Raw genomic sequence first — 143,666 nt, 5'->3', positions numbered from 1 at the left:
GTTTTATTAAAACTCTTGGCGGTTTACCGTCGGTCAGAAGAGTAAATCATGTCATCTGAACACTTCACAAACACAAGCACAAGCCAGCCAGGTCGTATGACATCATAAAATCCACACAAGGGTCAATTTAAATGTTATTACAAAAAGGAAACATGGAGTACAGCCTTTTTTCATTTTCACTTTCACAGCTCTATAACCAAATTGAAGAGCTTCACACTTTCTCTCAGACCTGAACATGGTTTGTTTTAAAAAGGTTTTCGCACAGCGACAGAAGCTTCATTAGTTCTTAAAGGAATTTTGAAGCCTACACCCCCCTAACCGGTTGTGGATGGCGCCATCTGGGAGATGGGCGGCTTGGCTCCTCTGAGATCGTCTGTCAAGCCTTAGTGCTGCCTCGCCTGTTTGGCTTCGTCTCTGTGGGATTCTCTGTAGATTCAGGTTGCTTTCTTCTTCGTCTTTGTTTTACTTCGGTATCTCGTGGACCACATGGACTAATGGGTTGCCTGCCACATGGGTAACGTGGCTGTGCATTAGACGTCTCTGCTAACAAACATTTATGAGTCCGCACATTGTTAATTTCTTAGCCTTGACTTTTGTTTAAAAATGTAGAAGTTAAAAAGCTTTTATCTAATTTTTAAGCAACTCTAGAAAAGAAGATGAAGCGTTATTGCCAAAATTAGCTCTGAGCAAATATCTACCTAGTTCACTCGCCTCACGGAGCGACTTCCTTGTTAAGTTTTCCTGCTTCTCTCCTGACAAATGTGAAACAGCATCTTTGGTCATTAAACCTAAAGTAAGACAAATACGAGTAGAAAAAAGGAAGTTTTACAGAGAAGCAACTGGCTGCATGACTTTCAAATTTTTTATGGATCCCATTTGAGTCTGAAAAGAACAAAATAGGGTGAAATCGGGAAGCAATTGAGCAGCTGATCTAATGTAGCCATGCCCAACTAACCAGACCTTTCCCGGAAAGTGAGTACATACCACAGTGTGTGCAAAGAAGAGAGAAAGGAGAGTGGAGAGAGAGAAATACATTCTTAAATGCTAATACGTGAACAAGGTCCAGGTGTACAGGAGACAGGCAGAAGAGGTACCATCTGCTTATCTGGACAAGGCATGCCAAATATGAAATATTCATTATGATTCATAGACACACACACACACACACAGCCATACCATGCATACTGCATTTCAGCAGGGTTCGAGGCTACGGACATCCATATGCAATAAGCTGGGAGCTGGATGTAGCTGTCGGGATGTGTGAGAAAGAGAGACCGAGTGCCCACATAAAATAACTGTCTGGGTTTCAGTGCGGCTGTTGTCATGGCTCTGTGACTAATTCCTTCATGCCAGCTCTAGTTAGGAGCGTTTAGCCTGTCATTGCTGGGCTACTATATGACTGTGTTATTCCAAGGAAAAAAAGAAACGTCCCCACCATTCCCACCCATAAATGTTTTCATAGTATTTTTGTGTATGTGTGGATTTTTGGATTTATTTCCAGCAGTTCTGTAAAGTAAAAGATTTGTCCACAGTTTTAAATATATGGATGATAAAGATTCTGAGAATAAAGGAATTATTTGTGAACATTTAAACAAGGTTAAATTATATATATAAAGGATGAAGCCCCTATGACACCCATGTGAGTGATTGAAGTCTGATGTTGACGCTTCAGTGTAACATCTCAGCCCCCATCTTTCTGGATGCCTTGAAGGCCGTTGATACTCGAACTGCTGCAGTTTTAAATGTTATTTTCTGGCTGGTAATTTTTCAAAAATTATTGCAGTGTTTTTGTCTTTATATCAGGTCTCCAATTATATTAATTTTATTTTAAAAAAATGTATACTATATTTTCACGTTTGTTTCTACAAAGACGTTGTCTTTATCGTAACAATTAAAATTATTAATTATGAAGGAAAGCCTAACCACGCTGTTATTAATTGGGATATGTCTTTAGACATACACACATAACTTGGACATAACTCTACCAGAAGTCGTGTGTGTACAGAAGACATGCAGTATGACAGGAAAGGAACTGGAAAAATCAATTTCTGAGCATGTGTGAAACAAACTGATTTCTGTGTATGTGGATCAGAAAGTGACAAAGCCAGTGCTCGAAAAAACAAGTACAGTCATGCAGATAATAATAATAATAATAATAATAATAATAATAATAATAATAATAATAATAATAGTATGTTGTTGTGATAAGTTCACTTATCTGTCTGGTGTTTAACAGGGGCGGATCTAGAGAAATTTTCTTAGGGTGGCAAAGAAATCAAATGGGGTGGCAAAATCAAAGCCTTTTTTTTTTCAAACACATGTGCAGGTGGTTACATATGGTTAAAATAATTCAAATGCAGTAAGTATACACGTTTTTCATATAAATACAGTCTATAACTTGATTATTGTCTGTAGCCCACATAATTACACACTTTAGTTACATAAAACATGTGAGTTTCTGTATAGCCTGTATAATAAATAAATATGTAGCCCAATAACTATAAAACCCAGAAAGCTACACAACATGGGGCGGTTCATTTACAAACACAAGTCTAACTTAAGTTTCACACTGTTTTTTGTTAGAAAACAATCACATTGTTACAGCTTAAATTACACAAAATGTCAGAAATCTGCACTGTTATGAACAAAAATTTAAATCTAATTTTTCATGATTTGTTGGATGAACCCACTGAGGTCTGAAATACAACCGGCCATTTTTGACTCCTTTTGAGTTTACGTTTGTATTTCACCCTCAAATTGTTTCATTTTATTTTTTCCCCTTGCCTCGTTTGGTATCTTTCTTTTCAGCTCAACTGAATTTAACTGTTTTTTTCACTGACATACTGCATTAGTATTACTGATCTGAAATCACACAAAGAACTTAAAATCCTAGTAGTATTTCTTTACTGTTAAAAAAACCACAGACATGTGGAGTAAATTTTTATAACTTGAAATGCAAATATAAAATGTACATTTTGGAAACATAAACAACAATTTATCTAAAAATGCGGCCAATAGACCTTTTTTTATTTTGTACAACCATTTAAAAATATTACTAAAACTAAAATGAGAGAACAATCAGGTGTTGCAATAAGATGCCCCACAAATGTTGTGTGCCAGTAAAAACAGGAGAACAGCACAGGGATAAACCTGCAGGCCTGACAACAGGAGGTGTATCACTCCGCTGGTTTTCTACTTAGTGACAGTGTTTACGTTGCAAATGTGTCTTAGTGACATTAATTAGTGCCCTCACTGACACACAAAACAAAACAACGACTACACAACAGAACAACTACACAACACAACACACTAAGTATACACTCCACACTAAACGTCACAAAACTCTCCCCTCTTCCTAAACAACCAAATCCCACGTGTTGACTTTTTTTTTTAATTGGTCAACATGGTACATTTTTCCACCGATAGGAAACATGTGGCTTTATTTCTTTCTTTACCGTTTTTGCGCTGTCCTTAGAAAACGCTTAAAACACACACACACACAAACGTGACGACAGTATTTAGAAAAAAGCATGGCTTATATATATATTATCATAACTCTGGATTTACTGGCCTGTAATTAAAATGTAAAAACTTTGAAGTTCGAACTTTCAAAGTGGGCTGAAATAGAGACTCAGCGTGGCTGCAGCTTGTTGCTATGTCAGCTTACATCAGTCATGTGATTTGGAGGTGCAGCGTGTCCGTGGACCACGCAGGGTTAATAACACTCACCTTCCTTCCATTTTCACAGTGTAACATCCAACCACCTGTGTAAAAAGTGAAATTTCCATGGTGTTGTTCAAAATGTGCTCTGGCACAATCATAACCATCACTTGCTACCAAAAAAAAGCCGGTCCTGCTATGGGCTGAACCATTTGTTAATGGTGGAGGGGGGAACACTATGCAATATATTCAGTTTTAGCATTTATATTCACTGTTGACTGTAACTACGCTCAAACTGTTAATGCTATCTTATTTTAATAAACAACACTGTCATATGCAAAACTGGGGTGGCAAGGGATCATTTTAGGGTGGCACTTGCCACTCCATGCCACCCTTCTAGATCCGCCCCTGGTGTTTAATGGTTTACGCACTAAAACATTCACAGCAGGTGGGATATCCAATCTTTTAAGTGATGATCTATAAACCCTGCTTCTGGGTCCAAACTACTCTGCGTTTATTAAGGCCTTTTATGTTTTTAATACATTTTAATGTTTTGTATCTTGTTGTATTTAATCTGAACAAGCTCCTAAAAAAAGTCAGTGATCACTGTCAGCCTCTCTCTGTTTTTATTGCCGCTATTCAATTTAAAACTCAGTTTTTAAAACCTTACGATGTAACTTCAGCCCAGCCCATGCAGCAGTATATTATTGACTAACCTCGTATTGTGGATGGATTATCTCAGTTGTTCTCCTGACTGAAGTTTTGTCCGTTGCCATTTGTCCCTAACCATCGGGAACCCTCACGTTAAAAAAGTTAGCGTTCATCATTCTTCACTGTGTTAATAATGTTTATATTATGCTAACCACAGCTGTATAGCTAGCCACCACGTTAGCACATCGTTATATACCAGCTAGCCCGACTTCAATAACCCTATAACCGTCACTGCTGTTTAGTTTTCTGTCTTTATGTTGGAAGTGATAGCAGAGCTGTATGTTGTAATTTTTCAGAAATCCCTCAATCAGAACATGGTATATTATTTAATCTTAAAATTTCTTGGAGACTTCCCACATGCCACTAGAGGGAGCCCACGTACCACCAGTGGTACGCGTACCACAGTTTGGGAACCACTGGTTTAGCCCTTGACTGTCACATTCAAAGCTGAGCTTATCACGTTTATGGTACATTTACCTCTGATAGAACAGCCCTGACCCTAACGCTAACTGTTAGCTTTTTTAATGTTTAAATTTACTGCATTTTTAGCTCCAAGAAGAAAAGAAAATACTGTTGTAGCTGCATATTTTTATTTTTTATTTTTTACAAAAAGAAGGCTTTAGGTGTGAACATATCACACCAGCCTTCTGATCTGGCCTCAAGTTCTCAAGCTAGAAACTGCAGTTTTCAGCAGTTCTGCACTGGCTTCATTTTCCAGACCTACAGGTTGCTGCTTATGTGTTACACGAGTTGTTTGTAAGGCACTCTTCTTGAAACAGACCAAATCTTCTCTCAGTGGGTGTTTGCAGTGCTCATAATTAAATTTCTTGTAAGCTTTTGTCTTCTTTCTCTGTACTAATAGCTCTGTATAAGAGGAGTGTTTTTGCACCTCCTAGAGATAACCTGTCAATCAGACAGCACTTCCTGTCAGCACTCTCTCCGTAGGTGGCACTCTGTTTATTCAAGGTGGCGATCAGTGTTCAGCTTACTACCCACTCCTTTTATTTATTCCCATCAAAGCAATGATAAAGGTCAAATTTTGCTGACAAAGTCCCATCAGAAAACAAATGCTGTATAGCCGATAATTTATACAACAAATATTATAAGTTTCCACGAAAGCTGCAAGTTGAATTTCTACTTTAGCAAAAAAAACAAACCAAAACCCAAAAAACCACAAATATAGAGTTAAAAGTCAGATTTATAGATCTATCCACTAGTGACATGTCCAGGTATACCGTGCTTCTCATTCTGTGACAGCTGGAGAGACACCAGATCCAGGTCCAGGACACCAGTTGATTCCCTACACTGGAAACAACTAATCACTTTAAACACTTTTAACATATTTTGAGCAACTGATGTTGTCTGTGAAGGTTCTCAGTCATGGTTTGAAAGAGGAGTGAAAGAAGCCATCTATGTCCACTGTGAGCGACCATCTTTGAACAGAGGCGGGGGTTTACGACACCAACTGTCTGCCATCTATAATCCAGTTTTGAGATCCCTTCCCAGACACCTTAATGCCCACTCACATCCTGGGCCATCTGATCCCAGGATTTCGCATGATAAGGTGGGGCCAGGTTTCACAATGAACGCACCCGAAACTCTGGCTGATTGGGACCCACACCCAGTTTCACACCTTGGCTCAGGCGATTAGAGGATCATCAAGGGGTCCTTTTGTCCCTCTGTGGGGGGATACTCCCACTAGGTTATATCTGGTATCTCCACCATTTGACCTTAGAACTGAAGAAGCTTCTTGGATGAGAGGTGAAACGTCTTGAAGTAACTTAAAGAAGTCCAGACGCTTTTCTTTGCAAGGTCCTTTGAAAGCAACTGATGTTGTTTTGTTGAACACATCAAAGCATTTTGAAGTCCTGAGGGTGCTCAGAAAAAAAATTAACTGTCATCCTAAAAAGATCATGGTCTAGAAATTACAAATATTTAATGGAAAGTAAAAACTTTACTTTTATTAATGTGCTGTTTGAGCTCACTGAGTGAGCAGGCAACCATATAGCACATGAAAGAAAAATCAGTGGTCCAAATTCAAGTTCAACTGGTTGCCCATTGCTATCTTCACAGCTCTACTGTGCAAAAAAGGGAAAAATACCGGAGCTATAATTAAAAAGTAAACTTAAGTAATTAAAAGTCTAATAAATAGATTTTATTAATATATACATAGTTCTTATTTTTGTTGCATATTTGTCACACTTAAATGTTTCAGATCACCCTAAGTAAATACAAAATGCAGTTTTTAAATTATAATTTCATTTATTAAGTGAAAAAATGTTATCCAACCTACTTGGCTTGGTGTGGTTGTGCCACCCTTGGGAGTAATAACTGGAATCAAGCGTTTGTGATTACTGGTAATGAGTATTTCCCTTTGGAGGGATTTTGGCTCGCTCTTCTTTGAAGAATTGCTTTAATTCTGCCACACTGGGGGGTTTCACCATAAACAGTCTGTTTAAGGTCAAGCCCAAACATCTCAACCTGATTTCACTATGTGACGGGACTCAAATTTCCTAAAAGTTCAGTGTTTGTCTCACAAGTCCACAGAATATTTTTCCCAGAAGTCTCAGGGACCATCAAAATGTTTTTGGGCAAATGTGAGACAAACCTTTTTATTCTTTTTGGTCAGCTGTGGTGTTTTTCCTTGGAGCGCTCCCATGGATGCCATTTTTGCCTAGTCTCTTTTTGTTGATCTGAAACATGTAAGTGTGGCAAATATGTAAAAAGCAAAGAACTCAGGAAGGGAGCAAATACTTTCACAGGACTGTGAGTGTGATAAAACTCAGAAAGATTTATAAGAGCTAGGGTGACATAACCCATATGGAAAAGAAATAGAAAAAACTTATAAAAGACTTGGTGGCCTTTCACTTCATATAGTGAATCATATAAGCCTTATATGATTTACTCATGAAAGTGGCCACTTTCATGTATTGTTTTAGCAAGTATCCAAAACATACAAATTTCATTTATATAATTTTTCTAGGGATCTTATATCTGTTTTCACTCTTATATGCTTTTCATACAAGTTTCACACAAGACAGAAACAAACTTTATAAGATTTATATATATCTTTTCCATATGGGAAGCCCTGAATATCACCCTAAAAATCTTTTGGATTGGATCGACTGAATCACTGCTGCTTAGGAAGACTAATAGATGCTTTCCACTTCTGAATTCCTCAGTAGCATCTCTGACATGTGCAACGTACCTCAGTGCTTTCAGCATCTGTCATTCTCTCGGGTCAGTGCTTGCACACCCCCACACACTCTTCTTCTTCTCTGTGCTTGGACCCTTTACTTCTGGTAATTGCCAAATTTGTGTCACATTACTACTCTGAACTCTCACAGAGCCAGCAGCTGCCAAACTCCACTAACGCATAATTAATAGTACATCCTGTTTGAGGAAGAGCCAGGCAAAGGGTGTGTGTGTGTGTGTGTGTTCTTAAGTCATTAACTTCCCTGCTGTCTTTACCATTCAACAAGTATTTAGAAATGGAAGTTGAAGGAATAGTGAGAACATTTGTATGAGGATTTTAGTTAACTGACACTAATTAGTTCTAATTTTTATGACTGAGAGACATGAAAAAAAAGAAAAACCTCATTCAAATTCAGGAAAGCTTGCAGGAAAGCTTACAGAGCAATAGGTAACAGAGCGGACCAGCGATCTGCTGCAGTCACACCTTCAGTTTGGTGTCTGTGGTGCAAACCTTTTAAGCCTTATCTGTTGTTCTTTTTTTTTTTAACATTCATGCTGCCTAATCACACAACAAATAAATAAAAAATAAAAATAGTTTAAAGTCAATATGCTGTGTTATTCTACGCGATCCAGAACACGCAGTATTATACATTTCCTTGAGCAATAGCACGTGTCACATGCGGCGCATAAATATTAATCTCAGCCGATCAATATTTGGTTAGTTTGTTAAGATTGTGTTTGATCGTTACAACTGCAGCAATCAATAGAGATTCTCTGGGCTGGATTTTAAATCTAGTTAATGGTTTCCCCTGATGACAGATAACGACCGCTGCTTATCTCCTTTTATTGGCCGATTCCTTCTTGTGTCACCAGCGCAAACATTGAACACAAAATCTGCGGCGCACGCCTCATATACGCACATCCAAGTGTGAGTCCATCATTCTAAATGACAATTAGCTTGTTTGTTTAATATTTAATGATTTATCTAATGGATTTGTACTTAACTGGCTTTGACGTGAGTTGCGGTTCGCATTAACGCGCCCGACTTTTCCCAGGCAAACACCATGGGGTGAAAAAAGAAAAAAACAAAACATGATGAATCAAGTGAAACTTTCCAAAAACCAAAATGAAGGGAGAGGATTTAAATCAGAGTAAGTGTTTCTAAAGTCCTGGACAAATTAATCATGAGGTTTCCTCCATATTGGATGCGATACAACCACCAGTCACTAAGGAAAAATGCAAGTTTCCCCAAAAACCTACTTGTCACTGCATTGGTTGCAAGCTGTATTTTGTATAAAAGACAACAACTTGTCTGCAAACACTTGCTAACTACTTGCCAAGAGGAAGCTAAACTGGAAACCCACTTGGCTTCAAAGTAAAAGTTTTGCACTTTAAAGAACAACTTTTACTTTTTGTTTCTTGCTTGTGCCACAAAGCTCTAGCAGCTTCCAGACACGTCTGCAACTTGTGACCACGGCTGAAGGCCACAAGCTGAAACGCGTCAGTGAGCTAATAAAGTTGTTCCAGATCTTTGTCCTTCTTTGGATGTGCAGTGTGCAAGCAACCAAAGTGACTGCAAGGAGCTTTGGCCAACAGCTCAGGGAATAACCTCCAGCAACCAGTCAGGGAATAAATGTTTCTCTTCCGTGCAGTGGTTGCCAGAATGTTGTGGATCCGTCCCCAGGCTTGCATGGACGGAGCCCATCACTCTGACTTCACCCACGGAGTAATGTAGTCCTGTGGCAACATCTCTGTGACAAAGTATCCGTTAGACTGTTGAGCGCTACTTTTTAAAAACTTTGACTAAATAAACGAGTTGCTGGTGAAGATGCTGATTTTGTCTGGAACATACAGCTGTAGCTTCAGAATGATGAGTCATTCCATCTCAAATCAGCATATTTTACAAACATTTTCTAGTCAACCATTTTTTCTTTGCCTTAAAATTTTATGGTTTAAAGTTTGGACACATAGAATGATTATTGTGAGATTTAGTAGCATACTTTCCTTTTTGCTAAAGCATATAGTTAGGGCTGGACCAGGTGACCCTGAATCCTCCCTTAGTTATGCTGCAATAGACGTAGGCTGCCGGGGGATTCCCATGATGCATTGAGTTTTTCCTTTCCAGTCACCTTTCTCACTCACTACAGGGAGTGCAGAATTATTAGGCAAATGAGTATTTTGTCCACATCATCCTCTTCATGCATGTTGTCTTACTCCAAGCTGTATAGGCTCGAAAGCCTACTACCAATTAAGCATATTAGGTGATGTGCATCTCTGTAATGAGAAGGGGTGTGGTCTAATGACATCAACACCCTATATCAGGTGTGCATAATTATTAGGCAACTTCCTTTCCTTTGGCAAAATGGGTCAAAAGAAGGACTTGACAGGCTCAGAAAAGTCAAAAATAGTGAGATATCTTGCAGAGGGATGCAGCAGTCTCAAAACTGCAAAGCTTCTGAAGCGTGATCATCGAACAATCAAGCGTTTCATTCAAAATAGTCAACAGGGTCGCAAGAAGCGTGTGGAAAAACCAAGGTGCAAAATAACTGCCCATGAACTGAGAAAAGTCAAGCGTGCAGCTGCCAAGATGCCACTTGCCACCAGTTTGGCCATATTTCAGAGCTGCAACATCACTGGAGTGCCCAAAAGCACAAGGTGTGCAATACTCAGAGACATGGCCAAGGTAAGAAAGGCTGAAAGACGACCACCACTGAACAAGACACACAAGCTGAAACATCAAGACTGGGCCAAGAAATATCTCAAGACTGGTTTTTCTAAGGTTTTATGGACTGATGAAATGAGAGTGAGTCTTGATGGGCCAGATGGATGGGCCCGTGGCTGGATTGGTAAAGGGCAGAGAGCTCCAGTCCGACTCAGACGCCAGCAAGGTGGAGGTGGAGTACTGGTTTGGGCTGGTATCATCAAAGATGAGCTTGTGGGGCCTTTTCGGGTTGAGGATGGAGTCAAGCTCAACTCCCAGTCCTACTGCCAGTTTCTGGAAGACACCTTCTTCAAGCAGTGGTACAGGAAGAAGTCTGCATCCTTCAAGAAATACATGATTTTCATGCAGGACAATGCTCCATCACACGCGTCCAAGTACTCCACAGCGTGGCTGGCAAGAAAGGGTATAAAAGAAGAAAAACTAATGACATGGCCACCTTGTTCACCTGATCTGAACCCCATTGAGAACCTGTGGTCCATCATCAAATGTGAGATTTACAAGGAGGGAAAACAGTACACCTCTCTGAACAGTGGGAGGCTGTGGTTGCTGCTGCACGCAATGTTGATGGTGAACAGATCAAAACACTGACAGAATCCATGGATGGCAGGCTTTTGAGTGTCCTTGCAAAGAAAGGTGGCTATATTGGTCGCTGATTTGTTTTTGTTTTGTTTTTGAATGTCAGAAATGTATATTTGTGAATGTGGAGATGTTATATTGGTTTCACTGGTAAAAATAAATGATTGAAATGGGTATATATTTGTTTTTTGTTGAGTTGCCTAATAATTATGCACAGTAATAGTCACCTGCACACACAGATATCCCCCTAAAATAGCTAAAACTAAAAACAAACTAAAAACTACTTCCAAAAACATTCAGCTTTGATATTAATGAGTTTTTTGGGTTCATTGAGAACATGGTTGTTGTTCAATAATAAAATTATTCCTCAGAAATACAACTAGCCTAATAATTCTGCACTCCCTGTATGTGTTAATAGACCTCTCTGCATTGAATCATATCTGTTATTAACCTCCGTCTCTCTTCCACAGCATGTCTTTTATCCTGTCTTCCTTCTCTCACCCCAACCGGTCGCAGCAGATGGCCCCGCCCCTCCCTGAGCCTGGTTCTGCCGGAGGTTTCTTCCTGTTAAAAGGGAGTTTTTCCTTCCCACTGTCGCCAAAGTGCTTGCTCATAGGGGGTCATATGATTGTTGGGTTTTTCTCTGCATCTATGAAGCGCCTTGAGGCGACTTTTGTTGTGATTTGGCGCTATATAAATAAAATTGAATTGAATTGAACTTTTTAATATGGAATTCTTTATCAGTTGTGACCTAAAAGAAAAATTGAGAAAATGCTATTTTTTATTCAAAATTCATGCTGGATTAAACAAATATGTCAGAATCCTGTCTTCTCTAAATAGAATAAAAATGTGAAGTTTCTGATCAGCTAATAAAATGTTTGCTAATTCTTTTAAAAAGTGAAAAATAAAATAAAGAATTTTGTAAAGTATGTCTTTATTTTCAGAGCCTGTCGTGGGTTTTTGAGTTTGTTTAGACTTCTTGTTGCAGAATATTGAGAGAGCCTCTGAGTTTTGTTGAAGTTCTAGTTATTAGTTCTTGTTTAATTTCATTCCCTTTTCTTGTCCAGTCTCTTAGTCCTTCCTCGCTGCTCAGCGTCCAGAGTGTGTTGTCAGTCATGTATGTTTACATTTAACCCGTGTCTGTTGGCCTCGTCATGTGTGTGGTTCTCATGTTCTACTTTGGCTATTGCTTGCTTTAATGTCTGTTCCCCTTTTCGTGTCCAGTCTGTTGTGTGTTTCCATGTCTGTTATCAAGTGTCCTAGTGTCAAGCACGTCTCAGTGTGCTGGCCACTTCCTGTTTTATTCTGATAGTCCCTCATCTCATGTGCATTCCGTTTGGTTTTGCTTCCTGTGTTTCATTAGTTGGATTTCTTCCATCTGTGTTTTCCACCTGTTGCCCATCCTCTTTTTATCCTGTGCATTTAGGCCCTTAGTTTTCCCGTGTTCCTTGTCACATCGTCATCATTCCTTCCTTGTGTGTTTCCTATTTGTTCTGTTATGAACACAGTAAGTTCTAGATTTCAATTTAAGGTGTGTTTCTTGTTTTTTTTGTATTTTATTTTGTGAACTGTTTGATCTGTTTAAGTTCTTGTAAACCTGCCAAGTCCTGCATTTTGAGTCCTCTCTCTGCCTACCATACACCCTCACGCCACAGACCCCTTTTTTTTGTTTGCACATTGAAATCTGAGGCCATAACTGAAGATGAATATCAAAATCTATCACAAATAAAACCCCAAATTTTCCCTGTTCTTTCTTACAATCAGAGTAAACCAGAATCTGTCATTTGGGACACATTCATCAACAACTGTATGCTATGTTTGTGTTTTTTGATGAAATACGCATGTAATGAGTTTGTTAAAAAAATTGACCTAAACATGCACTCACGTAGAATACACAAGTGGTTTCACTGCATGCGTAATCATCAGCAGTTTATCCACTCATGATGACGAAAAAGATGTGCCTCCTCTTCCCTAACTGTATCTCCCTCTTATGTTCCTAATTATAATATTTTTATTAGCTTTTACCTCGTTTCTGTCAGTTACAGCCGTCTGATTTGCAGCCCCTATGAGTCAGATTTGATGAAAAGAGTCCCATTTGCCCCTTTTGTTAAATTGAAGAGAAAAAAAAACCTCATACTGTTTCACATTTACTGCACATGAGTCCGTGTCTAAGTATAAGTGTAGGAATAAAGCCATCTCAGATATCTTTTCGCTGCTTGATGCCGCTGTTTGCTCAGTCGGAGTAACCTACAGTATATCCACTGTCGTCTGTCAGCCGTGACACACCACAGGATCATTTATAATTCATTGCAGAGACCAAGTAGAGCCAGAGGAGCCATACGGATAGCTTTCCTGCAGACAACGCCGCAGCCGAGAAACAACCACCATCCTGTCGGGCTCCTCTCCTCTCCACCCATGTGTGCCGCATGTGTAAACACGCCGTGCAAATTCGTTGATGACATTTTAGAGCTTTTAGATAAATACCGGGAGGACTGACAGTTGGAATCCATGTTCCATGAGAGAATTAATAAGGTTTCAGCTTACCCCATCTTCTTCCATAGGCCTTCACTAGTTTTTGTCACAGGCTGCCTTTCCTTCAAAAGCTTTGTTAATTGCTTTGGGTTCAGAAATGTGGTGTCAATTAATGAAGGCTCATCAACTTAATTGGATGCGCACGATTCACATACAGTCAATATAGCAGCTGACTGCACACATACAGATAAATGTGCACGCGCACATACTGTACGAGTTGAATGAAAAAGTGCACGATAACATATTTGCGTCCTGATTCAGGCTTTAGCCGAGCAGCTAGGAGGAAAATTTATTGTACAGGAAATAGTTTCTTAATGGAAGCTGTTCCTGTTTTTGGGAAGAAAATCCAAAAAAGCCATCATTTCAGCTGGAAGCCTTTTGCAAGCATTAATGAGCAAGTTTTCTCTAAAAGCCATTCTTCCTCTAAAGAGGCAGATCCATGCTTGGTATTGCAGGTCAGGATATCTATAAAAAAACAAAAGGCCTACTTATTTCGACAGTTTTCTCTTCTTCTGGGCTTTATCCCTCGACGCCAGTAGTTTTCTAAATAAGAAAAGTGATGCTGTTATATAACAAGTCCTGACGAGGAGATGCCAAAGATCAGGACACGAAGGAACAGTTTGCGAGAATATAGCTGAGGGCAAAAACCTGGCTTCCCAGTGAAATACAAAATATGTTTCTGTATCTACATGTTTTCCTGAACGATAATGACACTAAAAGCAAGCAGACTGTTACAGCTCTGCTGCATTTTACATCCTAGGTTGACATGAGGTAGTAGTCACTTAAATAGATGACCCCATCTCGGTACAGTCTCATTACCCACCATTACTAAATGTGGAAATCGAGTCAGTTTTCCCACTTTTCCCTGTTTGACATCATGCAATTTGACTTCTGCAAAAGTCACAATGACACATTTAACACTATTTGCAGTTCAGTCTACAGCAACAAGGTGACTGAATAATAAGAAGTGTCGTGTGTTCTGCCCTAAATCAAAAACGCCTGCCTCTGTTGTGCCAGGCTTGATGAAACTGATTCAGATGTTGTTGAGGGCAAAGCTATAAAATAATGTTGGCTGTTCTTTACTTTTGACTTGACCTGAATCTGGATGGCCTTCAGTATCACTGTGAGGAATCTTTGAGTCGTTTTTGACCACGATATGTCCTTCAATGTGCACATGAAAGAAATATGTAGGACTGGTTTGTTGCATTTGTGCAGTCTCTCAAATTAGAAACTTCCTGTCTCAGAGTGATGCTTATTGTGGTTCATTATTATCAGGATGTCCTAAAACCTCCCTGTTAAATTCAGAATCAAATGTAAAATCCTTCTCCTCACGTACAAAGTCATAGCACCGTATCACCTCATTAGAGGACGTCGCTGTTTTTGTGCTTCCTGGAGTATTTAAAAGTAGAATGGGAGGCAGAGCCTTCAGCTTTCAGGCCCCTCTTCTGTGGAACCAGCTTCCAGTTTGGATTTGGGAGACAGACACTATCTCTACTTTTAAGATTAGGTTTAAAACTTTCCTTTTTCATGAAGCTTACAGTTAGGGCTGGAACAGGTGACCCTGAATCCTTCTTTAGTTACGCTGCAATAGTCCTAGGCTTGGGGGCTTCCCATGATGCACTGAGTGTTTTCATCACTCACCTTAAGTTTATACGTCACTCTCTTGAATCATTAGGTATTATTAATCTCTGGCTTTTTTCCACAGTGTTTCTTCTCATGTGTCTGTTTTTCTTTGTTTTTTAATCTGAATTTTAGGTTGATCAGATATTTTCTCATGTTGCATTATTATAAGTTGGACTACATGTTTGTATTTTTCTTATTAACCTCAAGCAGTAAAACCGTAAGTTCTTTTAATGGAGCTACGGGAACATAGCAGGAGGAGTATTGTTGTTTAAAAAAAAAAAAAAGCTTATAGTTCATGTGCCAAATCATGCATGTTTTGATGGAGCTGATCATTCAGTGTATGCTCATTGTAGAGAACCACATGGGTACGCTGCCATGGCTTATTTGGCTGGAGATGATGTAAATTTTGCATGTTTGGACTACCAAATAGAAGCAAGAGTCTGCCAGCTCGCTGGAGTTGGCTTGGTTTTTGTGACATTCACAAATTAGTCCCGAGCTGATGAGATGCAATTTAGCGAATACAAAACTAACTTGAATCTTTAGACTGAGAGGAAACATAGTCTTCTCAGTGAATACAAAATATAATGCCTTTTATTTGTATGGAAATGAAACATGCAAAACACAACTCACACTGAGTGTACTCTACATAGACTGATAACCACCGGCGTTTCAAAGTTAAATATGAGAAAAAGGCTCATTTACTACAAATCGCAGAGGACCAACTATGTGCTGCTGGAACAATGTGTTAACAGATGAGCTTATCATGAAATGTGAAAAGTGGAAAAATGAAAGCGCAGATGCTCCTGGAAGCCACGAGCTGCCTTAAGCTCTGGCAGCAGAGAAGCTTTTCAAAAAGCAGGTGAAACAATGTTTTCATTAAAGTGAATCCATACTATTGACCACCTGAACATCTTTTAAATAACAGCTAAACTATACCTGCTGTTAATGATTCCTTCCTTCCTCTTGTTTTTTTTGTTTGTTTTTTTAATCTGAGCCTCTTCCTTTTGTCTGCTCTTTTCTGCTGTCTGTTTCCCCTCTTTTCACTCCTGTCGTCAGTTTAATTTAGAATAGAAAATGAACACCACAGAGGGAAATCAAAAATAAATTAGATAGCCAATATATTATATTAATTTCTTCCACCTAATACAGGGAGTGCAGAATTATTAGGCAAATGAGTATTTTGTCCACATCATCCTCTTCATGCATGTTGTCTTACTCCAAGCTGTATAGGCTCGAAAGCCTACTACCAATTAAGCATATTAGGTGATGTGCATCTCTGTAATGAGAAGGGGTGTGGTCTAATGACATCAACACCCTATATCAGGTGTGCATAATTATTAGGCAACGTCCTTTCCTTTGGCAAAATGGGTCAAAAGAAGGACTTGACAGGCTCAGAAAAGTCAAAAATAGTGAGATGTCTTGCAGAGGGATGCAGCAGTCTCAAAATTGCAAAGCTTCTGAAGCGTGATCATCGAACAATCAAGTGTTTCATTCAAAATAGTCAACAGGGTCGCAAGAAGCGTGTGGAAAAACCAAGGCGCAAAATAACTGCCCATGAACTGAGAAAAGTCAAGCGTGCAGCTGCCAAGATGCCACTTGCCACCAGTTTGGCCATATTTCAGAGCTGCAACATCACTGGAGTGCCCAAAAGCACAAGGTGTGCAATACTCAGAGACATGGCCAAGGTAAGAAAGGCTGAAAGACGACCACCACTGAACAAGACACACAAGCTGAAACGTCAAGACTGGGCCAAGAAATATCTCAAGACTGGTTTTTCTAAGATTTTATGGACTGATGAAATGAGAGTGAGTCTTGATGGGCCAGATGGATGGGCCCGTGGCTGGATTGGTAAAGGGCAGAGAGCTCCAGTCCGACTCAGACGCCAGCAAGGTGGAGGTGGAGTACTGGTTTGGGCTGGTATCATCAAAGATGAGCTTGTGGGGCCTTTTCGGGTTGAGGATGGAGTCAAGCTCAACTCCCAGTCCTACTGCCAGTTTCTGGAAGACACCTTCTTCAAGCAGTGGTACAGGAAGAAGTCTGCATCCTTCAAGAAAAACATGATTTTCATGCAGGACAATGCTCCATCACACGCGTCCAAGTACTCCACAGCGTGGCTGGCAAGAAAGGGTATAAAAGAAGAAAAACTAATGACATGGCCACCTTGTTCACCTGATCTGAACCCCATTGAGAACCTGTGGTCCATCATCAAATGTGAGATTTACAAGGAGGGAAAACAGTACACCTCTCTGAACAGTGTCTGGGAGGCTGTGGTTGCTGCTGCACGCAGTGTTGATGGTGAACAGATCAAAACACTGACAGAATCCATGGATGGCAGGCTTTTGAGTGTCCTTGCAAAGAAAGGTGGCTATATTGGTCACTGATTTGTTGTTGTTTTGTTTTTGAATGTCAGAAATGTATATTTGTGAATGTGGAGATGTTTCACTGGTAAAAATAAATAAATGAAATGGGTATATATTTGTTTTTTGTTAAGTTGCCTAATAATTATGCACAGTAATAGTCACCTGCACACACAGATATCCCCCTAAAATAGCTCAAACTAAAAACTACTTCCAAAAACATTCAGCTTTGATATTAATGAGTTTTTTGGGTTCATTGAGAACATGGTTGTTGTTCAATAATAAAATTATTCCTCAAAAATACAACTTGCCTAATAATTCTGCACTCCCTGTACATTCCCATCTCTGTCATATGAGACGGGAGGAATAACATGGACCAAAAGAAAGAAAGAAAAAGCTTAACAGGAAGAATTTCTGAGCAATTCGCACTTGATAATATGTGTGAGCATGTCCATCATAGTGGGTCCATTGCTGCGGTGAGACGAGTTCAGTCTCATCAACCCATGTGTCAGAACAATTGATGGGAAGCAGGGTGTAATAGGTCTCCTTGTCCTGTCCGTGCTGGTGCTCCATCTCCTGTGAGATTCATTCACACGAGACGTCGCCTACGGTCCGCGAAGGAAAATGGAAAAGCTTCATGTGTAGAAATGAATCCTAAATGTCCAGCAAAGGGATGAATAAAATCTCTGTTTTAATAATGTTTCCAGTTTTTTTCACTAGATTTCTATAAAAGAATTGATTTAGATATATGGTCCGTGTATGGTAAGCTAACAATGAGATTGAAAGAAACTGAGATCTGCATAAGGATGCTGAGAAATGAGCTTTTACTATTCCCTTTTGAGTTTGTAATGGATGCAGGATTGGATGATTTCCTTCCAGGTATGCGCGTCTGCTTGTGTAGGTGTGTAAAAGGGAGCGCGGGGGCTCCTTCCTTGTCTAAATGCAGCCGAGTGCCCAGGTGTCTTTTTCATACTGCACTTGAAACTGAATTCATTGGGACTCGAGTGCTGCTGGACCACCTCAGTATCAGCACAGAGCATTCATCCATAATGTAAAAGTATGTGTGCTTAAGCTGTTTCAGAGCAAACCTGCGGGCATACACCAGTGGGTGGTTGCTACACTGTTGTGTTGCTCTGCACTTGAACTGAGGTTGTAGCTTTACGTCATAACACACAAAGGGTTACTGAGAGCTGATGACAAGCACTGGATATGTAGTGTCATCTGCTGTTGTCCAAGACAATTACCATTATTCGTTATTTATCGAAAGTTTTATTGCAAAAAGCATAAGAGATGAGTCGCTGTGACTCATCAGTCAAATAGGATTATACATGGCTATGACAGATAACACAGTCTGGAACAAGACTTACGCCTTTACACATCAAGCACGCTGCGAAAAAACAGCTGGATTTAAATTTGTCATGTAACGCATGTGCCACATCATTTCTAACTTGCCACAATGACAAAGCCGTTATCACACAAACATACTTTCGGAAATATTGTTGGAGGTTATATTTTTCCTTCTTCTTATTGACACTTTGGGCATAATTTGGACATTTTCCCTTAGCAGTATACTTACTTTTGTTGCCAGTTGTTTAGACATGTGTTGAGTTATTTTGAGGGGACATCAAATTTACACTATTATACAAGCTGTACACTGATCACTTCACATTGTATCAAAGTGTCATATCTTCAGTGATGTTTCATGAAAAGATTTAATAAAATATCTACAAAAATGTGAGGGGTGTACTCACTTTTATGCGATATTGTATGTAGCAAACAAAGAAATGATAAATAACTCTAAAATGTCTTATATTTTAGACTCCTGAAAGTAGTGACAGTGCTGCAAACCCTTGGCCTTCACAGGTGCGTCAGGATTCATTTGTGGAATTTCTTGCCTTCTTAGTGGGGTTGGGACCATCAGTTGTGTTGTGCAGAAGTGAGGTTGGTACATAGCTGACAGCCCTATTTGACAACTGTTAAAATTCACATTAGAACCAATCAGCTAAGTAAAGAGAAAGTCCATCGTTACTTTAAAAACTGAAGGTCAGTTAGTCCGTAAAATTGCTCAGACTTTGAATGTGCCCACAAGTGCAGTTACAAAAACCATTAAGCGCTACGATAAAACTGAGGACACATGAGGACCGCCGCAGGAAGACCAAGAGTCAAAAAAGTTAACAGCGCAGATTAGAGCGCAGATAAATGCCCCACAGAGCTACAGTAGCAGACACATTTCTACATTAACTGTTCAGAGGAGACTGTGCGATGGTGTGGGGGTGCTTGCTGCTGACACTGTTGGGGATTCAAAACTGAAAGCACACTGAACCAGCATGGCTACCACAGCATCCTGCAGCAACAAGCCATCCCATCTGGTTTGCATTTAGTTGAACCATCTTTTTTTTTCAACAGGACAATGACCCCAAACACACCTCCAGGCTGAGTAAGGTCTATTTGACCAAGAAGGAAAGTGATGGAGTGCTGCACCAGATGGCCTGGCCTCCACGGTCACCTGACCTAAGCCCAATGGAGATGGTTTGGGATGAAATGAGCCTCAGAGTGAAGGCAAACAGGCCAACAAGTGCTCAGCATCTCTAGGAACTTCCTCAAGACTGTTGGAAAACCATTTCAGGTGACGACATCATGAAGCTCAATGAGAGAATGTCAAGTGTGTGCAAAGCAGTAATCAAACCAAAGGGCGGCTACTTTGAAGAATCTAAAATATAAAACATGTTTGAGTTGTTTCACACTTTTTTGTTTACTAAATATTGTTCATTCAATATGTTCATTCATAGTTTTGATGCCTTTAGTGAAAATCTACAATGTAAATAGTCATTTAAAAAAAGCGAAACCTAACATAACCTTTCCTAAAAAGCTGATTCTGTTCATCTGGACGTAGCGCTTTCAGTGGGAGAAACGTTTCGTCAATCATCCAAGGGACTTCTTCAGTCTCAGCTGACTGCAGGTTTCCCCAACCTTAGAAACAGTACTCATGGTCATGACAATTTGCATATTAATGATCAAGGAATTGACCTCACTGTCCATTGTTCCTTCAGTGGGCTGGTTTCAGTCATTGTGCAAATGTACTGTTTCTAAGGTTGGGGAAACCTGCAGTCAGCTGAAACTGAAGAAGTCACTTGGATGATTGACGAAACGTTTCTCCCACTGAAAATGTCCAGATGAACAGAACTAACCTTTGGGATTTACTTACCAGGATGATTGAGCATAAATCAAGACACAATGACCTAACCTTTATTTTTCTTTCTTTTTTTTTTTTTTAAATAAAACAAAAATGAGAAGGTCTGCCTAAAGTTTTGACTAGTAGTGTAGATGGCTAGTCTCTAGGCATGTCCATAAAATACCACTAGGCCACTGTATTCAACATGGCTGTTTCCATAAACTGCCACTCACACCTATTTATTTTTAATGGGTTTACTTTAAGTATGAGAAGACATGTAACCAATGCATATTTATCAGTACAATATCTTTTCCCCTGATCAATAAACTCAAAAATTGATTGACACTACCTTTAAAGCATACCATGTGAAAGTTATGTTTCTGTGTAAAGAGCTGCAGCATTGTTCGGATGAACTTGTTTTTTGCTCTTTTATCTTATCAAAAAAGATCAAGAGCCTGACTTCTTGGTTTGGTCGGTGTATCAATGCTGAGCTTGATTGTAACACCTGGGAGAACAACTACATTGATCATGTAATTGTAGAAAAATCTGGAACATTTTTACCTCTGATAGTGCCTCAGTCTGAGTGTGTTTGTTGAAGAACTAGGAAATAGCTTGTTATGTCAGGCATAACAATTAGCACCGTTGCTCTGGTTACGTAGTTGGAATAGTTATTTTTAGGGAGCTAAAGGTGGGGTTCATCTGTTTTCTAGAACAAATCATTATCCTTTTTTGTATTTGAATGACCTCTTTTTACTTGTTTAGACCTTAATTATGCAAACAAATAACTCCAGTTTGTCATGATCATGGCAACAGCAAAGCAGTGTTGCTAAATATAGTTTAATATTTGTTTTGGTTATTTTTACTCAGCTCATAGCCTCTCAAACAAAACTTAATACTGCATGTATATACCTGTGTAGAAATGATGGGTGGAGCATCATTTTTATGCTCATGCCTACAGTGTTAGAATCTGTAGTTGCATGCAAACTCATGTTTTAATTTTAATTGAAGATTTCTGGTTTAAAAGTCTACGTGGGATGAGAAATGTGAAATGAAAACAGTCATATTTTACCATGCACCATTGCATTTAAACCAGGGGGGTCAAACCTAAGGCCTGCAGGCCAGAATCCTCCCTGCACAGATTCTTATCGGGTACACTGGAAAACGTTTACAGCAGTTTTACAGCTTTTTCTGCTGATAAAGACCTCCCCCATGGCAATTTATACGACACCAAAGTAATTAAGTAATAGATCAACAATTAAATAACGGGAAAGTTCATGTTTCCCCCTATCTACTGTTTGTGTTATGTGGATCATTGTGCAAATTAACAAAAACTTTCTGTTTTATAATTACAAGACAGTCTGTGCCATGAGGTACCTGAACCTTTCTGTAACTTTACACAGTAATTTCTTACTACTTAAGCTCAGAGAGTCGTGCTGACAGATTTATTTATTAGAGCAGTATTTCTGTATCATGTAGAAAAACTGTACTGTTGAAATTCTTTGTCTTATATTAGGATAGCTGAGTGATTAAATGTGTAGTTAAACTTATTTACAGTGAGGTGACTGAGGTGGCTAAAGCACAGACTTTCTGTACTTAAGTAGAAGTACAGATGTTTTTCTTAAATAATACAACTTCTTCACTCAAGCAGAAGTGAAAATGTAACAGGCTCTGAAAGGTAGTCAGAGTAAGAAAGTAAAAAGTAGCTCTCTGAAGGACAATTCTACCTACCATTTTGGTACAAAGGTAACTGAACTATGTGCTACATTTCAATATAATAATTAAATAATATTACATGAGAATGCAAATATACGAATCTAAATTCTAATACAGTTGGTATAAAGTTGATATTCTAAGTGTCATTATCTGAAATCCAAATTCATTTCTGCTACCCTTTAATCTAACTCTGACCATGAGCACCACAGCTGCTGCGCACCAGTCAAACACTGTGCTATACAGCAGTCCCCAACCCCCGGGCCGTGAGTCGTTTGGTACCGGCTGCGAAAGTTGAAGCTCACGCGTGAAATTTATGGTTTTCAGGGTTTTTATTATTAACTCTGTCTTATTTTGAAAGAAATATTTACGCGTTACCATAGCGACCAGAGAGCATTAAGGGGTAGAGAGGAGGATGTTACTCTCAATTTTGTTGGCGCATTTCAAGAGGACACTGCTAATAAAGTTACACAATTACACAGTGAATTCACGTTTATTATTATATTTACAAAAAAACACAGATTTTGTCTTGGCCGTATCATTTTATTTTGTTGTATTTATCCGCGACACCTTAAAGGCCGTGAAAATATTGTCGGACATTAAACTGGTCCGTGGCGCAAAAAAGGTTGTGGACTGCTGCTTTACTATACATTTACCACATTGATGCAAACTAAATTGTTTATCCTGGACAAAACTACCAGGATTTTCTTGCAACATTTGAGCTGTTGGAAATGTTGAATTTGAAATTACCTGCCCCTTAAATTATGTCATTCCCTTCATGCATCCTGCTCTTCTGCAGCGCTAGCTAGAATCTGAAGTTCCTCAAACATAACTTACGGACACCTGCAGTCCTTCCGGCCGTATAAACCCTATGAACCTAAAGTCTGTTTTGTTAGAAGTAGAAAGTACAGATATTTACGTTAAAATTTAGGGTGTAAAAGTTGTCAAAAAAAAATACTTAAGTAAAGTACAGATACCTAAAAATTCTTCCCACCTCTGATACTGACAGATCAAAGTATGTGGCCCAAGGTGTAAAATGAGTTTGAGATCCCTGAATTAAGGTTTAAGAACATGTGAGGTGCAGGAGTGCGTCATTCATCCAGAGTGTATTTTCCTGCTGTCTGGCTATGCTATGGTCTTCGGCTTTTGTGATGTCATTGAATTTCGGTTCCTGTTTTATTTTTTTGTCTTTCAGTGGTTTTCTTTCTTGGTTTCCTTACATCTTGTTTCATTTTGTACTACTTGTCTACCTTTTGCTTTCTCCCTAATTGTTTCCACCTGTGGAAACCTCTTTTGTTCCCTCTCTGAGTCCCCCCTCTGTCAGATCATTGGTTCATCTCCAGTGTTTGTCCTAATTTCTCTTTTTTTGTGGGGGATTTATACAATAAGCTAAATAAAAGACACCTTTTCGTTTCTTTTGTTTGGCGGATTTCCTGCATTTGTGTCCTCTCCACACCACACCCTGACAGATTAAGGCTGTGACTGTGGCAAGTATAGCATAATAACAATGTCCAGTCAATCAACAGAATGCCATTTTAGCCTGGAAGCCACTATAATTGGGACGTGAAGTAATGCAGAAGAAATTCCTTCAAGCATCTGTGCAGTGACTGCACAGAAAAAAACAAAATATTTTCAAAATGCTTACATGTTGCAGTTTTTCTTTTGTTCATGTGTGTATATCTGTGTACATATGTGCGTACATATAGATATTATGTGGACACTGAGATAATAACTACCAAATAACACTGAAAGGCATAAGATTGCATAAGTTTATATTTTTTCCTACTCCTTTTTCAGTATGCAAATTGTGCCGTATTTCTATTGGCTATTTGTATTATATTATTTTTGCTGACATCTTCGAAATCAATCAATTAAAACTTGCATAATAAAACACGGAAATATGTAAGCCATTTAATCGTGACTGCTCTAAGACGCTTGTTTGAGTGGAGCACAATGCTACTGAGACAGATGCATTAATAGATCTATGCATTATTTAGTGTGTTTACTAACTGTATACCAAAGCTGTAGCAAACCCCTCAGCGAGGGGTCTCTGCCAGTTGTCTCTATAATTACGCGCTTTAAGAATAGTTACTTCTGGAAATCTCCTTCAGCGTCATCAGTTAAATTCTTCATTCGAAGCAGTAAAACCCGCCTGTCAGGCCAGATGTGTGCTGCAGATAGATGCTCAGCTCTTGGAGTGCAGACTTTTTGCTCACTTCCACTAAAAACTGAGAGTGAGAGCAACAGGTTGCCTCTTGGCTGCCATCTCGTCTGTCCACATCCCAAACACACATACACAGCCCAAGAAGAGACGCCCAAAAGCAAGTGCCTGAGACAAACATGCACGCCTCCCACACCGCATGGTTAATCAATTCTAATTTGAACGACCGTTGCCTCACCTCCTACACTCATGCCTTCTGATGGTTCCTGGAGAAAATGTCTCAGTGATCTTCAGTGAGTGGAAAAGACGAGCAGAGTGAAGCAAAAGCATGAATGTGAAAATAGAAAAAAATGTCAGGGGGAGGTGATGTGATTGGCAGATACTCATTGTTCCTGTGTGGTGGCTGGGAGTCTGGCTCAATGTTTTAAAGGCAGCTTTGCAAGTGGCAGCCAGAAGTGCTAGCTTAATTGGATTGAGATGGTCATCAAATGTGGTGTTAGTTCTTGGTAGTGATGGGATTTCCGGCTCTTTTTAGAGATCCGGCTCTTTCGGTTCGGCTCACTAAAAAGAGCCGGCTCTTTCGGCTCCGAACCGGCTCTTCAGGTTGTTTTGTTGCTTTAATTAATTTATTATTAACAATAATATAAAATTATGCACAAAAGGAATTACTAACATAAAAACAAGTGGTTTTATTTATATATGTTTATATATAAATATATGCGGTGGCCCCTAGAGACAAAACACGTACAAACTCCAAAACACATTTCTAGCATGAACTGAACTTCCAAAGCAGAGCTACTAGATCACTTAAATTACACAATTGAAAGCATGTGTGTATTGTTTGTGTATTTATACACAGGCACTCATATATATATTCAAATAATTTAAAAAAAAGTTCATTTACCTGTTATTACCACACACCAAATCCGGTCGTTGGTACTTGCTGGCTTGTGTAGCCACAAGATAACAAAGGCTCAACACTGCGCCCAGCATCCTGGAGCACTTCTGTTGTCTTTTGTACGTGTTTTGAGTTTTTATATGCTTCTGAGTTTTTATGTGCTTCGGAGTTTGTACGTGTTTTTACGTGTTTTGGAGTTTTTACGTGTTTTGGAGTTTGTACGTGTTTTTACGTGTTTTGGAGTTTGTACATGCTTCAGAGTTCGTACGTGATTTGAAGTTTGTATGTGCTTTGTCTCTAGGGGCCACCGTAAATATACTTTTATTTATTCACTCCACATAAAATGTAATAAATAAATCATATAAGACAAAAATCAACTATTCACATTTCAAGTTTTAACTATTTAAATTTTCAGCTTTTTCCTTTCACAAATTTAAAGTGAAAAGAACACAAAACACTGCAAACCACAACACAATTAAATATAAATTATAATATGAAAACTAAAAGAACATGCATATTCTCTGTCATATGGACCTGCATGAATAAACTTTCTCAATCCTTTATCATCTGCAACTGAAAATAGTTGTGGATGATTACTATACCTTTCTAATGTTGTTGTCCCTGCCTCTCTTTCTCTCTCTCTGGCTCTGTTCCTGTGCTACTGAGTGTAACTACCGCCCCTCCCCCCTCTGCCCAGCGTAAAGCACAAGGCTCGCGTGCAGAGTGAAGCGGAAAAAAAGTGCGAGAGAGAGGCTGAGAGAAAGAAAAAAAAAAACCCACGTGACGGCTCGCGATAAGGAGTCGGCTCGCGTCGTTCACGTCAAAGAGCCGGCTCTAAGAGCCATTTCGTTCGCGAACGACCCATCACTAGTTCTTGGAGGATACAACGTCAAGCTCGGCTGCAGTCAGTGCTAGGACACATCAGCTGATGGTGCAAATTTACACAAGTGATATAAGGTGCTTTACTTTGGCTGCTTTAGCCTGGCCACAGTCTAAGTTCAGAGAACTGAAGAAGCTTTTCGGATGAGAGGTGAAACGTCTTCAAGCTACTTAAAGAAGTCCAGAAGCTTTTCTTTGCAAGCTCCTTTGACTACGATGACCTGGATGACTGAGAACCTTCACAGACATATAGCCTGACCACAGTTACTGTGCAAATGCAAGCCACTTTACAACCCACCGACCAAAAGCAAGGAACCCACTAGCTTTTGGTCAATCCATCCATTTTCTTCTGTTTATCCAACTCAGGGTCACGAGGAGGCTGGAGCCTTTTGTAATTATGTTCTAGCATTTCGTTGTTATATTGATCTTGAAAGTGATATACAAATAAATATTTGACTTTACTTACTTACCTCCACACACACACACACATTCCCCATCCCCATGCTGTATGTAACTTAATCAGTGTTGTACATGTTGCCACTGATGCCTGATGTTCAGTGCTGACTTCTCGCCGCCTTATGAAATCCATGTGTGCACAAAAAAAGGTTGGGGATGTCCCAAAATGAAATCATGTTGCCACATAGATTAGATAATATTACAGTACATGGAAAAATCAATCTTCTTTTAACTACAGTGGTTCTCACTGAAGTACCATAATTTTTTTATGATGTCAGTAAACAGTTTACAACAGTTACACAACCTGGTGAGGTTATGATATCTAATGCAAATTATATAAAACATAAAACCTGATATATTTTTTTGGCTGCTTGGGGGCATTGATGTGTAAGGACAAGAAAGAGCTAATTCATTAGTTTGTGTGGAAACCTCGTGGCGCTTTTGTGGATCTATACCTGTAGATGAAGACTGGTGAATCACACTTTTTTGTTTATGTTTATTTCCTTGATGTACTGTAAGAAGTATTAGTGTTTTGAGTTTAAAGACTAACCACAGTGCGCCTAAAAGAGCTGTGAGAGATTGTACAAATGAGTAACGTTGCTCCATGTATATACATTTGCATCAGTAAAGGCGAAACTCACAAAGCTACACTGGTTTTGATTCATCTTAATCCAAGTGTGCAACAGATGAAAGCAGAAAACACTGAGAAATATCCCAGCAGTTGGTGCTGAATAATGACTTTTTTACACATCCAGCAGCTACATTGGATTTCTGACATTTATTTAGATTCATATTAATGTCCATCTGACAAATGTGAGGCCAGTTTTTACTCTTCATTTTGGTGCATTATTAATGCAGTTAAGACAAATAATATTGATGGCTCCATGGTTAATATAGTTAATGGCCCCTCTAAGAAGTGTGTGCTCCAGTGTGGGAGATTTGGGTATCTGTGTCTGTGCGTTGCATTGTGTATGGATGCATCTCGCTTACTAGCAAGCTTAGTAAGCTAGCTTATTAAGCCACTGACCAAAAGCAAGGAAACCACTAGCTTTTGGTTACATCTGGCCATTTTTTTTGTTTATCCAATTCAGGGTCACTAGCAAGCTTGGTAATAGAATAGAATAAAATTCAACTTTATTGTCATTGCACATGTCACAGGTACAGGGCAACGAAATGCAGTAGCTTACTAAAGCTAGCTAGCTGATATGTTAGCACTGCACCTGTTCAACCAGATACAACCAACCAACGTGGCAGCTAACTAACTAAAATGCTAACTCTGGGGGTTCAAAATGCTCAATCCAAAACCAATAGCTAGCATCATGATAGCTACGTCCATGGTGGGATTTATTGGAGGTGTTGGGCTCCGTTCATCTGTTAAACCATTTTCATTCCTGGTGGGGATCAGTATTTATATCTTAAAACAGTTTACAGATCACACAACACTAAAACCAGGAACTCTCTTGGGATTTCAGCAGATGATGATGAGTTAGATTTATTCAGCTTTTTATTAAGCTACCAAGCACTGGCGTTTCAGAGTGTGCAGCTTCTTCTGTTAGCTATAGTTCTTGCAACATTCTCCAGGTAGAAAACCGTGTTATGAAGGATGTCTCTGAAGACATTACCCGCACAGTTTGTTGGCTCTGCAAATGATAGTGCAGCTGCTGTGATGAGCTGATATAGAGTAGCAGCCACCCTGCTTAATGAAAAGATAAACCTTAACCTGTCTGCCATTCACTTAATCAGTCACAGCTGGAACTCGGGCTCCATTAGACTGAGAGAGTCATTTTCACGTATTTATTGACTCTCCAACTCCAGAAGTTTGCAGCTGATCTCAGTAAATCGAGCACTTTTGTCCTCCTCTGATGCAGATGTGGGTTAAAGGGAGGCAACTCGCTGCAGGTGATGTTATGCAAAAAGCAGAAAGAGTACATCGTCAAAGTGGACTGTTTTCTAAGTTTGATATGTAGAAATTTACTCTGCAGGGTGATATTTATATATTTGTTTCTTTGGTTTTGAACCGACAGCATTTTGTTCTGGTGAAATATTAAATGCATTCAAGTGGCACAGCTGACCAAATAGCAACGAAGGAAGTGGGATTTAATTCAATTTTATTCATGCAGCGCCAAATCACAACAACAGTTGCTTCAAGGCGCTTTATATTGTAAGGTAGAGCCTACAATAATACATACAGAGAAAAACCCAACAATCATATGACCCCCCTATGAGCAAGCACTTTGGCGACAGTGGGAAAGAAAAACTCCCTTTTAACAGGAAGAAACCTCCGGCAGAACCAGGCTCAGGGAGGGGCGGGGCCATCTGCTGCGACTGGTTGAGGTGAGAGAAGGAAGACTTTTATGACTAATATGTAATTATTTAAAGCACACAGGATACAGTGTGTCAGGGACCAAGCAGTAAAGCATAAGGGACACCGGTGGTTTTAATTCAAAAACCGGGTTTTATTGACCCAAAAATATGAAAATATATTTAACAAAGCCAAAACTTAAACAGGCAGACCAATAAAAGAGGTCAACTCAACAGACTAAACTCAAGATAATAATTAACAAAACCTCAAACAAACATATGGTAAACTGACCTGCTGAAATGACACAGGGGGACTTAAATACTGGTTTAGCTAAACCAAATGACACACACGGGGGAAAACAAGATGGCTGCCATATAACCAACTAATACAAAACATTTAAACAAACATGAAACACCCCCCCAGGCAATGAAGCATGTGGTGCAATCCAATTAGGCTGTCAGCAGTACTTCAGGTCTCCCAGCCCTTTGCCACACCTTTTGCCAGACAGGAGGAGACACCAACCCCCAGGTAACTCAAACAAAGATGTATTAATATAACAAAACAGAACTTTGACCTTGCAAGGTTAATATGTGTGCACGCCATATAAACATTGGAAGGTGTGATGGAAAAATGAATACATTTAATAAAGAAACGATATTGAACAATAAATAGAATATTTTAAAGTAGTGACTGTAAATTAAACTAAAGTGAATCAATGGGTGATGAGGTGTGGAGCTTACCATGTGTGGCATGCCATCACACACCTCCCCTCTTCAGAGCTCTCGCTGGAACAGCAAGAGAGATAGTCAGCAGTAAGGTTCTCCTTGCCTGGTACGTGGTGGACAGTGAATCGGAATGGCTGTAAGGCCAGGTACCAGCGGGTAATTCGCCCATTTGTGTCCTTCATCTGCTCAAGCCACTGTAGTGCTTTGTGATCAGTTTCCAAGGTGAAGTCTCTTCCCAGTAGATAGTAGCGGAAGGAGTCCAGGGCCCACTTGATCGCTAAGGTCTCCTTCTCTACTGTGGAATACCGAACTTCCCGTGGAAACAGTTTCCGGCTGATGTAAGCCACTGGATGGCGGCCTTCCATAGTTTCCTGAAGGAGGACAGCTCCCAGGCCCCGATCTGAAGCATCAGTCTGTAATATGAATGGTTCATCAAAGTTGGGACTGTACAAAACCGGTTGCTTACTTAGTGACTGTTGTATGTCATGAAACGCTGCCACTGCCTCCTCTGTCCACTGGATGTAATTGGGGGAACGTGATCCCGTCAGGTCTGTGAGCAGAGCTGCCCTGTTGGAGAACTGAGGGATGAAACGACGGTAGAAACCTGCCATGCCCAAAAAGGATCTCAGCTGCTTCCTTGTTTGGGGCAGGGGGGATGATTCCATGGCCTCGATTTTGCTGACTTGTGGCCTGATAACCCCCTTGCCGATGACATGGCCCAGGTATTCTGTCTCAGCAGCGGCGAAAACACACTTTGACGGATTCACCGTCAACCCAGCTGAGTGCAGGTGGTCCAGAACAGTTCGCAGGTGTTCCACATGCTCCTCCCAGGTGTTGCTGTGGATAACAATATCATCCAAGTAAGCAGCAGCAAAGTCAGAGCAGTCATGTAATACCTGATCCATCAGCCGTTGGAAAGTTGCTGGAGCTCCATGTAGTCCAAATGGCAAGACTGTAAATTGGAAAAGCCCCCATGGTGTTCTGAATGCTGTGAACTCTCTGGACCGTTGAGTGAGTGGGACCTGCCAGTAACCCTTACACAGATCTATTGTGGTCAGGTACCTTGCTTTTCCCAGACGTTCAAGTAGATCATCAATTCTTGGTGTCGGGTAGGAGTCAAACATGGATATGGAGTTCAGGTACCTGAAATCAATGCAGAACCTCATACTCTCATCCTTTTTGGGTACCAAGACCACAGGGTTGCACCATTCACTCTTAGATCTTTCAATGATCCCTAGAGATAGCATCAAATCGATTTCCTTCGTCAATGAAGGCAGCAGACGTTCTGGGATCCTGTAACTTAATAGTCTCACAGAGGCACCTTCTCGTACCACAATATCATGTTCGACAATGTCAGTTCTCCCTGGATTCTCTTGAAAGACTGCTGATTTACACATTTCTCTCACCTGCTGCTGCTTGTCCTCTGGGAGATGGCTGAGATCATAATCTAGAGAGCCAGCAGGTGGTAGATATTGCTCATCTGCTTCATCTTCTTCAGGCACTCGCCGTATGAGCATTGCATCCGCCTTGTGTTCAATACGCTCCACCCACTCCTTCAGAAGGTTTATATGCAAGACCTTGCTGGAGCGCAACTGCCCTGGGGTGGACACCTCATATGTGGTGGGTCCCAGCTTCCTCATGACTTCAAATGGCCCCTGCCACTTTGCCAACAATTTGTTGTTGTCACTGGGGAGGAGCACGAGCACCTTTTGTCCTGGCTCAAACACACGCTGACGAGCAGATTTATCATACCAAGACTTCTGCTGCTGCTGGGCCTCCACCATATGTGATTGAGCAAGTTCACCCATTTTCTCCAACCGTTCTCTCATCTGAATGACATAAGACAAAATGTTCTTGGATCCCCCCTCCACCTTGTCTCCCTCCCAAATCTCCTTTAACAGAGTTAGAGGGCCACGAACCTCATAACCATACAACAGCTCAAAAGGTGAAAAACCTGTGGAGGCTTGGGGGACTTCTCTATAAGCAAAGAGTAGATATGGCAGCCATTGATCCCAATCGTTACCACTGTCGTTGACAAACTTCCTGAGCATCTGTTTCAATGTCTGGTTAAACCGTTCTGTCAGCCCATCAGTTTGAGGGTGGTATGGTGAAGTTCTCAGACTCCGGATGCCCAACAACTGATAAACTTGCTTTAACAGAGTAGACATGAAGTTAGTGCCTTGATCAGTTAGTATTTCTTGTGGAAACCCAACTCTTGCAAAGAACTGCACTAAACAAAATGCAATGGGCTTGGCCTTTATAGATTTTAAAGGGAACACCTCAGGATATTTTGTGGCATAATCTGTTACAACAAGCATGTAACGATTTCCTGCTTTGCTCCTCTCAACAGGCCCTACAATATCCATTCCAAGACGCTCAAAAGGAGTGCCGATGACAGGGAGAGGTTGGAGTGGAGCTCTATGGGGGATTTTAGCAGATGTTATCTGACACTGTGGGCAACTTTTACAAAACTGAGCCACATCTTTGCTAAGACCAGGCCAGTAGAAATGATGTTTGATGCGAGCTGTGGTCTTGTGTTTACCAAGGTGGCCAGCCCACGGAATAGAATGCCCTAAGGTGAGAATGGCGTTTCTAACCTTCTGGGGAACCACCAGCTGCAGCACCGACCCCTGCTGACGATAGAGAATGTCATTTTGCAAGAGTACTCACTGTTAACCTGCTCCACTCCAGGTTCCTTTTCTTTGGCCTTCCGGAAAAGAGATATTAAAGATTGATCAGATTTTTGGAGTTCAGCAATTTCAGTTGGAATATTAAACCCTAGGGGTGACGGTGTTGGCTCAGCGTCTGTTAGTGTATCCACAGGTGAAAATTTGAATTTCTCCTGCCTTCTTTGTCTGCGGGTCTTCCGTGGCTTCACCACAGTTGTCTCAAACTCCTCATTAAAAAAAAGGCAGGGCACTCAGGGTCTCAGAGTGGGTACTGACTTGCTTAGCCTGAGCTCTGGTAACAGCTACATTGCACTCCTCAGTCTGCTCAGACTCCAACAAATCAAAAAGCACAGGAAGGTCACGCCCTAACACGGCAGAGTAAGGCAAACTGTTCACAACACCCACATTCAGCAGATACATCTGGTCCTGAACTTTAATGTAGATGTCAGCTGTCGGATATCTTTTCTCATCTCCATGGACACAACAGATTGAAATTGTATCACTGGTGCGAACAATATTAGGTGGGGCAAAATCTGAGTGAATAAGAGACCGAGAACTGCCAGAGTCAAGAAGGGCATTGAGTAGAACCCCATTCACTTCAATCTGGCTCATTTTGATGGATTTGTCACTCTCCTGCTCAGGATCAGCATTAGAACGAGGAGCAAAACACATTTGCACCATTTTAGCAGAATTTCTTGGGCACATAGGTTTTGTATGGCCCTCTAATCCACAAAGATAACAAATGAGCTTCTTACCAGAGGCCTTTGGTGGTCTAGTGGTAGACTGAGAGCTCTTACTGGTGCTTGTATTTGCTGAATCCAGATGGTTTTGCTGAGGTATCTTCCGGGTGTCCCTCGATACCTTCCATGCATTATGGCTCCATGCTTGCCCCTTCTTTCTGGCAGCAACAAAAACACCAGCTAACCGAGCCGCTTCCATTGCTGAACCAGGGTTGTGTTTTCTGATCCAAACCTGAAGCTCAGGAGATAACATTCTGAGAAACTGCTCCAAGATTATAGTTTCACCAATGTCATGAATAGTTTTACCCTTTGGCTGGATCCATTTCCCATAAAGCTCCTTCAGTCTCGCATATAGCTCATGAGGGCTTTCATCTGGTTGAACGTCCAGGGATCTGAATCTTTGCCTATATGTTTCAGGGTTAATGTCATATTTTGACAGAATAGCTGATTTCACTTTATCATAGTCTAATGAATCATCAATGTCCATGTGAACATAGGCACCTCTAGCTTTACCAGTAAGCAAGGGTATCAAATGAAAAACCCAATCTGACTTCTGCCATCGATAAGCTGTAGCCATACGTTCAAATGTGATCAGGAAATGTTCAATATCATCAGCTTCAGTTAATCTTTCCAATCTGCCCTCTATTTGTAGGGGAAACTGAAATGCTGGTGAAATGGCTGGATTGGAATTAGTCATAACTGGTTCAGCCTGGGCCTGCTGAACAGAGGAAGAAGGATGAATATCAAACTCTAATGATTCAGAGCGAGCTTCTGCAGAATCTGATGGTGATGTTCTGACTTGGATTTCTGACTGCAAAAGTCTAAACTGATGTTGAAAGGCTTTAAATCGCTGTTCTTGTCATGCATTTAACTCACTCTGTTTTGCATCCCGGATGTCCTGTTGTTCCATGTGAGCATGTAGCATATTGACTAGATCAGAGAAAGTAGGCTCCTTTTCAACTCTCTCCACAACTTCAGTGACTCCTGAGGCTCCATTTTCCTCCTCTTCGCAGGTTTGCTGAGCAGATCCCTTTTTCTTTTCATTCTTGCCACCACGATGCATTCTTCCTCCTCATGGGGAAAAACAGAAGAAAGAAAAAGAAAAAAGACCTGTGTCCAATACTGGATGATCCCACCGCTGCCACCAATTGTCAGGGACCAAGCAGTAAAGCATAAGGGACACCGGTGGTTTTAATTCAAAAACTGGGTTTTATTGACCCAAAAATATGAAAATATATTTAACAAAGCCAAAACTTAAACAGGCAGACCAATAAAAGAGGTCAACTCAACAGACTAAACTCAAGATAATAATTAACAAAACCTCAAACAAACATATGGTAAACTGACCTGCTGAAATGACACACAGGGGGACTTAAATACTGGTTTAGCTAAACCAAATGACACACACGGGGGAAAACAAGATGGCTGCCATATAACCAACTAATACAAAACATTTAAACAAACATGAAACACCCCCCAGGCAATGAAGCATGTGGTGCAATCCAATTAGGCTGTCAGCAGTACTTCAGGTCTCCCAGCCCTTTGCCACACCTTTTGCCAGACAGGAGGAGACACCAACCCCCAGGTAACTCAAACAAAGAAAGATGTATTAATATAACAAAACAGAACTTTGACCTTGCAAGGTTAATATGTGTGCACGCCATATAAACATTGGAAGGTGTGATGGAAAAATGAATACATTTAATAAAGAAACGATATTGAACAATAAATAGAATATTTTAAAGTAGTGACTGTAAATTAAACTAAAGTGAATCAACGGGTGATGAGGTGTGGAGCTTACCATGTGTGGCATGCCATCACACAGTGAAATGAATATTGGTACTGATGACATATTTATTTCCTCCTGGGTCTTTGACACTGCGAGTGACCTCTTTCATATTGAACACTGATGATGTAAGCTTTCATCTGGTGCAGCTTTGCATATTTTACAAACCTTTCCACTTTGCTAATGCAAAAATATCAATTCAAACATGGTATTAAATGTGTGAGAAAAACTGCAGCAATTTTCTAATCTCTCTGTTACAGGGTCACACCATTAATACAGCTTCTATTTGTGACTTGTGGCTTAAATGCAGCTAACTCTCAGTGTCTTTATATATGTCTGGCAGTACAACTTCTGGACAGGACAGGTTAAAAATAAATAAATAAATGTATATAGGTCTACATTTAAAATCTTCATCTTTTAAACAGTGGATGGTGTCTTTAAAGAGATTTTTCATCTGCACTGGCAAAAAAAAAGCAAAGTAAAGAAGTTAAATGTCAAGAACAGCTATTGCTTTTAACAGAAACCCCTCAAAGAATCTTGGAATTGTGATTGTTTTTCACTTATTTGACAGCAAATAACCAATAATCCATATTTCATGGAGATGTAAGCATACTGTAAACTGTAGCTGCTTTGAAACATTGCTCAAGTACAGCTTCAACGTCCTCTCCATTTCAGACCCGCCACTCATGTTTCTCCAGTTCAATTGTTCACTTTAACCTTATTTAACAGCCTTATTGACGCTATGTTATCTCAGCAGGTAAGAAGAGCCCCGGCGCTCTAAGTCGTCCACCAGCATCGGAAAAATCAGCCTCATTAATAAAACTGTTAACCCATAACAGCTGATCCATAGCAATCAACCGATTTGCACCTGCATGATCAATGAGGCGGGTTAATACTGCGTGGTTAGAGAAGCAGAGAGGGTGGGGGGAGAGAGACAGTAGGTGGATGGTGAGGATGTCTCACTTCAAGATCGGTCAACTGTTAAATGAGCAAAACCAAAGATTCTCATTTGTGCTTCCGCCCACTTTTTAAGCAGCCACTGACATCTAACACATATGTGGGTGTGCACAAACACTCACACCTACGCATGCCTGGCCAAACGGCCCCCACTCACACACACACATGCACGTGTGCACACACACACACATGCATTATGAATGTCCTCGATTTTCCTACATGGATACTGTAGAACTTCTCAACATTTAAATAGCAGTTTGAGGCTTTACTTCAGATCAGAATGATTCAATGTCGTGTGCAATGTTCACAGATACGTTCACGATTAAACACACGCGCACACACACACACACACACACACACACACACACACACACACACACACACACATATAACGCAGTGTCACTGGATGTCAAACAGGCAGCTCTTGACGTGGAGTTTTATGATAAGCTAACAAACAAAAGTGAAGCTCTCCGTTGTATCACTGTAACGAGCACGCTTGCGCACGGCTCTCAAACATTCAGAGGGATACACAGGATGCACACTCAAGGCAAATCACGCACACGCAGACACACACTCTGAGGGCGCTGAGCAGGGAGTATAAAAGGGGCATCCTTCCCACTCAGCGCAGAAGTGCTCTCACTCTCACACACTCCTATAACGCGCTGAAGATCTTTCTCAAGGTAAGCTTTATTTGCTTTGTGGCAGGTGATTTGAGGCTTTTATGAGGATTGTTAAACTAAGAATTTCCTTCTTTTTTATTATTCTTTTGTTTTCTTTATAATCATTTCAAAATTCAAACACAGAGTCTTTTCTAAAACAGACAAAAAGTGAGGTACAGAGGATAAAATCTGATATTTTTGTGCTAAGCTTTAATTCTTTGAAAGCTACACATGCTCCCTCCTTATTTATACAATTTGATTAATATGATTTGACACGAATTCATAAAACAAATTCCAGAGACGTTTCCCAAAATCAAAATGGACATTTTTGTCTGCAATAAAAATCAAGTCACTTCCACCTGGTGAAGCTGCATTCATGATATCTACCCTCAGTTATCTAATGTGGCCAGAGTGTGTTGCGCGCGGGTGACTGTGTTAATATGTTAATATGCTGCCCTCATTAATGTGTTGAGTCAGAGTAATTTTCAGTTGTGAAGGAGCGCTTGTCTGGCAGATGGTCCAAGCTGTCGTTTCTCACTCTGGACTGCATCTCTGATTCCTTCTCATTAAACTTCTGTTTGCTCCTCTCCCACCGCTCTCAGATGAATGCTGGGCTGTGTGTGTGTGTCGTGCTGGCAGTCCTGTGTGCGAGCTGTTTGGGGCTCCCCTTCTCCTCCCAGCCATTAGACGAGGGCCAGCGCCCCATCTCTGCTCTCTCTGAAGGTAAAAGTTGCGACACGTTTCTCGCCATCACAGTGAGTTTTTGTGCCTGACTCGTGCTTTTCTTGCCTGTTTTGAGCAGCTCTCCTTGAGGCTGACACCCACACCTTGGGAGATCTCCACCTCCGACACAGGCGCTCTGCCCCCCAGCTGAAAGCTCTTCCTCTGGCTGAGGAGGATGCAGACTCCCGGGCCAATCTCAGTGAGCTGCTCGCTAGACTCATCTCCTCCAGGAAAGGTGTGTTAGTGAATGTGAGGAATGTGGATTTAGGTGGCATCCTTTCCATGCCTGCAGCCTTAAATGATATATGTGTTTAGAGAAGTGTCTGTGTGCATGCGAGTGTGAAACGAAAAACATCTGGCAACAGTAGTATTTGGAGCGCAGTGCTTTTTCCTGCCTTCCCCCTCCCCTCAGTCATGCTAATTACGGGAATTAGTGCACAACCAGCTTTGTAAAATGAATTAGTGGCTCTGAAAAGCTCTTGTGGTTTGAAAGAGCACGTATTAGTGTGTAGAGCCTTCCGGCCACTTGCCTCATACCATCTTATTTCACTTTTGTTTTCCCCCTATCTGACTTCACATCACTTTTTTTTCTTTTTTTTGCTAAGGAAACAAACCCTCGACCCTGTCGTAGATTATAACGTCCAGCACTCACATCTCTTGGACAGCTGACCGGACAGGGGAAAACACACACACACGCACAGACACACTGTCAGAATCAGACTTTTCCACTTGGCGTCCAGATACTGAAACTGACTCCTTGCGTGTCTCTTTGTAGGACAGTTTGTACAGACTGAAACATTTTGCAGAGCTACAGATGGACAGTGAAATCTTTTATTTTGGCATCAGTGGCTTTAGTGAGAAATCTGGATTTTGTTTTTACCCCGTTCTTTAGCTCATTTTTTCAGCTTAAATAAAACACAAATATGTATTTGAGTTACAGCCGTACTTTTACTTTGCTGTTGTGTAATATCGATTATAAAAGTTCCCCAGACTCAGAAAGCGTTGGGCCAGACAGTGAACACTCTAAAATGTCAGAGGGCGCCGTGAAACTCATATGTAATGCCTCGGGGAATGTGTGTTTCTGTTAATCGTGCGTGTGCGATTGTGGGTGTCTGTGCTCATGTGCATGCTGTTCACTTGCATGTTTTGGTGTGGGAGGTGTCGTTATCGAGTCTTTCTGCAGCCAATCTTCTCAGCACGCCAGGGGGTTGAAACGCAGTGTGTATGCATGTGCATGCCGCCATGTGCGTGTGTGTGTGTGTGTTGTGTGGGAAGATGTGGGTGGAAAAAAACTCCATCTCTGTGAGCGTCCAATTGATTACCAAACGGAGAGCAGTTCTGCTCCAGTTCACTTGGAACAGAAATCAAAAGATCGGAAGCAGACGTGTTCTACAAGATCTGTGTGTCTGTGTGTGTGTGTGTGTGTGTGTGTGTGTGTGTGTGTGTGTGTGTGTGTGTGTGTGTGTGTGTGTGTGCGGTCATTTCTCTGCAAAGCACACACAAATTTCTGCACACATGCACTGATACAGCGATCATGACACACAGGAAGGGAGGCTAATGGCACGCTGTCAGGCTAGACTTCAGCCGTGTCTTTAGTGTGTGTGTGTGTGTGTGTGTGTGTGTGTGTGTGTGTGGTCATTTCTCTGCAAAGCACACACAAATTTCTGCACACATGCACTGATACAGCAATCATGACACACAGGAAGGGAGGCTAATGGCACGCTGTCAGGCTAGACTTCAGCCGTGTCTTTAGTGTGTGTGTGTGTGTGTGTGTGAGAGAGAGAGAGAGAGAGAGAGAGAGAGAGAGAGAGAGAGAGAAATAATGACGATGTGAGCTCAGAATCACTACCGGGCAATTACAATGCCCAAAAGACACCCAGTTTACCGCAAAGCGCTCACAAAATGAAGCGAAGATGAGAACATTTTTTCAAAGCCCAGCTCACCAGCCAAATATCCTCAGTGCGGAGAGCCAGTTTTCGAATATTGTGCGCACTTTTTCTTCTAGAAGGCACAAATAAAGAATTAAATTAAGCTGTAAGCTGGTAATGAACACAGCTAACTGCCAAAGTGCCCTTAAGTGCACAAAATGTGCCTTAAAAAGTTGGAAAAGAGATGCAAATTTAGATATTCAAAAGATAAATCCCTGAAAATGAGCTTTTGTGCAGAGTCTATAAACTGCTTGGTTTATGAGAGCACTTATTTGCTCAGCGTTTCCCACATTTTTAAATTTCCTGCATGTGCTAAAAACCTCTCTGCCCTGCTCAAGCTTCTCGCAGAATTAAAAGTCTGATTCATGTCTCTTACTTTGAAAATCAGAGCGTCTCTATGCAAAATAAGAAATCAAAAGTAAGATTTCACCGCAGAGAAGTTCTCAGCTTCTCTCATGCTCTCCTCACTCAGAGGAATACTAATTTCACTCATGCTCTTTTTCTCTCCTCCACCCACGCTTTTTTCCCTCCTCCCCTCCAAGGTTCTGTGCGCAGAAACTCCACGGCAAACAGCAAAGGCGTCGGACCGAGTGCCAACCACCGGATAGCAGACAGGGACTACTTAGGCTGGATGGATTTCGGCCGCCGCAGTGCAGAGGAGTATGAGTACTCCTCATAAGGGGAAGTCATGGCTCACACGACCACCACCATATGGGCACAAGATAAAAAGAAGAAAAAAAAAAACCCTGCGCAAGCTGTCTCACAATAAGAGTCTATTTATGATGTATTTGTTGTACATTTGTTTGTAAAACTGTAATAATGCAATATACATACAGTATGCCAAATTTTGCAGAAAAGCTCTCACTGTCCAACTTTCTTCGTTTTTTGGATTTCTCTGGTTTCTTTATCATTCAAAGTGGAAAGGAGTCGGATGGTGTCAGGGCTTGTGGAAAGTAACCAAATAAAGATTTAAACTATCGCTCTGCAGAAGTATTCTTCCAATGCACGCTGCTTAAAGTAGATGCATTCACATTCAACTGCTGTTACGTAACATGCGTGCCGAAGAACCAGATTATCTGAAACACTTAATTTCTAGTGCAATCATACTCTTTTATATAGCAAGGAGCCGAAATGACAACATAAGCATGGACAAATACTCAGTACATATTTACTTTGGTGACAGTTTGTGAGAGTAGACGGCTTGTAAATCAAAGGTGGCAGATAAAACATCCCAGTCAGGGTTAGGGTCTACTTTATTTAAGTGTTTCTACATCTAGGATTAACAGTTAAAAGGCACATTTGAACCCAGGATCTTCTTGCTGTGAGGCAACAGTGCATACTACTGCACCATTTAATTACTTAATTTGCCTAAATAAAGTAACCTATTGCCTCATTTAAATAAAGTTATATGTTGTAACTGCTATCATTTATTTTGAGTCCCGGTGATTAAAGTAATAAAACCACTGGCTGTATATAAAAAATGGAAGTTGCCCTCTGGTTTGTTGACTCACATTTCTAAAACCTTAACATTTTGGCTGCTGCAGTTTATTTTGAAGTCAGAAGTTGCTATGTTTAGATTAGCAAGTTATCATCATCAGTTAACGCTAGCTACTTTAAATATCAACATCTATAAACTCTACATGTGCAACACAGAGACTACTGCTAACTGATGTTCTTCAAAAGGCACAAACACCTCAAGAAATTATGGTGTGCTCCAATTCAGTGACCAGTCTTTGTGGAGTGAAACATTGCAGGCACTGATTTGCCACAGCTGCCTCTTAATCTATATATCCTTGCCTGTCAGTCCACAGTTTTAATAAGACATCACTCTCTGTGTATTATAAAGGAGAAAACTATCCATAGAGATCCTGATCGCTTTGAACATGTTAATGTGATACTTGAAGGTTGGAGTCTAACGCTGCAGTCTGTGGGGAAAGACTGGTTTTTCACATTAGCCTCAAGTGTTCTTTAAAGGAAGTGGGGATTTGAGCTTTTCCATTTTGAAAGAGCCAAAGGTTGATAGTTGAATAAAACTCAAACTTAATACACTATTCCAAAGTAAGCAAGCTCTGCTTGCATGTTAGTTTAGAGTTTAAGATAAATCAACTCAGAAAAATGTGATCATGAAAGGTTTTATTTATTTACTGTAGAAAGCTAAAAGTAGTTAAATGAACAACAACATTACATATCAGTTGACAGAGATGTCCAACACACTGCACGGCTAGTGCAAACACTATTTTTATTAACATTTGGACATCAACTCAAAAGCAAATCTTTAATCTCAGAGTCCGAGAAAATCTCAGTCGTCTTGGTCATGGTCACTAACTAAACCTTATCCCTGCTCATGGCCAGAACTTTGGAAACCACATGATACATTCACTACAATTAAAGTTTAAAGGCACAGTGTGTAAAATGTCACCACTAGATGCTTGTAGATTGTAGACTGCATTCTCCTGAATTCAGTTTTCTCACCCCTCCCATTTTAAATCCATAATTCTAGCTATGGCGGTCACTGTAAGACAAACAACTGTGGCTGTAGTGATTGTAGACTGTTAGTCTGCTGTTTACCTCAGCTGACATTATTTACTCTGGAGGAGTCAGATATGAGTCGATGAGTCAGTGAAGTTCACTTCTGTTCAACTACAGCAATAAAGAGGTGAATTTTTGAGGATATCCTGAACTTCTCTGTCAGTAAATGCTGTTGTTTTCGCTACTGTTAGCATCTGTTAGCATCTTTTAGCTGCCTTTAGTGAAACTGTCGTTATTGGACCTAATATTGTTGAACTTGGATGCTTAGAGAATAAACTCTCATACAATATAAGAATGTAATCAAACTGCCTATCAGAGGGAAAGTGTTATTTTTAGCACACTCGAGCCTGACATTAGCTTCCTTAATGTTAGCTGTTGTTGTTGTTTAGCTGGCTTCCTGTCAGTTCATGTATGAAGCGCCTTGAGGCGACTTATGTTGTGATTTGGCGCTATATAAATAAAATTGAATTGAATTGAATGTCAGGACAACATGGTGGCTTCCATTAACTGGCGCCTTCTCCTTTGCATTTTTAATGGATTCTAAGTTTATGAGAACACGTCAATGTGTTGTAATACATAATTATGTTATATCTGTCAGTACAATACTCTTTTTTTCTGTCAAATAACCTTAAAAATGACTGACTGCAACTTTAAATTGTAAATTGTAAATTGTAAAGCGCTTTGGGAGCCTTGAAAAGCGCTATATAAATCCAATCCATTATTATTATTATTAAATGCTGCATATGTGAAATAACATTTAAGAAAATCTTTATGTAAGGTTAAAAAGCAACATTACAATTATTCTTTTCAGTTGTCAGTGTGTAATTGTATATATTTAGAAAAACGAGTTATTAAAATATTAAATGAAAGTAGGTATGCAAAATGTACATGAGCCTGAGCATAAGAAAGCAAAGTTTAAATATTAGCATAAACTGAGCTAAAAGCACTAATTTGTTGCAAGCAAGCTGTTTATTTTCATTTATAGTGCATTTTTAGTGAAGCTGAACCTTCAGGATGAAGTACCGAAAGTGAGTCCCTTGGAGCTAGTGATAGAGAAAGACAATTACTATCTGATTCTGCCTAAAGAATAAAGATACAGACCACAACTGGACTGTAGCCATGGCCTTGGTGTGACGGGTGGAGTAAATCAAAGCTGGGAGTCTGGGGTCTGTCATTCCCTCCAACACTGAATTACCATTTCTGATCTCAGTATCTGCAAACATTGGCTCATCTCTTTTACTAATATATGCTTTTATCATCTGACTTTTCTCCTCACTGTACTGCTCTCTACTTTTCTTCTTTTTCATACACATGATGAAACTGTGTGAATAAAGGCCCGCTGCAGTGAAGTTGCTTGCACTTGCAAGAATATTATAACACTAATCCACTGTAAGCAAGTACAACTAAATGGTAAGAAACTACTGCTAATTGCATAAATTATATATGCAATACAGCATATATAGCGTACACTTCACTCAGACTTGATGTCCCCTAATAAATCAAATATAATTGTTGACTGGAGCCCATGCTCACCATTTCTGGTCCTTGGGAGAATGTGTAGCTAATTTGATAACTAAGATATGTTAGCAGGTGATAGCAGTAGATGACTGGTTTGCAGCCACATGTTTTCAGGAAAAAAAAACTTTCACTAAGCGGCCAGCTGGAACTACTGCAGCTCCTTTAGTGGCCATTTGAAGCTGGCTTAAAAATGAGCCGATCCCCAGAGACTGTTAAATGTTAAAATACACAGCTTTACAAGCTTTACAGCATGTTTACACCCTCATACAAAAACAATATTGGTCTCTATTGATGGTTTCTCCCTGGTGATTTTGTAAAATAACTACTCCTCCTGATTACTGGGAGATGGCAAAATGACTGCTTTGGTTAGCATCATTCTGACATAGGCAGCTTTAGCGTCAGCTGACAGCTGTGTACTTGCTGTTACCTTCACTAACTGGATGTTTCCACCATGTTTGTAGTGTTAGTGCCTTTTAGAGCATTTTAATTGAATTAAATTAAATAACATAGTCTCCTGTGTAGTTCAGACCATTGTTTGTCATCCAGATTGGACTTCGATGTCTATCTGAAAAATATGCATTACCTGACTGGTTGTGAGTTGTTGTTAACAATAACAGAAATTGCTGAGGGCCCATAGGTCTAGAGACCAGTCAGTGACTCACTGGTAATTAGGCAGACGTTTTTATTCTGCAACAGGTTGGCAAGTGGTTGGCAGAGGTTGCTGGCAGACTCTAATGTGAAACTGGTCGCAAAGAGGTATGTGGTGCTGCACCAAAACCTCCTTGCATTTGCTTTTGTCACAAGCAGGTTGCCGCAGTCAGTAATAGCATGCGTGCAAGATGCCAACCTGACTGCAAACACTTGCCAACTACTTGCAAAGCTGCACTGAATCTGTAAAAAGTATAGCGCCAATTGAAAACAGAGAACGTTCGCCTTCAAAGTAAAAGTTGCATATTTTGGAATTTGTTGGTCACAGCGACAAGACATGACACTTTTTTTGTTTCACTTCTCATTTGCACTGCACTCTTTCAAGTTTCACTACAGTTTGGTGGACAGTGAATATTTATTAGTATTTTGTTAAAAAATCTATAACATCAATCTTATGTTAAAGGGAAAGAGAAGTGCGTTGCAAGCATTGTATAATCACGCGAACACAGAGGTCATCCTACGCAGAAGATTCAATTCAATTTTATTTATATAGCGCCAAATCACAACAAAACTGGGAAGGAAAAACTCCCTTTTAACAGGAAGAAACCTCCGGCAGAACCAGGCTCAGGGAGGGGCGGGGCCATCTGCTGCGACCGGTTGGGGTGAGAAAAGGAAGACAGGATAATAAAAAAAAACCTTGCAGGGACATGAAGAATTATGGGTAATGATGTTGTCTTTAGAATATGATGAATGTAAAGGAGAAAACGTCTAAGGCTGACATAAAGGGACAACTTGGAGCAGCACAAAGGAGATGAAAGTCTGAGAGCGTATCATTTAGGGAGCCAGCTGGAGAAAGTTCAAAAATATCTTCAAAAGAACAGCAAGATCGTTATGAGCTTTAACGTCTATGCTAAATATTGAAATGGCTTGAAGCGTCTGGGGGAAACTGGTATCAATTGAATTATTAAAGCAGGTCTGAATCTAAATCCTAATAATTGCTTTTGACTCTACTTGGGAGGCAGGAAAGGCTTTTGCGGAGTCTGGTATATTTTGGCGTGCTGTGAAAACAATGTAGGCAAAAAGAAAAGCTGATTTGATAGCTCGGCACTGACAGTTAGTCATATTGTTTACTCCAGTCTACTTGACATTTTGGCTCTTTTCTTTGAAATGATCTTGAAAACAATACCAGTGGTTACAAAGGGTTATAAAGTTGAGCCTGTAGAAAGTATTAGCAGACACAATAGCCACAGTGGTGGTGAATTATAATGAATGATGCCCATTATGCTGCTCCTGGCTGTGTGTGTTAAGTGAAAGATGTGTCTTTGTGAGTGAGAGGTGGAGAGGGCGATCGATGAACAAAGCAGGTTTGGTGAATTATTCAGAGAAGTGGGCTGGGAAACCCTGGGGGGAAAAGTTTGGTTTTGCTGTGCCTGTGTATGTGTGTGTTTTGGGCATTAAAGCCACTGGCTTGGACTGAGGTCGCACATGAAGCAAAAACCTACAGAGCCTTGAGATTCACAGCAATCCATGGGAATCGATTCAGCCTTCTGTTTAAAGAGCTGAGGCCAGAAAGGCTACAGAGCTAAAAAGGCTTAGGAAAGGTTTAAAGGCTTCAGTGGAACGAGCTGTAAATGTCTCCATTTGTATCGTGCACATCTGTATGTGTGTGTGGTTTCAGAACTGTCAGTGCAGAAATAAAAAAGGTCAAAGCCTACCATAAGCCTACCATATCCTATGTTAGGCAATTTGACCACTCCTGTATGGACAAGATTTTGTTTATGGGCAAAGCCACGCAGTGATGAAAGGAACAGGCGTGAGGCTTTAATGAAGTTCCAGCCACGTTGATGAGCAGATGGTCTGAGCTCTTCCTGAAACTGGCTGAATATGCTGCGTTTCATTCTGTTCTATCCATCTCCAAAACTTTCCTTCCTTTGACTTCAGATCTGTCATTTGAAACACATTTCAGAGGCGTCTAAAAGAAAAGGGCTTGTGGCAAAATAGGGAGTCTTTAATGCCTCTGATGTTTGGAGTTGAACTCCAAAATGCTCCGATTCCAAGCTTACATAACGCAGATTCATCTAAAAGCACCACCACCTGACAGTGCAGCAAAGACGCTGATCATAAAATGGGATAGCTACGCATTTTGAACTGTTAGAAAGATGTCTTAGTGTTGCTGCATAGAATACATATGGCAGGGGCCAGTTAGCTAATAGGACTCATTAAGTAGTTCCTGTAATGCTTGTTATTTTAGCATACTTTTGTTATTAATGGTTGCAATTTTAATTTATAATTATAAAGAAAGTTGAATACAATATATATAAATGGCTCAGCTGGTAAATTTCCCAGTACGAGAGGCTCAGTTTTGTAACTAAAATAGGAAAAAGATAGCTCTTGTGTTTTATTTAGCTTTGTAGCTATTGCTACCCAGTGATCATGGTTCAAGCAGTGACAGTTAAAAAGAACGAAGGACTGTAGGAAGGAATATTAATACAATAGAAGTTCAATCAGATCCTCCAGAGCAGTACACCTTAAACAGGCCATCGCAGATGAACTCAAAGTGATAAATAACCATTCATGCACACTTTCACACCTTTGGGCAATTTACAGCCACCAGTAACACTAACATGGATATCTTTGGACCAGTGTTGGGAAGGTTACTTTTAGAATGTATTCCACTACAGATTACAGAACACATGCTCCAAAATGTATTTTTACTGTATTCCGTTACGTTACTCAATGAGAGTAACGTATTCTGAATATGTTACTATATAAAATAATAATAAAGCCTGAAATAATTATAGCTTGTATTCATTTTCCTGCTAAAAGCATGTCTGTTAATGACTTTATTGCAGTTTATATTCACACATGTCTTTAATATCTTCGTAGACTCATCAGCCACCTTTTAATGCTTATAACCGACATGTTAAATCAGCCAATCACGTGGCAGCAACTACATGCAACATTTAGGCATGTAGACATGGTCAAGCTGACCTGTTGAATTTTGACGTGACCATCAGAATGGGGAAGAAAGGTGATTTAAGGGAGTTTGAACATGACATGGTTGTTGCTGCTCAGAATCTGATCTACTGGGAGTTTCCCACACAACAATCCCTGGAGTTCACAGAGAACGGTCTGAAAAAGAGAAAATGCCCAGTGAGCCATTGCTCTCTAGTGAAAAGGCCTAGTTGATGCCGGAGGTCAGAGGATAATGGCCAGACTACTTGGAGCTAATAGGAAGGCATCTGTAACTCATATAATCACTGGTTACAAACCAAGTTATGCAGAAGAGCATCCTTGAGTTCACAACACGTCAAACCTTCATCATCTACACGAGCAGAAGACCACACTTAATGTCACAGAACAGGAAACTGAGGAAACTCATTAAAACTGGACAACAAGAGATTGGAAATATGTCATCTGGTCTTATGAGCCTCGATTTCTGCTGCAACATTCGGATGACAGGATCAGAATTTGGCAGCAACATAAAGCATGGATCCATCCAATGGTGGGGGGGGATATCTTCTTGGCACACTTTAGGTCCATTAGTATCAATTAAGTATTGTTTAAACGTCACAGCCTACGCGAGTCCATGTTCATCCCTTTATGACCACAGTGTACGCATCTTCTGATAGCTGCTTTCAGCAGGATACAGCTCCATGTCTCAAAACCTCAAATCATCTCAGACTGTTTTCTTCAACATGACCGGATGTTTACTGCACTTAAATGGTTTCTATGGTCACCAAATCTCAGGCAAGTACCTAAGGAGACACATTTAGGATGTGGTGGAAGAGGTGATTCCCATCACGGATGTGCAGCAGACAAATCTGCAGCAATTGTGTGATGCTACTGAATCAAAAATTCAGAGGGATGTTTCCCATCAATAAGTAATCTTTTCACTCACTGTAGTGCACATCTTTGCAATCAGGAAAAGCTACTAATCCCATTTCTCGAGAATATCATCTTGTTTGTTTTAGGTGCTTTTCCCCCACTCATCTGCACAAATCAGGTCCAGACACTCATTCTTCCACATTCGAGTGGGAAAAAGGAAACATGCACAGGAAAAAAATCTTTTTATTTAGGTGTTTGACTTTCAAGAGGAACTACTGCGAGGGGCTTGAATGTCAGCACTTGAACCGGTTAACAACCAATCATAGCCCAGCATTTATAAAGACCACCAAGCAGTCTGCAATCCAGGGGCTAAGCGAAGACATTACAGAGAAACAATGTTGTATGGTAAATTTTAAAAAACAAACAAATACCCCAAGCCTTTAATAAACACTAAATCCTGTGAGAGTAGTCTGGGTGTCAGTTATTGAATAAAAATGATGCTTCCAGACATCCTGTCCACTGTCACCTAAAATGAGCTCGTCTGGTATATGACAGGTACCAAAGCTCATCTGTTGGGGCTGTGTCATTACATCCAACAAAAATAAGGTTATGAAATAAGATTATCAAAATGCTTCTGTAAGATGACAAATATCTGACATGAGCGACGTCACTGGCATTTGAAACCAGTTTATTTTTTCTAATTAGACTCGCCGCCTGCCACTGTGACATTTTTTGGTTATTGCTCACCTCTCATTCACCTGTGGCCAGCCTAAGTTTAATAAGCAGCCTTCGTCATATCCCCTCCACGAGATCCAGATGGTGAATGGGTAATGGATGATGACTGTAGACAGACAGATGAACGCAATACACATCCTCGCCGTCGCGTGTCGAGTTATTTGTGAGCACCATCTGCTGGAGGAGGCCAAGTAATCATTTCCTGCGTGTGTGGCCTTTCTTTACGTCGTTATTACCCCCTCTTCAATTCTGAGTCATGCTTTAAAACTCCATCACACAGAAAGGGAAACGAAATCCTATTAATAAATGATTGTTTGATGACTTTTTATTTGGAAAAACCCTGATTACATGCTCACCCAGATACTTACAGCAATGTGTGGTTCTTGGTTAAAGCACTACAAATAATGGTTCATCTACACATGACATTATAGTGACTGTGAACAGTATATATATACAGTCTGTAAGACGATGCTATTTTTTACAAAAAAGATATCTTAAAATCAGGATTTTTAAAAATAAATAAACACAAGTGCAAACTATGGTTGCGTGAGCGCCTTTGGACCTGCATGACAAGGGAAAAATCACAAAACACAAGGCTGAGGCACTGTATTGCTTCATTCTCTTCAACCATAAAACAATAAGGGAAAAATAGCTGAAAGCTTCCAACCACGATAAAGCAATCCCTCAGTGTATTGATCTCTCCAGTTCAGTGGAAGTACCATCAGCTTTACTGTCTAACGGCCATTTAGAAAATGAAACTGAAGTACCTTTAACACTGGCGTGAAATCTATTTTGATGATTTAGTGAAAGTGACTTGTCAGACTCACACTTAATCCCTTCAAAAGAAAGGAGAGAGAGACAGAGGATGACATATTTTATGAATTCGGTGTACTTTTTTTAAAACCACTTATGAAATTTTCATCTGCTAGTATTGAAGTAGAAAGGCATGTTTCAGTGCTACAGTGACTACAAATAGCCAGCCAGTGCATGGAAGATTTAGCAGAGTGCACCTGTGTGAGTCTGGATGTGCGTGGGATTCTGTGGATGTGTTTCAGAAAAGGCAAGAGTGGGAGTACTACATCTAGCCAGCAGAGTCAGTCTCCAAAGCAGGAATCCGAGTGATATTTCAGTAGCTCGCTTTCAGTGTATTCTGTTTTAACGGGTCAGTTCACCCAATTATGTGAAATTAAGTTACATAAAACTGGCTTTGTGTGTCCAGAATTTTAGATATCTGAATATTAGAGAGTGAGCAGAGATTACAGCAGCTCTATAAAGAGTGCTTTGACTTACATGCAAAACTCAACATGCTAACAATGACAAGGAAAGACTTCCAGATGCTCAAAAGCATTTCATAGGGGGTGCTTGTGCATCCATCCATACATCCTCTGCCTCCTCCGGGTAGGACTTGTCATCAGGTGATCCTATTCAGATGCCTGAACCCCCTCAACTGCCTCCTTTTGATGTGGAGTAGTAGTCCTCCAAGTCTGGCCTGAATAACTAAGCTCCTCCCCTTATTTCTAAGTGAGACCCATTTCTGCTGCTTGCATCAATTCCACAGGGTGGGAACAGCTACCATTAAGGGTTCCTCCCTTAATGGCATGTAAATGCTATAAATTCTTTCCTGATCAATCCGTGGGCATTAGAAAATGACAAAATATTTATGTATATTATTAGCTTCCGATTAAGAAAACTTTAAGTAAATGTGTTTTTATTTCGGTGCAGACATATTGTCAGTTTTCCACTTTAGATTAATAAGAAGCATTTGTTGCTCACGGACATGGAAGAAACTAGTTACCATCTTAAGAGTTAAAGTCAAAATAAAGCTGAGGTGGATGTGTTTGTTTTTAATTTTGCAGGAATTCTGGCAAAAATTTAAACTCAGACCTGTTGCAGCTAGAGAGAAGGTGAGCCTCTCCATCACTTTTAGTTAGTCTCATCATTAAAACCAGAACTACCGCAGGTGTTCGAAATATAAGCAGCTGCATGTATTATTCAGCACCTTCCCACTGTCTATCAGAAAACTGACTAAGTGTTCCTTCCTAGACCCGTCCTGTGAGATCCAATCAAATTCACATTTAGCACTCTTGGCTTTTAGAAGCATGACGTACCTGAACGGCATAATTAAATGACTTTTTCCCCCCTAAAACTGCATTAGCCTTTTCCCCTTAATTTTTACATAATTAAATTAAAAAGAGTTCGCTTCTCGAAGAAAAACACTAATTTTTATAAAAATGAAGATGAATGCCGGTGACGTGGGAGCACTTGTTTTCAGTTCGGCAGGAATTCTGGCAAAAATTTTAATTCAGACCTGTTAAAGCTAGAAAGAATGTAAGCTTCGTCATCACCGTTTAATTTAATTTAATAACTGAAAGTCTTTAAATGTCACTGTTCAGTGCTTACACAGAAGAGCCTCCAATCTGTCCGGTCATTTTAGCAATATCTCAAAATCTGGGCACGCAAAAGCAAAAGTACAGCACAGAGAGTATAGAAGATGTTGCTGTGTAGTTTGGATGAACTAACCCTTTAAGTTATTTTTCTCTTCGTTCAAGCGTGAATCACCACTGTAAAGCACTACAGAGGTGTAGTGTTTGTGTAAAACTGTAGCTGTGATTAGAAATAGGTCAGTAGTGCCATGTTGCTGTTGTACAGTGGAAATATTTTTATGGGCTCCAGGTGACTGATCAACAGCCAGTCCTTGGCCCTGCTGGGCTCCTACTCATCTACCCTGTTGGCCAGCAGCTATCCAGACTACTCTTGGGGCCCTGGGGCTTTCATGACCATGCTGGCTCCTACCATGCCTGGATAACTCCGGTTCCTCCTCATTCCATCAGGTCCAAAAGGGGAGCCAGATCTACGCAGTCCACCCAGAGGCCCTAGCATGGGACCAGGGCTCATCGCTCTGCTTCCGGGGGCTCCAGCCACACCCAGACGCTTCACCTTGTCTACCAGGTTCAGATTGTGGACGGCCACGCTAACGTCTGTTTGGCTTTCACAGTCCCTGCCTCGCTGTCTGCCTCTCATCCCCCCTGTCACCTCCTTCAGGATGGAACGGGCTGGTTTGGAAGCCAGGAAGTTCTCATAAGAAGGACTCTTGAAGTCAAACCCAGCGGAGCTTGGCACAGCTGAAGCTCCCTGTCTTGTGGGAGAGTTTGGAGGGGTCGAGGGTCGCATAGGATCGGGATTAGGTGTTCGGTTGGGGGCAATGGAGGTGCTTAATAGGACTCCTCCGCTGCCCTGACCCTGCTCCAGGCCCTGGCTCTGGTGATACACAGCTGCTGAGATTCCTCTCTCCTGGAGAAGACGTACCAACCCCAGGGAGGTGCTGGTAGTGCGTGTAGCATCTCTGCACAGACATGAGACAAAATACACACATAATGTCCTTTCTTAGAGGAACAGTTCACACCAAACTCAAATGCATATAGTTTTACTGCTGATTATTTATCCAAATAAACAGCCAGCTATAACCAAGGAACTACACCTGTCAACCAAAGGAAGCATTCAGCCCGACAGAGAGGGAAGGCATTAATGCTTACAATACCACAAGTCTGTGATCTCATGCAGTTGAATGCAAACTTACTTTTTCTATGCACTCAATTAAATATGACATTATATAAAATATGAAATTAGCTAAAACAATCTTTTGATTTTACTTTGTCTTTTAAATAAAAAGGAAAATGTCAGAATATGCAGTTTCTTGCCTGAGGTTAGTTGAGGATTCAGAGGGCCTGAGACTGAGCCTGCGGGACGTGCAGGGAGTAGCAGCAGGAGTACCCAGCAGAGTGCTGGTCATCACACAGGAGGACGATGCAGGCACTGGGTTTAAACTGGAGGGAATGAGAAGATTTCATCTAGGTTAACAAAAAAATATAAATATATAAATCACACTTTCAGATGGTCTCATCATTAAAACCAGAACTACAGCGGGTGTTCAAAATATAAGCAGCTGCATGTATAATTCAGCACCTTCCCACTGTCTATCAGAAAACTGACTAAGTGTCCTGCCTAGACCCGTCCTGTGAGATCCAATCAAATTCAGAATGAGTGCACATTTAGCACTCTTTCGGCTTCTAGAAACATGATGCATCTGAACGGCGTATTTAAATGACTTTTTTTAAGAACTGCATTCGTTTTTTCCCACTTAATTTTTCTTGTCACTACAGTGTGTGAAGTGGCATTAAGTGCCGTTTTAACTTTCTAAAAGGGTGAGCTTCTCGAAGAAAAACATTTACTAATTTTTATAAAAATGAATTACTCGATTTTTTTTTTTTATTGTAAGGTAAAGACCCTACAATAATACAAAGAAAACTCAGAGCCAGAGTTTCATTTTAAGCGTCGTTATAAGACCATTTTTAGCAGAAAAGCTCAACTCTGCAGGAGTCAGTTATAGATAAATTTAGTCAGGGTCACTCTAAAAAGAAAAAAGATATTTCCATGTGCAACGATGTCCATGGCTCTGGGAAGCATTCAACAAGCCCCTGGCTCTGAGTAGAGTAGCATTAAAAGGTTATGCTGGGGAGGAGGTGGGTTACAAAGCAGCATGCAGATGTGCACCAGGTATAGGCAGGCTAAAGGAGCATAAAGAGTGTGCCCATAGTGAGAACTGTTATCCTCATCACCTGCCTGAACTAACACTATGTGTGACTTTCGGTGGCTCGAATAATAACAAAGAGTCGACTCTGATCACAGACACTTAATGATGCCACTCACCTTGGCGTAACCCGCGTCTGCTCATCAGTTGGATGGAGGATCCGACAGGTTGTAAAGGTGTAAGTGGAGCTGGTGTGAGCCATGCATTTACCTGGGTAGTATGCAGCTGGAAGTCAAACACACACAGCCCGTCACTGTCAGTCACCACATTTTAGCCTTTTACACATGTTCAACAATGTGGAAGTATTTATGCACTATACTGCCAGAAGTGTTTGCTCACCTTCACACGCATATGAACTTGAGTGAAATCCATTCTTAATTATACTTTTGGCAGTATAATGTATTTAGAGTCAATGAAAATTTGCTATATGTCCTCACCCAGAGCATCGGTGTTGCTGAGGTGTGGTGATGGTGAGGGCGGAGAAGGTGGGGCCAGGGTGACTGAAGGCTGTACGAGGTTGGCGTCACTTGTACTGGAGGTGGGGGCCACTGCCGGTGAGGCAGAAGCTGAAGAGGTGGGAAGATTTTGGAAGTATTGCTCTCCTGGTTCATCCTCCTCAAAGCCGCCCCATGGGTACGCCTTAACACAAACAAAGAGCCATGCAGGGAAGGGAGAGGAGTGCTTTACAGGTGATAAGGTTTGATTCTCGTTACCAGAGGATGGGCCTACGTTTAAACCAATACAGCGGTACATGTAATCAACGGAGATGGTTTAGCGTGAACACAACAGATACACGCAGAGAAACCTCACACACAGACCTGCTCCAGCTCTAGTTCTAGAGGTCTGTAGCCCTTTGGCACAACTCCTGGCCTGGCGTCCAAGATCACACCCAGGTGAGGCTGGGCTAACTGCTGCCAGTGGTGCAGAGTGGCAGATCCTGGTGGAGAGAAGTGGATTTAACTTAATGTACTTAACTCCACCTGCACCATCTCCAAACACACAGACAAAAAAACATTTAGGGGAATATGAAACGTTTTCAACTGGCTGCTTTACCTTCAGCAGATGTTTTATACCTTAAATCTCCTGAAAATACTTGTTAGCATTTTAAAAGGCATTCCTACGTTAACAGGTTTTAAGAATTATATGTAACTGAGAAGTAACTAGCAGTAACAGCAACAAAACCGATATTGTGCACACACATATCTCAGAGTGTCAGCCAGTAATTCATGCAATTAAGAACAAAAAGTATTTTAGATCCTTTTCTCTAAAGAGCTCATCCATTCAATAAAAAAGTGAAGATGAAGCTAATACTATAAGTGAAGAGGATGGCAGAGAAAGGTGAATATCAGAAAGCTATGATTATCAGAGGAATGATATGAAAAGGAAATGAAATGGAGGAGCAAAGCAGAATGAGAATCTTTTTATTAAGACAGCCACATGGATTAATGGCAGAAAATAAACAGACAGCAAAGAGGTGACAGAGTGAGCAGTGAAAAAATGAAAAAGCTTAAAAAATTCTAAGTTACGAATGAATATGGACAGAACAACGTGTATAAATATATAAGAATACATATAAACAAATCCACAATATCAGGGCTTCTGCACGGGGGATAGATTCAGTTTAAATAAAGTATAAAATATTACCAGCAGAGGGCAGCACAGGCCAAAGGAACATGTTTTGAGTGGTTCTATTCTACTTAGCATTATTTTCTATTGCATACAGAGTATACCATTACATATCATAATAAACATAGCCAAAGTTTCATATAAAGACCTCAGAGTATGTGCAAATAATCCCTGAAGCTCGCGATTCAGACTTCTCTTAATGGCCAGCAAGAGCAGGTTTCCTTAATTTTGTCAACTTTGACAGCAGTGTTGCCAACTCCTCAGTAAGGAAAATCGCTATTGGTTGTCCTAAAAATCGCTAGAAGTCGCTAAATGACGTCATCACTTAATTAGCATAATTGGTGATGCTTATGTATTTGCAAACTATGTTGTAGGAGAGAGAAATAACATTGTGGAAGAGACATAAAGTCAGTAAAAAACAGCCTAAATGCATTTAGGATATATTTAGAACTACAAATTAAATTTCTTTTAGCAATTATTGTTTTTTTATTATGTCACAATTCCAACTCTCCTCCTTTATCCAGGCTTGGTACCGGCAAAAGTAACCCGAAATAGGCAGTCTGGCGGAGTTACTTTTTGTGTTTGTTTGTGTGTGTTTTTAAAGTAGTTTTAAACCTTGTGATCCACAAAAAGTAAGAGTAAAAGAAGAACCGACTGTTATAGTTAGGGCGGGAGCAGCGGCTTCATGCGCGATTCATTTGCAGTTTGGACGCGTAGGGGTGAACACAGTAGCGGTTTTTGATACGGGCGACACAGGCGGTTTGCCGGGGCGGCATCGTAGTGGGGCGGCATCACGGGCATCGGAAAAAAATAAAAATTTACTCGTACTCATGCTGCTCCGACATCATGCCAGCGCATATTGGGAATGGCATAGGCACCGATCGGTTTTCTATCGCCCGTTTGCTGGGAGTAAGGGCGCCCTCTGTTTGCGAGGTGCGCGGGTTGTTGCGGCACAGGAAGGAGAGGGCGGGGCGGCGGGGGATTCTCTGGCTGGCTGGAGCAGCATCTAATAACCAACTCGCAAAATAAAACAAAATAAAAACAAAACAACAAACACGAAAACACCAGACATTATGATACAGACTTATAATGTGCACCGATGTTTTTTCGAAATTCTATAAAGTGAGCGCGAGAGCCCTCGGTGCGCCTGCTCACTGCTGAAGTCAAAGTAAACTTTATTGTCATCTCCGCTACATACAGTCCAGAGAGACGAGACGACGAGGCTCCAGTTACAGCAGTGCAAGTAAACAAACAATAAATATAAGAAGAGTAAGAAAATAAATATACACTCTAGGACCAGGGGTAAAGGGATCAATAACAATTTAAAATTTATAATTTACAATTTGATGATTTAAAGTCTCACACACAACCCGTCGATAGGGGAGGGGGACCGGCTGCTTCCAAATAGAGCACATTTCATTCATAATGTTGTAAATCCAAGTCCATTATCTATTCATGATTTGAATCCTGGGTTGTGTGAAATCCCAGAAATAAACCTTAGACAAAGTGAATCTGTGAACTAAGGTGTAGGTCTGTTAGGTTATGTTGTGGTGATCCTCGGGTTGGGGGATGGGTGTTCATACTGGAGTGCAAAATTAAAAACAATGGAAGATGGACAAGAAAGTTCAAAGCCATCAGGTCCTCAGTTTAGAAAAAATAGAAAAGAAGATGAGGAGAAACGAGCAAATGATACAGGTAAGCAGATGTGTCATTGGATAATGGCAGGTCATCCTGAAACAATCAGAATCAGAATACTTTATTAATCCCTAAGGAAATTATGTGTGTTACAGTTGGTCCAAGAAGAAATAGTAGCAGTAACAGACTAAACTCCAAACAATACATTATGTTACAGATTTTAATATTAATTAGTATTAGATTATTCTGTTATTATATGTTACCTTATATATGTAATCAAAGTAGTTGAATTAGAATACTGCTGTAGATCACATTATACCCTTTAATATAGAGTGTGTGAGCTGTATGTAGTTTAGTTCTCATTATACTTTTGAGTTAACAGAACATATTCACATATTAGTTCATTAGATAAATGTGCATCACTCTGTATCCTTGATCTGCTGGGAATGTGTTACACTGTTTTCTTGACATGCTTAAGTGTTGAATCATGAAGAGAAGGTTGTAAGCAGGAGACTCTGTGTCTAAAGACAGGGGAGATAGATAGACCACATTCCACACCCCCACCTTACAGAAAGCAGAGAAACAACTGCCGAGGTCATAACTTAGGCGCTGTAACAGAGAAAAAATGTGATGTTTTGGCTTTTACGACTAGCTGGGGGCCACTAGAGACTATAAAAAGCTGAGCAACCCGTCACCATTTTGAGACATGTGCCTGACCCTCTGGTAGCATCTCTCCCGTCCGGACGTTGTAATGCTCTTATTGTTGAATTGTATGGAAATAAATGATTGTTGATTGAGCATTTATACACCGAGTATTGTCCCTCCTTCAGCCCAAAGATTCAAAGAATTGGGAGAATCCAACATTAGTCATTGTCAATTGTTGATTCTTCCTGTTCTCATTGTATGACGAATTATGATGGCTGTTTGGTAGCCGTTTGCATACAATGCATACTCTCTCTCTCTTCATATATGTGTGTGTGTGTGTGTGTGTGTGTGTTTCTCTGGCCAGAGGGAGTATTCGCCCAGGGCGCCAAACAGGCTAGGGCCGCAACTGGGTGAACATGTCCTGTTTTGACAGCAGCTGGGGGCGACTTCTGCGTGAGGACGATCCGCCGCCTATGAGCGCTTTGGCACGGGTTGCTTTTTAGAAAAAAAGTCGCTAAGGGGATCTGAAAACTTACTAAATATAGCGACAAACTCGCTAAGTTGGCAACACTGTTTGTCAGTAGAGTTAAACCTTCTGTTTGCGAGGGACAACCAATCAGAAAACACGCGCCTTAAAAAGAACAGGCAGGAAGCCACAACAGTCCGATTCTGACAACGGTACCAAGGTTCAGTAAAGATAAATAAGGTTAGTTTGAACTGTGAATCATATAAAACTAATCTAGCACAGAGTCCAGTAATAAATATTTGGCACTGATCTGGAAATGAGCATAATCTTCTTTAAGGTTAAATCTAAGACACCAGCTCCTTAATTGTACATGCTGACTGAATACTACTGTGACTCTATCACACTGTATAGACCTAAGGTCTGCCTGTTTCCCCTTTTAGCCCCCGATCAGTTCATGAGCAGCAGCCAGTGATTTGGATAGACTCCGTCTTACTTCCTCCGTGTAGTGCATGAGTGCTCAAAGCCACCCTCTGGGCTGGGTTTCTTTGTAATAGCTGTGTGGAGATGCAAAGCTGCCAGACTTGTGATGATGCATCAGAGACCAGAAAGAGTTGAAGAGCATCAGAGACAGGGGCCTCTCTGTCCACTCTTGCGCACTCCTCATCTTCTTGCTGCCGGCTCGGTCTCTAGCCCACCTCCTTCCCCTCTCCCTCTCTATTCCAGCTCCAGTCTTCCTCGTCCATCCCCACACTCTCTCCCTTTCCCCTTGACTGCCATCTTGCCTCCTCTCCCCCTCTGTTCCCCAGCCCTGCCTGCTCCCTTTTTTTGCCCCGGCCCCTCGGTGCCTCTCTCCTTCCAGGTTCCTCCCTGCCTTGCCGTTCGTTCCGTGCTCCCTTTCTACCTCACCTTCGAGTGGTTTGACGATCTGAAGCTTGTCGGGGAGGTAGGGCCCTCGCGAGGCCCAGAGGTGGAGGTTTCCGAGGGACATGATGCTTTCGGATGGGGTTAAGAGACTCTCCTGGCTGAGGGCATCGTGGAGTCCAGGGTGCCCTCCCCGCCGTCGCTCTCGCTCCTCTTCAAAGAAGCGCCTTTCACTTAAATTGTTTTGTCGGCGCAAAGACAGGCGACGCAGAGCAAGCCGCAAGTCCTCTGCCCCACTTGCCTTCTTCTCCTGGCCCTCTGTGCTGTTGACAGAACAAAAATCAATCAAATGTTTTAAAATAAAATCATTCTTGAGAAAACTGAGTTTGATTCATGCAGATGACAGCAGCTTATCTCGGTCTTACCTGTCCTGATTGGATGCCGTCTCCATTAGGATGCTCTGCGTTCGGTTATCAAGGACTACACTTTCTCCACTAAGGTCACCTCCAAATATGCTGGAGTGGGGTGTGGAGAGACCACTCGATTGGGGTGACGTTCGAGCTGACAGGGACTGGTTAGAACCCGGGATGTTGGAGTTGGTTGGAGTCAGAGAACGCTGACGAACTGTCTGGTTAACATTTTTGACCGTCTCAAATACACGTTTCCGATGGACCCTGCACACAGTCAAACATAGTATTATACTGATGCTCTTCAACAGTGGTTCACAAACCTTTTTACCTAAGTTACTCCCAAAGATGGACTCAAGAACGCTTCACCAAGGTTACATTTATTTGAACTCTTAACATTAAACAAATCCCAACTTTAAGTCGAGTGTTTAAAGCGACTAACAATCAGAGTGAAGAACACCATCCACCATAGCCATGTGAAAAAGAAAGTTTTCTTGTGACACTATGGAGTTCTGTCAAAAACTAATACTCCATGTAGCTTATAGAACCATCAGTAATAACCTGAAGCGATTGTTTTCTCTAGGACTTAAGCCATCTCTCACATTGTTGTGGAGGAATTTTGGTCCACTCTTCTTTACAATGTTGCTTCAGTTTATTGAGGTTTCCAGGCATTCATTTGTGCACAGGTCTCTTAAGGTCTTGCAACATAACTCAGTAGAGTTGAGGTCTGGACATTGACTGGATCATTACAAAACCTTGATTCTTTTCTTTTTCATGCTTTTGCACAGTTGTTGCTGTGCTTGGGATCATTGTCACTAATGCTAAGATTTAGCTGTCAGACAGATGGCTGTGAATTATGACCAGAAGTCTCCAGAAAGCAGTGGAGTCCAAGAAGTAGCTTTCGATTTTTGTGCAGTTTCTTAAGCATTGCATGGTTTGAACTTTGGGTGATTTTTTTTGGACGCCCACAACTAGGAAGACTGTAGTACTATGTTAACACATACCCGAATGCTACAGACCAGGAAACTGCCAAAAGAGAGATACCCACACTTGCTGATGATCAGTTAATCAAGTGCATTTGATTATAAGCACCTGGCTGCAACTTACCCTTTTAACATGGTGTGCTTAGTTTTTCACAGAACTTCATGACAGCTAATAGACAGTAGTGTCCATTATTAGCGATTTAATAAGCAATTTCTGTATGATTACCATTCATCAGTTACACTTCATTTCATTACACTTTACATTTTAACCAGTCTTTTCCTAGTTTAAGCTACTACTTTATTATAAGTGTATCCATTAGGTTTTGTTACTATTTTTTAACAATTTAACTATTATAGCTATCAATTTTAGCTAGAATGATATTTAGCAGTTTAGCTAATCCTCTCCTCTTGTATCAGATCTGGTATTTAGCACAAATTAACAGTGTCTGTGTATTTTAGCTATACAGCTTGCTAAATAAAAGTCTGCTAGCATTAGCTGATAATTTAATACACCACCTGTTCATCCAGACATGGTAACTTCAGGCTTCTAAAAAAGAACATGACAGTGGCTACAATGCTAATGCTAAAGCTAAACATTTCCAAAAGTCCAAACTCAGTAGGTGAGGTCACAGTGGTTACATTCCTCTCCTATACACTGTATTCATAACTTAGACTAGATACTATGCTTATGTACAGTGGCGGTGCTAGCCTGTTTGGCGCCCCGGGCGAACACTCCCTCTGGATTTCGCACAACCCAGGATTCAAATCATGAATAGATAAGGGGCTTGGATTTACAATATTACCAATGAAATGTGCTCTATTTGGAAGCAGCCCACCCCCCCTCCCCTTTCGACGGGTTGTGTGTGAGACTTTAAATCATCAAACTGTAAATTATAAATTTTCAATTGTTACTGATCCCTTTACCCCTGGTCCTAGAGTGTATATTTATTTTCTTACTCTTCTTATATATATTGTTTGTGTACTTGCACTGCTGTAACTGGAGCCTCGTCGGCTCGTCTCTCTATATACTGGACTGTATGTAGCGGAGATGACAATAAAGTTTACTTTGACTTCAGCAGTGAGCAGGCGCACCGAGGGCTCTCGCGCTCACTTTATAGAATTTCGAAAAAACATCGGTGCACATTATAAGTCTGTATCATAATGTCTGGTGTTTTCGTGTTTGTTGTTTTGTTTTTATTTTGTTTTATTTTGCAAGTTGGTTATTAGATGCTGCTCCAGCCAGCCAGAGAATCCCCCGCCGCCCCGCCCTCTCCTTCCTGTGCCGCAAGCAGCAGGCGCACCTCGCAAACGGAGGGCGCCCTTACTCCCAGCAAATGGGCGATAGAAAACCGATCGGTGCCTATGCCATTCCCAATATGCGCTGGCTGATGTCGGGGCAGCGTGAGTACGCCCCCCACCATGATGCCGCCCGGGACAACTGCCCGTGTCGCCTGTATCAAAAACCGCTACTGCTTATGTATACTTTTAGAAAAAGTTTTGAAAAGACTTTTAGTGAGCTATGCTGGCTAGTTTATCAGTTTTTTTGACAATTACTTATGCATTTACTTTTCACCGTAGTATATTTATTTTGGCTATTTCTACTGTCTGTCCATTACTTATTGCCAACTCTTTTGATCAAACAATTCCAAAACCTGTTCCCATGTTTGGAAATTGGCATCTAGTATGCATGCATGAATACCTACTTCTGTTCTTCACACTCTGGGTCATCAAGACTCAGCTCCTTCCTCATCGTTCCCTCAATCTCAGCTGCCAGAGAGTCCTGCAACATATAAACTTTTAAGAGGGGAAGACAATGCCTACAAGCAAAGAGAGGCACACACACTTTTACAGTAACTCACCATCGGGTACAGTCCCAGCGGGTGATAGCGGCGTGGGGTTCCTGCAGGGTAGTTTCTGTTTCTCAGGTTCTTCAGCTCCTCCTGAGCTTCATGCAACATCTCAATGCACTCTGAGTACTTCTCTTCTAACTCCTGGAGCTGTTGTATTGTAAACACAGCAATTAAACTCACATTCACAGTATTTAGGGAACAAACTGTGATTGGGGACAAGCTTGGAAAGCAAAGAGAAGTTACCTCTGCTGTGAGCTGCCTTTGGGCATCTTTAGCTGCCAGCAGGTGTTGAGAGAGCTCCTCATTTTCCACTGCATACTAGACACACAAATGCAGCTTTGACTGAGCAAACAGCTAAACAGGACAAGACCAGTAAAAATATAACCAGTCAAAGTATATACCTGTGTGCTTATATACTCACAGATTTGGCTTTCTTTTGCAGATCTACTATCTGAGAGAGGAGGTGTGTGATCTCTTCTTGCTGTCGTGATGCGTCTTCAGTCTTACGGGCCAGTTCCTCCGCTATGGCAGAAATCTGAAGACTGGACAACCCTTAAAGTTTGACAGGGAGTTCAAAAAGAGCACAGAGAAAAATCGACCGGTAAATTGAGTGTTTCGCTTTTACACTCAGCTCCCTCTTCACCACAACAGACCGGTACAGCGTCCGCATCACTGCGGCCGCCGCACCAATCCGTCTGTCGATCTCCCGCTCCCTTCACTCGTGAACAAGACCCCGAGATACTTAAACTCCTCCACTTGGGGCAGGAACTTGTCCCTGACCCGGAGTGGACACTCCACCCTTCCACAAAAAAAACATTTTTTCACTATATATTTTTCAGTCTGTTGTCTGCTCTTCAAAAATGTTGATTAAATCCAATTAAAAATTAGATAAAGTTGTAACAAGATATGATTCTAAATGAGTTGCGTCATTGCCATAGACAATATAAAAGGTTGATGTAGCTACCATGACATCACTCAATGATTTCTGAAGTACTGCTTTGACGATGCATTTTCGCTGTTACTTTATTGCAAAGCCGCAGATGTGATGAAGAAGAAAGAGTCTCACTATGAAACAACAAACTCGAACTACTACCAACTACTTGACAAGATGTGACAAAATGTGAAAATGATCAGCTATTGAACTTGGAGTTTGTTACCAAAGATAACCCTTCACAGACTTAACTTTTTATCCAGCATGATCCAAACCAAGTCAAACTCAGCAGGAAAGTGTTTAAAGAGGTCAAGTCATAAAGCCATTTTCTCGTAGACTTTTGGGACAGTTACACATAGGACTGGAAGTCTACCACAGCTTTTGCCATCCAGTAGAATCCAGATTTAAGGCACTTCCACTCTGGCTTCAATATTCTGCCCTGGAAGCTGCAGCCATATTATATACTGTAGAGTGATTGCATTGTGTTTTTATTCAAATATTACTCAGCATGCAAACTCTCGGAGGGAGTTGTGTAAAGAAAAACAGGCAATTTCACACACAGAAGCTCCAAAAAAGAAATTGGTGGCAAGACAAAACTCACTGAGCTCTTTGACACAGTCGTTCACAAGCTGCTGCTCCTTTTCTTCATAAGTTTCGGTCTCTGACTTTAGATGGTTAGCCTGCGAGTAGACGTCCATAATTACACAAAATATCTGAGCCGTTTCGGTAACTCACCTCCCGTGTTTTCCTCAATACTGCGTGTGATACCTCTGAGCGGAGTGACAGGTTCTCCTCTTCCAGCTCTTTGAGTTTCTTTTGGAGCGTGTCGCTCACAAAGCCTCCTGAAGCAGTTTCCACTTTGCTTTTTTTACCCCTTCAGGAGACAAACACAAATTTTATCATGGAATTTACAGCCAGTACAAGTGAGGTTATATTTTTACACCTGTGAAATGGTAACAGTATTCACACATTTTAGGAGTGACATTAAGAAAGGAAACTAACGTTGGGGAGCTGCTGGATTCATCCTCGATCTCTTCAGCTGCATTGGTGTAAAACTGCAGCAGCTCATCCTTGAGGTTCAGCTCATGGTGCAGCTGGGCAACCTGCAGGAGGACAGGTACTGTTCAACACCTGTAGCACCAAAACATTTTTTCCTGGTCTAAATTTCTGTGAGGCATACCTCCTCTGTGATTTGTCCCACTTGTTCCTCCAAATACTCCTTCTGCTCTGTGAGAGTCCGGTTCTTCTTAAGGAGCGACTGGCCAATCTTTGCAGCAAGCTCCAGATCTCTCTCTTTCTATTGGTTGCAATGTAGGAGAAGCAAACAGAGGAGAGGAACATCTCATTATCATTTGGTCTGATTAAAAAAAGAAAAGCTTCAATTTACCCTCATAGAACTGGCAAAATTAAAATACCTCACCTCTTCCAACAAACGTGTGACAGCATCAATGTCATTGTAGGTTTTCGTCATCTGGCCCACTCTGTCTGCACATAGCACTGTGGAAAAAACAAAAAAAGAAAACCCAACCGAACATCAAAACACCGAATGACCTTCTGGTCATCCCATCACTTGAGTTGTGATCTGCAAACATGTGTGACTGCATGCAAAAACGGCCCCATTATGTAACACAAAGAGTATTTATACACTCAGAGGAAGTGGATGTACCACGTATAGCGTGCAACACTTCCATCACCACTGTTTGGAAATGCACGAGCAGGCGTTAAAGGGGAAAGGGTCGTGTTCCATGGCGCACAACGTGTGGCTCTGCTGCCGCGGGGTTGGCAGCAATTATTGACTTCAGAGCTCGAATCGATAACGTGCTGCACAAAGTTATCGAATCCATTATGGTAAGCCTCTGTAATCCTGTTGGTACTCTAAACAACACAAAAACTTCCCATTTCTGAAAGCAAATTTAGGTGATGGCACTGAAATAGTGATCAGCGCTGGTTTACAGGGGTACAACAGATAGCCGTGGAAATTAGACAGGAGACATGCGTCATCTTAGTGAGGCGAACTAACTAAGAAACAAACACCGGAGCAAAACTATCAGCAAGAAATAATACAGCTTTTCTGCATTACTGGAGCTCTGAAATGATGAGACTGCAGCCTGTAATCCACCGCAGTCAGGAAGCAAAGAGGAACAACGATATTCAACAAAAATCAGAGTGCTGAAAAGAAACTAATATCCCAATCATTTGATCGCATCTTAACATTGAGCAGTCCTCCGGCCCACACTCATCCCTTTCTAATCTTTGCTCTTGCTGTCCGTATCCTCCACTTGCCTTGATGACAATCGACCGCTGGTCCAAAACACTGATCCATTTGCTTTCTGTCTCTCTCATGCCACTGCTCAGCTACTGTATCACAGGCTCACAGACTATATTACCCTCCACCCACACGGACGTCCCTGTGTTGGTGGAGCGAGAACATGGTAGGCGGAGAGATGAGAGAGAGCGTGTGTGCATCCGTTTTGGTTCCACAGCTGCGGAGGTGAAGTGGAAGTTGTGTTATGATTGGACAGGCGAGGATGCATTATCCAGGACAGAGTCAATAGAAGTGACTCCCACTTCTCTCATTTTCACCTTTCTTTCATTACCTCACTTCCTCTGTCTTCTGACTCATTCTTTAGCACCGCTGCTAACACAATAGACTGGCAACCTGTAATCAAACTTCCTCAGCAATTAAACAACTTAGCTGTATGCTAAGATGTCAAAGCGGAAATCATCTGAGCAAAGATCAGGGATGAGTCTATCTGAACTGTAAAAACTCAATCTTAGAAATTATAACTCTACCAATCAATCTCAGATACGCACAAAATAAATGAAGGAAAAAAATTCAACAATGTTTCAGACAACATCCTTCACGTGACACGATCTAACGTCTCAGTAAGCCAGTCAGATTCTTCCTCTTTTCATTAGATGACCTAAATTCTTCTTCACATCTTTCCATCGTGCAAGTTTTCCATGTGGGTCAAGGAAAAAGTCATTTGCAAAAGCCATAGGAGAGATTTTACCAACTATACAACCCCAATTCCCAAAGTATTAAGTAAGTGAAAATATGAATAAAAAGATAATGCAGCGATTTCCAAATCTCATAAACCCATATTTTATCCACAAGAGAACACAGATAGCAGAAAAAATGAAATGTTTAAACTTAACTTAAATTTATCATTGATTTGCAGATCAGTGCATTCTGCCTTTATTCACATTTTACACGCCGTATTTTCGTTTTGTCCACTTTTTCAAACTGGGTTATTAGAGACAACCATGTGGACAGAAGCTGAAATACCAGCTTTATCCATACAGGACAAAGACAGACGAGACTAGATTAGAATAGAAAACAAACAACCCAAATCTAACATTAACATCTTATTGAAGATCACTCTACTCAAATGTATCTGATCTTCAAAATGTCAATCACATCGTGTTGTGTCACGCCCACCAGCTGCACGTCCTCCTTCATCTGCATCTTGATGATCAGCATGTTTGATTTTGCACAGATTTTATGGCGGACGCTTGGTGGCTCGGGTTATACTTTATAAACAGATGCCATCAAAGATTCAAAGAACAATGTAATGCGACGACAGCAAGAGTTAATATTGTTTAATATTGCACATTAATCTTTAATGTGAGAAAGCCTCTGCAGAAAGCGCTGTCCTTACTCCATAAACCTCTTCTGCCTACTCATAAAGCAGCGAATTAAGCAGAGTGCTGATATGATATACGGGGAGCGCAGCAATTATCCAGAATAAACGAAGATGCATTCATGTTTCAGGGCCAAACAGAAATAAAGGGCTTGGTATCCAAATGTTTTTATGGCTTAACTTTGAGCATTAAGCCAAACAGATTCATAAAAGACATCAAAGAGCTATTCGAAACCTGTCTTGTTCATCTATGTAGGAGGGGTTCTCAGAGGATTTTAAGGGAAAGACCCATAAAGGCAAGTAGAACACCCGAGTACCTCTTTATAACATCTACCCCATTTGAGTGCATGTCGACTACAATTTGTACTTTTTGCTGTCATTAAAATTATTTGTATTCTAAAGCTTTTCAACTGAAACACTTCTGCAATTTTAATATTGATAAACGACGTTTCAGTTTTAATCCTGCAGTTATAACCTGAAACCTTTAAGTAGAGAGTTCTATTATCATTGCCTTCGGCAGCTTTTCCTTCTTGCTTTCAGTCTGTCTCGGTGTGAAACATTTAAAGTGCTGATCGCGCAGACTTACAGAAGTATTTTAGTGTCTCTTCGATCTGCTCGGTGGTCAGGTCGAGCCTGGCCTCAGGAGCGACGAGGGGCGTGTGGAGCCAGTCGTCATGGTCGTAGCCGTAGACGGTGTCAGCCCGCAAGCGGTACACCGGCAGCTGCTCCTCCAGAAGACTGATGATCTCAAACTCCGGCAGGTCAGTGCTGTTACAGACATCTGAACATTAGAGGGAGAGAGAGAGAGAGAGGGGATGAGGGTGGATGAGACGGGTGGGTTTTTTCTCATTCCCTGCGTGACCACAGCGAGTCAGGTTTGTGATGGCCGACATTAAATCTGATCAAACATTTGAAAGGCAAGTTTACGTTTAATCAGAGACAAAAAATATTCTGCTAAAATAAAATTAGATAACTCTTCACAAGACTCTTTTTTTTTGGTAAGAGGACCTGTTTTAAACACAGCCAATGTTTCAAATAAAGACATCAGACAGCACACGGCTCTGGCCCCTGGACACCTGTGGGTTCAAAGCTAATGTTTACGCGGAGCAGCCAATCAGGTGAAAGCCGGCTTAAAGGAAGCTGAGGGGCTACACCAGTAGCACAGGATTGTCTTGATCTGTCAATCATGCAAAGCTACTCTAGTAGAGTCCATGAATGAAACTATGGAGCTGGAATTTAACATAACACGTCCTATTTAATGTGAAATATTTTGAAAAACAAGCAATACTGTACTTTAAAAACAAAAAGAAACACTTGTGCATTTTAACTTAATTATGACTGCAAGCTTAGAATGGTAAAAGACTAGTTTCACCAACTGGTATCACTTTACTTTGATTGCATGGCTACATCCATGTGCAAATTGTGGAAAAGTAACTTTTATTTTGAAAAATTACGTTTGGAATTGCACATATAAAATTGCGTTTTTTAAGAAGAAGAAGAAGAAGAAGAAAAAGAAAAAGCAATACTTTATTAATAAAACTATTTAAAAAAAGATTTATTAGAATAGTAATTTCAACACTGTCACCAGACGGTGAGCTGCATACTCAAAATTTTGTTGCTATATTTGGACTTTTGGATGATCTGAGTTCTTCTGCACCTGTGATGGTTTCGGCGTCCCTGCAGTCGGGAGGCTCCGGACGTGTCTCGGGCTGGTTGTACTCGCCCTCGCTCACATACTGCTCCTCGTGGTTGTGCCGCCGGTCGGGCTCAGGCTCTGACTCTGGCTCCTGGGACAAGGAGGGGGCTGGGGAGGCCAGCTTGGCTCACCTCTCGCTAGCGGAGAGAGACGGGGGCCATGGAGCCGGAGCTCCACTGTTGTAACGGTGACACGGGACAGACGATAGACAGCAGACACAGACACCTGCAGGGGACAGAAGAGAGGAGAAGGAGAGACCTTTACTTTTTCTGCTGCTGTGATCCAAAGTCCACTTCAATCAGTGTGTCTCTCTTTCCCTACAGACTCTTTACCACAAGTGCTGCTGTTGACTCTGCAAAGTGCTTCCTGCCAACAAGCTGCATAAAACCACAGCCTACCCACTGCAGACACCAGGTTTCATAAGTTGCAAGACTTAAATAAAAACAGACGGTGGTTGGAGGGGAACATTTATGCTTTTCTCCATTTCCTGTCATATATACAGTACAGTAGTGGATGCCCATATGAAACATGGCCAAAGTTTCAAATCATGAGCTCAGGATATGTGCAAATAATGTCTGTGGGTCAAAAGAGTGGGCTTCAGACCTCTAAACTCTCCATTTCTAACACTTTTCCTAACATCTCCAGTTGATGTCAGTGAGAGTGGACATCTCTGGGACAATCATCACAGGCATCCAGCTCTGGCTTGAATCACATAAGCTCCACCCACCTGCTTTTAAACCTTCTGTTTGTGAGGGATAGCCAACAGGAAGAAAAATGGTGCAAAGGCCTTGTAAGAGCTGTAAATCATGCAGATCTACTCCAGCAGACTCCAAATGAATAAAAATAAAATATGGAGCTGGAAATGAGCATAAGAGGTCCCCTGTGCAGCTCTTTATAAAGACATTATACCGAAGAAGAGAAGAAAGAGTGTTCTACCTAATCGATCCAGTAACTTTAAATTAAAAGGACAAACCTTTTAGCTTCAGCCTATTCCAGCTGACCTCACAGTCACCTTAGACGGCCTCTTTCGCAGTCACACACTGTACTGGGATCCCTGTCTGAAATAAACACACCGGTGCTCATTCACGGTGACCTTGTATATTTCAGTTTGCATCCTGCAGGGATCAGCGTGTCGAGGCAGGGTAAAAACACACACAAGCCAGATGAAACAAATTCACCTGAGCTCCAGATCAAACAGTCGGTGCTGCAGCTCTGAACAAAAATAGAGCCTCACTAAAAGTCTCTGTGAATATGCATGAGTGTTTGTGTGAGCCAGTTGCATGAATAGCCGGTTACCTCTCTTAAGAGAGACATGTCGGTGCAGAAAGTGTATGTATAAAGGGAGGGACACACGGGCAAGCACGGGTCTCTGTCATCACTGTAGCTGCAGTGCAACCTTGGAACGTCTTTCCCATTGCAGCAGTCTGAAAGCTGAACTCACACTGCTCACTGTGACAGCAGCATCTTATGGGAATTTATCTATTTTTAAAAACCTCACCACATACTCTGTGGGTGAAAGATGACTTCAGATATGAACTGACAACACACACATGCACCACATGCAGATTTGGGATTAAAACAACACATTAAAGCTGCAATCCCGTGCTGACGAGGATAAACGTGAGGTGCTTATTGGATGTCCTGCAGGCCCAGATATTACAACTGTCCCGCAATGAACGCTAACAGCTGCTCCTGCTGATTGTGCTGCAGTAAATAGGCCAGGGTTCATTCAAGCGTGGGGCATACACAATGCCATGTCTGAGGGCGTGGCTTCATCTACATCAGCACCCGTCACGGATGCTAATCTGTGTTTTTGCAAATCGTGTCACCGTACAAGTATGACAGTAAGTACCAGGACCTGATCAGTTGACCTTATGATGCACGGCATCGCCATTAAAAGCATTTAATCGTGACAGCAGTGCATCTGCCACTACACGGACACTCACGGTGACGGATCCAAGCACGGTTCCTTGTCTGTAATCCAGAGAGGACTCGGGTGAAGCTGAGCAATCCTGCAGCTAGGAAATGTTTAGACAGTGAAAATGTTTCCAGGATGGGCAGCCGAAGACGGTGTCTGCCACACAGTCCTCGGTCAGGCCGGGCTGAAGCGCCGTGACGGGGGATTTGCGCGGTCTGGACTCTCGTTCCTCAGTGCAGACACCTCTGGATGATCAAGATCACCTTAGACCGCTGTCCCGACTCGCTCCTGACCTGGTCCACTGCTCCAGCCTTTCAGCCATCTCCCTCTGTCTCTCTGTTCTCTCACTTTCCCTGCGATCAACCTCCCTCGCCACTGTCACACCACACTGCATTAGAATAATAGAACTTCTGGCCGAGACCTTCAAAATAAAATCTCTATTCCCTAACAGCTTTAAAAAAAACGTGGATGCATATTTTGCACCGTAGTAAGTATGCTGTTATCACGCGCCTGTAGAATACAGTGAAAGTGCACAATGATCATCTTGAGATTAACTTCTATTCCCACTTGATGATTTTAATATTTATTACGGCTTAAGTTGAAAAGTTTCGTGCTTAGTAAACGCGTTGATGCTTTTAATTGTAAGGCGCTGCTTTATTTCGCACGGTTTCCTGGGTAACTGTATATGACTTCACTTTCTTCCCACCCTGCTGCCACCCAGAAGACTCCCAAACCAGAGACCCAACCCGTTCTGGACCGAGCATCAGTGACGTCACACGCGCCTAACAGGAAGAGGTTGGGGTGATCATTTGCGGGCAATTTAAAATTATAGGATCTTTACAGCTTTACAGCTTTACAGCTTTTAAAGCTGTAAAGATCCTATAATTTAAAATTATAGGATCTTTACAGCTTTAAAAGCTTGTAAGGCTAGTTTTGCTGTAATCATGATAAGGAACACATTTAATTTCTAATTAAGAAATGTATTTGTCCAGAACAAAGTGGTCACGCTGAGCAATGATATTCTTACTTTGCGAGATTTCCTACACGTCAATAAATAAAATAAATATAATAAAGGAAGCACTGTGTACAGAAGGGTAGAGAGTGGTCAGAATATAAAGTGCAATTAGTTATCCATATTATTGTAACGTCGAGACATTTAGAGTGTTATTATATTTTAGATTAAAAATAAAACTTGCATTTTGTGCAAAGTTACAAATGTACAGGTCACGACAGATAATCACGTTTCTCCCACAGGTAATTTTTTTTTAAATTTATTGTTGATGACACACAACTTCAGTTCCCAGCAATCCTCAGTGTTTTCTATTTGATCAACTGCACAAGTGAGAGAGGGGTAACTTAAGTGAGACCAGCCACTCAGGTCCTCTTTCTCACTGTTTCTCAACCATTTTTCATCCTGTTCTGAAAGCCAGCTGCATCAGTGCAAACGAGTAGGTCTGAAACCAGAGGTGCCACCCCTGCACCTCCATTTTTTTTGTCTCCACCAAGCATAAATTCTGTGATCATATCAGTGCAGTAATATGCAGAAATGACAGGAGGACAGATCCCCCTTTGAAATATTATATAGGTATGCGCTGTAACCTGTGGTGATTATAAACGCAAAACATGATAGCCTTGCATTATCGGCTGCAAAGTAAGAAGTGTGTCCACAGTTGCATTACTATAAGTCATTTGTTAAATGGTTTATCTTGGTGTTTCTTTATGATTCCTTTTCTGATTTCTTATGCTTTTATTTTCTATTTTTCCCAACTCGAGCCCCTGAAAATGAAATCTTATGATATACTCTGGACTCCTCCACCTCCCTCTTTTCTATCCTGATGTTCATATGCCACTAATCACTAACTTTTCTCTCATCTTACTGTTTTTGTTTGTTTTGGTTTTTTTTATTTGTCCTGATCCCTTTGTGCTCGTCTTTTTTCTGCCCCTCCCTGATTCTGAAGTTTCTTCCCTTTAAAACGGAGTTCTTTCTCCCCACCGTCGCTTGTCTAACACTTTATGGTCTTTACCTTTCATATCTAGCACTTTCAGGTGAATGCTATGATAACCCCCGCATCCCCTCCGCTCACAGAAGTTTTGTGCCTACCATCGCATCAAACGGCAGGTGGCAGCAGAGAGCCTCTTACATAACGCACAACCTGCTTTTTGCGAATTGAGAGTAGAGATGTTGTGTTTGAAGGCTGTGTAACAGCTGAGTGCTACACCTGCATCCACGCAGTGAACTGCAGCAAGTGAGGTTTACACGATTTCCACATTGAAGTGTTTTAAATCCGGTAATCTGTGAAATCACTGCGCCTCAGTGGTGGCCCGTGATTCTTACACTGAGTTTTTTGTTTTTTGTTTACATATGAGATGTGGTAGCGATGCTATGGCCCTTCCCCTATAAGTCACGGATACGTAACACCACACGCGCTCCCCGCTGCCATAATGTGCATATTTTGTACAGAGTGGAAAACAACACTGGCGTTTTGTTGGGTGCGTGATTTTACTCCCTGTGCAATATTTACAACGGAAGACTAATTGTGGATTTTTACTTGTTTACTTGTTACTTGGTTTGAGACTGAAAAACTTTGTCCGCGCGTCTCATCTTGGAGCATTCTAATCGATCTCTGTGAAGCCTCATCTGCAGACACTCGCTGCCCGTGAGGTGAGAGTGTGTTTGCAGAGGGAGGATAACCTTCTTGAGCTCGTTTCAGTAATTGTTAAACAACTTCACGTGGACTGACCACGGCAGCACATGGTAATTTATCTTGTTTGTCTCCATAACACCGCCTCAGTATCTGGTCGGTATTTACAACCATCTTCCGCCTCCATCTCCCCGGCTCATCCACTCCATTGGAGCCAATTTGACCTACATTTGAAATGAATTTCGATCAGATCCTCTCTGCCATTGGAGGCTTTGGCAGATACCAGAAAATTCTCTACATATGGATATGTCTACCTCAGATCCTCCTCGCCTTCCACATGCTGGTGAGCATCTTCACCGGAGCCACGCCGCCTCATCAGTGCCGCGAGGGCTTGAGTCCAGCAGCGGGGAATCAGTCCCTGTATTCAGCCACCCTGAACTTCAGCCTCTCCAACTCCTCCTGCTTCTCGCAGGATGTCGTGCTGCTGGGCAACGGCACTCAGCGCGTGCCGTGCAGTGACGGATGGGTCTACAGCAGGGAGACTTTTGAGAGCACCACCGTCACCGAGGTACAGAAACATGACCATCTGGTCTGTTCGGTTTGGGCTGAAGATCAACTTTAGTCATTAATCAGTTCACTTTCATGCTGGGAAAAGAGGCGGAAATCAAAAAAAGCGACAAAAAGGTGTCAAATAGTAGACGGTAGGCTATCATTTGATACTTTTTATTGCTTATATTACCTATTAAATACTTATTATAAGTATCAGAGTAAGGATTTTAATCTCACTAATATATAAAAAGACATATCCAAAGATCATTTGCTGCCAGTGTGGTTTTTAAGCTATGGTGTGGTATACTTTATCCCAAAGTTGGGACTTTTTTGTGTTACAGCAGCCAAAACTACCAGTGTTTAAAACATTTATTAGACCAACACCTAGTGTAGCGTTTATGTCTAAATTAACCGTATTGATATTTACCAAAATCATCGTCTTTTGTTTCTGCAAAGCCTAATCCAAGCGTGCTTAAATTCTTTTATTTAAATTATATTTTTTAATGCTAAAATATAATCGTTGTTGTTAGCCGTTGATTCCCAAATTTACTGTTTTATAAGCAGAAAAAAAGGGAAGCACTTAAAAATTATATTAAGATGTCAAATTACGGTTATTTACTTGCAATGTTGGCCTATAATATGTGAAACACATGTACAATCTGTCCCGCGTGAATGATATTAATTCGTTAAGTGCCAGAAAGAACATTTCTGTCACAGGGTAGAAGCCGCAATAAGTTTTTGGCAAAGTGACTTTCATCGATCTTTTATTTATCCAGTTAAAAAGTCTCATTGACTTACGACTTATGTGACCAAGTGGGTAGCAGAATTTGCAACAAATATCTAGAAGGAAATTTTAATTATTTTTTTTTTTTAAATTTCCTAGGAAGATATTTTAATTGGCCATAAAGGACTACACTGGTTATAATGTCGCAGTCATAAAGATATGAAGAGCTTGCATTTTTTATGTAACCCTTTGTAAATTCTGTTCACTAAACTCTATTTACCAATATAAATAAAGATATTACACATAGAAAACGCATAGAAACATTGGAAATCACTTTTTGGCAAAACCTGAATTTAGTGTTTTATGTAGGCTACCTATATAACAATATAGTTTTCTTTATTTAGCCTGTTTTTGACAAATATTTGTGTTGTTCTTATGACATGTGGTCATATGACAATGCTTCTTGGCAATAAATCATAGCTTATTTGTTTTCCCTTTAATGTCGTGACAATTGTCAGGAAAATGCATTTGTGGGTTGAGCAGCAGAGTTGAGTACGTGGGTTGTGCCGTGAAAAACTTGACAAATCTTAATCGCTGTTGCTACATTTTCTGTGACCAGCACAACAACATTGTCTGAAATGCGACAAATAGTGATTAAGACTGGGATGCCATGCCAAAGCAGTGTGTGGCCAAACTAGTGAGGAGGAGGTGCCGGGCTGTTGTGGCTGTGTACGGCTTTTCTACATGCTGCAGAGGCCCCTGTTTGATAAATGAATCAGTTGTTAATCTGCCAATATCTCTTGTTTCTTCAGACTTCAATCATATAACCCAGGGGTGGGCAACTCCAGGCCTCGAGGGCCGGTGTCCCTGCAGGTTTTAGATGTGTCCTTGAACCAACACAGCTGATTTAAATGGTTAAATAGCTCCTAAACATGCCCTGAAGTTCTCCAGAGGCTTGGTAACGAACTAATCATGTGATTCAGGTGTGTTGACCCAAGGTGAGATCTAAAACCTGCAGGACACCGGCCCTCGAGGCCTGGAATTGCCCACCCCTGATATAACCCAATAAACAACACCAAACAAGAGTCACGATTTAAGAGAAGATTTGCAGGTTTTTCATCGGTGCGATCCACATACTCAGCTCTGCTGCTCAACCCACAAATGCATTTTTCTTACAAACGTGGCACCATTTGGCACCCAATGTGGCACCCAAATAAACTGGCTGTCCAAAGAAATAATCAACCAAACATAAATGTTCTTATTTTTTGTGCTAAATGCATGTAATAAAACAATATGGCAAGGCAAATATCTCAAAATCCATGGAAAAGAAAGGAGCTAAATAAGGAAAAACATGAATAAAATAAAATAAAATTCAAATATGTAAAAATCTGAGAAATTATTTCATGAAAGACTGATGTGATGATAAAGAGTAATGAACCCAGCACAGCAAACATCCACATTAGCTTTCCAAAGGGCCTTGGAGCCAAAATAAGCAACTGGCCCCACTCACACCCTGCTGCACCCCTGCTGTTCACGGCTGCTGTTGTAATCATACACAAATTAATCAACAACAGTTTGTATTATATTACATAAGAGTCTTCTTGGCATAAAGGTTCTTGTGTCCTTGATATTGTGCTGTAGTGCCACATATTTTCCTTGACTAACAGTCACTGTCTCAATAAAGGGATTCGGAAATGATTGCCATCATTTTGTACTGCGACCATATCCTGGACAGTTTTGCCACTTCTTCTTGGACTTTGGAAGGTTCAGTTTGTGTGCAAGGACTATTTTATGTTTAATGAGCCAGAACAGAAACAAATGACAGTGTAATTTGAAAATCATCAGTGTCTGGTCATTTACAGCTGGTCAGCTGCCATTTTTGGCAAGTATAGACTGATTTAATCATATTTCCTTAGAGGTTGCAGTCAATCTGACCCTGATGCAGCTCTAACCCTTTCCTAAGGTCCATTTGCACTTGGAACTTTATGACAGTGCTTTGTTTTGTCCAATGCCAGTTTGATACCATACTCTATAATCAATATCAGCAAAGAGCAGCCCAAACACACAAGCAAATTTACTTTGACAATACTCTACATAGACATAGGTACTGGGCCAGATACAGCTACAGGATCTGCATAAACATGTGCAAAGCTCCCATTGCACAGCTTTTGTGCTGATGTTAATGTCAGCAGCAGTCTGGAGCCCTGTAGTTACTGAGTCAGGAGAGCGTTGGCAACTTTTCCACAATATGCGCCTCAGCACTTGAAAGGCCTGCTCTGTAAGATTATATGGTCTGCCACTTTGTGGATGAGTTGCTGTGGTTTGGTTCCTAAAAGCTTCCACGTTGCAATGATACCACTTTCATGTTATTGTGTAGTATCAAAGGAGAAAGAAATTTCAGGAATTGACTTGTTTCACCGATATCATCCTACTACAGTACTACACTTAAATGTATTGAGTTCTTTTACAAAAGTGAGGTGCTTAAGATTACGTGATGTAGCCCGATACTTTGCCCACAGAGTGTATGTCACTTGCACCAGTGTGTGAATGTGTGTGTGAATGCGCTTTGGGGTCCTCAGGGACTAGAAAAGCGCTATACAAATACAGGCCATTTACCATTTGCATGGCCATTCACCAATACATAAGAAATAAACAAATGCACAAGGAGTAACTTCTTTTTCCATCTACCAGTGGGACCTGGTGTGCAGCAAAGCTGTGTTCAACAACATTGGATCATCTATCTACATGTTTGGCCTGCTGGTGGGATCGGTGGTGTTTGGAGCCATGGCTGACAGGTAGGCTTTTCTCACTCAGCGCACAGATAGAACAAAGTGTCAGATCCTCAGCATCAAAGCACGACTGTAGGGGTGGCCACTGCTGTAGGCCTTTGCATGTGGTAACTGTATGTAAGGGGAGCAGTTAATTTATTTGCTTCATCAGCTACAGATACACACGATAAAACTGTTCAGACTTAACTGTGTGACAGTAAAAATCACCCATACGTTTAACATTCTTGTTCATTCTCTGTTTTTTCTTTAAACTAGAAACAATAGAAGGGTAGTATCATCAATATCTTGGAAAAGTCTTTGAACTGACACAGTAGATCTATTGCAGAAAGACAAATGGGAAGTGGGAGTGGGTCATGAGACCTGTGCTTCCCTTTTATTGACGGAGCTGAAAGGGTTAAGAAACTGAAGAGTGAAGGCTGCAGTGGGTGGTAGTGAGCAGGTGGCAATATGTGGTCTTCCTGGTAAGTTAGGGCTAAAGTGAACAAAAGGAAGCATTTGCACCTGAAAAGAAAAACAGCCCAGGGAGCAAACTGAAGTTCCCAGCTTTGTTACTAATTTTCAAACCTCAGATTTTCTCTGGTGAACATAAAGTTATAAGCACTTGGTTTCTGATAACTGCACCTCCTACACTAAGAACTAGATAAAGACTTAGTATTTTTTTTTCTTTTATGTGTTTCGAGCTTAGTGTGATATCTTTACTTCTGTTTCGTTGGGTCTACTGGTGCAAATCTTTAATAATGAGGGAGGGCTAACTCACATTCCTGTGTCCTCTCTCTGTCTACAAGGTATGGCCGACGCTTCGTCCTGCTGCTGTCCCTCGCTCTCCAAACTGTGTTCGGTGTCGCTGTGGCTTTCGCACCCAACTTCCCGGTCTATGTGATTCTTCGCTTTGTAGTTGGCACAACAATATCTGGTGTCATCATCAATGCTTTTGTACTTGGTACTAAACAAACACACACACACACACATACTCAAACCCTGCATGAGTATGATGATTTGAGGCTGCTGTAGTGGAGCGTCAGCACAGAATACCCGACAGGCACTTACCTTCCTACTGTGATCATTGTAGTGTATGTATGCATATGTGTTGGGTGGGCCAATCGGAATGAAGCTGTGCACGAACACCGTCATGCATGTAGCAATTATTAACATCTATATGTTTTTAAAAATATTTTAAATAAATCATGTCTCATGAGTCATGTTCAACATACGTTGCCCATTCGAAACGTAATGTTCACCAAGACAACCATAAATAAAGGATGAAGAATTTGAGAAAGCGCTGCTAGTAATTATAAAAAAAGTGATGTTTTCATAAAACACAGTGGCTGATATATAATCTCAGGTTCATTTAAATGGTGAAAAAAGATAATTCATTAATATTTTTTTAAATTGTCAATTATTTAACAATAATGCCATGTATGACAGGACTGACATTTCTGTTGATGCAGGATAGTGTGTTTATGTTTTTTAAATGTTTAAGCGTTCCTATTTTAATTTCCTCATTATGACTTTAATTTTAAAGCAATATCAGATCAATAAGATGCATCTCAGACATATAAGGACCTCATTTATTCATATAGAACTTTTATACTAAAAAACAACTTACATTTCAATATTAAATATTTAATTTGGTAATTAATTTATAAATTAATTAATCTATTAATGTTATTATTATTTTTCAAAACTTTTCACACTTTTCTGATGACTTCAGGGTTTGTCATTTTCCGAAGAGTTTTTAATAAAGAAAACATAATGACATACGCCTCAACAAAATCATCCTCCTAGTCAGTGTTAAGACTTTTTAAGTTTTATTAATCGTCACAGATCCAGCACAGGCGTGTTTCTGGTTGAGTGTCCCAAAAGTGTGTGTATAAAAAAAACACGTTGGTATCTGTTGCAATGTGATTACATTTACTTTAAATGCAGATTAAATGCAGTTAAAACACTATTTCAAACCTACATAGTTTTATATCCTGGCTGATAAACTTCAATTTTATTTACTCAGAGTGGAAACATGGAAACAGCTAACGAGGCTCTAATTAGATACACTGAGAGACACCGCTAATACAAATTTATGGTTGGTGTCTGTGTGGAGTCTGAGGGATTGTGGGATTTGAGTCTGTGAAGATATATTTGTACACAGTTCTCTAAAAAAGCCAACAGCACATAAACTGACATTGGTGGCCCTGCAGATATGTTCACTGCTGACTGGTTGAAAGTATATATTTAAAAAAAACATGCGTGGGAAGCACAGATAGTATTTGCAGTGGTTAGTATTTATTCTTTCACTTGGTTTCACTTCACTACAAAGATGTTCTTATTGTCTTACAACCAGAGCCAATATCAGCACAAACATGAAGGGAACAGTACACACCTATAGCATGCTGATCAGTGGTTCCTGCAGGTTGCTGGTTCTCGCTGGATGAAATCAGTTACAAAGAGGATGCTGCACCATAAACCTGCTTCTGATTTGAGATTACTGTGGTTCCCAGTCGTTTGCATGCAACACGTCAACTTATTTCCAAACAGTCTGTGACTGCCAGCTGAGTGAATGGTAAATGGATTGGTTCTTTTATAGTTATAGTTAAAGTTTTCTACTCTACAAGCACTTTTTTCTACATCTGCATCTAACATTCACACTCACACTCTGATAAATGCACTGGGAGCACATCAGGGTTCAGTACCATGCCCATTGCCCAAGGACTGGAACAAGCACACTAAACAACAAGCCTACCGATTTGTAGAAGACCTGCTCTGCCTCCTGATGGCCAGGGTGGCAGCAAGCCTTGACAAAGCCAGAACCAGAAATGGAGAACGCTGACTGCAACAACCTGCCACTGACCAAAGCAACCTCAAGGAGGTTTTTGCCAACCCGCAGGGTGATACACATTTTTTCCTTGTGACCAGCGGTTGCCAGGTTTTCACTGAATGGGTCTAGGCTTGTGTGACTGGGGGTTTAGGAGTCTATTTCACAACAACTGCCAGCAACCTGCAGAAACCACTCAAAAACTAGTCGAAGAATACTCATTTTTCCCTCACGATTGGTTGTTGCCAGATGGTTACAGAGCAGCCTGTGTGACATTTAAATTATCAACCCCTTTTGTGAGTGTGGACTCTTCCTCTCTTTGCTCTTTAAATACTTTGCTTCTTTTATTGATTTTTATTGATTTTTATGCAGATTTTTTCCCTTTTTTCCGTATGAGCTTACCTGTGATAGCTTCTGGATACTGGACACTTATAGATCATCAGGACTAAAGTGTTCTTAACAGAAACAGCAACATTTTTATAGTTAGCTTATCTTCAGCGCTCCGTGTGTTTGTGGCCTACACACAGCTGAAGCCTGATTACAGCGTCTGGGCACTGAACAGCCTGGAAAGATGCTAACCGCTCGGCTAACTAGCAACAAGATGCCTTCCCTCTCCACAGATGACTACCACAGCCTCCTGCAGAAGATTTCAGTACTGGAGACAAAAATTCATCGCTTAGAAGTAAACGTGGAGGTAAATGGACTGTGTGGAAATGAAACAACCTTGCCTTTGATTCAAAACAATGGCGATGAGCAAGCTAGTACACAGCTAAGGAGCACAGATAACATGACCAAGAAAGTAGACTCTGTGCATTATAATAAATCCTCAAGCGAAAATCCCCCCTTGGACTGTCTTGGTGCAAAACCAAGACATAAATCATGTCTCCTGGAAGGGGGAGGACGTATCACAGGCAGAGCACAGCGAGCTGAAATCTCTGAAACCGACTGGCCTTCACTTCCTACAAGACAGGGAAGCTCTTCAACCCCTGTATATGGGAGGAAACAGGACTGGACAACCGTGAATAGGAAGGTTAACAACAAACCTCCAAAACAACTGAATGTGAAACTGCAGAACAGATTTGCTCCACTATCAAAGGACCCTGGATCTATATCGGACAACCATCCATCTAAAAGTAGCGAAGTAAGGACTGAAAATCTGTTGAAAAGTAAAAGGCCACAGGGAAAGCTAAAGGCTAGGCCTGAAACTCTGATTTTGGGTGACTCTGCCGTTAAGGATGTACAAAGGATGTGTGGTAAGAACACTAAAGTGCTCTGCTTCCCTAAGGATATGGTCAACAACCTGAAGGAGAGAATTCTTCAAATTGCAGATGAATATCCAACTGTGACAAACATTGTTCTGCATACAGGGTCAAACGATGTGTCCAAACAACAGTTGGAGGTTCTGAAACGGGACTTTACTGGATTATTAAATACTGTAAACTCTGTGAATGCAGCTGTATTCATCAGTGGACCTGTACCGCCGGTCAGAGGAGGAGACGAGAGATTCAGCAGGTTGTTTGCACTGAATAAATGGCTTATATCAGCATGTACTGACCACTCAGTGCATTTTATCAACAACTTTAATATTTTTTGGGAACGCAGAAGCCTGCGTTCCCAACCCAGAAGAGCTTCGCCCAGAAAAGCTTCAGAAAGGAGAGACATCAGAGGCAAGAAGAGGGGTCCCTATTTGCCTCCAACTCTCTCAACAACACCAACGACCAGGACCAGGGACCATGACCTTCCCCAGTCCCCCAAACCCCTGACAGGCCATCACCCTCTCCCCCCCTCCCTTTCTCCCTCCTCCCCACCCCTGAAATTCACTGAGGAGATGATGGAGCGGGTCAGTGCTGGGCTCAGATCTACCCCCCGGCCCAATCCCTTTTTGTCCCCCATAAACCCCCCACCAGAGCAGCCAAAGGTTTGCCATCGAGCCCCGCCCTCAACAAAGCAATCGAAGTTACATTGCCCAGCCTCGCCCCCCTTAGTTCCTCCTTACCACCTTCATGCTCTGTCTCCGCAGTCTGATGTGTGATGTGTGGAGGGTCCGGGCTGTGAGGATTATGGCAGTGGTGACTTTTCCCAGGAGAAGCTGGGACCCTGTTTACTAGAAGGTTTTAAAATCTCTGTACTTTTAGGTGACAGAAGGAGACATGTGGCCTGGTCAAAACACAGAGAGCTGCACTCTAAAAGATCTTTAAATATAGTAAACATACCTTGTGTGCCACAGACTGCTCCCAAACACAAGGGGGCAAATAATGCCTCTAAAACACTTAAGTTGGCTTCATTAAATGTTAGATCTTTAGCTGGGAAAACATTTTTAATTAATGATTTAATCACTGAGCACAGCCTTTTTTATGTTTTTAACTGAAACTTGGTTGGACCAAAGTAACAGTGGAGCTGTTCTCATCGAGTTGACCCCTCCTAACTACAGTCAAAGGAGCTTGCAAAGAAAAGCGTCTGGACTTCTTTAAGTTGCTTGAAGACGTTTCACCTCTTATCCGAGAAGCTTCTTCAGCTTCTTCAGTTCTCGGATGAGAGGTGAAACGTCTTCAAGCAACTTAAAGAAGTCCAGACGCTTTTCTTTGCAAGCTCCTTTGACTACGATGACCTGGATGACTGAGAACCTTCACAGACCTCCTAACTACAGTTTTATCAGTGAGGCCAGGGTGAGCAGGAGAGGAGGGGGGGTTGCTGTCTTATTTAATGACTCATTTCAATGTAAGCAGCTCTCTCCTGGAAGTTTTCAGTCTTTTGAATATGTGGCTTTACAGCTGAAGGCCCCATCCAAAGTTGTGTTTCTTAATGTTTACAGGCCTCCCAAATACTGCACAGACCTTTTTAATGACCTCAGTGAACTGCTGTCTGTGATCTGTGTTGATTTCGACTGTGTAATTATTGTTGGAGATTTTAACATCCATGTGGACAACCCTCAGGACAAAGGGACTAAAGACCTGAGTAACACTCTGGGCAACTTTGGGCAATTTCAGCACACACAAATATATCAACAGCAGTGATCACAAAACTGTGTATAACTGAATACAGTAGTGAGATCTTTAACCAGGTCTTCCCATTAACACCTGGCCTGTCCAAAGGTTCAGTCAATGAGCTCGTCAATAGCTTTAATGCAAAAATGTTAAATGTAATGGATACAATTGCTCCCATTAAGGCGAAGGTTATCTCTGGAAGGAAAAAGTCTCCATGGAGAAACTCCACACTAGTGAAAAATGAAAAAAGAGAGTGTAGGAAAGCTGAGCGCAGATGGAGAAAAACAAACCTCCAGGTTCATTATGACATCTATAAAGAGAAACTTCACAATTGTAATTTACAACTGAGGAGTGCAAGGAGGTCCTACTTCTCTGACATCATCACCAAAAACAGTCATACTGCTCGGGTCTTATTTTCTACAGTTGACAGGCTAACAAACCCTCCTGTGTCAGTAGCAGCTGAACTTCATTCGACCATGGCCTGCAATGACTTTGCCAAATTCTTCACAGAAAAAATCCAAAAGATTAGACAAGCAATTGGTACATCAACAGCAGATCCAGGATATGTACTGTGTCCACCAAAAAACTGTTTAAACACCATGAAACAGTTTCAACCTATTAACAGCAAAGACCTGGAGGACATCTTAGGTCAACTGAACTCCTCCTCTTGCTGTTTAGATGTCCTGCCAACAAGTTTTTTCAAAAAGGTCTCAAAGAATTTGGAGTCAGACCTGTTACAGATCGTCAACTTTTCTTTAATGTCAGGTGTGTTTCCGGAACCACTAAAAACTGCTGTAATTAAACCTATACTGAAAAAGGACAATCTTGACAAGACACAAGTGAACAACTACAGGCCGATCTCAAATCTCCCATTTTTAAGTAAGATCATTGAAAAAGCAGTTTCTCAACAGCTCAATTACTTCTTAAAACAGAATAACTGCTACGATGCCTTCCAGTCAGGTTTTAGACAGAACCACAGCACTGAAACCGCTCTGACAAAAGTGTTTAATGACATATGTCTGAACACAGACAGTGGAAAAAATGTCAGTCTTAGTTTTACTGGATCTCAGTGCAGCATTTGATACAGTTGACCACAACATATTACTCAAACGACTGGAGAACTGGGCAGGTCTTTCAGGAACTGTACTAAACTGGTTCAAAACTTAGAAAACAGGAAATACTTTGTATCAATAGGTAACTTCACATCTGAGCAGACAAGTATCACATGTGGAGTTCCCCAAGGTTCCATCTTGGGACCCCTTCTGTTTAACATTTACATGCTCCCACTGGCACAGATTATAAAGAACAACAAAATAAACTACCACAGCTATGCAGATGACACACAAATATATATCACAATGTCACCAGGAGACCAAGGCCCTGTACAGGCTCTTGGTAAATGCATTGAGGAAATTAATGACTGGCTGTGCCACAATTTTCTCCAGCTAAACAAAAACAAAACTGAGGTAATAGTCTTTGGTGCCAAAGAAAAACGATTACAGGTCACCAGAGAACTTCAATCTATACACCTAAAAACCACAAACCAGGCGAGAAATTTGGGTGTAGTGATGGATGCAGACCTAAACTTAGAAAAACACATTAAGACAATAACAAAATCAGCTTACTATCACCTCAAGAATATATCAAGGATAAAAGATCTGATGTCTCAACAGAACCTGGAAAAACTAGTCCATGCATTCATCTTTAGTAGGCTTGATTACTGTAACAGCATCTTTACAGGTCTACCTAAAAAATCAGTCAGACAACTACAGCTCATTCAGAACTCTGCTGCTCGAGTCCTCACTAAGACCAAAAAAGTTGACCACATCAGTCCAGCTCTGAGGTCTTTACACTGGCTGGCTGTCCGTCAGAGGATAGACTTTAAAGTTCTGATGCTGGTCTATAAAGCTCTGAATGGTTTAGGACCAAAATACATCAGTGACCTCCTGACCCAGTATGAACCTTCCAGATCCCTCAGGTCCTCTGGATCCGGTTTTTTAACCAGACACGGAGAAGCTGCATTCAGCTTTTATGCTCCTTATATCTGGAACAAACTCCCAGAAAGCTTCAGATCAGCTGAAACACTCAGTTTATTTAAATCCAGGTTGAAGACTCACCTATTCTCAGCTGCATTTGAATAAAGCACCAAATCCACACCTTTAAGCTTAAATTTCAAAACTTACATTTTAACTACTGATTTTATCTGCTGTTTTTTTTTAAATCGATTTTAAATCATGCTTTTTATTTGTTTTTGTTTTTTAATGTCTCTGTAAAGCACTTTGAATCACCTTGTTGTTGAATTGTGCTATATAAATAAACTTGCCTTGCCTTACTCACTTAAACCTTGTTACACATCCAAAAAAGCACACAGGTTATATCAGGTGATTAACGATCACAAGATTCGTGGTCACATGACTCAAAACCTCATAGACTACTAATGCACCACCATGCCAGACATTTAAGAGCTCTGTCTAGCGCTTTCCTTATTTTCACCTAAGTTCTCATACAGTTATTTTTTGTGCTGAGTAAGCAAACATGACAGAACTTTTAGATGTAAATTCAGGCTTTAGACAGCTAGGCTCTCCTCATCTTTATGCTAACAACAAAGGAACACATTTGTGCAGACCTTTCATTATCTTCAGATATGCAAATAAACTGGTTGAAAGCTGTTTTTGCAAAACCCTTGCCACCATTACCCACAATTCCTCTCCTCTCCTCGCTTCGTTCTACAGGTACTGAGTGGACATGCACCAAGAGACGCATGCTGGCTGGTATCATCACCGACTATGCCTATGGCCTGGGTTATATGCTGCTAGCAGGAGTAGCATATCTTATACGAGACTGGAGAAAGCTGCAACTAGCAATATCAGCCCCGGGCTTCCTGCTTAGCTTCTATATATGGTGAGAAATTCAACTGACATCTGAATATAAAATCTGCCCTGCTCAGACATGAAAATACACCTGCATTTCTATGAGTGTCTTGCATGTTATCATTCCTCATTTTCTCCTTTTCTCTACCTCTCTGTTTGACCTCTCAATGCCAACAAGGGTGCTTCCCCATTCGGCCAGATGGTTGTTGGCCAACAACAGGAGAGAGGAGGCCATCGCGCTCCTTCGCAAGGCAGCGCTTGTTAATGGTCGTGTCTTACCTCCCACCGTACAGGTGTGTGTGTGTGTGTGTCAGGTTCAGGATCACCTGGTTCAAAAACAGTGTTTGTGACAGTGCTAGGCTTTATTTTTACAGCCACCTTTCTCCTGTTTACTCTGTAATCTCTAACAAAAACCTCGTACTCCTCCAGCAGCAATCGCACACAAACCTAACTGCATTTCAGATCACACACCAGTAGTGTGAGCATTCATTACATGCTACATTAAACCAAGGGAAAACAGTGAACAGGGCATGCTGTCCTGGAAGCAAATGTTTGCTCCTTTGATCTTCATGTGGCCTCGTGCGATTCTGTAACAAAATTAAAAGAAAATAATCACAGAGAAATCTCCTCCCCTTACAGTTGCCTTTATATCAGCAGCGATGATCTCGGAAAAGCCGCAGAGATTTCGTCGTCTTCATCATTTCCATGCGAAAAAGAAAAGAAAAAGCCATATTAAATGTTTTGTTTTGTCTCGTAGGACTCATGCTGCAGTTCTCTCATGAAACGGGTCCCTTTGGCATTTTCTATCTGGCAAGATATTCATAAGAATTAAATATGAATCAAGTGAAAGCTGAGCTTCCTGAGGAAAATGAGACAATCACGAAATGAGGAGTACAACTTTTATACAGTGAAACTTAATAAATAAATAAAAACATACATTTCTAAGCTGGTTTTCAAAGCTGAATCCTCTGATTTGATGATGGCCACATGAAAGCTGAAGGACTTGAGGTTTCGTGCTGAGAACACTGTTTTCTTGATTTGTTTTAATGCAGCGTGTAATGCATGGTCAGGATAGCAGGGATTTTCTCGGGCTGTGTGCTGAACACGTGCAAGTTTGTGGCACAGATGAAACTTCAATAACTGGTTGTCATGACTCACAGCTGGTGATACACTATTGCAGTCTAGTGACGACCTTCCAGACTAATCAGTCTTCCCGTTACCGTGGTTTCATGTACAGAGCTAGACGGAGAGATACGCAGTAACTATATTGTTGTGAAAAAGGCCATCCTGCTTTACTACTGAGTATTTTATGTACTTTAAATTTTGATACTAAAACATGTTTTATTATTAATCATGTACAGGTGTTAAAATTGAAATTGACAGGTGGGGAACCCTGAGATAGATGGAGCAGTGCCACAGGGGGGTTAACTTAAATAAGTCACATGATGATGTGCACTGGGAGTTACAGTAGTTTCTTTGTGGACAGCCGGTGATCAGCTGACCTGTACTCCTGGTGTTGATGACTCAGAGGTTTACTGCTCCTTGTGGATTTAGCTAAATGCATTCGGCAAAGATATAAGCAGTCGTTACATGAGCCATCATGACTGCTTAAAGCCAGCGTGGCTAAAGGCACCTGTACCACAACACTGCTAAGTACTAGATCAGCCTACACATAACTGTATGGGGTTTGTAAGCTGAAGCATGCTCCACACCTTATAAAAACATCTGGTTTGAGGATTTTTAATGTAACACTTAGATTTAAATATAGTATATTTTGATTTAACATTTACAGTACATCAAGTAGTGTAGGGATGTTTTTAATGTACAGGTAAAATGTAAAAGCCTCTTTTGTGGTTTCTGATTCGTTTGTGGCGTCCACATCAGGTTGAGTGTGAGATATCGGTCGAGGGGAAGAGAAGTCACTCGGCTGTCGATCTGGTACGCACGCCTCAGATGAGGAAAAGATCGCTGATCCTGTTCTATGTTTGGTACGACTTCTTGTCGTTTCACTGTCATTTTCAGCAGAGACAATGTCTCTGTAGCTTTTTACCACTCCTCTCTTTCTCCCCTTTGAAATCACAGGTTTGTGAATGTGCTGGTCTATTATGGTCTCTCACTGGGCGTGTCCAGGTTGGGGACAGACCTCTACCTGACCCAGTTCGTGTTCGGGCTGGTTGAGATCCCAGCTCGTTCTCTGGTCCTCGTCGTGCTGCCCTTTAGCCGCCGACTCACTCAGAGTGGCTTTCTGGCAATCGGAGGCCTCGCCTGTCTGCTCATGCTTGCAGTGCCTGCAGGTAAGATGGAAACTTGCTAAAATGCTTTTTCTTCCTCAAAAAGCTAATATTAAAATTTATTTCATCACTTGAATGATTTTTCTCCTTCCGTCTGCAGATCATCCCAATCTCCTGAGTGGTCTCGCCATGGTAGGGAAGTTTGGCATAGCGGCGTCGTTTGCTGTGATCTATGTCTACACTGCTGAGATATTCCCCACGGTGCTTCGGTGAGACTTCTGTCCTAATCATCAAACGGTTATTTCAGTGACGCATTCCTGAAACTGTTTCTTTTCCCTTGCTGTGCCAAAAGGCAAACAGGAATAGGCGTATCCTGTATGTTTGCAAGGATAGGTGGTGTGCTGGCACCCATTATCAACATGCTGCATAACCACAGCCCGGCCACACCCCTCGCCATCTTCGGCATCTCTCCGCTTCTGGGAGCTGTCCTTGCCCTGGCCCTTCCTGAAACTGCCAACAGACCTCTTCCAGACACAGTGGAGGATGCAGAGAACTGGGATGTTAGGTAATTGTTTAAAAACCTGCTTGCTTCTGAGCAAAATACAAAAGAAAGGATGAAAGTAAAAACGCAGGTTAGCAAACTTTAACACACAGTCTTCAATTTGAACTCCAAAGCACATGAAACCTCTACACTTATGAGTGTCTACTTTTTGTTATTCCTCTCTCACAGGACACCTCCAACCGAGGAAAACCCAGAGATGTGTGAAGATGATAGCCAATCAGGACGCAGCACAGAGAAGCTGGAGTTATGCAATCTGGCAAGCCACACCTAATGCACAGCCTCAGCTTTGATGCCAGAAATACTACTTTTCACAAAACCCTCTATGCAATTACACGTCAGGTGTTTGATTCTGAGCAGAACATATTTCAAATGGAAAAAAAGCAGCACAGAAATATCTGTGTTTTACAATCTTTTAAATCCATCAGAGATTTACACCTTTTACTTGGGGTTTGAATGTGGCTAGGCAGAATAATAGCTCCTATTAGGATTTTGCACATGTGTATATATTCATCCATGCATGAGAGCACTCATACATCACTTCCCTGCCACCAGAACGTCTGCACTGCCTTTTGGGTGAAAACAATCAGCGTAAAAGTGCATTACTGTAGGGTCTTTACATCAATATAAAGCTGAGTTGGATTGTTCTGTAAGTATGTCATTTAAGTCAAATTTAAAGAGTAAACAGTCACATTTGTAAAATCTGCCAGTTTAATAATAACTCTGTAGCAACAATGAAAACGCAGCAAAAATTTATTTAATCTTCTCCTGTATGTAAGTCGGCTAACAGTTAGCTTGTCAGACATGGCTACAGCAAGCTAAAGCGACTTCCTCTCTCCTTCTGCGACACTCGTTAACTCCAGAAACTTCTTGTAGAACCACATGTATTAACTTGAAGTAATAGTTCACTGTATGACTTTCGCAGTCTACCACGTTATCGTGGAGGAATTCTGGGACATCTTCCTTACAGCGTTGTTTCAGTTAATTGAGGTTTGCAGGCATTTGTTTATACACAGCTCTGTTAAGCACCTGCAACAGCATTTTAATCAAATTGAAGTCTTGACTTCGACGGGACCATTGTAACGCCTGGATTCTTTTCAGCCGTTCTGTTCCTGCTGTGCTGTTACGTGACCATATTTGGGTCAAACGTTAGCTGACGGACAGATAGTCACACGTTTGACTTTAGATCACTTGTGTGTACGGAGGAGTTCATGGTCGACTCAGTCACTGAAAGATGCTTAGGTCACATGGCCAACAGGAAGCCTGAATCATCACCCCTCCACCACCGTGCTTCACAGCTGATATGAGCTGTAAGTGCTGATATGCTGAGTTTGGTTTTAGCCAAAAGATATTCTTCAGAAGTGTTGTGGTTTGTTCAGATGTTACTGTTCAAACCTAAGCATTGGTGCCATGTTCATTTTAGAGAGGAGATGTTCTCCTGGTAGGTCCTCACAAGCAAGCGACTTTTTCTGTCTTTTTTTAATTGTACTGTCATGAACTTTAACATTTAACATTCTAACTGAAGTGTGTAGACTCTGAGATGTAGCTCACGTAGCTGTTTTTTGCTGTTACTCTGAGCATTTGGTGGTCTGACTTTGGGGTGTCCATTCCTCTGAAGATTCGGTAATGTGTTAACACACACCTGAATGCACCAGACCATCAAACGTCTGCTTTTTTAGAAGTGGTCACGCTTGTTGTTAGTCAGTTAAATAAACTGTGTTCTATTATCCTCTTAATTGCTTTGGAAGCATTAAATGTGTACTTGGGTCTTCACAGGCAGCATGAAGTCCAGTGAAAACTTTCTGTTTCACGTGACTGTAATGGTGCTGATTGTTGATCTGTGTGTGCTGCGTGCTATAAATTCGCAAAGATCTCCGGACTGTGTTTCGCACCACTTAAAATTAGGTATTGTTTTCACTCAAGATGGGTGTGCGGTTGCTGTTCAGGGCAAAATCCCTGGACGCGCTGCTCTTGTGATTGGGGGTGCCGAACGCACAACTAAACGTTGTTTAAAGACTGGAGAAGACTAGCAGACTGCCAAATGCAACGCACCTATTCTCCAAACGTTATTACTGCATTTTAAACATTTTGTTCAAAGAAACATGCTTGATATTTTTGTATGAAAGTGTTTTTGTTTTGGGCATATGTTGGTTGTAGCACAAATTTATATTGCAAGCAACTGCCTCATCTTCGTCTCAAGCCAAGAAAAAAGAGACTAGTCAAGTGAGACTGCATGCACTAGTGAAGCCTTTTAGTTAGACTGCTGTATTTAATAGATTTGGATGAAAAAAAAGAGATTTGACTGTTATCAGCATGTGGAAGAATATTTGATTTCAGCAGTGTTGTTGTTGTTGTTGTTGTTTTTAGATTTGTTCTCCTTTTATTATTGTCCAATACAAATGGACTGCAGCATGTATCAATGATAACACTCTATGAGTCTTCACAAGCAATCAAGGGCTGTTATTGTTATGAATTATAGAAGAAATTCGATTCATGTATTGGATGCACTTGAATGTGCAATATGATGCCATACAGTGCTGTGAAGTATCTGTGCCCCTTCTTGATTTTATTTTTACACATTTAATGAAATCATCATTTAAAAACTGCGTTTTGCGTTTACTCTGGTTACTCTGCTTAATGATCTGAAACATTGTGACAGATGAGAAAAAAGAAAAGAGGGACTCAGGAAGCGGGCAAATACTTTCACACAACACCGTATGTTTGTGCTGTTATTCAGGCACAAGCATTTACATGTCCAACTGTAAAATTGTAAATAGAAATAAAATGCAATGATTTGCAAACCTCATAAACCCACATTTGATTCACAATAGAATATGGAAACAATATGGAACATTTAAACTGAGAAAAAAAATGATTCTAGCTGCTTATCAGTCCTGAGTCTTTATATCTTGTTCTCTTCATGATGTGCCAATTGCTTTCTGTTGGTGGAAGGTCTGGACTGCAGGAAAAATTCCAAGAAAAAAATGGAAAAACCCCCAACATGTTTTACATTAAAGTGGCAAATTAATGAGAAAAATGGCAAATTTGCCAGGAATAATACAAAAAAACCTTTTTCTTAGATGACCTAATTTAATTCTACTTTTCAATTGGACTTTGCAATAAAGAAATCCTTGTGGTTTAAGTTCAGAATCACCACATTTTCAAAAGCGTCTGAGTTTCAAAGAGTTGTTGTCGTGAGCTGCTATTCATGAGAAAACACACTGATTTGGATGAGGTAACAGCCTGTGTGTGAAGTACTACAGCACAGTTGATATCTTGAGGACTTGTGGTACATCAGGACGCAATCCAACAGATTATTAAAGCATTCAATCCTCATGGTTTGAAGGATTGAAACCATGAGAGGCGTCTTAGGCACTGTAGGCTCAATGTTCTCTCAGATTTGCCACTTTAATGTCAAAAATCTTGAGTTTTTTCTCAAAATTTTATACCCACTCTGCTTTTTTTTTTTTTTAATTTTGGGCCCTCATATGTATGTATATGCCATTCAGCACTGATGGTGCCTTTTCAGATGTGTAATTGCACAGCCCCTGATGCACTCACACACCGTGAAAGACACAGGATTTATCCGGGAGGACATGACGCTCATGTTTTCCAAAAGGAATTTCACATTTCTGACCACAGAGCAGTTTTCCAATTTCTCCGGCATCATTTCTTTATCATGTTCCTGTATGACTTAATATTTTTGTGACCTTCCATCAATTTAAAAAAAAAAAGAAAATAGTAAAGTCAATTGAAACACTTGATATTATTTCTGTTCCATTATGAAAACAATTTGTTGTAAGATTTTTTGTAGATTTAAAAAAACAAACAAACTAAATTCCTTTTGCAAAGAAATTAAAGAAACCAATTGTATAAATGTCGATATGCATGATGTGAGAGTGCACGCCTTAATGCTGGCCACAGCATGTGATGTTAGATGTCATTATAAATGCAACTTCTTTTTATAGCAGGAATAATTTGCCTGTAAAGGACGAGTGGAAATTTGTGACTTATCTGAAATAAGGGCATTGAGCCAGTGTGCCTTGAGCAGTAAAATTTTAATGACTGAGTGAACTTGTTCTGTGTGTGTTTGTGTGTCATCAAGTAGAAACAGACAAAGCAACCAGAGTTAATAACTTCCTGGGACCAGCAAATTTATTTAAATTTGTTTTCAATAAAAATTCTGCCTTCCAGCAGCAATTAAAAAACTAACACCACAGAGACAAAATAGATTATCGGGACGTAACACTTTTTACTTCACAATGATCCAGTTTGTCTTGTTATCAATGCAACACACTGTAGTGCTGTCTCCTCCCAATCAGGCTGCCATGTTTAGTTCAGTCCACGATAAGTTCTTAGGCTTTTTTCCCATAAAGCTGGCCTAACACACACATCAAGATTAAGTGTAATTCAGCAGTCATGAAGTGGCATCAACAGCAACATAAAGGCTTTAAAAGAAGACAGTCTATGCCAGTGTAACATATGTAGCATCAGTGGCAACACCACAGTTGTTATCCTTCATAGACATGAGGATGTAGCCATCATTGCCCCAGTATGTGGACCAAGAGTTCTTGATGAGCCAGTATGGCTCTCCATTCAGGGTGCCATATCCCACTGCAAGCACAGCATGGTCCAGATCATCCACAGTGTTCCCTGAAAAACAGAACCAGCGAGTTACGTTGTTGTGAGCGTGAAGGATAGTATCTAACGCAATCACTGTGGAAAGAAAAAACACTCACCACAAGCAGGTTCGTAGTAGACGCCGTTACTGTAGAAAACAAACGAGCGATGTGATGCGTCGATACTCACGGCAACGGGGCCGTTTTTAAAGAGAGCCAGCTTGAGGGCCAGTTGATCGCCAGACGTGACGTTCGTGTAGCTCTGGATACGTGCAGCGAGCTCGGACGAGTTCGTGTGGCAAAATCCGTTCTACTCGGAGAGAAAAAAATATTTTTAAAAACTTTCTCACAGCTTCTCGAAATCCTCTTTTGTGTTGAAATCCACTGTTAATAAGCAGGCAGTTATTCTGCTGGCTTTTTAAATATAAATTTGTAGGTTTTGCTTTAACATTTAGGGAGGAATGTATTGAAATGAATCATACGCATGTGATTTACTGGGGTTTGTGGAGGGCAAATTAATGGAAAAACAATCCATTATTTAACGCAGAAAGAAAGTATGTGATGTTTTGCTCCTGATGATTCTATGATAGCTGCAAGGAATGTTATTTTAATTGGAATACCAGAGGGGAGGGATTATTGGAACAAAATGTGAATCTTTGTTTGGGTTCTGAATATTTCTGGACCTTAAAATTGCTGTTTTATTACAAAGGAAAACTTAACAAGGAGCACTGGAGAGAGTGGTAGAATAGCTGCCCAGTAAAGGCCATTTATACACACCAGCAGTGGTCATTTCAACTGGCTTTCATCCATCTCTGGCTTTTTGTGACCTAGCACATGTGGGGCAGCTGGGTTAAAGACATGAACAGACATCACATAGTTTATTTTTAAATACATGTATAATATTTAATACTACTCTTAAACAGCAGATCTATGTCTGCTTAGTTAGAGCATGCTAGATTTATGACTGAATTTTGCAAAATACTGTTCAGGTGTCGCTACTTTTGGGTGACACCAGAGCAATTTGGGATAATCACAGGTCACTGGAAGTCAGTCTCTTCCTTTGATGTTAATAAATACACAGTTATACACAGTGGGGCAAACTGACAGTAACTTTCTGAATGCTTTAAGTACTTAAGAGACACATGAAACAGTCTCTGGTCAAAAGCTTGTTTAACTGTAAGACAGGCTTCCTGAGCCTGAAATCAAACATGCCGTTAATACCACAATGATAAGATTTGTAGAATTACACTATTAACGTCGCTCTTTTAAGGGGCGATCGTGGCTCAAGAGTTGGGAGTTCGTCTTGTAATCGGAAGGTTGCCGGTTCGAGCCCCGGCTCGGACGGTCTCGGTCGTTGTGTCCTTGGGCAAGACACTTCACCCGTTGCCTACTGGTGGTGGTCAGAGGGCCCGGTGGCGCCAGTGTCCGGCAGCCTCGCCTCTGTCAGTGCGCCCCAGGGTGGCTGTGGCTACAATGTAGCTTGCCATCACCAGTGTGTGAATGTGTGTGTGGATGACTGGTTGTGCTTTGGGGTCCTTAGGGACGAGTAAAGCGCTATACAAATAAAGGCCATTTAAATTTTTGATTTGTTGTTGTGAAATCATCTCACCATCCCCATGTAGGCGCCATATGTTTCCATTGTGGCGATGCCTCCGTGCTTCATGATCCACTCGTACGCTCTCCACTCCTCCCCGCCATCGCAGCCGTTATTACCGAAACCCCAGGAGCAGTCGATCAGCATCTGCTGAGACAGAACCTGCAGAGAGCCCGTCTGAAAGACACGAGCAAAAGTATGATTACACTCGGCATTACATCAGCAGCCTGCGCTTACTCTGCACTAATCATGAATCAAACTCTAATAAAATGCAGACATTTTAATCCACTGATCCACTTTATTGACATTTGATTATATGAAACACAAACAAGACAGCTAAACATTTATAATCGGCTTTCATTCCTACACCATTTTTACTCCAGCTGCAATCTACAGGTTTCTAGGCAGATGCTGTGAGATCACGAAGAACTAAATTCAAAGCGTGCCCCCCACTGAGTGGCTCTGTTTATGGGGGTCACTGCATCGCTCAGGTTCAAAGACGACCTGCTGCAGCCTCACAGCAGTACTTCCTCCTAGCCAAAACAAACTGTTCCTGCAATTATTGCAAAGCAATTAGCAGTTCAAGCTGCTTTACCTCAGTGAGAAATGTTAAGATTATTGCACGGATGAATCCCTTACATTTATATATTTATACATCGTTAAACAAGAAGTCGCTACAGAGACCAAAACCAGACCTTAAAAACATGTTTTGGTGTAAAGTTGGACATTTTTACATGGAAGTCCATCACGACCACTGACAGTGTGAAACAAGGATGCAACTACCATAAAGTTTTCTACTGCATTGTGAAATCTCATTGCAACATCATCTCGGTGCTTTGAACCACATGTGACAGCGAGGGGTAATCTGACCATGAAACCGCGCTGATGCCAAAGAGCATGTCCTGGATAATCCTCCTTTCTGACACTTCAAATGACTAAAATTTACAAAAGGGATAAAGATTTATGGGCTCTTCTCCTACAGACTTTTATAAGGCAGGAGTATTTTTAAAATCACAGATATCACCTCCCCGGTGGCTTTAATAAACTTGCAGTTGCTTCACTTTTCAGACCCAGAAGCTCTATCGATCTTTTATACTTGAGTGAATCGCCTTTGGAGCCAGTCTCAAGGGGCTCACTTCCACATTCACTTTACTTTTCGACCCTGGATTTCGGTGTTCGTTATGTACTTTGCATTTTCTGATCAGTAATTTAAAACTAGATGAGTAAATAAATACTAAGATCAGATTTTACTGATACTCAATGGTAAATTTCCAAGCGCAGCACCTTAAGTTTACTGCAATGCAAAAACATTTTACTTCAGTTAATGTTTAAATGTTGTTACTGCACTGCGATGAAGCAGGAGCTTTAATGTAAGTATTATCCCTGAGACTTCCTCCATCACTGGACCTCAGCCTAGGAGTTACAGAGCTACAGGCCAGGGGCAAGACACATAATTAAGAGTCTCCTATGTGAGGGAGAGACACAGAATTCGGTCACTTCAATGGGGTGCCGTCAAGTCCCAATAAACTGATCCTATGTTTGGATCAAGTTGCTAGGCAACATGGGATAAGGAATGCCTTTGAGCTCAGCTTTCTACAGGATGGAGGCAGCCCAAAGCTGACGTCCCCTCAGACTCATTCATTCACACAGACACACACACTGTAAAGCCCGTCCAACACGATTGAAGTTACACAATGAATCTTCCTGTGGATCTATCCCCAAAAGGAGGGCTGCACTTCGGAGAGAAGGATGTTTGTTTGTTTTTTTTATTTTTTAAAAAAGGTCAGTAGACTCAAACAGCAGCCCTATGCTAAATAAATGTGACAGACTGTCATTATCTATCTAATTTACAAATGGTTATTTTTAATTTTGCAAATAATTCTGCTGGTTTTGTCACAAAGAATCTATATCAGTCATGCACCTTGAATAATTTGCATCTTTGTATTTTATTCATTTCACTGGGCGTATTCTTCTGCCTGCACGAGCCACTTCAATACAAGGAGTATTAAAATAAAACCTAATTTCTCCCTAAAACATCAGAAAGATAGATATAGATTTATACCAAACGTAAGTGCACTGGAAATAAACCCAAACAAGAACAGATGAAGCATCAAGCTGAGCATCTGCGGCTTCAAAGAGAATAGGGAAGGAGCCCCATTATTCGAAGACACTGGAATGGGGCCAAGGACTGTGCAGCAAGCTGCCTCCTATCCTTTTTACCTTTAAGAAGAGAGCGCCCTCTACTGCTCCAGTGGTGGCAAAGCTCCAGCAGGAGCCACAGATGGCCTGGTCCTTTACTGGGGTCACGGCGCCTGGGAGGCCAGAGTTAAGGTGAAAAAACAAACCTTCCTCACAGATGCATCTTTGGTGAATATTTAAAGCTTATACACACCATAAAGCCTCCAGTCGAGTGACTCGGGAAGATTGACTCTTTTGTAAGCTTTGAAGGGGAAGGGGAGCCCTCTGTTTGGGGTCTTTCCCCTTTTTCTTCCCCTCATGGTTGCCAGCTCAGACATGGTGCGATCCGACAGAGAGTTCAGAGCCAGAGAGAAAGACATGCCCGCTCTGTTCTTAGAGTGAATGTACCTAGAAAAACAGGGAACCAGTCAGACACACCGCTGAAAAACTACTACTAAAGCTGTAGCCTCACAATTATTATTAAAGTATTAAATGTTGCGCTCACCGTAGGTTAAGAACAAAAGCATGCTCCCTCTTCTCGTGCTCCCTTTCATCGCTGTACTGCCGCTGGAACTTGTCCTTGAAATGGCTGAACATGCGCTGTGACTGGCTTGACGCTGAGGTGTGGATGAGATCTTTCATTGGATTGGCCAACATATGGTGCTCCACTCCAGGACCAGGAAACCCACCACAACTCATGCCTGTATAGAAACACAACAAGAAGGAGTTTTTGTTTTTCTTTTGTCCTCTGAGTCTTCCAAAAGGTCGAGCAGGTATATATTTACACAAACCTTCAGGCAGCAGGAAGACTTTGGGGTTCACGTCAGTGCTGAACTCCTTGTATTCCACCAAGTACTTGTCGTAATGGGACCCCAGCAGAGTGTTGTATCCCATCATCTCATAGTGAATGGGAATGGGGGTGTCTTTTCCTCCATCTGCACCTCGCTCTGAATGTGTCACCCACAGTGTGTACGTGTTCTTCTTGTAACCCACAGTGGTCACATTCTGCCAGACTTCACACAGGAAACCTCTGTAGTACTCCACCCTCAGGAACTAAGGAGGGAAATGAACAACTTGACTTGTCAAAATAAAAGATAAAAACATTCAATGAAATATGTGACTACGATATAAATACTCACAAATGGTGACGGTTTGTTTTCCACTAAGACATACTCCTCATGAAAATGTAATTTACAAAATGAACATGACACTGTAATAAAGATCTTATGACTTATGAGCCCACAAACTCATCAGAAAAGGTTTACTGAGGTAAGCAGTTGAGTCATTTACCTGTTTTCTTTTGCGGTTTTGCTGACACATCACCACTGACCGTGTGATGTCAACTTGTTAACCATTAATACCATGATTGTGTGACAATCATGGTGACAACATAGGATCAAGTGAATGCGTCTATAGTGACACGGGTCTAGAGAGTGACCATCTGACAACCCTCGAACGTGAGGAGGAAAATGAGTACTCCAAGACCAGCGGTGAATGATTGCTGGAGGCTGATGGCAGTTGCTGCAAAAATGACTGCTATAACCAAAGTCACACAGGCCTACAGACAGGTTAATGGTTTCCTGGAAACAACCTGTCACTAAAGAAATATTAGTATTCCCCCAATGTTAGTAATACTGGTAATGGTAGCATATTCCCATTTACTGGTCTGACTGTAAGTGAAAGGCTTATCTACAAACACTGGCAATCTACTAGAAACACTGCCAACTGGTTGGGGAATAGAAGTTTCCCTAGCAACCGGTGGTTGCATCATGTCCAATGTCGAGGTCAACTCTTAACCGATGTGTGCGTGACCTCAGTACACTCTGACTTCTTCTTGCAGTAGGGTAACTACCCCCTTCTGGCCATTAGAATGATAGTATACAGCTTTAAGACTTTTCTGCTTTGGCTTCTGTTTTAACAACCGGAGACTGTTCCATATATACACTTTTACTCATGAAGATCAAACTGAAAAGTGGAATAAAAAGAAATAAAACACACACCTGGAAGCCCTGCACATCGGGGAGCGCAGCCTGCGGTGTGACTGCTTCGTCCTTTGTTCCGTTAATCTGGAAGCACTTCATCACATTTAGCTCCTCTTCAGTGGTCTCAGGCGAGATCTTATAGGCAGTGCCATACTGCTGCTCTGAAGCTAACTGGTAAGTCAAAACCTGGCCTGTTGGTGATAAAGAGTGTTAAAATGAGACATTATTGACTTCTCTAATGTTAATAGTACATTTATTTTGTTAATAGCTCAAGATTTCTGAATGAATATGCTATGTGTGGCTCAGACAAAACCTTATTAGCTATAGTCAGGGCTTTTTGGCGTATACACCTGTCAGTAGAAACACATTATATCAGGATTCAATTTTATTATTATTATTTCATTACTACTTTGAATGTGTTCATTCTTCCTTTTTCCTAACAGACTACAGTTATGTACAAGTCAAGATGATGATTTGTCTGATGGAAGAAAAACTAAATAAAGAGGAGTATTCGTGGGTAAGTTTGCACCAGCCGTCATCAGCACTGTAAGCATATAAAAACACAATTTTAGTACAAAGTCACATGCAACACAAGTCATCAGATTATGTTCATCACGCGTGCTTACTCTGTCTTTTTTCACTTCTTTTTTTTGCGATAATGTTACAGTCTGGTATCGTTTCTCTTACACAACAGGCACTCAATTTCAAATTACTGATTAGCCAAGCAGGGGAATACAGAATCTGCTTCAGGAGAATCAGCTGAAGGGGGTTTCTCACCGTGGTAGTAGTCTATCCGGCTTGACTTTGCTGTTAGGTCTAACCAGGCCTCAAATGGTTCCTCAATTTCAGCATAGGGCAGAGAGATGATTCCTGAAATGTAAATACTCAATGAAACATAACTTCCAACAAGGCCCAAAACATACTGTGTAACCCTGTGTTAGTTCACAGCTTACCTTTGACATGATAGCTCTTTCCAAAATCAGGAAGGCTATGTACTGCCTTTGCCTCTGTACCTGACAATGAAGCAGAGGTGACAACACATGTTAGTAATATAACTACAGAGCTGTGTGCAACAAGCAGCAAATAGCAAAGCAAGAAATACTGACAGCTATCCCTGGATATTTGCTATAACTGGTTACATGGACGCTACAAACACTGGTCATTTACAGACGCCTTGTTAACTTCTCACACACGGAGCAGAGGATAAAACAGACGTTTGTAGCCATTTTGGCAATATAAGTTATAAAATTAGATAAACTTCTCATACCCCAACCTTCCTTTTTTAAGTTTTAAAGCCCACTTTATCATAAAAGGAACAGGTTAAGCTTTGGTAAATAATAAAGTTAGTTGTGTGCCGAATTAAAGAGTGGTTAGTGGAGCTCGTAAATTAGCACTTCTCTCAAGCTAAAACAGGAAGACTTTAATGTGAAAGTTAAAAATTATCGTATGTATTCCTGCTCTACTGTATAGCTACTTACACACAAAGATAGCCTCTTATTTAGCAAACTGAATGCTAATGTACGTTTATTAACATGTTTATTTGCACGTAACGGCTGCGTAACAAGACCCCCGAGTGCTAGCTACCTCCACAGCATGTAACGCTGGCTGACTGTAAACAGCTAACCTAAAAAAACAAATATGAAATGTATTTCCTTACCAGCGACATCGCACAAAAAAATAGCTGCAATGTACCAAAGCTGCATTTTTTTTCTTCTGTATTCTCAGAGTGACAATGAGAACAGCTGGCAGACTAAAGCCAAACCTCACAGAAACACATTGCTCTGCGGACGTTCTTTAACCCCCAAAACAATGATTAAATCATGGAGAACGGTGCCTGCCCGGTCCACCAATCACATCGCGCCGAGGAAGTGTCTCCTCCAATCACAGTTTTATTTGCACGCACATCATGTGAAGCATGTCATATGACTGTAGTTAACTAGATAATCCGGTTGTTCAGTGATGACGCGACGAATCCTACTTCCGGGTCTAAAGTAGTCTGCGTTTAATATGGCTTTTGTGTTGTTAACATGTTTAATGTTATGTATTTTCTTCTATTTGATCTCAAAAAGCTCCTAAAACAGTCAGTGATCACTGTTGACCTCCCTCGGCTTTTATTACCGCTAATCATTTATTTAAGCTCAGTTTTTAAAACCTTACGATGTAACTACAGCCCAGCCCATGCAGCAGTATATGAATGACTAACCTCGTATTGTGGATGGATTATCTCAGTTGTTCTCCTGGCTGAAGTTTGGTCCTTTTACAGCATCCTGCCATGCGATTACATTTGTTCCTGACCACCGAGAACACTCACATTAACTTTTATCGAGTGGAAAAAAAGTTAGCTTGTTTATATTATGCTAACATAGCTGTGTCGCTAGCGGTCACGTAGCACATCATTATATACCAGCTAGCCCAACTTCAGTAACCCTACAAACGTCACTGCTGTTTAGTTTTCTGTCTTCATTTATGCTGGAAGTGATAGCAGAGCTGTACATTTTAATTTGTTTCCAAAACCCCACAGTCAGGACATGCTATATTGTATTTAGATAGAAGCTAGCGAGCTAACTCCCTGCTAACTTCTAACTCCGTTAAATGTCATAAATTCCGTTTTCATGGATGCCTGGATGTTAAACTCAATTGTTACACCTGGTAGAGCAGAACGCTGATCATTTTATTAAAGATGAAAGACTTTAGACAGTTTTTCAACTCTCAGTAATCCCATAGTGATCGTTTGATATATGGACCTGCAGCGGAGTTTAGACCCAGACACGGCTAGTGACGTCAGACTGAACAACCGGATAGGAAAACAGCGGAAAGGGCAGTGTTTGTGTGAACTACCACTGCGTGTCACGAAGCCGAGGCTTCCCCTTTTTTGTTTGGAGCTCTTAAAATCCTTAAATCAATCAGACGAAAATACTTTGATAAGATAACTTAATTGTGTGCTAATTGTATGTTAAATGACATTTACAACAGGATTAGTCAGAGTTCCCTCTTGGGTTTTGTTTGTTATAGAGAAGGGTTGCTTTTTTAAAAGCTATTCTTTATATACAATCCTGTGCAAAAGTGTCAAGTCGCCCCATTTTGATTCCCATTTTGATCCAGTGATGTCGAGAATAGTCTTTCAAAGTTTCTGAAGGGTTTTCAAAGTTTTCTTTGGACAATAACTGCTTTTTTATTCAGTCCAATCCTCATACCTGACCATTTCCAGAAGTTTTTAAAACAATTTCTATTATTCATTTTTATTTATTTATTTATTTTTAGAATGGAATAGATAGAATAGAATAGCCCTTTATTGTCATTGTACGTGTAAAATAAAGTTCAATTCAATAAAACTTTATTGATCCTGAAGGTTGACCCCAAAGGAAATGGGGTTAAGGCTGCCGACCTTTGCCAGCGCCGACTTACCCTTCTGACCATACATACATTACACAAACACCACATGGGGAAGACAGGTCAGAGAGGTATAACAATGGAAAATGCACCACATGAGGAAAGATAAGGAGAAAAAAAATAACTCCCCCCAGACTGAGCTCCAACAGGGAGATCAGTTTGAGAACAGAAAAAAAAAAGTTGTGGGTGCTCCACACCAACGGTGCCAGAATAAAATATAAAGAGTAGAAAGCAGGAAAAAATAGCAAAAGAGGACAAATATATACAATACAGAGGAATATATTCGGAAATAAGAGAAAGACAGACATTGGAGAACAAAATAGCTTCAAATAGTGGCCTGAGTGATGAGGGTCACACAGACCATGGCTCAGATTCATGAGGTGGGTGTTTGTTAACAGTCTGAATGGCCCAGGGGAAGAAACTGTTACTGGGTCTGGAGGTGTGGGACCTGATTGACCTGAGGCGCTGACCAGAGAAGCGGGTAAACAGATGGTAAGCTGTGTAAGGGCTTACCTATGATTTTCCTAGTTTTCCTGAGACAGGAGGATCTGGCAATGGTCTCCAGGGTGTCAGAGGGCAACCAATAATTTTTTTGGGTGGTGTTGATTACCCTCTGTACAGCCGTCCTGTTGTCAGTAGTGGACTCTGTCTATCAAACACCCAGTGTGGAGGAGATGCTCTCCACAGAGGAGCAGTGAAGGCCAGCAGCAGCTTCTGGTCCACGTAATTCTTCCTCAGGACACGGAGGAAGTGCAGCCGCTGCTGGGCCTTTACCAGGGCGTTGGTGTTGTGGGTCCAGGTGAGATCAGGGGAGATGTGGGTGCCCAGAAACCTGAAGGTGGAGATAGATTCAACCCATTCCCCATTTATAATTAGAGGGGAGTGGACCTGTCTGTGTCTTTCCATTATGAGTTCTTTTGTTTTAAGGATGTTCAGCTTTAGGTTGTTTTCGGAGCACCAGCGGGAAAAGTTCTCTACCTCCGCCCTGTACGCTGTCTTATCTCCATCAGAGATGAGTTTAACCACGTTGGTGTAATTAGCATACTTGACAATGACGAGAGTTGGCTTGGTTGGTGTGCAGTTATAGGTGTACGGGGCGTGGGATCTGGTGCTGGATGACAGTCGAGGAGAGAGGTTGGGGGTTGGACTGATTGAGGCTGGTTTGTGAGGAAATCTTTGATCCAGGAGCAGGTAATAGGTGGTCCAGTTTGGTGGTGAGGATGTCTAGTATTATGGTGTTGGTGGTAAACGCTGAGCTGTAGTCCACGAAGAGCATCGTCAAGTAACTCTTCCTGTTCTGCAGATCATTTAGTGCTCTGTGAAAGGTGATGGTGTTAACAAAGAACTTATTTTAAATGGCATCTTTAAGCACTTTGTTTCTAATAGCCTGTTACAAAAAGACAGAATTTGTTCCCATTTCTTTTGTTGAATGTTTGAAAAATGTCAAAGAAAATGCAGTTTGACAAGCATGAAAAACTATTTTTACAACAACAATTTTATTCCAAAACAGCTATTGTCTGAGAACCTGGCATACTCAGCATGGTGTGCAGTGTGTCCTTAAAAAAGTAGCGGACAAAGGAAGTGACAGGCCTAAAAAACTGCTGTAAAACACCCAAAAGAAGTGAAAATAAATAACCAATCGAGTAAGAGTTTTAATTCTCTCACTCTGTCTGTTAGAGACACGTTTTAATGGTTGCAGTTGTTACAAAAGAAGAAGATGTGGTTTTGTGGGTGAGTCTGCATGCAAAAAGATTAATCTTGCTGATTTTCTTCTTGATTGGAAAGTGTAGAGCTGTGAAGGTGTGTGTGTGTGTGTTTTGTCTGTCTGTGGGTGTTTGAGTATGTTTGTGAGTGTTATGCTGGTGGAGTTTCAAAAGTGATAGTTGTTATTAACTACATGCTGAGTGTTTTCCATTTATGTTCCAGTGCATTTAAAAAAACACCAACGTGTGCACAGTGTGACATTTTAAAGAAGAAGAAAAACCTGACTCTTAGTGACAATGTCTTGTACGTACATTGTAGTTACAATATTTATAATTTCATTGTTAAAAGAAAGCATGGCCCCTGTCAGTTCTGAGGTTTTACGTCCCAGGATAACAACATTTTGATCCTTAGCAGGTCTCAAAATTAGACAAACCAAATGTCAGGTGAGCTACAACAACAGTCTTCTCATGAGTGGAAATTCTCCCCAATGCTCAGTTGAATTGTAAAACAAAAAAATCCAAGGGCTGCATCTCAGACTCTACAGGCCTCGGTTAGTATGTTATATGTTAAAGTTCATCACAGTACAAGTAGGAAAAGTCTGAACTAGTATGGCTGGTTTGGAAGGACTGCAGGGTGACAGCCGCTTCTCTCGAAAGAGAACCTGGCAGCACAGCTTAGGTTTGTACCTGAATAAGTTACAAGACTTCTGGAACAATGTCCTTTGGACAGACAAGACCAAAGTGGAGCTGTTCGATCATAATGCACAGCACCACGTTTGGAGAAAACAGAACACAGCATATCAGCACAAACACCTCAAACACTGTTGCTTGGTGGTGGAGGGGTGATGATTTGGACTTCTTTTGCAACCATGGGGCACTGGGGATATTGCAGTCATTGAATTGGCCATTAACTCAGTATAGCAAAGTATTCTAGAGTCAAATGTAAGGTCATCTGTCTGAAAACTAAGTATTGGCTGAAACACAATCAGGCAGAAACCACGAGGATTTCCCAACCACAGCAGGAAATCTACAACTGCATGGCTGAACAAGAAAAGAATCAAGGTGCTGCAGTGGCCTGGCCAAACTCTAGACCTCAACTTGATTGTGATGCTGTGGTGGGACCTTAAGAGAGTTGTGCATAAGCAAATGCCCAAACCTCAGTGAACTGAAGTTACGTTGCAAAGAAGAGCGAGCCAAATTTCTTCCACAGAGATTTACAAGACTGATCAAGTGGCACAGAAAATGATAATTGGTCGAAGAGGTTCTATAAGCTATTAAATATCAGCGTGTACTCTGTTTTTCTGCATTTTGGCCTAATTTTAAATGAAACCAAACAAATAAAGTGAGAAATCTGATCTTTGCTGTGTTACCACTGAAATGAAACTAATTTAAAAACCTTTAAGAACATTAAAAGTGACAGAGGGCGTACTTTCTTTCTGCCATGACAGCAATTGTATAATTACAGTCATTCAGTTTTGTATGGTAAATGTTTTAATGCACTCATTTGTTCTTACGCAATCTGATTTCTAATAACCTAAAACCACAAACAACATTTAATATGCTGAGAGCGAGATACAGTCTTTTGTGCTCCATAAAAAACAGAACCCAACCCTGTCACTAGGTGTCAGTGTGTGACAGAGCATTGCTGTGCTGTTCCCCTGCCTCAGTGAAACCTCTGGAGTTGATCTGGCACAGACGGGGAGATCACAGGATCTTAAATAACTGAAAGGTAGCTTGCTGGCAGCAGCCTGTTCAGACAGACAGATGGACAAAGATTTTAGAGTGAGAAGTCGTTCTACGATCTGTCTCAGGGCACTAACTGAAGTCATGAGATTACTCTTAAACAGCTCAGCAGAGCTAAAAAAGAGTGTGTGTCACTGCAAAAAACCAAAACCAAAAACAGCTGACTGGAAAAGGAATCAGCAGGAAAAGCGAAGGTTATCAAATGATACGACCAAATATCCCCAAACAAAACATTGAGCAGATAAAGAACTTTCACATTCAGCAGTTCCAGTCGGCCTTGCTGCCGAGCAAATCTGTAACTCTAGACCATCTTTACTGCACTACGCTGGCAGCTGTGGCAGCACGAGGCAGCTGTTAGTGCTTCATTTGATGACTTGGGTCACTTTTTTCCACCGGTGGCATGTTTTAACATAAAATAAAAAGTTCCCAAAAACCAGGCTGCAGTGATCACCACTATGACAATCAACAACCTGAACGTCTAACACACACCATCAATTCGCTGATGAGTTAGATGAAGTACGTGTTTATTGCTTATTTGGTGTTAAACAGCTACAACGATAACCACACGACATCGTTCATATACAAGAATACAGGAGTATAAATATAGAGTATTTGTACTACAGGGTCAAAAAACACAAGACACACATTCAAAAAGTCATTCGCTCACACATCCGTGCAAACCGGCGACCTCACAGTGCGGTTTGCACTTTACACACATTCAGTCACTCATTCACAAATCCAAATGGAAGACCAGTTCTGCCTCAAAAACAGGGCTCAGTCCCCCACGTGAAGTCTCTTTAGTGTTCAGAGTGTCGCCTGCACTCGAGGTCCTACTTCTGCTCTCCAGAGCCGACGCCGTCGTTCTTCATTTGGAATAAACAGGAGTAGAAGGGAGGGGTTCGAAAATGGACTAATCCTTCAGGAGACAGCTTGTCTTTGTCCCAGTTTGACCCTCACTTAAAGGGGACGTATTATCCTTTATAAATACTATTACAGCGGTGGGCCAAAGTTTTAAAAAATGAGTTCAATTTAGGTACAAGTGATTAATTCAGATTGTTTCAAACACTATGTTTAAGATTATGATGTCACAGAAAGGGGATATTTTAGGTCCACAAACCTGTTTGTTCTCTGGCAACCAATCAAAGGAAAGCTGGCTTAACTGGAGGGTAAAAATAAGGATGAACTGACCCCCTGTATCTGACCTGAAAATCAGTCCAAGAATTTAGACATGGAGTAAGAAAGGAGCGTAACGCTGTTCAAAATAATGAAATGCATGTTACCGGTGCCAACAGTAGCAGGTTAACTATTAAAGTTTCCTGTGTTACCTTGGAAATATCCTGCATGACCCGTGAACATGTTAAAACACAACTGAAATCACCAACGTCTTCCACAGTCTGTAGAGGAACTTTGTCACACAGTCGTAATACGCAGTTTTTTTGGCACAAGATGAGAAGAACTTTGTCTTCTGTAGCAAATACAGAGCAGGAGGGAAGGGGAGGGTCCAGGGGAAATGCAGTGCTGACACTCAACACCACAAGGCTGAAGCAGAGTCCATCAGTCATCCTATAATGAAAGATGTTAAACACGCTACACGCAGCACCTTCCACGTGACAGCACTGATGTTTAGACAGCACAACGAATGAGACACAAAGTCATGCGGGTGTGCAGCGCTTCACTCTCCTCCCATTGTGTCTTCTGCCAGTGAATCCACTGAGTCTTAAAGCTGCGCATGGCGAGTGTTCGCGCCACGACGCATCCTCGTCACACGCTGTTGAGGAGCAGGATGGACGTGGCGGAGGTGGGAGATGTGATTTCGGGGTTAATGTAGTGGGGGTCTCGCTCATCAGCGGGATCCTCATCTCGTTCTTGCGCTACATTCAAGGTCAGCTTGTTCAGACCGCTCTCCACTGTCGCCTCTGCTCCTTCTGCTCTGTTGCCTGGAAAACACGCAGGAAGAAAAGTGCAAGGAAAGGTTCAATTAAATCAGGGAAATTATCCGACATAGAGTTTTAGACAAAAGTTAACCAGCAACTTCTACATTACGAGTCCTTCACAAGGACTCCTACTTTTATTTTAAACCTGTAACATCCTCTGCCAAAATAATTCCTCAGTCATTAGATTTGCTTTTGTTTGTCAGGAAACGTGCTCAGGATCAGGTTGCACATCAGTGCTCAGTGGGACACACACCTCTCTCCTGGTCGCAGTCTGGAGAGGAGGCGCCGCTGCACTGGCTGCGAGGGCCCAGGAGAGGCGAGGCGTGCCCGGAACTGCACACTGAGTCTGGGCTGTGAGAGCCAGAGGGGCTCGCTAGCTCCAGGACACCGGTGGGGCAAGAGGAGGACAGGATGGAAGAGGAAGAGGGACAGGAGGAGAGATAGGAGGATGAGGAGGGGGTGTGGAGCAAGGAGGACGAGTAAGGTTGAGGCATGTCGACGGGGGTGGAGGCAGAGGTGGAAGGCGAGGAAGAGGTTGCTTGGGGCGAGGAGGTGGAGTGCGAGTCGGCCTCCTCCTCTGAGCTGCTGTGACTGCCCTCTTCGTCGATAGACACTGACACCACTGAAACAAACACACACACACACACACACACACACACACACACACACACACACACACACACGGGGATGTGAGCTTGAAGACACACACATGCAAACGGCTCAACAAAAACAAAGAAATGATAACGCGGCTCGATGACGCGGGTGACTGCCCATCTCCGAGTGGGCGTGGCACTCACTCGACAAACCGTCCGACTCCATCTTGAAGTTGGCGATGTCGTCGCTGCCGCCGTCGCCTTCTGCTCCAACTCCCTGCTCCCTGGTGCCCATGGCGAGGGAACGTCGCTGGGCGTGGATCTCCTCTGAGATGCTCTCCAGGTTGCGCAGCGCCGTGCGGTACTCCGCTTTGGCAACCACAAGTTTGGCCTGAAGCTCGTCCACGTGACGCTTTATTTGCTGTGAGAAATAAAACAGTGTTTCTCAGCAAAGACACCTTGTAATAAAACACAGATATATAGATTATGTTTACTCCTTCGAGTCTATGAGTAGGTGATACATACCTCCAGATGTAGGTAATACTTCGCTTTGAGTTCAAAATACGGTCTGCAGGGGGAGAAGAAGAAGAAAAAAGTGAGAGGGGGAGGAGAGAAATTTAGCCCGCTGGAAGAACAACCCTCCTCCGTGTGCAGTCACATTCCACGTCTCTATGGAGGGAGCGCAACCCAGTACTGTCAGCCAACACACAAAACATCTGGACTTCATCAGGTTACAGAAATTTCGCTTCCCCCACTTCTCGAGCGCCACTTTAGCTCAGTGGGTGAGCAGGCAACCACTTGCACCATGGCCAGAGTGCAGTGGCCTGGGCTTGAATCTGACCTACGGCCCTTTTCTGTGTGTCTTCGCACTCTGTCTCCTCTGTTTCCGGTCTATCTTCACTGCTAATCTATCCAGCAAAGGCAAAAACCCCCAACACGCTCGCATAAAAGGTTCAGGCGGCGGCAAACTTATGAGCAGCATTTCCCAAAATCCGATCACAAACCTCGATTTGTTGATGGAGCGTTTCAGTTTCTTCTCGAGCTGCCTCATGTGGCCTATGCAGGAATTGTGGTTGGCTGCTGTTTTCTTGTGCTCTGCTTCGCTGCACGTTCTCGCCTGCTCAGCCTCCATCACCTGAAACGACCGAGAAAAAAAACGCCTGAGGCTAAACCGCTCGTTCAGGATGGAATTTTTGGGCTGTGCTGCATTTATATACTTACTCTCTGTGTGGCGTGGTTAAGCATTTCCTGCCAGGCGGAGTCAAACTGCCGGGTGTCCTCCTCGAGCAGCCTCTCCTCGGCCAGGGCGATGGTCTCCTTGGCTGCCCGCAGGATCTCCACCGACCGCTGGAATTCCTGAGTGGCCTTCTGCGCTTCAATCTGAGCCTGGAGTTCAGGGAAGGACAAGCAGCGGTCAGAACTTATTAAGTCAGACTGGAAACCAAATGTTCCACCTAAAAATACAATTCAGGAGGTAAATATTACTGCTAACATTTCACACATTTCTGATGTGAAACAGCTCACTGCCTGCTCCATATTTTCCCTAATAGAGTACCTTTGCTTGGCTCACTGGTCAAAATAACGCTCATTTATCATCTACTGGTTCTCGGTGCAGTCTAAAAAAAAAAAAAAAAAAGAGCTGCTTATGCTTCTTTCCCTACTTGCTTTAAGCCAGCTTCATCCTGATTGGTTGCCCTTGAAAAACAAAACCAAAAGATTTGAAGAGCTGTGTTCACAGCCAAAGCATGGACTGTGTATAAAAGATGGACAACGGCACACCTCCACATGCCCTCTCATGCATAAGTGCCTTAACTTTAGCCGGTAACTGGGAAAAAAACCCTCTTGGTTCTTCTTAGATTCGGCAGGAAGGCTAAAGCAGCGTATTGTTATTGGTTAATGATCTGTCAATAATAAAACATTAGCCAATGGGTGTGCAGAGTCCCAGTGTCTTTGAGCCAGAGCTGTGTGCCCAAGATGACCATGTTAGAGATATGACATCATTAAGATTAGAAAAATCTACACAAAACTGATCTTGAAACCTGAAACTTGGCTCATAGCTGAAACTTTATCCAGAGTAGAAGAATGACAAAAACTAGAGAAAAGCAAAACAGGTCCCTTATAAATCATAGTGACAAATGACTTAAAATTGCTTTCATGAAGTAAAAGTTCACTAAGTTCTTACATGGTATGAATGAACCAGGAGTCTTTGTGTTGCCTGTGTGTTTAATTTAGGACCCATACCCGCCCTCGGCCTCCCTCCCCTCACACCTCTAACCCTGAACCTGGTTCTGCTTGAGATTTCTTTCTCTGAAAAGGGAGTTTTTCCTTCCCACTGATACCAAAGGCTTACTCATAAGGAGCTTGTCTGACTGTTGGGGTTTTCTCTGTATTATTGTTGGGTCTTTATCTTACAATATAAAGCAACCCGAGGCGACTGTTGTTGTGATTTGACGCTATATAAATAAAACTGAATTGAATCGAATTGGTTGAGTCCTTATGACGCCCAAACAGGCCAACATTCATAGAAAAAGACAACTGAGCCTTGATCCAATAGACAAACAGAATCTTTGTCACTGAGGAAATCTGACACACTGTCAGTGGGCTCCTCCTGCCCACAGTCACAGTTAACAGGAGGGTTATTCTCATCACGTTGGACATATTTGGACCCACTCAGACAGGCATAACTCCAAGGTCATTGCACTGGCTGAATGCTAACATGAAGTAGTTACAGTAACTCCAATTCAATGTCCTTGAAAGAGAGAATAATAATAATCAGGGAGAAACTTTCCCTCTGGTGATTAGTATTTAACAAGTGTATTATTAACAGTACAGCAGTTCAGAGGGACATATTTCATGCTGCCTGTCTGTCGGGTTTACAATGGAACCAAACCTGCTCGTCTACTTTGTGTTTTTATCTCAAAGTGTTTTCAATGGACGATTGTTTCTACTAAATGGTCCTTTTAAACTAAGAAGTAAAGCTGTGTATTCATGTTAACACTTATTATTATGTTAACATGAATGCACAGCTCAACGTCTCAAACATCTATTCTTTAAAATCCAAGAGCGATTTCTCTACCAGCGTTTTCCATAAACAGATGCAGACGCAGAGGAAAGCAAAACCCAAGCTGAAAAACATGAATTGGTCTGTATGAATGTAATCCTGCTGACATGACGTCAAGGATAAGAAACGTATGTCACTTTTAACACATAGCCTACACATTGAAGCCTATACTTGGATTTACATTATAGAAACAGTGAAAACAATTATTTTTCTTACTTATTGTGAAGCTGAAATGTAACACAGTAACACTAAAGTCACTGTGTAATATACACCATTACAACAAGAGCACCGGGTCACCTACATGCTCAGCCATGAGGTGAAGCTCCCGGTTTACAGTTTTTGTGCTTTTGTTAATAACAGAGGAAGTTTGGAGCGCTACAGTTATGGAGTCAGCAGCTCGTTGGCCATGCTTAGCTGAAACAATAATACCACTCACAGCTGATGGTTGAATATCTCGGAGGAAAGAAATTTCACTGTTGATTTCTTGCAACAGTGGCATCCTGTTACAGTGCCACACTCAAATTCAGAGAGCACATTAAAACAAGACAGACTGCATGGCTTTGTGCTTGACTTCAATCCTGTGGCAATGAGACTGAAACCACCTGAATTCAAAGGCAATATAGTGCCATCAAAATAGTCTGTCTATGATAGATAGGTACAAGTACAGTACCTGCTAACACTTTTCTGGAGGGGCTTTTTGCCTTTGATTAATAGGTCACCAGTGAGAGGTAGACAGGAAAGAGGGGCAAAGAGAGTAGGGGAAGGCATGCAGCAAAGGGCAGCAAGTTGGACTTGATCCCAGGGCCACTGCAACATATAGCCTGCTCAAGCAGTGAGCTGAACTGACACCAACCTTCTAGCAAGTATACACCTGTATACTTTGAGTGACTGAAAACAATGTGGACAACAGCAGTGTTAATGAGCTGCAAAAAAAGTTGGAGTATAACCAGGAGATTTTCTCTGTCCTTGTCCCTGATAGCAACGCACTTCACGTTACTAAGGTCAGTGTAGTCACACAAGCTGTTAACCCGTGTAACGTCGGCCATGTTTAAGATAAACCCAGCAGTGATCAGAGGTCTGCTCCAACTAGGGCTGCTCAATTAATCGAATTTTAATCACGATTACGATCTGGGCTTTCAACGATCATTAAAAATGACTGAGCCGATTATTAGCCCCTCCCTCATTTATCCGCGACACCTTAAAGGCCGGTCCGTGAAAATATTGTCGGGCATAAACCGGCCCGTGGCGCAAAAAAGGTTGGAGACCGCTGATTAAGAGGACCCGAGGGAAGCTCGGAAAGCTAAGCAGAAGTTATTTGGAGAGGAGAGTGACTGCTGTTGGTTGAAAAGAGAGGTAAAAAAAAAACTTCAGTGGTGTTGCACACTATTTTATATTATTTTTTAAAGTCATTATTCAATACATTGTTATTGTTAACCCTTTAAAGCCAGTCAGAGCAGCACGCTCCGTTTTGCGTAACTATTTTTAAATCCCTGTAGAACCTGAACCGTGTAAGCTAGCGCAATAATTTTTTTTGCATATGAAACCGGAGGAGTTGTACTTACATCTGATGCCATCAGCTTGTCCTCGGTCACGGTTTCCTTCCACATAAAGCTTTGCAAAAATTGCATAAAAAGCGCTTGCAGGAACAAAAACATAATATTCCAGAAACACGCTTTGCCGATCCGATCAGCTGTTCGTAACACTTCCCACAGTGAAACAGACGTCAGCGCGAACTGTCGCATGTCCGCCATTTCCTGGCCGAAACCGGAAGTGACGTCATTTTCGCGGAAAATGTTTTTTTTTTTACTTGTACGCCTTAAAAACCTATACTGGTCATGTTTGACTTTTCTGAATAGTTTCTGGGATGCTTAGAACTCGAATTGCACTGCTGGAAATAGTTTATTTTGATGCACCTGCTGTTTTCTTTGCAAATTTGCATCATAGGATTGTTTTTTTGTTTTTCCTGCAGTATATAAAAATTGGTGTATCTCCAAAATAAAACTATGAAGACACTCAAAATAAATTTCCTGTTGTTGTAAACTATTTTTTGCAACTTTTTTGTATTTAAAGTTTTGAGGGATAAGCCTCTTAAATTTCTCCAAGTAGAAATATATGTAAAAAACAAAAACGATTTTCAATTTTTTTGTAGTTTATTGCACTTTTTTGCAATTAATGTAGTTACTATGGACTTAATGCATACATATTATTAAAATATGGGCTATAACAGTTGCATAGCAACTTGAAATGCTCCCACAAACGGCACTACAACATGTAAAACCGTTTCTTCGCCCGCTTTGAGACGACCAAGCCCTCAGCTGCCACACCACTTCCACCCGCCCCCAGCACTGGCACACTAACACTTAGGGAGCACCAAGTGAGGTGTGTTCTAAGGTCAGTGAATCCCAGGAAGGCGGCAGGTCCTGATGGAATACATGGAAAGGTTCTCAGAGCATGTGCTGACGAACTGACCGGAGTCTTCACTAAAATCTTCAACCTTTCCTTGTCATCAAACACCGTCCCGCCCTGCCTCAAAACCTCCACCATCATCCCCATCGGCAAGAAGACAGCTGTGGCCAGCCCAAATGACTACAGGCCTGTTGCACTTACGCCTGTAGTGATGAAGTGCTTTGAGAGACTGGTCTGTCAGCACATCAGGGCCGGTCTGCCTCCCACTCTGGACCCCCACCAATTTGCCTACAGGAAAAATCGTTCCACCGAGGACGCTATCACCATAGCGCTCCACACTGCGCTGAGTCACCTGGAGCACAGAGGAAGCTATGTGAGAATGCTCTTTCTGGACTTCAGCTCAGCATTCAATCATATCATCCCGGAGATCCTGGTCCAGAAACTGTCTCACCTGGGACTCTCCACCCCCATCTGCCTCTGGATCAAGGACTTCCTGACAAATAGACCACAGTCTGTCAGACTCCTGTCAGTCCCCTCCTGTTTACGCTCTACACATCCGACTGCTCCCCTACCCATCTCTCAAACACCATCATAAAGTTCGCGGATGACACCACAGTGGTTGGACTCATCTCAAGGGGGGATGAGTCGGACTACAGAGATGAGGTCAACAGACTGACTGAGTGGTGTTCAGTTAACAACCTCCAACTGAACACCACGAAAACTAAAGAACTTATCTTGGACTTCAGGAAGGGCAGAGCAGACCCGGCCCCACTTTACATTCACGGGAGCTGTGTGGAGAGGGTACACTCCATGAGGTTTCTGGGCGTGCAGATATCTGATGACCTCTCCTGGACTGCAAATACTACAGCGGTGGTTAAAAAGGCCCAGCAGCGTCTCCACTTTCTGAGAGTGCTCAGGAGGAACAACCTGGAGGAGAGGCTGCTGGTGACATTTTACAGAGCCACCATAGAGAGCATCCTAACGTACGGCATAACAACATGGTATGCAGGGTGCTCAGCTGCAGACAGGAAAGTACTGCAGAGGGTCATCAACACAGCCCAGAAGATCACTGGCTGCTCTCTGCCCAGCCTGGAGGTCACTGCAAACTCTCGGTACCTCAGCAGAGGTGGCAATATCATCAAGGATCACTCTCACCCCAGCAACCAACTGTTTGAACTATTACCGTCAGGCCGACGGTACAGGTCACATAAAACCAGGACAAACAGATTCAGGGATAGCTTCTTTCCCAGAGCTATCACCGTAGTAAATAAGCACAAAAACAACTGAACCTATTCCATACCGTCACTGTCATTATATTATGCTGCTATTCCTACTGTCATTATATTAATGCTGCTATCCTGTATATATTGTACATACTATTGTTTGAGTACTTACGATTGTTTTTTTTGTACTTTTTATATTTTACATTTATATTTATTATTGAAACTTGCACCAAGGGAGTGGCACTCCAATTTCGTTGTACTCTGTACAATGACAATAAAGGCTATTCTATTCTATTCTAAAAAAATAATATAAGCTCTGGCGGACTTGGTTCTATGGTGGGTCTTAAAGGGTTAAATAAATATCGTCAAATAATCGCGATCTCAATTTCAGTGAAAATAATCGTGATTATCATTTTTGCCATAATCGAGCAGCCCTAGCTCCAACTCACAAAAAATGTAGAAAATACAAAATCTTTGGCATCAATTGTCGTGACAGTGTTGTTGCTAAGGCCTGTGAAAGGTGACGAGAGAGAGAAAAGAGGCGGAAGATAACAGCTTTTTATTGCGCGCGATCTGCTATTTCAACAAAGTGGTAAAGATGAATCCTTCCTCTTTGTCTCTCATCGTGACCCATTTCCCAGGCTCTAAGAGCAGGGAGGTTGAGGGGGGAAACAGAAGGAGGGTAATAGATATTTAATGAGGCAAAAACAAGAAGAAAAACAGAAAAAAGGAACTGAAACATTAAAACAACATCCATCAAGATGAAGACAGAAAGAGACACAAAAATACCAGAACTTCCCAATCAGAGCAGCTTTTCTCGTTGCTGGCTTGGTGGTGTTTCCATGAAGTGTCAGTGCTGTGTGAGTTTCTGCCTTTTGCAAAAAGCCTGACGAAAAGTCTTTGTCACCCTCGTGAATAACGTGTCAACGCTTGAGAACACAATTTGCCATTATCTTCATGGCACAAAAGCACACTGAGCTTCAGACACCACGCACATAATGAATGGGCTTTGTTATCAGTTAATTAAGTTGATGTCATAGAGACCAAATCATGTGACACTCAGAACCAAACAATATGATGTTCTTTGGATCTGAAATAGCCTGGCAGGCTGTGATATGCACCATGGCTGCGTGTGTGTGTGTGTGTGTGTGTGTGTGTGTGTGTGTGTGTGTGTGTGTGAGAGACTCATTCATGTGTCAGACACAGTCACCCCGTCTGATGTCTAAGTCTCTCTAAAGACATCCTATTTACAATTTCAAACGGGTGAGATGGTTGCAGGGCTGGGAAAGGTGGAGAAAGGTGACTAATACCCAATGTGGTGAGGGTGGGATATGCAGGGCGTGGACACAGACAGCCAGACAGGCAGCGGTGCAGAAGTGAATGCTGGGTAAAAGGGACAAAAGAGAGGACAGTGCAGGAAAATACCCCCCACCCACCCCAATCGTTGTTGGAATGTAAGGGGGAAAACATGGGGGGCGGTGTTTGAGGGGATGTAACTGGCTTATGGGTGGGGGTAGATGGAATATGTGTGTGTCTGTGGTGGAGGGTCAGCGAGGTCATGCATGAGTCCTTTTAAAGTAGGTCGTGTATTAAATATTAAATATTTGTCTATAAATCATAACCAGACAATACGCCAGTTTAAACCCGAGACCGTTATCGGCTTTGCTCTGTTTAAATCACCCAAACACACGCGCGCGCACACACACGCACGCACGCACGCACGCACGCACGCACGCACACAAGCAAAGGATTTTGATCCTTTCGTGCAAATGCCGGTCCCATCAAAATTCAAAACCTGCAGTAATCCCTGGCTCTCACGTGTTAATACCAGAAGCAGATGCCACCTGCAGGTATTTTGTCACAGCGCAACAGAGATAAGCAACATACACACACATACGTACATTCACACACACACGTGTACAAAATCTATTTCAGTTTGACATGCAAATGTCAGCCTTCTGATGCATGACTCATAAGCTCCTGCATTGGCTAGGATGGAGGGGTGGAAGCTTCAACAGCCTGGAGCAATAAATGAGATGAGCCACTGCAGAGGGAGAAGCACAGACTTGGTGTCCTAACCTTTAGGTTGTGTTGCCCTGCTTTGTGTCTCCCTGCAGCAGTGCTGCAAGCATGACAAGTACTCCCAGATCCAGCAAAAAGAAACAAGTCAGGCCATGCAAAATGTCGCAAGTCTATCACCACGCAGAGACTGCGTGTGCGTGCGTGCATGCGTGAGACACTAGCTTAAGATGCAGAGCTGTGACTGAGTTTAAATATAGGCGTCATGTGACCGTACTCCCTTTAAGTAGATAGAAGCGGCTCTGTTTAAACTTCTCATTGTTAATCCTCAGTAATCCTGCCCTCACACTGTCTGCTGACCTTGGAGTCACTCCCGCTCACTCTTGTGAATGTGTGTGTGTGTGCATGTGTGTGTACCTGTCTTGCCACTTTGCGGGCCTCCCAGTAGGGTTTGGAGTCATCCACGGCTCGCCCGATCTTCTTCACCTGCTCATCCAGTTTAACTGTTGCCTCAACCAGCACTGCTCGGAACCTCTGACGGAAGTCCTTCACACACACACACAAACACACACACTTAGAAATGAGGAGAGGAACTTATCGGGTCACACTATTAGGTTGGACATGGTAGACTGTTCAAAGCACCACTGTGTCTTCAGTGCAGCGTTACAGAACAACAACTGTGGTTATTATTTATATCTGTGTAATATCAGGCCTTATTGTGGTGTGAGATTTCCTGTTGCCCCCATTAGTCATACCCATATACAAGAGCATGGTTTACCCATGTAACACACAACTGTAGAGTGTGTAAACTATATTTTGTTTTCTTTGTTTTATGCAGTGGGTGTGTCAGCTCTCATTGTTGCTAAGCAGCATTGCTTATGTTTTTTGGTGGTGACCCACTGAATGAGTATGAGTAAGGATGAAGCATTACTGCAGGAGGGCCCAATATCCGTGTGCATTTATGCAGCTACTTTTGTGTGTCTGTGTATGCTTTAATTTGCTGAAGAGGGGTTTAAAAGCAGCTGCATCCTCTTCACAGAGCACAGATCGGCATAAATGAGCGGTTAAAGAGGGAGAAGGGAGAGGGCGCTACAGGAAACACACTTCCTGTGACATCATCGCATTTCCTACGTCCTGTTCCTGCAAAGACGGGTGACACGTCACAGAATCTACAAGGTAAACTCTGTGAGCACGCTGCTGGCCTTACATACTGCTCAGGAAACTAAATAGGGGCCCGATTGTTGGAACTGGGCACGACCATACACAAATATAATGTTTGTGCATTCAAATGCCAAATGTTCAAAACTAGTTTAATCAAACAAATTCAAGATTTATTGTAAACAAATGGAATAACTGCGGTGTGAGAAAGTCTTGAGTCACCCCTTATTTCTTTATATTTTACTAAGAAAGTGGGAAACGTGCAGAGGTTACTGAAACATCAGCAAACATCATACAAGACAACAAAAGAATGAGGTAATGTCAAAGACAAATCTACTGAGAATAAAACTTATTGGATGACTCACTTTTTTTGTTTGAGTCACCTATTCCACGCTGCACCGTTACACTGAAACCTGGGGTTTCCCCACCTGTCAACACCTACTTTAAGCCCTGCTATGACCACCTTTACTCATCATCACAGTCTGAACTCCCTTACATAAGCATACTGGCCATTTCTTTGAGTCGTCTTCAGGAATAGTTCTCCAGGCTTGTTGAAGGACATTCAAAGCTCTTCTTTGGATGTTTCTGCCTTTTGTTTGGTTCTCTGTGAGCATGATCGCACACTGCTTCAATAATGTTGAGGTCCAGGCTCAGGGGAGGCCAATCCATGACTGATAGTGTTCTTTCATTGTGCGCTTTTCTATTCAGGCATGTTTATAATGCACTATCAGTGTGTTTGGTATCACTGTCATACTGAAAAATGAAGCTGCTGATCACACACTGTCCACTTTTCTTGATGGTAGTTTTCTGCATTCAGGGCACAAACATTTCAACTTAACTGTAATTTATTTATATAGCTTCAAATCACAACAAGAGTTGCCTTAAGGCGCTTTATATTGTAAAGTAAAAACCCTACAATAATACAGAGAAATCCCCAACAATCATATGACCCCCTATAAATGACTGCTTGGTGGGAAGTAAAAACTCCCTTTTAACAGGAAGAAACCACCAGCAGAACCAGGCTCAGGGTTGCCATCTGCAATGACTTGTTGGGGTTGAGTGGACCAATACAGGACAAACACACGCCGTGGAAGAATTTGGATTTGGATTCATGTCTCCATCAGTCCTGTTGTCACTTATTTTCAGTGGCAGCAGGGCCAGATGCATCTCTCAGGTCCTGTTTCAAGGCTTTTCTGGATTTAAAAAAATTCCTGAAAGATACTGCGTTTAACTCAAAGTTCGTCTGGGTGGATGCTCCCCATAAGCAAAAGACCAGAATACTCTAGAGACATTCAAGAGGTGTGTACCCAAGATGATATCCCTTCAGTGACATCATACAGAGCCAAGAGTAGAAAAAGCTTAATTTAACTTTTCCATACAATAACTGCATTATTTCAATTCACCACAGCAAATGTTATATGTATGACAAAAAAATAAGGACATGTATATTAAGCTCGTTAAGGCAGCTCAGCTCATCAGGAGCTGACAGATTCAATTGTTCCTCTGGGACAATAATAAAGAAGACTTAGTTATCGCTTCATAATAAAGGTTAAAATTTAAAATTCTGTTTATTTTCTATGGGAGGCTCATGATGGCACGCATCACAAGGGCACAGTCCCACATCTGCCAGACATAGAAGAGATTTAACGTTGTGTTGGCAGGCAGAGTCAACTGTGGATTTAAACTCTCCGCCCCAACTTACTCATCCTCTGAATCTACCGTACATCATTTTTAATCAGCTCCAGGCTGCAGGAGGACCCCCTGCAGCCTGCCAGGGGCTCCTTCCATAGTCCTTAGCTCCTCCTTAGCTTTTTTTTTGTTGCCTCCAGATGCATCCATGTTTCTTCTTCTGTTTGCTTGTGTATTCACATCGATCACCCTACTTATAATGCTGTTTCCTGTAAACACTGCCAAAGCTGTGAAAAAGCTGAGCTTTCCAAAAAGCACCAAGAAACAATACGTTAAAAAATAAAATCAGGATATATATATTTATTTATTAGGGGTGCAACGATACACAAAATTCACGGTTCGGTTCGGTTCGATACTTTGGTGTCACGGTTCGATATTTTTTCGATACAAAAAAAATGTTCATGCCTTTTTAATTTGTCATTTATTAAAATTATAAATATATATTTTAACTCAAAAGTACAGTTTTTAAATTTAACCCTAACCCTTGTGCGTGTTTTTTATTTTGACAGCGAATGCGCACCTGCGGACCACTTATGTGCAGCCCTGGTTATTTAGCTCGTCATATTGCAGCCACAGAAATTCTTTTGTCCATGAAACCATAAAGCTGCACTTTCTTTTTGCCTTATAGTCTGATTTGTCATAACTTCTCAGTTTTGTGGTAAGCTTTTCTTTGGCTGTCACTTCTTCACCCTGACCTGTCTTATTTGGCTCAGCAGAACTAAAATATATATCTGTCTGTGAAGGTTCTCAATCATCCAGGTCATCGTAGTGAAATATATATCCTGCCGCACTCACATAAGCTCAGCGATTCTCTGCGCGATCAACCTCTCACATGTTTAAGCTGCGGGAGATTTCACTTGTCATGTTTGCATAGTAAGCTAACAATTAATAAGACTATGTCAGAGGAATTGGTGCACAAATTATCATCACTCACAGATCAGTGCTGTCATTGCAAAGTGAAAGCAAAAAAACAAGCGCAAATTCAAACGCGATTTCAATATGTCACATATTGACAGTGGCTCACCGATGCCAATGACATAATTACCCAGCTACATTTCTGAAAGAATGCAAAAGCATTGACATATATTTTTCCTTCCTACAATAGCCCGACGGGCAGGGCAGAGATAGATTTTGGTAGCCCGACTGAAAAGATCGCTAGCCCCGGGACGTCGGGCTAGCGATATTGCGAGCCCTGTATCTGATTGAGGAATCACTCATCTTTGGAAAAAGAGAGTTTATTACAGAGAAATGTCTCTTTCCAAAATAAAAGCTATACTATCCGCTTCTTCTGGGCTATATTCTCAGCAGCATATTAAACATATAAGGAGAATCATGTGCTAACAGCTGTCTAAATGACTCGGCTAAAGTTAGTAGCATGCTTGCTTGTTTTTTTTCTGCTTCCACTTGTCTTTGCACTAGGATGATGTCGGCGTAAATGTGCAGTCATATTCGTTGTGTTCCCACTAGTGCTTTCAGGTTAATCTCGTTGAAATGACCTTAACACAACACGGCAAATCTCCGTTAACGAGCTACCGCCGATCGCTCCGTGCATGGGGCTAGACGGCCAACACGTTAACGAGCTAACTGCGCTAACACACTAGCTCCCACCCATGTAATTGAGCATTGCATGGCACATCCAACATACTGTTTTACTTTAGTGCATGACTCGCTTACCTTCAGGGTCATACGTCACATGAAAACCAAAATAATTCCAAACGCCAGATCTGAATGAGAGTGCGGGAGGTCCATGTTGTAAGGAGAGCTTAACTTCTGTCTCGCTAGCTTGCCCTGCGCTCTTCCTTCTGATGATGCTGTCTGTGTTGAGCGCTCAGTGAATCTGCGTTCGACTACTCCGCCTAGGCTGCACTGTCGAGCCTAGGCGGAGTAGTCGAACGCAGATTCACTGAGCGCTCAACACAGACAGCATCGTCAGAAGGAAAGTTGATAAAATAAATTAAAAATTTTGTATTGTTCGATACATATGCGTACCGAACCGAAAGCACTGTATCGAACGGTTCAATATCGATACGAATATCGTTGCACCCCTAATATATATATATATATATATATATATATAAAGTTAAAATTCAGCTGGAAAACATGGATTAAAACATGGATTACAGGAAAATCTCTCCTCCTGTCTCTCTCTGTCTCTGTGCGTGCTGTTACGGTCATTCCAGCTGTGGTTTGCTGGGTTTGGATGTGAGCGCAGGGCTAATGAGAAACAGAAGAGGCCTACTTTCAGGAAAACAAAAAACTGAGGCCTCGCTCTGGAATGTTTTCACTTTTCCTCAACAGTGACCCAGCTAGCACACACTTGAGCCGAAGCTGCCCCTTCTGTGTGCCGTCTGCCCTCCTGCAGTTGTTCGCTTCACTTTACATCCTTTATTCCTCCATAATGTGTCTGATTCCTGTTTCTGTTCAGACTCCTAAATGAACGTGAGTGTTATGAGCAAATAGATGAATTTCACCAACCGCTCCACGGCAGTGTTTCCGACTAAGACCACAGCTGCACTAGGAGTTTATAAAGTGCAGGGAGAGACAGTTCCTGCTTCAGTTTTTCCACCTCTTCCCACTGATGCACATTTAGTAGTTTTCCATCTTTCGAAAGCTTTCCGTTTAGACTGTTTTAAAACAATGGCACCGTTGCTAGGCAAATCCCTGACACTACAGTGGCAGAGAGACAAATCTCACAGCGCTGACACGATTTCTCACCACTTTAGAGTTTTAAAAAAAGTGAGACTTAGTGACTGCTGGGTGGGTGCCAGAGCTCGGCTTACGCCCTGCTCTCGGTGTTTGAGGGGCAATAATTCTGATGCCAGCAGTGTGTGTTGTTGGGTCTCACCTCCAGCTCACTCTCCCAGCGGTTAATGTCGTCTGTAGACTGGTTCAACTTCTCCAGCTCTCCCTGTTTACAGAAAACACACCAGTGATGGAAAACACACACACAGAGAGGGAGAAAGGGAGGAGTGTGATTAAATAAGACTGGCAATCCTCAGGCTGTGACTCGTGTTAACCAAATTATTGAACTTACAGCTCTCAGTAGGTCATTTTGGAGACAGTCAAAATATGACACACACACAAACACACACAAACGCTCTGACATTTTTTAACCTACTGTCACTCCACATCTGGACTCATTGTCCTAACCCCACCTTACCTGTATCCTGGGGTCCACTTCTTCCTCCTCGTCAGCACCCTGCAGGTCATCCTCACAGGTATTCCCATTTCGCTCCATTGTCGGAATTTCTGGGAGATTTCTGGTAACCAAACGAGGGTCTTCGGCGCAAACTAAGCGCGACCCCGGGGTGCTGAACAGCACAGGAGCGATCCAAACACGCTCTAACCTTTAGCGCGGTGCATAGCTGGGCTTTTTAAAAGCGGGCAGCGAGTTTAAAGAGACGTCCACCCGCGGGAAGAGCGGACACGCGAACTACAGCGGACCACAACCTCGCGGAGGACGAGCTGCGAACGAAGAAAGCGTTTAACTACAGCGAGACCTACGGCTACTTCCGTTTAGGACATTCAAAATAAAAGCGGCGCGTAACGTTTACGTCTGCAAGCCGGACCTGAAAGGGGGAGGGGCCAGGCACGTGTCTTATTACAAAGCTGTTAGCTTAAAAGTGGCGCTGCGCGTGAGTTTATGTTTGATGGATACTTGCTCTCAGATTATTTATCTGGACATTATATTTTAGTTACTTATAATCTTACTGCACAAGCTTTTTAAACCAGATACAACAGATGAAAGTACCGATAAACGTATTATCGATTTTACCGATAAACAATCACATGCATGATCTGTTGATGTATGCTCAGTCATCCAGGTAAGGACATCCCTCAAGGTTGATTTTGTGTATCTGGACTTAACGTTTTCAGTGGGAGAAACATTTTGTCACTTATACAAGTGACTTCGTCTGTCTCAGCTGACTACAGGTTTGCCCAGCCTTATAAACAGTCCATTTACACAATGACTGAAACTCCCACACTGAATGAACAGTGGGCTTTGACGCCAGTTTCTTGATCATTGCAAACTGTCATGACCATTGATCTGCAACCACCGATCAATGGCTGTATCCCAATTCAGGGTCTGCAGCCTAAAAGTACGCAGCCTTAGCCAAGGGCCGCGTACTCAAAAACCGCTAAGGCCGGAAGTGCGAGGCTTGTAAAATGGGACGGTCTAGCCTCCGTCGCGCTGCCCAGGTTGCCTAGCAACCATGATACTAACAGCTGGAAACGTTTCATACAGCTTTGTTTGACAGAAATGAAGGAGAAAATCTTTTGTTCATTTGTTTGTTTGTTTCTACATGAGCTTTGATCATTCTCTGTAAGATTAAGGTCAGCTATTGGACGGCGTATATTTTAAAGTAAAGGCTTTAAAACCAAGTTAGTACAAACGTCACATAACTTTGCCGACATGTGGCCAACAGTAATGTTTTAGTGTTCTTCGTTATTAAACATTTGCACATAAATAAGTGACATAATATTCAGTATTTACTTAAAGTTTACTCTTCGGGCGCCCCTCATCCGCCGTTTTTTTCCGGCAAAATTATCCACACCCAGCGCCGCGCTATGCATTCTGGGATATGTTGGGCCACGAAGTCTACACCGCCACATCCTTAAAATTCAGGGAAATTAAGGACGCATTTGAGGGCCGCAATTCGAGCAGCCTTTGAATTGGGACAACCTTCGTCGCGTTGCTGCGACATAATCGGCCTTAAAATGCGGCCCATAAGGCTGCAGACCCTTAATTGGGATACAGCCATTGACCACTGATCATTGGCCATAAGTACCAGTTGGGGAATTTTACTGACCACGCTTTACAGCTGTAGGTCATTTTAATTACTTAGGATCTATAGCGGTGGGTAGCTTAGCAGTGTTGGTCAAGTTACTTGAAAAAAGTAATCAGTAACTAATTACCGATTACTTCCCCCCAAAAAGTAATCCTGTTACATTACTGATTACTTATTTTCAAAAGTAATTAATTACTTAGTTACTTTTTAAAAACACGATTTACAACCTGAATAGGTAATAAAGCGATAGATCTTTCAGCCCAATTCTACTTTTTCTGCATAATTCATCATACAAAATGTAATCAAATGGAAAAGTCCTTTTTTAAAACTTGTTTTATTAGTTTTAGTCTTTTAACTTTATGCATCAAGCAAAAAAAGTAACGGTAATCTAATTATTTTGCAATAGTAATCCCTTACCTTACTCGTTACCCGAAAAAGTAATCAGATTACAGTACTTCCCATCTCTGTAGCTTAGTCTATAACCCGGGCAAACATGAGGCCTGGGGGCCAGAATTAGCCAAGCAAAGACTCCATTTCGGACTACTGGACGGCTTTGGAAAATGCAAAGGACGGCATAAATACTTTACCTTTTAAATGTATTTTAATTTGTTTAGCAGCTTTTTCTTCTGGTAATTACCAGAATTACACGTCTTTAAAGACGTTCCCTATTGCCATTCATACTACAGAGTAATACTATGTAATACTAAGTAAATATAGGGCCAGTATTGCTGATAACAATACAGATACTGATACTTTTCATCTTTAAAGACAGCTTAGCAGTGTATCATGATTTATGACTCATCAGAAGTTTGCAAATTCTGAACACACTTTAATGTCTACTAAATCACTGTGATTCTACAATAACGAGTTAACACAATAAAAACACACCTTTCAGCGTTTTATGCATTTTGAAACTGTTTATTTTTGGAGACCTGATATGTAAATGTACCTGTCCCTAAAGCACAACGTATGTTGTTTACATGTGCTATAAGCTATGAATAAAATAGACCTGACAGTCAACACAAAAAGACTTTGAGATACCATGTAGATATATATATATACCGTTATATGTATATTTTTATATATGGTATATGTTTTAATTCACAAAGAAGTGACTTCACACAATTCAGTGAACTTAGAGGATAGAAACAAAGTATCGATCCAAAACCAGCATTGTTATTGATACTATTAATATTTGGATTGATCTGCTCACCTTTGCCCATGAAATAAAATATGTTTAAAATCCCTGGCTTGTCATAACACAACTGATCTACAAAGACCAGGCACTGAACAAATGATACAGAGTACAAAGTACAGTATTTGAATTGATAGTTAGATTAGACATCCTCGCCACAGCCTACTGGTTGGGTAGAGGAGCAGAATGCTCTCCTCACCATGCTGCAGTCCGGGCGGACCTTTGCAGCCCTCAAATCATCTTCTCTCACTCACACTTCTGGTACTGCCACAGTCTTTTATCCTCTGCTATCTTTAAATGTTTTTATCCCTATTTTTTTTTAATATAATTTAATTATTTTATTAATTGATTTATGGTTATGACTGGAGGAATACTTATTTTTTAAAATGATCTGCTGGATATTTGAATTTGAATAAACAATCTATATCAAGTAGAGTCAGTGTAGGAAAGTTACATTCCCACTGATATGATCTGCAGTAATCCAGTGGTGTTATATCTATTCATTTATTATTATTCACTTATTCTTTCAAACCACACCCTGCAGATACATCCCCATACTGTAATATTAGTTTATCACTGAATATGTTTTGTATTTATTTAACATTACTGACTGAATCAGATTAGCAGGATGCTACAGGTGGGATTTGAAGTAAGCCATGTGCTGATAATATTCGGTCATGTCAATTTTAAAACAAATATAAATAATTGTTTTTTGTCGCAATCTACCAAATTTCCCCAATATTATTCTTTTATCTCAAACAGACTTCCTCTTAGACCCGTTCCAACTTGACATAGCCCATTATGGGAGGTACAACAGTTACTGGTTTCACGGGTGTCGCTCGCCCCCTGTTGGTGAGGACTCCGTGGAGCAGGCAGAGTCAGACTGGGCGGCGGGGGGCACTAATGGAAGCGGGCTGGATTAATGGAAACACTGTAGACACACTGTTTATGCAGAAGAGTGGTTCCCAGTACTGTGTGGGCTACATGCCAGTATAGTTTTTAAGGGTCATCAGTAAACAGAGAAGAAAATGGAACAGTTTGGAAATATTTTACACTTATTTTGGCTGCCAGTAAAGCTGATATAGTGCTTATTTCAGCTTATTATTATAGCAAGATCAGTGCTTACTATGTAAGACATGCTGACTTTTAACAGGTTATTTATTTTGTGGCTCTTTTTGAGTTTGACTGACACATACAGTTCCCTTTGTCTAAAACAGATATTGTGAAATGAACAAATGTGATAATTATGGCTTAATCATTTTTAATGCAAAAATGAGTCAGCATTGAGTCTGTATCAGGTGAGCTATTTCCATTATTTAAATAAAGCATTTTTCAGTTTAACTTGTGATTTCCTGCCTCTTTGGAGCTAAAACAGGCCACCTAAACTCACTATTGAGCATCAATATCAGGACCTGGTACGGTAGCTCAAATAAGTCAAAAAAATATAGACCCAAAAGCAAATGTCCATTACAGAGGACATAAATGAATAGGCTGGGTCTCGGGAGGACATACCACTTCATGGTGGGACATAAATCTAACAATTGACCCCGTTTTAAGATGACGGGCGCTCACGTGCTTTCGGTCACATCAGGTGGCCTTCAGAAGAGATGCAGTTGGCATAATGTCGAAAATTGGAAGTCTGTTTGGATGGAAAACCGGAGAAAATGTGTGTGTGTCTGTGTTTTTATTGCTTGCACACTAGAAACCAGTAACTGTGTCATGGCAGCAATGGCCCATTAATATATGATGACCTCACACTCTTTCATATGGAAGTATGGCAGGACTTGCAGGCTGTCGCATGATCTCAGCTCTGTGGGTGATGAGAGCAGGTTAAACGCTTCGCTGGCGTTGTCATCCTCCTGTGCCAGCAGTGAGAAAGTTAGGGTTAGGCTTATACCGTCTCCGTTATGGACGGCTGCCCGGCTCCACTCGTCGTCATCGCGTTTTCTCCAGCGTCCTCCTGCGTATGCATGCATGCGACCGAAGGGCTGATTTCATAACGTGAGGAGGAAGAGAGGAATGGGGTTCTGAGCACGGATGAGCGCCAGACCCCGCTAGGCTGTGTGCGCCAACAGCGTTATCTTTATTCCCGGGCCATGCAGAAGGCGCACTGAGGGAGATGCGGTATAGTGGAGGCTGCTGATGCTGCGGGCAAATCAGCTGTTAGGCCTATTTTGCGTCTTGAGCATCATCGCCGCGACGGCCAAAGAGACAGAGACACCAGGGACACCGCAGAGCGGATAACAGAGGATGGAGTTCAAGCATCTGGTGGAGGCGGCGGAGAAGTGGTGCTCCGGTAACCCCTTCGACCTCATCTTCGCCGAGGAGGACGACGAGAGGCGGCTGGACTTTTACGCAGAGCCCGGCGTCTCTTTCTACGTGCTGTGTCCCGGCGGCACCGACAGCTTTGTAAGTGCTCGATCTCCTGCAAGGCCTCGTCTCTGCGCGCTCTCTCCTAGGTGTGTCGAGGTTCGGCTGGAGGTGTGTTCGGCCCGGGTTTTCTAGCTGATGGATGTGGGAGAGGAGAGGAGGGGATGATGTCATTTCAGTTTGGGTGCACCTCACCCACCCCTCCTCCAACCGCCCTTCTTTCCCCTCAAAGTGTATATGTTGCTTATTTATCCAACATATAATCAACTCTGCTATGGGCACAAAACAGGAAAGCCTTATGACTTTCATAATAAAAGCCGTCGCCATCATGTGGATTTTGCGACACTAAACAGTTCATTTTTATCTCTAAATTGAAATTGATTTAGAAATAAAAATAAAAGCTTCCTATTTCGAGCGTTTATGTTTTCCCCTTATTTGAAGGCAATTTTATTACTTGAAAAACTTTAAAGGCCAGTGCTTGTTGTCACAAATGCAAAAAATATTTTACATTTTTGCCATCATGCCTTTATTTTGAAAGAGTTATTGCTGCTGGGTTTCAGGTTAAGCCTACTCTTATTAGAAATGTTTGTCTAGAGACGGCAAAGTTTACCAGTTGACGTTTTATTTCTAACACTTGATTTACTTTGACTAAATGTGCCTCCTTAGAAGATAATCCAAACAGCTGTGACTGCTATGAAACACTGATGTTTTCTCTGAAAAGGTCCTAAATAAAAGGGGCGTGGTTGAAGAACCACCCATCCTTCCTTCTCTTCATTACTTTTCAAAAGTGAACTTAAAAATAAGACAAGAGTGAGAAATTTTTAGCTCAGTTTCTTTGCAGTTGAATGTTGTGCTTCGAAGCAACTGCCATTTTTTGATGGGGCCGCCGTGACTTGTCTGGCCCCCGTGCCACCACATTTTTAAAAATCCTGGATACGCCCCTGCTAAACAAGAGACTCTGCTTTAAAAACAGCGTGCACTAACCACTCTAAAGAAACTAGATGGGCTCATTAAAAGCCCCAAACCTCCAACCACACTGCAGCTATGCTGTGAGCTCAGTGTCTTTGTAGCTCCAGCGCTGCTGTGATCAGCCACATGCTGTCTTGAAGCATAGCTGTATCATATATCAGTGTGCTGCAGTGGTGGCGTTATGACTCCTAAAGCCCCAGAGGCCAGGCCCGCCCTCCTCGCTCCTCCTGCTCAGTGACAGGGGCCAACAGGGCGGGGAGCAGATGGTGATGACCCAGGAGCCAGGGCGTCTGCTCGGTCAATATCACATTATGTCCCTGTCTGCGTTGTGTGTGTTTGCAAGCATCGTCTGGACTATCCTGCAGACAGGAGAGCAGCATTAGAGCCGGGGTTTTCCATAGCTGTGCGTGAAGAAACTGTGACGTTTATAGCTGCTGCACAATTAATTACCCAGTCTCTCTGACACACACAGACACACATAAAGCGCAGGTGCTTAAATGCATCATGTGACTCGATGTCTTTTAGCACCAACTTCCTTTTTTCTCTCTGTTTCTCTCTCAGCTCACAGTTTTCTACAGCTTTTTAATCTGGTGCTCGCCAACTGCTGCAGGCCTGCCACTCTCTCTCTCTGTTTTTAACACACACACACACACACACACACACACACACACACACACACACACACACACACACACACACACACACACACACACACACACACTAACAGTTCAGCGTCTGCTATGCACATTTAAATAAGCTTGAATAACTCTCTGTCTCTCTGCAGGACTCTTGAGATCTAGTTACTCTCCCCGCGATCAATACTGCTATGAGCAGGACGTCTCACATGCTGTTTTTCTCTGATTCTCTCTCTCTCCCACACACACACACACACACACACACACACACACACACACACACACACACACACATGCAGGGCATCATCTTGTCACCTAGCTGCACCATAACAATAACCATAACGATAATTTGTTTCCTTCCCTGTAATTTCCCTCTGGATATGATACAGTAGTGTTTGTTTTTAGCAATCCACATCACCCGTTGTGGCATTCAGCTGCTGAAAAACAAGAAGAATTGAACGTTCCACGTGACTCCACAGACGCCCCTCTGCTTATCAGAGCTGTAGCTGCCGTACAATCAATTACAGAGTCACGCACACAGCTGTGCTTGGTGGGTGGGGTCAGCTGTTTCAGTGGAGACGCTGGCTGATGTGAGAGTCCGTCCATCGGGGTTGAAGTAGAGCGCATTCCCAGGAAAGTCGGAGCTGAAGAGCCGTTTGCGTGTTTACATTTTCAAGTCGCACCCCCCCATTCCCCCCTCCTGGGCTGTTTCGCACCATTTCACATGAATCGCTCTCTCTCTTGACTCTTGCAGTTCTTATCTTGAATTTTCACTGAATCATCAGCAGTGATGACATTAAGATAGTTTTTGATGAGATTTTAAGGGACTAATCAACAGATGACGCAGTATAATGAAGTACTCAAGGGATTTCAGTTTTCAACTGAGATTAAATTTCATTGTCTTTTTCCCCAGGATGTTAGGATAACGATGATCACTGTACCACAAATGCTGCAATAACCAACCAACCAACCAACAAAGCCTCACGGCTGCATGTAAAACAACTTTTTGTGTTTGTTTTGCATCTGCTCCTTTTTTGCCATGTCATTCTGCACATTTGATTTGGTTTAGCGGACGACATTGCCTAATACATAACTTAACACAGTGGCCTTTAGACTCTAATTAAACTATAACTATAAACATGAGCCAAATAGAGCAGCTCCAATGGGCTTTGTCATCAGTATTTATCTAACAATTCCTGTAAAGGCTTTGAGGTGGCCGACAGTATGTGCTCATGAGGAAGCTGATTTTAATCAGCGTGGAACTCGTACATCTGATGTATCAGATTTACATGGTGATAATTCACCGTGCTTTTGTGCTGACCATAAACACACTCGCTTCCATTTCCATTGAGGTGTGCCTAAACTGTCAGCCCACGCTGTAAACTGATCCCGACTCGAAACTGCACCTGTGGTTTGTGCGTTTTGACCTAAAATACAGACAATGTAAGGCAGTTATTGTCTTTATTGTAGCTTGCCATCGCCAGTGTATGAATGTGTGTGTGAATGTGTGAATGACTGAATGTAGTGTGAAGCGCTTTGGGGTCCTTAGGGACTAGAAAAGCGCTATACAAATGCAGGCCATTTACCATTTTATTGTCTAAGAAGATTGTATCTAATTCACAGAGATGGGAATTGTGTAGTAGTCTGATCTCAAGAAGTCTGTACAAAAGCCTCAAGCCACCCTCATCTGATTACATTTTGCTTTTTAGGAGCCAAAAATGTTTTAATGTGATCTTGAGTAGCAGTTCTCCAGGATTTCTTTGGACCTCAGCTGCTTTTTTACTCACTTTCAGTCCAGTCCGTGTTTCATTTTCAGAGGTATGTTTTTAACACTGAGCATCAAAAACAGAACCTAACTCAAAGGACAAACCAGTGTCACCCCTACATGTGACAGGACACTTAGCAAAGAACCAATTTTAAATGGCATCTTTAGGCAGTTTGTTGCTAGCAGCCTGGAGGAAGTCATGAGAGTGGCACAACAGTGAGCATCTGCGGCCATCTGTGAAACACGGTGGAGGCTCCGTCATGATGTGGTGCATCATTTCAGCCAGTGGTGTTTGGGATCTTGTCAAAACTGATGGAATTGTGAAAACAAAAAAGCACAGTGAGATTTTTATTTAACATAAAATACCAACTAAACTGTATGTAAAACATATCTGAAGCATGGCACTGATCCCAAACACACTGACCATGCGGTAAAACACAAAATCGGTCATGATGTAAAGTCTGAACCTCAACATTACTGAAGCAGTGTGAGGAAGTAAAAATCCCCCCAAAAAGCAAAAGAAACACTGAGGATTAAAACAACAGACCGTGTATCAACACAAAGATCATGACAACATGTCTTTCTCAGATTTAGTTGCATTGCTCTGTTTTTTTTTCCTGTGCTGAATCTCCTGTGACTCAGTTTTGCTCACTTATCCATTAATTAAGTTGTGTACAGCCCACATGAGGCTACACCAGTGGAGGAAGTGTGACACTGTTACATCATGTGCTCTATTGTGTTTAAAGTGCATGGACAGAAATTGAAAGATTTTCATGATCTGTGTGTGCAGCATGTGTGGAGTGAGAGCGAGGACTGCCTTCCCTTCCTCCAGCTGGCCCAGGACTACATCTCATCCTGCGGGAAGAAGACTCTGCTGGAGGTGCTGGAGAAAGTCTTCACATCCTTCAGGCCTGTAAGGAACAGAAGCGGGGATGTTCCCGGGGTCGCGTTTCACTTTTGGTTTTTGTACCCAACACACTGCATCAGCCACGGCTCTGTTTGCTGCGTCTTTTGCAGTCCTGAAAAATTCTGTTCTCTCTCAAAATCATCACAACACATACTCTTAGAAATCAGACATTTCACTGTTGGCTTGTTTATCACTCGAGGATTTTGTGCATTTGTGCAATTTTCTTGTCTCTCAGGAATAAGAGAAATGATCTTTATTTCCCCAAATGTAAATCTGAAGCAGTTTTTTGGTAAATAACATATTTAAAAGGTGTAACAAGCAGTAATCAGTTTTTAAAAATCATTCAGTAAAAGGACTAGATGTTGTAGTCCCTAATACTGCTTTGCTTTAAATGGTGAGAATCTTGAGGGATGGCTGTTATGAGGAAAGGCAGCCCAGAAACTTTACCAGCAGCACACATCGTTGTGTGCCTCAACTTTCGGTCTTTTACCCAAGCTAACCTGCCATTTTTTGGGGGGGATTAGAGATCTGATCTAGGTTATCGTATTAAGATTTGGGACACATCGTCAGTAGTGGACCTTGGATTCATCGGGTGTTTCGGCCATTATCACTAGACACCCTCATCCAAGGAGGCCCTGCCAGGGTTGATCAGGAGTGTGTCACTGGTTTATGTGAAATTGTTATTTGTCTTATTCTTTCTTCTTTTTAGTTTCCTACAGTTTATTTTATCCTATCTATTCACTGCAACTGAGAAATAATACTTAACTCTTTAGCATTTATAGAGCCTAACTTCTTTAAAGGGATAGAAAAGGTGATGGAGAGAAGTAAGACAAGAGGGACAAGATAGGAGAGCTGGAAGGGGGGCGCCCGATCTGGCTTCCCACACCTCCCCGCCGGATCGGGCTGTTACTGCTTGGAGGTTATCATCACAAAAACAAAAATCCATTTATCTATTTACTTAAGTATTGCAAGTTTCACTACTCTTAGCGACAGCGCTTCTTTGCCGTCACAAATGTGAAGCAATAATTTTGTGTAAAATGCATCTGAAATATATCAAATCAAAGATTTATTCAAATAATTAATCATGAAAGAAAATAAATTTGGATTAAACTGAGTGTATATCAATCAGGTGAATTTCATTTGAACAGCTGTCGCTAAATTTAACGCTTTACACCGTACTTACACAGTAAGAATATCTGTAAAGGTACAGTACAATGTACCGTTTTAATTTTTTACGGATATTTTCACGTATTCTATTCCACACATTGAATTTAACATTTACCATTTATGGAAGCCTGCGTAAAAAAATGGATAATGTACTAGCAGAATATTACCAGGACATTTTTTGCCTTTTTTAAAAAAGTGTATGTAAAAAAAACTGCATGAAAATGTTTAATTTTATAATATTTTAATCAATGTTAATAAATAACTCTACAAACCTGAAACTGGTGAGGCTTGGAGACACATTTAGATGATAGTAAGTTACACAAGAGAAAAAGGCGTTTTGTATCAAGTCACAACTGGAGAAAAAGTCAAAGAAATGAAAAATGTTTAGTTTCCAAAAAAAGCTTTACATAATGTGTTACTTGTTTCGAGGTAGAGTTGGGCTGTTCCTGCTGTTTCCAGTCTTTATGCTAAACTGAGCTCACTGCCTTCTGGCTGTAACTGCACAGACGTGATAAGGGTATCATATTATATAACGCTCCCACTGCAAGGTGTGTTTTTCAGCAGTGACTCAAGGAATAACTGAGCAGAATTGGAAGGATTGTTTATTTAGTGGAAGAGAGAGAAACTAGACCGCTGACATAAAGGCTTCTTCTGAAAGACACTGAGTTTGTTTGCTTTGTGATGTTAGTTAGCAAAAAAGAGAGAGAGACAACGTAAACACACTTCATGGTCTAACACTGCATTCTCTTCCTCCCTGTCTCTGTTAGCTGCTGGGTCTCCCAGACTTAGAGGACGACAGTTTTGAGCATTACCACGCTGACATGGAGGGGGAACCCGGGCCCGACCACCAGCAGATGGGGGTCAGCCAGCAGTGATAATGCCCAAGGAGAAGCCCGGGCCTCAACACATTAAGCCCAATCACCTAATGACACACATTCGTACATATTTAAAGTGAACTTGCTTTAAAAAAAAACAAAAAAACAAAACAAAACAAAAAAATTGCACCGCCATGTTCTTGAATGTCTCAGTGGCTTTGCTTCCCAAAGAGTGCACGCTGCGGCACTTTTTTTCAGCCCCCTCCCCTTCGCCTCTCAAAATAAAATGAACACACTTACACAAAAATTTGGAGGCTACGTGAGCAGTAGCCATGTACAATGCAAGTATCTCAATCATTCACCATCTGGTTAGTTAAAGTTCCACAGCACAGCAGTATTACATCAGCCTCAGCTGTTTCTTACGCAGGAATACAGTCAGATGTTACCGCAATACCCACTCCCCCCCACCACCAACCCCCACTCAAACGGGGAGATGAATGTTGCAGATAGCCTGCTTTCTTTACCTGACATACGCAGGGGTGAAAACTAACGGTTTGTGGCAACATGAGGCAATCGGCGCTCTAGCAAAGTTCATTTTCCACCTCATGGAGGGAAAGAGGGAGGGAACTGAAAAACGGCTCTCAGACCCTTCCCTGTTTTAAACACACGCTTAGAGAAGTCATATAGGAAACCGTTTTAAAGACGTTTTACAGTCGCTCCTCGCGTGGAAATCAAAGTGCGCAGCTTTACAGTAGCATGGAACCTTTCCCCCCCCCACCCACCCCCATCCCCAAGGTGTGTTTGTGTTAATGTTTCCAAATGCAGCACACCTCAAAAGACTTTCAAGTCACTTTATGAGGATGTTTTAATCATGTAATTATGGTATGACCGTCACAGCTATGACCCATGCTGCAGCTTGATAAGCCCTTACCCAGACTGGGTGTCCCAGACTGCCCCCTTCCAAGTTCTTGTATCCAGTAGTCTTCCTGGTTGTTGGTGGTTCACACTTTGCCCTCTTTTCTTGGCAGCATCTGAGGAGATACCTTCTTTAAAGCTTGTACATCATCATAAATGTAATAAGGGCACACACCCAGACCCCTGAGTGGTATCACAGGGAAGGGGGAACATATTTGTTGTTAGCCACCCTCAGCTTAGCCTTGTTACTTTCTAACCTCAGTATTGTAGTGTCACACCTGATGCACTGCAACGCATCAGGCCACCCACGCCCATCCACAGCTGCCTTCAACCACTAGATCTACATGCAAGACTCTTTCAGACCTTTTACCCATTTACTTTTTTTTGCTTGTACAGTTTTGTCTTCTTTGTTGCCTGGGCGTTCCTCATTCAGTGTATCTTTTGTTTGTCCTCATGTGTGTGAAACTGGTCAATAAACAGTGTGAACAGAGTGTCCCGACAGCTGTTTTTTTCTTTAATCTCAAACGCCACGAGTTAATGAAAGACAAAGCACCAAATATGGAGGGCATTTCATATCAGAGTGGACTGGTGACCTGCTGCTGTGCCAAAGGCCTGCTGGTGTTACTGGGGTTGACGTCACGCAGCCACTCAGGGCCGAGTTAAGCTTCGGACTGAAAAAGGAATCGCTGACAGGAAGTAGTGGTTTAGTATTCAAATTAAAAGCACAGAAGTCATTGCAAAGGTGCCTTTTTCTGTCTTGTCACCACGTGCACATTTATAGGATACATTTGAGTATTTGTAACAGTTATAGAGGCAGGGTTGTGTATTTTTCTGGTTAAGATTTCACATAGGAGGAAAATATGAGCTTACCCACAAAAACTGCTCAACAGTGAATGAAATTGTTTAAAATCTAACATCAGCTGGACAAACTATGACAGTAAAATGCTACTTTTCAAAATAATACCCCTAGAAGTGAAATTTCCAGCAAAAATACACGCAGCAATAAAATTCAGTAGTTACAATCCTGGTAATTCCCCCTTTGACGGCAGGTACTGTACTTCTTATTGGGTCAGTTGTGTGTCACTCAACTTCATGTAATAAATTAAGCTGCTGCAAAGCGTGGCACACAACTTGTGTACAACCTTCATAGAGTAAATAAAAGGAATCACTATCTGTCAAATTGAACAATTGGATGCTTTTACTTTGAAAGAAAACGTACTGTGTTCGGTGGAGTTGATTACGGCTGACAGCGTTGGCTTACCGGAAGAGGAGGGAAATCCCTGCTTATATTTTTCTTTCCAGACACCACAGTTGAACACAAAAACAAACTTGAAACCAGACGAGCTTTGGGGTCAACGCTTGTGCGTGTGTTCTCGGCTAAAGCGAAGAAACACAAACCTTGTTACTTAAGAGATTTTCTCTCTCTTTTTTTTTAATACATCTGTTGTTGGAACAAAGGGGGAGGACTTTGAAACGAAGAGGAAAAAGAAAAAAAGAACCTTTGGAAAGGAAGTTTTGCGTCAGTGAGTGCGCACTTTACGCACAGTGCGCACTGTGAAACTTTGACATGTTGAATAACCTCGGCTGTATCGCTGCATACTTGTTTGGCTGCATTTCCTTTGTTGTTTTCGACTCTCCGGGGCTCGCTGTGATCATGTGTCGTGGCTAAAAAAAACTTCTTTAAGAAAGAAAAACGCACTGACAAACAAAACCCCTAAAACTTGCGGCAGTATGGGGGCCAAGCAGAGCAGCCCTGTGTTTGACAGCAGAACTCGAGCTTATTCCAGCTCCGATCTTCCATCTGGAAATTCCAGCAGAGGAGAAAGGTTTGCGGGGTTCAGGTACACAAATGGACCCGATGGCCCAAGAATCCGGTTCACGAGTGGAGGGCCAACAAATTCTGGGCTCAACATACCGGCCGGCGGCAACCAGAGCCTCGACGGCACAGATGGTGACGATGAGGGCCAGCTGCCCCCAGAGGGACACCGGCTGCTTATAGGGTCCCTGCCGGCCGAACTGTCCTCACGCCTGCTCGGGGGTAAGGCGCAAATTTATAAAAGTACACCTGGAGAGCCCAGGCCCATTATTGCTCAGTGCACACTTGGATTTTTAATGCACTGATTTCCTCTTTGTACTCGAGGTGCACTTCCGCAGTGTCAGTATAGCTTTAATATCGTTTTATGCAGTGCATTTCGCCTTCTCTGATATTACCACTCATTATTCTAACGATTCTAATCAACATTTAAAATCCTGCAGCACACAACTGCCCACACTGCATATCCGAGCTACGTTATTATGACTTAAATTTCTATTTAATGTAAGGTACCCTATCATTATTTCTCAGTTTCATCTCCAAAGTTGTATGTGTAATTTTGGTGTCAGAGTTACTTATTATTTTTCCATTTGACATGCGATACCTGGCATATGGTTAAGGCCGTCTGATGACTGAGCCCTTTGTTTTGCACTTCTGCACTTTTATTCCAGCCACAGGTGGCTCTGCTGCACCACGCTTTCTTTTTTTTCCTTTTTTTTTTTGTTGGGGGGGCTCTTTCTTCTTCTACTGCTTCTTTGTTTTGCAACACCAGCCTGTTTTGTCACTCTGGCTATGAGAGGGAAGAGTAGTGCACTATGTAGGTCAGCAGATAAGAGCTTCCTGCTGGTTACATATTGCTTGACAGAAACACACACTTGCACGCACACACACAACAAACTTCCTGAATCCGCAGGTCTTGCTGTTTCTCAACTGAAGGGGTGTCTCACTGGGCCCAACCTGCAACAAAAGCGGGAGTCAAACTAACATAACGTAACATTCAGAGAGCCTTTAAACACCAGTGTTGCTGACAGCTCAAAAGCTGTTTAAGCACAGGTTGAATTGAGTTTTCTAGGTTTTTTGTTAGAGGCCTAAAAAGTTGTGACATGATCTCCATATCCAGCTGTGTTCCTGCCCTCTTCTCTTCCTTTTTCCTTACCGGCATATAATTCCCCCGATGAGGAAATGTAATCATTAATCGCACCATCAATAATCTTCACTCACGAGAACCACATGACTGGAACTCTGCAGGTCTGAGACTTTATCTCAGGCCTGGAGGTAAGCTTATCTAACGTCGAGCGGTTCTTGGCCTATTAATCTTTGTGCAGCTGTGCAGATACAGGGGGTCAGAAGGAAGCAAGCGATCGGCCAATCGCATGTTTTATAGATGCTTTTGCAGTAAAGATCACATCTGTGTTTAAGTGTGCGCTTGCAGTAAGTTTGCAGCGCTGCAGTGACATCTGCAAACTGTGTGAGGTAAGCAGATTGTTAGTTTATGGGAGATTTGAGTTCGTGCAGTCAAAAGGTCCCGTAGGTCACAAGATTAAGCACAAGCCAACAGTCCCACGTCCTGCCATGTGTACATATCAATATGAGGTTATGAGCGGTGCACTGCCACATCAGGGTCCCTTAATGTTTTCTCTTTGCGTTTTTTCCCCTCCAGGCTTCCACTGTCCCGTTTGCTCCAAGTTCATGGCGTCGGATGAAATCGAGAAGCACCTGCTCATGTGTTTCAGCAAGACGCGCCTCACCTACAACAGTAAGACTGAGGGGGAGATTCTGAACGTCTTCAAGACTGTTATTTTGTTGCCCACTGCTAATTATTAAATGAAACTGCACGTGACAAAGCAAGATCATTAAAATTGTGTCCTTAAGTAATGTAGCAATTCTACATTGTAATAAAATGCTGTAGTCGTTTAAGGTCTCAACCTGCTGCACTGATGTACAGCTGTTCTAAAGGTTACTGTAACGGCCCTGGCTTCTGTGGTTACAGCTAACTGATATTTACGGTGGAAACCATGCGTATGGTCGCCTAAAAGCCCACTGAGCTAAACCAGTGCCCCTGTTTTTACCTTTTTAAAATAAATCTTTTTGTACTATAAATATAAGCGCTAGAGCCTGACTGATAAGACTGTCAGACCAATGCCGATATTTGGTGATTTAAAATCCCGATAAATAGGCACACAAAAAGATTTCCATAATATTTGTTGTTTCTTTTGTTTTAAGTTCTTACAAAGACAAAATGACAATGCGATTTAAAAATAATCTTGCTTTATTTTTACAAGTCGCCAATTACTTGTTTTCCCTTGCCCAACGCCTCTCGGATAATTGTCCCGTTTCAAGTATTAGAGTGCCCCCTGGTGGACAACCTATGCCACGCCAACATTCGTAACATGGTTGAAGGGTGTTTCTCCCACGTTGTCTTCAGTTTTTTTTTTTTCAGTTTCATTTTGCGACAATTATAAATGCTGAGATAATCCTAATGATAGATCGACAAATAGCTAGAATCAAAATATCAATTTTCCTCGAATAAATGTCAAAATATTTTTCAATTTTAGAAATTTAATCATCATGTGATGTCTAAGCTTTATCTTGTTTGTCGTTATTTTTCCTCATTTTTAATTCTGACATTAGAAACCACTGAAATATAATTATTGTAATGGTCATTACTGTGTAAGTAGCAATTTATTGGTGCAAAAAGCTGTAATGTACTGGTGTTTAGTTTTCGCCTCCATTATTAAACTACACCTTCACATTTTCATACAGAGGAACTGGAGAATAAAAAGTGAAATTACATTCAGCCCAAAAAGCAGCACATTTCCGCACAGATGATAGCAGGTATTCTGGTATCAAAGGTTAAACAGATGGTTGTGCGGGATTCGGTGAAGTGAAGATTCGATTTGGTGTGCGAGGCAGCTTTTTGCTCATTTGGTCTGTGTTTGTATTGTCTTTCTCAGAGGACATCCTGTCCAGAGACTCTGGGGAATGTGCCATCTGTTTAGACGAGCTGGAGCAAGGAGACACCATTGCCAGACTGCCTTGCCTCTGCATCTACCATAAAGGGTAGCTAATGTGCACAAACACACACAGATAAACAGAATCAGCTGGAAATACTTTGACTAATGCATACCTCTAATTTTAAACCTGTAGTACGTATATGCACAATATAAATAAACATACCAATTAATGCTCAAAAGGCCATTTGTTGTTGTTGTTGTTGTTGTTAGATGGGAAGATAATAAAGCAACCATGTTTAAACCTATAGACTACATTAATGTAAAGCCAGCTTAGAAAAAAAATACAGAAAGCAGTTTAAAAACAGGCTGTGAAACTTTAATGCATCCTGTAAAATACTGCACCTCTTATTGTCTATGCATTTTCAAAAAACTAAGACATAAGTAGTTACGTAATAGTGGCTAGCAGCCAGTCTAGCAATTTCACCCTCCTTCTAATCTTTAAGATAAGATAGTGTAATCTTAATTTTTCTTTCTTTCTAGCTTTTACCATTACCTGGTCTATTTGATTATATAGCACCGACAAGTTTGAACCTGTCAGATTAAAAGAAAAAGATCCTGTAAATGGAAAGCATTCTTAGTTTTCTCGCAGGAATCATAAAATTATGAAACTATTACTTGCAGCTAGTCTGGTGATATGTAAGGTGCGTTCCTGCACCTATAGTTCGTTCGATCTGATCCAAATCAGTTGATAAGTTTGGAAACTTGTAGCTTTTTCCTGTGGTTTGGTTTGTTTTCACAAAGAAAAACTCAAAGCAAACTCTGAACTAAAATACATCACAACAAAAAGGTCTGGAGCAAGAATAGTAAATACTGGAAGAAGGTGCTGTGTTGTGGTCTTGTGGATAACATGAAGAATTTACATTAATTTCACAGCTAGTTGCTAACCCAAACCCTGCGTTTGTGTATTTTGGACATTTATGGTACCTTGCAGCATCCCAGAATGCAAAACCTACCTGGCTACAAGAAAGCATTTAACTCAAACCTGCAGCATACACCTTGTAGTTTGCTGGGATCACACCATAAACTAACCGCTGTGGAGTTTGTTTGGAGGTGGACCTCCACGGGTCTCAGTGCGGTTGTTTTGGTGTGCGTTGTGTGTGTTCTTTTGTTAGGTTGGACTAAAACCAGGCTAGCTGTTTTTTCACTTTTCGAACAAAATGATGCTAACTTGTCACCAACCTTAGCAGAATATCCCTCACTGATCAGTCCGCTTTGGTGGTTTTATAAGCATTTAATGCATTAAAGCATTCAAAAAGCAGATGTTACAAGGAAACACTATACAAATGTTTTCACTATTTCATATTGACATTTCCTAACAACAGGCTCTTTTCTTTTTAATCTGCATGTTAGCACTTTTCTTAGATGGACACCTATCATCAGCTTTAGAGCTATGTATGTCCCACAGTTAGCATGTAAAGGCTGTAATATGTACAGAGAGATCCTGCTGTTCCCTTTGTTGGTGCAGGTGCTCAGATCAGATCTGGGCTCAAACGTGTACAGAAGGTCGTGAGAAAGCCCCATTCCCAATCAGGAATGGGAATTTAGTTAGTAGTGCTACAGTTTTGTTTAGGAACCTTTAAGCCAGCGAGAGGAATAAACAGTGCCAACAGCGACTGGGTGCTGTCCCCTCTGCAGGCTTTCAGAAGGTGACCAATCGGGAAAACTTTCAGTGAAGTGGGGCCTGAAGGAAGCCTGGGGATAGCATGAGCTGTTCCATGCAGAGGCTGGACTAGGGGGCCGCATAACAATCTGAGATAAGGCCAAGTGTTTTGACTGGGAGCAATGCCAAGATACACTAGAGGAGTCCAAGAATAAAAATGTGGAGTTGAAACAAGCATAATATTTACATTAACCTCATTGGTTCTAAGAACAAGAATTACAGCTTTTCCATATAGATCCTAAAAAATAATAATCAGTGAGAGGAACAAAACGATACACAAGCACATTGGCATAAGTGAATAAGTTCTTCATAATTGTTGTGATAATATTTTATTTTCCATTTTTAACTTAAAAAATATACAAATTAAAATATACATAAAAATATTTTGGTTTTTTTTTTTTACTTCGAGCTGGTTCCATTTGTTGTGTTCACAAACACTAAATATGTTTCCAGCTCCGTTTGAATCAAGCCTCCTTGTTACTGTTGCAGGTGTATAGACGCGTGGTTTGAGGTGAATCGCTCCTGCCCGGAACATCCCAGCGACTAGGAGCTGCAAATGTCCACTACCACAGTACATCACTGGGATCGACTGTGTGCCCTGACCTCATCCCAACACTGTCTTTTCCAGTCACGCATCAGCGCTCCTCAGGGATTATAAGACATTATTGTGTGCAGAGTTTTCACATTGCCTCATGGACTTTGGATATGCCTCCTTAGGTGAAGTGAAATGTTCAAGGAGCCGCACCGGTGGAGTCATTTCAAAATATGTGACATCCCTCGTGTCACCTACTGGCCTAAAGAAGATTCATGAGCTGGGCTGTGTTTTTGATTTGTTTTTTTTTTGTTGAGCTGGGCGTGGTTTTTATAGGAGAGGACTTCTAAGACCGACATCTCTTCAGGAGGGACGGAGGCCAACAGACTGTGGAGAGAGACGATGAGAAGGCTGATGTTGTGCAATATGAAAAGCAGCCACAGGGACTGGGGAGGAGAAAAATGTCTTTATCAGCTTTAAGGGATGATTGCAGTGTTGACGTAAGGAAGCAGATTTCAATGTTATTGCAAAATAGGCTGTTGATATTGTTTGGTAAACAATCATGTGTCATAGACCAAGCAGTCTAACGTGAAATAGTTGGACGATTACCACTCGGCCATTTAGAACCACATTACTGTGATTGCGTAGTTTAGTTGTGGGGGTTTTTTTTGTTTTGTTGGGTTGTAACATATCTAATGGTGATTCATGCTCGCTCTCTCTCTTTCTCTCTCTCTCTAAAAGAGTGCCATAATGTGCTGCTATGTGATAGACTGGAAAGTTTTTCTATAACCTTTGAACCTTTTCAGTCAATGTTCTTTCTGTTTGTACTGTGATGAGTTGCACAACAATAAATGTTTTGTCTTTGTGTCTTTTTCCTGCATGAGAACTGTTAATGTACATTTGTGTCTTTACACTCGTCCTCCAATTAAAAAGTCGTATAAAGTGTGAAGTTTGCATTCTTTCCAACCGACAGCTGTACTTACTTACAATCACGCAAAGGTATTACATAACATCTGCAGTTTATCCCGCAAACATTATTTTGTTGTTTTAATTGTTGAGAAAAATTAAAATCTTAATGGCACCATTACTTTTGACAGTAAGTACTAAAACTGGCAGCTTCAAAAATGCAGGGATGATGTGTGATACCTGTTTAGAAGTCAGTGAGCAGAGGCATGAAGAGCCAGGAGTTATTTGTTTGTCTGAGGACTTGCAATCTTTTCATTGGTTACAGAGTGTTTGGTAATGAAATGTATGCGTGCCAGAGAAGGTATTTTCATATGAGGGCAAAGGACAACAAGTTAAAATATGACAATACTTGCTGATGATAGTAGTTTACCTCCACCAAGATTAGACAGCTTTAAAACAAAGTTCTAGGAATCCTGAAAGTCTCCTTACGTGAGTCCAAAAAACGAATCCACATACTACTGTATGCATGTATACCTCTATCTATCGATCTAAGTTCAATCAAACACATTCGGTGAGTTAATGGTTTATACTTGTGTTACAATCAACTTTTGGATACATTTTCAAGGAGGAGCATTTGATATGATGTAATAAAGTAGATAAAATGCAGCTGTGCCTTAGTCACATTAAACAGTAACCAAATGTAATGTTACTATAATAATAAAAATTAAATCTAATAAAATGTTATCAACTATGAAACATAAACACCTTTTCACAGCCCATGTGTAAAATGAAAGGACCAAAATAGATCCCAAAGGTTGATTCTGTTCATCTGGACGTAGAGTTTTCAGTGGGAGAAACATTTCGTCACTCATCCAAGTGACTTCTTCAGTCTCAGCTCTCTATCAACTCTCTACTCATGGCCATTGATCAGTGGTCTTTGATCAGTAGTTGTTTGCATATTAATGATCAAGGAACTGACCTCCCACCCATTGTCCCTTCAGTGGTGCTAGTTTCAGTTGTTATACAATGAACTGTTTATAAGATTGGGGAATCCTGCAGTCAGCTGAGATTGAAGAAGTTACTTGGATGAGTGATGAAATGTTTCTCCCACTGAAAAC

At 41.5% G+C, this 143,666-nt stretch overlaps 7 protein-coding genes across 8 annotated transcripts; 4 read left to right on the top strand and 3 right to left on the bottom strand.

Annotated features, from left to right (window-relative positions):
* The first annotated feature begins 36,398 nt into the window (after positions 1-36,398).
* LOC146644165 (cholecystokinin-like) lies at positions 36,399-40,604 on the top strand. Its single transcript, XM_085395721.1, has 4 exons — positions 36,399-36,511; positions 37,093-37,213; positions 37,293-37,448; positions 39,684-40,604. The coding sequence occupies exons 2-4, from the start codon at positions 37,093-37,095 to the stop codon at positions 39,818-39,820; spliced, it is 414 nt and encodes a 137-aa protein (XP_085251847.1). The 5' UTR covers positions 36,399-36,511; the 3' UTR covers positions 39,821-40,604.
* Positions 40,605-48,721: 8,117 nt separating this feature from the next.
* On the bottom strand, positions 48,722-67,856 carry trak1b (trafficking protein, kinesin binding 1b). The gene is made up of 18 exons (XM_085395961.1): positions 67,693-67,856; positions 66,622-66,816; positions 63,812-63,888; positions 63,572-63,688; positions 63,394-63,494; positions 63,160-63,265; positions 62,993-63,071; positions 61,882-62,012; positions 61,704-61,778; positions 61,470-61,607; positions 61,314-61,390; positions 58,646-58,894; positions 58,266-58,543; positions 53,806-53,924; positions 53,425-53,626; positions 53,107-53,212; positions 52,098-52,223; positions 48,722-51,742 (listed from the first exon to the last, which is right to left on the bottom strand). Exons 3-18 carry the CDS (start codon positions 63,860-63,862, stop codon positions 51,148-51,150), a joined length of 2,550 nt encoding a protein of 849 aa, XP_085252087.1. The 5' UTR covers positions 63,863-63,888; positions 66,622-66,816; positions 67,693-67,856; the 3' UTR covers positions 48,722-51,147.
* Positions 67,857-72,233: 4,377 nt separating this feature from the next.
* On the top strand, positions 72,234-91,806 carry LOC146644163 (solute carrier family 22 member 13). The gene is made up of 10 exons (XM_085396794.1): positions 72,234-72,859; positions 76,256-76,359; positions 77,139-77,293; positions 84,876-85,044; positions 85,192-85,306; positions 86,898-87,001; positions 87,096-87,307; positions 87,405-87,513; positions 87,597-87,809; positions 87,975-91,806. Exons 1-10 carry the CDS (start codon positions 72,527-72,529, stop codon positions 88,075-88,077), a joined length of 1,617 nt encoding a protein of 538 aa, XP_085252920.1. The 5' UTR covers positions 72,234-72,526; the 3' UTR covers positions 88,078-91,806.
* A 121-nt stretch (positions 91,807-91,927) lies between these two features.
* Positions 91,928-100,006, bottom strand: LOC146644162 (digestive cysteine proteinase 2). The gene is made up of 11 exons (XM_085396790.1): positions 99,834-100,006; positions 99,130-99,189; positions 98,954-99,046; positions 98,195-98,367; positions 96,986-97,247; positions 96,700-96,895; positions 96,409-96,602; positions 96,237-96,328; positions 94,032-94,193; positions 92,543-92,732; positions 91,928-92,456 (listed from the first exon to the last, which is right to left on the bottom strand). The coding sequence occupies exons 1-11, from the start codon at positions 99,877-99,879 to the stop codon at positions 92,269-92,271; spliced, it is 1,656 nt and encodes a 551-aa protein (XP_085252916.1). The 5' UTR covers positions 99,880-100,006; the 3' UTR covers positions 91,928-92,268.
* Positions 100,007-105,515: 5,509 nt separating this feature from the next.
* On the bottom strand, positions 105,516-122,589 carry LOC146644161 (SH3 domain-binding protein 5-like). 2 transcript variants are annotated; one of them, XM_085396791.1, is made up of 9 exons: positions 122,256-122,589; positions 121,941-122,003; positions 116,666-116,794; positions 108,761-108,925; positions 108,544-108,674; positions 108,065-108,107; positions 107,744-107,960; positions 107,200-107,568; positions 105,516-106,949 (listed from the first exon to the last, which is right to left on the bottom strand). In XM_085396791.1, exons 1-9 carry the CDS (start codon positions 122,331-122,333, stop codon positions 106,774-106,776), a joined length of 1,371 nt encoding a protein of 456 aa, XP_085252917.1. In that variant the 5' UTR covers positions 122,334-122,589; the 3' UTR covers positions 105,516-106,773. The 2 variants fall into 2 exon arrangements, with proteins under 2 accessions (XP_085252917.1, XP_085252918.1); XM_085396792.1 differs by lacking the exons at positions 116,666-116,794; positions 121,941-122,003; positions 122,256-122,589 and adding an exon at positions 112,163-112,369.
* Positions 122,590-125,908: 3,319 nt separating this feature from the next.
* On the top strand, positions 125,909-135,108 carry mturn (maturin, neural progenitor differentiation regulator homolog (Xenopus)). Its single transcript, XM_085396793.1, has 3 exons — positions 125,909-127,489; positions 131,610-131,732; positions 133,661-135,108. Exons 1-3 carry the CDS (start codon positions 127,331-127,333, stop codon positions 133,766-133,768), a joined length of 390 nt encoding a protein of 129 aa, XP_085252919.1. The 5' UTR covers positions 125,909-127,330; the 3' UTR covers positions 133,769-135,108.
* Positions 135,109-135,894: 786 nt separating this feature from the next.
* Positions 135,895-142,581, top strand: LOC146644159 (E3 ubiquitin-protein ligase znrf2-like). The gene is made up of 4 exons (XM_085396520.1): positions 135,895-136,661; positions 138,097-138,192; positions 139,391-139,496; positions 141,600-142,581. The coding sequence occupies exons 1-4, from the start codon at positions 136,355-136,357 to the stop codon at positions 141,655-141,657; spliced, it is 567 nt and encodes a 188-aa protein (XP_085252646.1). The 5' UTR covers positions 135,895-136,354; the 3' UTR covers positions 141,658-142,581.
* The last annotated feature ends 1,085 nt before the right edge of the window (positions 142,582-143,666 follow it).

This window comes from Rhamphochromis longiceps, linkage group LG22 (assembly GCF_057381845.1).
Source record: "Rhamphochromis longiceps isolate RC_006_pf linkage group LG22, R_longiceps_female_GT1.1, whole genome shotgun sequence".
In the NCBI taxonomy this organism is placed as follows: Eukaryota; Metazoa; Chordata; class Actinopteri; order Cichliformes; family Cichlidae; genus Rhamphochromis; species Rhamphochromis longiceps.
This window is presented reverse-complemented; position numbering and strand designations above follow the sequence as displayed.

Coding starts and splice junctions, on each gene's coding strand:
- LOC146644159 (XM_085396520.1), top strand. CDS start 136,355: ATGGGGGCCAAGCAGAGCAGCCCTGTGTTTGACAGCAGAACTCGAGCT. Junction 136,662..138,096: donor GTCCTCACGCCTGCTCGGGG/GTAAGGCGCAAA, acceptor TTTCCCCTCCAG/GCTTCCACTGTCCCGTTTGC. Junction 139,497..141,599: donor CTCTGCATCTACCATAAAGG/GTAGCTAATGTG, acceptor TTACTGTTGCAG/GTGTATAGACGCGTGGTTTG.
- LOC146644162 (XM_085396790.1), bottom strand. CDS start 99,879: ATGCAGCTTTGGTACATTGCAGCTATTTTTTTGTGCGATGTCGCTG. Junction 96,329..96,408: donor ACTCGACTGGAGGCTTTATG/GTGTGTATAAGC, acceptor CTGGCCTCCCAG/GCGCCGTGACCCCAGTAAAG. Junction 94,194..96,236: donor AGGGCGCTCTCTTCTTAAAG/GTAAAAAGGATA, acceptor CGTGTCTTTCAG/ACGGGCTCTCTGCAGGTTCT.
- trak1b (XM_085395961.1), bottom strand. CDS start 63,862: ATGACGAAAACCTACAATGACATTGATGCTGTCACACGTTTGTTGGAA. Junction 63,266..63,393: donor GAATCCAGCAGCTCCCCAAC/GTTAGTTTCCTT, acceptor TGTCTCCTGAAG/GGGTAAAAAAAGCAAAGTGG. Junction 51,743..52,097: donor GAATCCTCAACTAACCTCAG/GCAAGAAACTGC, acceptor ATGTCTGTGCAG/AGATGCTACACGCACTACCA.
- LOC146644165 (XM_085395721.1), top strand. CDS start 37,093: ATGAATGCTGGGCTGTGTGTGTGTGTCGTGCTGGCAGTCCTGTGTGCG. Junction 37,214..37,292: donor CATCTCTGCTCTCTCTGAAG/GTAAAAGTTGCG, acceptor TGTTTTGAGCAG/CTCTCCTTGAGGCTGACACC. Junction 37,449..39,683: donor ACTCATCTCCTCCAGGAAAG/GTGTGTTAGTGA, acceptor CTCCCCTCCAAG/GTTCTGTGCGCAGAAACTCC.
- mturn (XM_085396793.1), top strand. CDS start 127,331: ATGGAGTTCAAGCATCTGGTGGAGGCGGCGGAGAAGTGGTGCTCCGGT. Junction 127,490..131,609: donor CCGGCGGCACCGACAGCTTT/GTAAGTGCTCGA, acceptor CTGTGTGTGCAG/CATGTGTGGAGTGAGAGCGA. Junction 131,733..133,660: donor TCTTCACATCCTTCAGGCCT/GTAAGGAACAGA, acceptor TGTCTCTGTTAG/CTGCTGGGTCTCCCAGACTT.
- LOC146644161 (XM_085396791.1), bottom strand. CDS start 122,333: ATGGAGCGAAATGGGAATACCTGTGAGGATGACCTGCAGGGTGCTGAC. Junction 116,795..121,940: donor GCTGGGAGAGTGAGCTGGAG/GTGAGACCCAAC, acceptor GTGTGTGTGAAG/GACTTCCGTCAGAGGTTCCG. Junction 108,108..108,543: donor CGCTCCATCAACAAATCGAG/GTTTGTGATCGG, acceptor CTCCCCCTGCAG/ACCGTATTTTGAACTCAAAG.
- LOC146644163 (XM_085396794.1), top strand. CDS start 72,527: ATGAATTTCGATCAGATCCTCTCTGCCATTGGAGGCTTTGGCAGATAC. Junction 76,360..77,138: donor TTTGGAGCCATGGCTGACAG/GTAGGCTTTTCT, acceptor TCTGTCTACAAG/GTATGGCCGACGCTTCGTCC. Junction 87,810..87,974: donor GCAGAGAACTGGGATGTTAG/GTAATTGTTTAA, acceptor CCTCTCTCACAG/GACACCTCCAACCGAGGAAA.